Source organism: Cinclus cinclus, chromosome 21, assembly GCF_963662255.1.
Source record: "Cinclus cinclus chromosome 21, bCinCin1.1, whole genome shotgun sequence".
Taxonomy (NCBI): Eukaryota; Metazoa; Chordata; class Aves; order Passeriformes; family Cinclidae; genus Cinclus; species Cinclus cinclus.
The window spans coordinates 5,288,521-5,432,699 of record NC_085066.1 but is presented as its reverse complement, the minus strand read 5'-3'; the positions used below and the strand labels follow the sequence as shown (position 1 = coordinate 5,432,699).

Below are 144,179 nucleotides of genomic sequence, written 5' to 3'. Positions count from 1 at the left end.
CAGATCTCTTTTCTCTCAGGCACACAATTTGGGTGTTTCATTGCTACAGCACCAGACACAGCAGCAGCTGCTCCTGCCACCAGCCATAAAAACAAAGCAAATTTAGTTCAGGGAGACGCAGTGTGAAATGGTACAGAACCTATCGTGTTTTGTCCACACAGAACTTGTTGCTAAATTTCACACAAAAACACAGGGCAAAGCAGCACGTCCTGAGACAGTTCTGGGGCCCAGATCTGCTGAGGACCAAGCCACTGTGCCCAGCCCTGCCTGCCAAAAAGCTTTCACAGCCAGGTAGGGGTTGGGCAGCTGCAACTACTGTGACTGTGGAGAGCATAAAAGAGTTTTGTTGTGAAAAATCAAGCACCTCATTCACTGAAAACGAATAATCTCTTTCATGGTCTTTGTGATTCAGTTAATAGCTTCTTTTCCTTCTGATTAATAACAATATGATCATGGTAGGGACAAGAGTACATTTTATGCTTAGGGTGGTTAATTTTCATTATTATTTTGTAAGGCATCAGGGTCTCCTACTGAGGCATACATGTATTCATTACACTTCAGCAGCACAGAATGAAATTGCAAATGAATACTACAAATTTGGGCATTCTGGTTCAGTGGGAATAAGAAATTGTGTCAATGGAACAAGTGATCTGTTTCAAATTTCTGGTTATGATATATGGGAGAAAATGTAAAATAAAGTAAGGAGTATTACAGAAAACAGCTATCTTAAGATGGTATGTCTTTGAAATAGAGAATAAAAGAAAAATATTCACTCACTTTAGGAAAGATTTCCACACTATCAAATAAAGACTATGTTAAACTTCCAAAAATAAGATTTAAGTCAACACCACAGGTTCAGCTTCTGGAAGTCCATGTATTTTTTATGTGCCTTGTCATGCCCCATTTGCACTGGAAGCTGCTGTCAAAGATTGCCCCTAACACCTCATCACGGGCCATAAATTTACCAAGAGTCTGATTCCCAAATATTCCCAAACATGCAGATCTGGCTCTTAGGAAGAATGGCTGGGCTGAAATGGTTTTCCCCCATAAATTTACCAAGAGTCTGATTCCCAAATATTCCCAAACATGCAGATCTGGCTCTTAGGAAGAATGGCTGGGCTGAAATGGTTTTTCAGGAGGAGGACATTTCCCCTCCACTTGCAAGCAGACTGATTCAAGCAGAGCTTGGAAGAAAAATAGTTTGGTGATAGCAAACCATCCATTTATCCACTTTGCTGCTTCAGGTAGGAAACCAGCAAGGAGGGAGAGAATTTCACCTCCTCCAATGGACACATCCTGGCTGGAAAAGAGCTGCTGGAAGGGCTGGGCAGGAGGGGAGCACACTTGAGATCCCCCTGGGCAAAATGGCCAGTGGCAATGAGACTGCACCTGCTGCTCCTCACAGCCCTGCATGTGCACCCAGAAATCCTGCTTCCACTCCGAGAAATCCCAGGAAAAGCCATCCCCAAGGCACACAGCTAGGGAACAGCAGTGACCCCTGTGTGCCGTGGGATGCCTCTGCCCAGGATGAAAGTCACTCACCAGCTGGTTGTCACCTGAAGGAGCCCTGGTTGTCACCTGAAGGAGCCCTGGCTGTCACCTGAAGGAGCCCTGGTTGTCACCTGAAGGAGCCCACTCCACATTTCTGGAGCAATTGGTGAGCACAGCTGGCAAAGCCACTTCCTCACTCAAATGGAGGAAACATGAGGGCTTGAATTATGTGAATTTATTATGCTTGTCTCTGGTGTTTCTCTGCAGTCACATTTTACTTCAGGAAGCACGCTGTTTTTTGTTACTCTAGACTACAATTAGCTACCAAAAAAAAAAAAAAAAAAAGAAAGAAAAAAAGAGGATATTTTTAAACCTCATCTTTTCTGTCACGTCTTAACCTCCTTAATACACGTGTAATTCTTATCCCCCTTCTGCATTTCTATTAACTTGTCTGGCACTGCAGCAACCACAGAGAATCCCCAGCCAGCTCCAGCCCTTTCCCTGTCCTGCAAGCAGCATCTGGAGCTCTGACACATCAGGGCTGCTGTGTGTGTCCAGCAGCCCCTCAAGCCCACCCTGAGATGGGGACCCTCCGTGGAGGGACAGATTTCAGTGCCATCAGAACGTGGTGCTGACTCTCTCTACCCCAGAGAAAAGACAAGCACATGCTGATGAGCAGAAGCAGTGCTCTTACACCAGGTCCCTGTTTTTAGCCAATCTAGCAATTAAACAGCTCACGGAGCTCTGCCTGCCTTCTCCCTGAGCATACCCAACAAACTGGAGTTTGAGTCTCTTCTGCACATCTATGATTGGAAGGATCACGTCATGATCTCGCAGGTTGAAGCCGATGGAGGCCAAACCACTTCTTTCACAGAAAAAGAATGTTAAGTTCTGTAACCTTAGAGGGTTTGGGCTCTTAAAAAAAAAAAACAAAAACCCTTGGGCTGGTGGGATGTGGCATAATGACTCCCAGTGACGCTGGTCTTGAAATCAAATTCCATTTTAAAATAATTGGCATGTGTGGTATTCATTTTTTTCTAATACCGATGTAGTCAACATTGGGAGAAATTATCCAGGCAAGCATTAGGTTATTTGAGACAAAAAGAAGCTTTTTTAATGGATTTCTGCAGGTGAGGCTCCACACAGGATGAGATTCAGTAACTGCAGCTGCAGACAGAGGCAGTAAATGGTGTTTACTGCTGGCTGCAGGAGCCATGCCCTCATATCACAGAAGCCCTAAAAGTTTTGGGTTGGAGGGAACCATTAAAGGTCATCTAGCCCAACCCCTCTGCCATGGGCAGGGACAAATGCACATGTACCCAAAAACACTTTCAGAGTGGAAATTAATTAGAACCGGGTGAATTAGTCTCTGTGAATAATTTAGCAGCTACATTTTACATTAATTGTTGAATAATTTATTCACAAATACATTTTCTCAATTATATGACCTCTGCTGCAAAGTAATGAATGTTATGTGGGAAATAATTTACTGTAGAATATTTATATGAACACATTAATTCTGAATAAATTTCGCTATTACCCCATTACTTCCAAATTCACTGTTTGAGTTATCTCAGAATAGATAGCAGCCATCTTTTGTAAGTAACTTCTATTGCCTGGTATGATTCATCCTAATTCGAATGTCTCAGTATATATTCCAAAATATTTCAGCTTGTTCTGGACACTTTCCTTCTGGATAAAGTCTGGAGACCTCCTGGAATAACCACAGTGATGTGCAGATGCAGGTGGATAGACCAGGGATTGTAGAATTTTTTTGTGGGAGCAGGGATGTGGCTCCACCTGCAGATACAGGAGACTTTAACCTAAAACCATGGGACACACAGGGACATGTAAGAGCACGTTCCTAATTCGGGTTTGTGATTGAATCTTTGCCCTCAGATGCCCCTATGGATCATTAAATTCACCACTCCCACAGGTCTTTGGATGTGAGAGGAATGATGGATTTGTTTTTACAAACGACCTGTGGGTCTGCTGGTAGATAACACTAGCACTGAGAGATAAAAGAAACAATGGGGAGGATTCCACTGATCGATGAATGGAAAAAGATATTTGCCTTTACAAACAAACTGCAGGTTTGCTGATAAATTAAATTGGATACCGAAAGGTGAAAGAAGCAATGGGGAAAACCCATGAATTCTGTAAGAATTAAAAATTAAAAGGAGGGTTATACATTAGAGGGGAATCTCAGGTATCAGGTGTTCTGGGAAGTCTGTGCCTCTCAAGTACCTCAAAGGGGAAAGAGAGAGGGAAATGCAGCTGGGAAATTAGGGTAAAAGGGAGGAAGCATCCTCCAAAAATTTGAGAGACTCCAGGGGAATGTCCCATGGCCTCTCCCTTTATTCAAATAAAGTAATGGGACTCCTCTGTCTCCTTTTTGGACATAAACCTCTGGTGTTTGTGGCTAAATTTTCCTGACAGATGTGTGCCAGCAAGTCCTGAGGACTTTTGTTATTTTTGTTACATTAAAGCCTTTGTGATTTGAGGCCACTCCATCGCTCCTGTCTCTCTATATTTATGCCATGGATTTCCCAGCTGGCCCAGCCCTCTTATAGCCACCACAGGGTGGTTATACAGGGGGGGAGCAGCACACCTAGGAATTATTCAGAAAACACACATTTTGGGATGTTTTTGAAATGTATCAGCGAGTATTCAAAGTCTCACTGAGATCTGAAAGGACTAAACACATTAATTCCAAGGCTCTTAAGAAATTCATAGCCTTTGCTGAAATGTGTTTTATCTCTGTAGTACAATGACTTGAACTACTCCTTATTTATGCACCAGGGTAGCAGACTGAGCACAGATGGAGTCGCAGTCCAAAAAAAAAAAAAAAAAAGGAAAATACCCAGGCTGCTTTACAGACATCATGTACCTTGGGCTTTTAGGAGAAGCAGGAAGGAAACTGGCTGCAAATACATGAAACTGGCCTGAAATATATGGAACCAACACAGCCTCAGGAACCTTTCTGAAAACAGCTCTCTTTGCTCTCTCTTCTTAGACCTGAACAACACACCAACACACTGTCAAAGGGTTGTGCTGTATTTTACCCTGCCTTCAGGCCAGCACAGCAATAGATTAGCTGCAAGGTACTGCAAATGCAATGGAAGAGCATTAAAACACCTGGACAGTACTTGAAAGGATGTTTGGTTCATTGTTTTATGGCAAACATATAAAACTTAATTTCTTCTAACCATGCTCTCATGCCTTTCTGTCCAGTACTTCTCCTAGCCAAGAGCTCCAACATGATACACACAGGCTGGAGGGCTCCAAAAGAGTATTTTGCTGCAATCTGCAGAAAAAAGCAATGCAGAAGCAAAGCCAGGGACAAGTTCTGCAGGATTTCATCACCCTTTGCTTGCCATTTTTAATGAAAAGCTGACATCTTAGAAAAAAATTGCTGCTGAATTTGCTTAACCAAATTGACAGTTAAAAGCTATAGTCCCCTGCTATTTTCAATCACACTGACAGATGATTTTTTTTTTCTAGAAGAGGATAGCATATTTGACATAAATATTTACAAAAAAAAAAAAACAACCCAAGAAAACCTGTAAACATGAAGACTGGTAATTTTGAACTTCTTCTATTTTTAACCAAACAAACTACTTGTTGGGCTGTCACTGGGGGACTTGTAATTTCCCATGTTCATAAATCAATCAACCACCTGGGACAAAAAATATAAGCAGAGGGATTCACCATGTTCTAAGTCCCTTTTCAGCAGCATTACATACTGTGGAACTTATTTGTGTTTGAAGCAACCTACTTGATGGCCTGCTGCTCTCTGCTGGGGAAGGAAACACAGGGAAATCCTCATCCTCTGTCATTTAATGCCACCACTGCAGGCTGGAACCCCTCAGATTGCACCTCGGGTGAAGAGTATAAAGAAGAGAAGCAGCACTATGTACATTTGGGATGATTTCTCCTCCTTCATCCAGAGAGTAAATGTTGACCAATACAAGACCTTTATCCTGCAGGGATCATATATAGTCTCTGCCTTTCTTGTACTTTTTCCATACTGTTCCCTGAACAGAGAAAGCCAATCTTTTCTTCCCTGGATTTTGAGCTTCTCCTGCCTTGAGTTTGATTAGAAACAGGTAGAAGACCTTCTCCTGCCTCATTTCAATTTATTCTTTGTTTTCCAAATGCAACTGCTTTAGATTATTTTTCACTTTCCTGTGGTGACCTTTTTGATGAATCTGGAGAAAGTTTGCTCATACACTGTCTAGAGCCACACAACAAACAGTGAGCCACAAAAGCTGTGGACTGTCACTGAAGTTCAGGCTGAATGATTTCTCTTTTCTGTGAATCCCCTCCTATTCCAATAATAGTTCATCTAATTTATTCAAATACATACGGAAAAGGAAAGACTATCTGTCCCACATACACTCAGCTGTTGAGTGGACTTGGCTGCAAGAGATGATTACCAGGTTCCAGCCAGCTCTGAGCACAGACCCCAGGCTGGAAACTTTGGGGAGTCACCCCCAGTACCATCCCTTATCCTTATCACAGGCTGTGTAGTTTGATGACAGATCTTGATCTTCACACTATAGGAGTATTTTTGATCCATTTTCTGTCCCATGTATTGTGTTTCTAGTATTTGTTCCTTTGGTTTTAATACCTCGTGTCTATAATTCCCTTCTAAACAATTTATCAAGTAACTGATCTGCAGCTGGAGGAAACTGAGGAGAGACTGGGAGATTTCATTTTACACCTGCTTGGTTACACCCACAGGGTGCTTCTTTTTCATGCTCATTCTCTTCATGCCTCTTTCAGTTAAAGGCAATCTTCTTCAAAATACCATCTCCAAATAGTTCCCAAGGGACACTAGCTTCTTTTTCTTCCTTGCATTTGACCCTCCAAAAGACACCATCAATAGTGTCCCTTGGGACACTTTATGTTTATCTTAGGATGGTCTTTCCCCACTTCTTTCATCTATTTTCTGTATCTCTTACTCCCTGTATTTGGCTTCTGTGACATTCCCCAGCAAAATTTTTTTCTGAATTATAATAAAGCTGGCTCTGTTAGAAAGTTTGCACCAGTGCAAAGACCACAAAAGAAATCGTACTTTAAAGGTACACAGATCTTAAGACACTCCAGTAAAAGGGGATACAATTCACTGGCAATCCACTTCTTACAGTTGTTTAAGTTCCATTTGCTCCAAAATGTGTCTCTCTCTTCTTCTCCCCCCATTCCTTTTCCATTTTCTTTCCTCTTTATCTGTATTTTTTAGCCTTCTTTAGTAGGGCCAGCTTCTTTTGTTGTTGTTGTTGTTGTTGTTGTTTTTCATTACCAATAAATGGTTCTCAGCTACAAGGTTTTCTCAGTTGACTTAATTTCATTCTAGACCATCTATTTTTTAAAGGAACTCATCACCATTCCTCACAGTGGAAGGTGACATCTGCTTTTTCACCAAATTCTGGGCTAGGAGCATCATTTAGTATACATTCAGCATAACTCAGACTTCATTTTTACTGTCTAGCTCTTTTTCAGCTTTGGTTTTTGAAGACTCTGAGGAAAAGTCTCTTGAGCAGCTTTCTGGGAAGGTCAGGATGCCCTTGGTCCCAGCTGGATTGACACAGGAGGCTTCAAAGCACTCAGCACCCATTTTTCCTTACCATATTTGTCCACATCTTTCCTTTTTCTCCCATAACTCTATCAGCTGAGATGGTTTTGACATGCTCAATCTGATTTAGTTTCCTTTTATTTCCCCAGGGACTTGAATTGCTCTTCATGCCCCATTTAGTATTCCTTTAGAGAGAACACCATTTGGTGTAAATGTAGTGTCCCCAGCCTCAGGAACAGGAGTATGGAGCAATTTCAAGGCTGCTCAACTTCTTTGGCCCTTACTTTTCTCCTTTCCATCCATGCAGATGCAGTGTATCCCCCACTAAACCAACAGAATTTTGATGGAGCAGCTATTTGATTTCTCTCATTTCATCCATTCTTTGCATTGTCTGCTTGAAAACATGGCCCAGACACAGCTTTTGCCCCCCGTGCTCAGCAGGGAGATGTCACACATTCTTAACCACACAATCTCACCCTGAAAAAAGGAAAAGATGAAAAAAGAAAGGAAAAAACTTCTTCAGGCAAGTAAAGAGCATCAAGTCCTATAAAAAAGCAGGCTGTGTTTCTTAATCACCACCTGCTGCCTGCAAGGCCAGTATTTCGTTTTCTTCTCTTAGGAATGACTTGTTTTATTTCCCTTTTTTCTTTTTTTTTTTTTTTTTCTGGCCAGCAAATGCTCAGCTGACAGGACAGCAGTGCTACCTCATTACCTTCAGGGAGACAGCACAGGCACTACTCAAAGCAGTGAGAGCAAATCCTCTGCCCTTGGCCAAAAGCACTGAGATGAGAAATGCAGGCTCTCAAATTCCCTCTGGATTTTCAGCTACACCTTGCTATGTTTGTGGCCTTTCCCTCTCCACTCTGCCAAATCTGCCATGCATTTGCTGTGATGATACAAAAAGCACCTGAAGCCCCAAACGACGCACGGCATTAAAGAGCCTTATCTACAAATGCTCACACTTTCCCAGATATATATATATATATATATATATCAGAAATTTCCTGATCCCAGATAGAAAATTGGGTGGATCCTTATCATAAACCCCAAGGCAGTGATTCTGGAGTGTTCCCAGTCAAAGCCAGTCCCTCCCTGCTTTTCTGGGCTGCTTTGCCAACACCATAAACTGCCAGAGAGAAGGAGCTGGATGGGAGAATTTTGAAGAATTTTGAAGAATTTTGAAGAATTTTGAAGAAGTACACGCTTTTCTCCCAGGCAGGCTTTAGAAATGTAAACCCATGGAGGAGGATCTATGCTTCAGGCTGGCTACTCTAAAGTGAACAACTTCTAATTAGTTTTTTTAAATACTGCTACAGGCTTCTCTTAAATTAAGGCAAAGTGTCTGTTACTTTCCTTTACAGGAAGGCACTGTAAATTACACTTTATCTGATTAGGTAGGGAAAAATAAAGCAGCTGTACTTCTAGGAGCTTTAAATATGTCCTTTTAAGCAACATTTGAAAAAACACTCTTTATGTCAACTCACTTTAATATGAGGTAAAGCATATTTAAACAGTCAGTTTAAAATACCACACAATTATAATAATATTGCAGACCCCTTGTTGGGAGGACACTTCACAGGGGCAAAAATATTTGACCAAAAACTTCTGTCACCAAATTATAATTTACTGACTCTGAAAGTGTTAAATGATTAGACCAATAGAAATTTAAGATTATCCACCAAGGAAATGAGCCTTGAAATCTGTACCACAATGTATTTGGTTACAATTCCATTTCTGAGCGAAGTTATATTTTAAAAAAAATCACAGAAATATTTTCAAATAAGAAAAGATATACTGGGGAATCAGGAAGGGGTTATGTCTCCAGGTCATTTCCTCCATCCAGAGGACTTTATTTTGCAAAGCAGATGAATCACCTTACCCACATGAGCAATGAAAAGTCAATTCATCATTTTAAATCAATGTTCTGGGCTGACCCAGCTGAGCCTTGGAAAAAGCCCCTGGTGCTGGATGTGATGGTGAAGGCTGCCCTGGACACAGTGTTTGGGCAGAGCAAGGACCAGAACCTCAGCCCAACTCTTTCCCTGTTTTATTTCCACCTTTGTTTGCTAATAGAAGAAGGTGTGAACATGAAGACCGGTATTTATGAAAGAGGTGAAATTGTAACCCAGCCTTTTAGTTTGTTCCATGTATGCAAATGTATTTAACTCATGGCTGGTATGATCTCCTCAAAGAGGTCAGGACCAGAAGCACAAGGAGATGTTAAAAAGAAGGTTCAAACTGACAAACAGCTACAAGTAAACACAAAAAGTGTTTAGCAGAATCCCACTCTGTGACCAAGGTGTGTGTGTCACAGCAGAGCTGAAACTAAAAAGAGAGAGGTTGTAATTTGTGTTAGGTAATATGCCTAAAGTGAACAGTAGAGAACTGGAATAATTTGTTACAGGATTTGCAGACATCCAAGAGAACATAAAGCACTTACAAGTATGCCATGATGAGGAGAATTCTTAATTTTTGAAAATGGCTGGACAGAGGCATTCAGGAGTAATTTGCCAGCTCTATTATTTTTTTTTTCTTGGTGGCCTCTTGTTACCTGATATTGAGAAAACCAAGGCAAGGTTATAACTTGTTGCTGCTTTCACATTGTTCCTTCCTCATTAACTTCTGAACCTCAAGACCTGAGGCACTTTTTTTGGGCTAGTGGGTGTCAGCTGGGGAACTCTGAAGACAATTGCTGCTGCTAAGTGCAGAAAATCTGGAGCCTTTTCTACACTCTCAGTCCCACGCCAGCTCTTAAGAGAGAACTTAACCCATGATTCTAAATAGCAGGCACAGCACAGCTGAGAAGTCAGAACTGTGGAGATCAGACCACCCCAGGAAGGAGGATACCTGTCATTCACAAGATGTCCCTATTGCTATGTACTTTACCCAGGGCAAAATGACTCATCAGACTTCGTCACCTGTAATCCAAAAAGAGGTAGGAAATGAAGATAACTAGCAGCAATAACAAAAGTCTCCCTTCTTGAAAAAGTATGGCACTTCTTTCACTCTAACCAGCATTGGTGCACAGAAATCTACCTGACTCTGCTCCTTTGGCCAGATCTTCTGAACAGAGACCCATAAACCAACTCCTACCTCTTAGGGAAGGATATTGCTTAACTTGTTACAGAAGCATCCCACCTTCTAAACCCATGAAAATCTAGAACAGTTTAATCCTCCTCATAAATGATTACCTGAGTTTTAACCACTTCCATTTTGAAATTCTAAATAGACATAAAACACTTGGGAACCTGCAGTTATATTTATGGAAACGAAGATTTCCATTAGGTTAGGGCACTTTACATAGATAAGGAAGAAAAATTACAGGATTCAGGGATCAAAAGCTGAAAATGCACAGGATCTAATGCAAAACAGGATTCACATTTCTGGTGATGAAGACAATTAACCACAGGAACACAGGAAGGTGATAGATTCACCTCCTCCATAAGATTGGATGACTTTCCCAATGGTTTACTGTAGCTCACACGAGACAGTAGAAAAATAGTAGTTATTAAATGACATTTTCCACTTCGTCTTATAGATGATGTACAAATAATGGCAATAATTCCTCCTGCCTTTACTGTTAACAATTTGCAGTTGTTACCAGTCCACATTTGGATGCTTTATCATAGAATAAACTCTAAAAGAGGAAATTATTTTGTTAAACCCTAGAGCTCAGCTGGAAATACCAGTACATGGCATGCAGCTAGTATTAAAATTAAGTTGTAAAATTGGTATGTAAATATCATACTATCTATCATTCATGATTCAAAAAGCAGCCAGGAGGACAGGAACCAAAATAACAAAAGGTATGAGCTGTAACTGTATCACTAGGCATCGTTTATGCCTCTAATAAAGTAATGCTGAGAGGAGGAAAAGCTGATAGTACCCTGGTTGATGTTGCAGTACAAAGGAAGCAGAGAATCCTCATCTGCAGATAAAAGAGACATAAATGAAGACATGCTTTAAAAAAAAAAAAAAAGAACTCCCAGTCTAGTAGCCTGAAGGCATCTTAGAGTAAAATGAAATGAAAACCAATCTGTTTAATTAATGCTGAACACTAATTGTTAACACCAATTACATAACAAAAACTATCTCAAGACAGGGATGCACACACTAGGAAACTAGATACAGTAGACAAAACAATAATTGAAGAGCTGAACATATTTGGTTTTCTAACAAGTGGAGTACATTTACCCTTGTGTAAATACAGGATGGTATCCCTCAGCTGTGACATGGACGAGTCACTGCTGAGCTCTGTGATGTGCAACTTCCAACACGACCCGTGATGTTCACTGCCATGGTTTACCTCCGTTCACCTGGTGAAGCTAGAAGCTGCTATTTCCCAAGCTTTTCTCATAACTGGTTTGGCCTAACTGGTCCCCGAGTCAGCATTTTGTGAGCAGAACAAGGCAGAGCATAAACAGTTCACAGTCTCTTCTCAAGCAGCAGTGAGGTGGCATCAAACGAAGAGAGGTAGTGACAAAGTTTAGAACACATGAAGGAAGTTACCTACTTCAAATACTGCAAAAGGTGGCACATGCTACAAAATACAGCAAAATTGGAACTGCAAATGTCAGAAAACAGCAAAAAAAATCTGAGGAAATAGGGAATGATTTGCTTGTTCATCCAGTCTTTCCCATTCCTGTTGCCTGAGGCTGGCTGTGGCTGTACAGGAGGCAGAGTCCTTTCAAGGCCATCCTTTTACTTGGAGATTCTGAGATTGCACCTGGGTTTTGCTTTTTTTTGTTTTTTTTTTTTTTTTCTTATTCCTCTATTAGGAACCTATAGTGACCTTTACAATGAATGCTAAGGGGACTTACTATAGGGTTTTCAAAGCTGAGTGACATGGTAACTTGGTGGACACATACAATTCCCTGTCAAATGGCAAACCCTGGGGCTGGTTGCCTTGTCTGTGGCATGCTTCTGTTTTAATTACACCTTGAGCCCTTTGCCTTCTGCTGCTGCAAAGCTGAGAGAACCTCTTAAGATGGAAAAGGCAACCCCTGCCTCAACAGCTGTAGCCAGATCTGCTGTCTTCATAGGTCTAGAACTGCTGCCTACCCACAGGAAAAACAAGCACAGCTCAGCCCCCTCCACCAGAGAGGTTACACAATTCTGGATGCTGAGTCCTGGCAGCTGCACATCCAGAGGTGCCCTCAAAGGAGCATTTCTGTCCCTGGTACAGCAATCTTCACTTCCAAACACCTGCAGGGATCCCTAGCTGTGCCCTTATTCCCAGGTGCTGTTCTTCCTCCTTTAAATCTAACAGAAAAGGCTGAGGTGCCCTAAAGCAAACAACCCAAATGGATCATTTTCTTGTCTGACTCAGATCTTTGCACTGTGCAAAGCTCACAACTCCTGCTGACTGGTGAACCCCAGGCATAAAACCTCATAAAACCTCAGCAGTGTCTCCAGGAGATATAATAGTTGATGTTATCAAGAAACTGCTGAGCTGCTGTGTCTGATACACTGCCCATAAAGCATTCACTTCCACCCAGCCTAACACACCACCCTGGATCAGCTGCTCACTCCCTTCACAGCTCTGAAAGATGCTCACTCAGTTCAGGTCATTTGGCCAGAACTGGTTGTCTCAGGGCATGTGCAAAGCCAAAGCCCTTTCTCTCACTCCCTCTCTGGTTATATTTTCTCCACCTTCCCCCTAAAAGAATCAGAGCAGAATTTTGCTCGGTCCATCCACTCCCTTCTGTTCCTGCTCCCCATTAGCAGCAAAAAAGCTTTCCTTTGTCAGATTTGTTGGTCTGTGACTGACAAGCAATTACAATAAGTAATTTCATTTCAGTGGAAGATAATAAAACGTGATACCATAACTACCCACAGAGCCCCCAAAGTATTCATGTTCACTTTAATAACCTGGAGAGATGCTGTTAATCTTGACAGAGGCTGCCCAGCAGGTGCTGGGGAGATGAATCTTCATATTCTTTCACTCTTTGATGATCCTTCTACAGGGAAAGCCTCAAGCTGTTAAAATGCAATGGCCCTGCTCTATTTTTTAATTACATTTAGTTTATTAGAGGCACAATCAGATGCATAACTAATCCTGGAGCCAGCCCTACCTTATCGAGAGGGAAAGGGTGGATCTCTGCATCCCCATGGATCCCCATGGATCCCCATGGATCCCCCTGGGCTGTGGGTGGATCTCTGCATCCCCATGGATCCCCATGGATCCCCCTGGGCTGTGGGTGGATCTCTGCATCCCCATGGATCCCCATGGATCCCCCTGGGCTGTGGGTGGATCTCTGCATCCCCATGGATCCCCCTGGGCTGTGGGTGGATCTCTGCATCCCCCATGGATCCCCATGGATTCCCCTGGGCTGTGGGTGGATCTCTGTATCCCCCATGGATCCCCATGGATCCCCATGGGCTGCTGGGCTACAGCTCCTTTACTGTGGTCTCACCACAGGCTGCACAAGTGTCTCAGCTCTGGTGCCTGGAGCACCTCCTGCCCTCCTTCTGCACTCACCTTGGTGTCTGCAGAGTTGTTCTTCTCACATGTTCTCACTCCACTCTTCTCTGGCTGCAACTACAACCATGCCATAACTTTTTCTTCTTTGTTCTTAAATCTGTTCTCCCAGAGGTGTCACCATTAGTAATTGGCCCAGTTTAGGCCAGCAGCAGCTCAATCTTCAGAGCCATCAGGGACTGGCTCTGCTGGACATGGTGGAAGCTTCCAGCAGCTTCTCAAAGAAGTCACCTCTGTGCCCCCCCGCTATCAAAATAACAGGCCATGCAAAACCAACACAGAAAGGCATGAGCATCCTTTCAGTCTTCTATTCCTCAACCAACATATGTCCAAATCCTGTGGAATTTCAGGGGAACTCATTTGTGGTGAACACTGCTCTGAAACGCACTGTATACTTGTCTCAGGGAGTTAATTCCCCTGCACTCCTGTCATTTCCTTACAGAAAATGAAAATTTAGAAGAGAGGACTAATAGATCTTTTCAAGGTAGCTGAGCTGTGTTTTTCTCCAAACATTTCTCAAAGCAAAACTACAAAATGTTCCTTGTATTGTCTTGAAATCAACTTATGTTACATCATTAAATAGACTTCCCCTTATTCCAGAGGGTCTTCTTGAGTTTGCACAATGAAAATGGAAAAAAAAATAACTTATGTATTTCCTTCATATTGAAAACCTGGGAAATAAATAACCTTGGGCTTTCTGTCTTCCAAGAAGAGAGGTGATGTAAGAACAAGCTAAGTGCAGCTGACTTACCTCAGACCAAACCAAAGAGAGAGCCTCTTGCATAAAATAAAAAGGTCAAAAGTATAAAGATGTGATCTCAATGGGGAAGAGAGCCAAGAAAACAGTTCAGTATTTAAATAGCTGATTAAATAAAATATAATTAGGGCTAAGTTGGCCCCTTTCCCAGAGTTCATAAATGCACACAAGGAATCTCCTCTGGGGGCACGCAGCCTGACACGTGCCTTGGTTAAATCAGCCCATTTAAACAGCTGACCTTTTTTAGTGTCAGCTTCTGTTTGTTCACCCTCCTCAGCCCTCTCTGGAGCTACCCTTTCATACTGCTTGCCTCATGTCTTCCCCACCTTTAGATGTGCCAGGAGACAAATTAAATAAACCAGAACTACAACAGAATGAGAAGTTCCAAGAAGCCTTTGTTGTAATTTATTTCCCAGGTTTGTGGAGCAGCAGCCTGGCTCACGTGGACTCAGAGGGTTTGGTGAGCCCAGCTCCCTAGAGTCTGGAAATCCCAAATTGTAGAAGACAAAGTTGTTTTGAGAGAAGCATTGCACAGAGCTGACCCAGGCAGGTATTTGACCTGTTCTCATCAAGCTCCCAGGTACACCAAAGCCTCATTTTGCATAACTCCAGTCGACTGATGTGCTCTCTGCTTGACTGGCACCAGTATCCCACTGCTCTGCTAAGCCTGAGGAACTGATTTTTAGCAGCAAATTAAATCACTTGAGCACAGCCCACCTCAACGTGTTTCACAACTTCTAGACAGGTGGGTTTTATTACATTAGTCCATTCCTCAGGCAGAGTTGGCATCCTGCATTGACACTGACCATATGGACATATGGTCCATATGGTATGGAGCACAGGGAATCCCACATTTAGAATGAAAAATTCACACCAGTAAAGAGCCTGTGGATGCCCAGAGAAAAAGTAGGTGAAGAGTGAGATAGAGAGGTTGTAACTGCATTTCTCTCTGCTTAAAAAAGCTAAATTCTGATTTAAAAAACTTGAAGTCAACGAGAGTCTTTGCACTACCTACAGGAGACTTTGAATCCCAGTTTGATTTGGGAAGAAGAGAGAGAATTGCAGAGATCAAGACTTTTTGACTTTTTTCTCTGAAGTGAAACAATGGCTCAGGCACTAGAGCTACAGGTAATGGAAGGACAAATTATGCTGCACTGCTCAAGGAGATACACACATTTACCCTGTGCAATATGTTGTGCAGGACACACCTCCCTTCCAGGTTGTTTGGATGTTTTTGTTTAATTCTGATTCCTGTCAAAGTTCATTTGAAGGAGAACAATATAAATTCAGAACACAACCTCCCATCTATATGTATGGAAAATGTGTCCACCCAGTAAGACCAAATTCTAGTCAAACATCACACCCGAGTTATTTACAATGCTACAAATATTGATTAAATATATACATTCTTACTGATGTTAGTCGTAATTGGTGCTCCGCATATTTTGCACGCGTGGCTGTTTTCACACTCATCAGAGGAACACAGTAACAAACACTTTGAGAGGAGCACAGTCAGCAGAGTCCTAAACAAACAGACAAATTCTAACAAGTGTTGAGTGCGGATAATGGAGAGGATTTTGTACATTTTGTATGAGAGATCCTGAGAAATGTCTCAGGAGTCTTTATTATCCCCATTACAGCAGCAAAGATGAATCTGTGAGATGGAAGGCCATGAACAAAATGAACATAAATATTGTGGAGCTACCTAAGGTCAGAGAATAACTCAGAGGAGCCTTACCAGACTTGCTGGGTTTACCGTGTGTTTCTCCATCCATCCTGCATAACATTCCTTTAAATTGTGTCTACTGAATGTCAGGACCAGGCTGCCCACATGAAAACTGACCCTCCTGGCCTGTAGTTTTGCACTCACTTAGTCTTCCTTTCAGACCATTATGGCCCCAAGCTGGAAAGATAAGAAGAAACTGCTTAGAGATTTCAGCCCATTAGTTCAAAAGTAAAGAGTAAGATAAATGGAAAATCCCTCTCAGTGGCTAACTGGGGGTGTCTCAGACCTGTGAGCAGGCAATGTTGTTTCCCAACATCATTTACAACCCTGTCCTTCTGCAATAAAATGATGGAGTTCATCCTTCAGTGCTGACAGGAGAATAGCAGAACTGTCTCTCCAGCTGTGACCTTTCAGCTGCCTCTCACCTCACAAAGCTCTCTCCTACTGCCTGCCCTGAACACAGTCCTGGGAATGGTCTCCTCACAAAGTCTCACTCACAGCACCCAGGGCTTCCACATGAAGACTCTGTGATTCACAAGGAAACTGCTCAGAAATTCTTGGTGTCTAAGCAGCTCAGCACACCGTGCTGTAATAGAAATCCTCTCACTCACCACCCCACATCAGAGACTCTGGACATAAGCACCTGGCAGAAAAGAAATTAAGTAGTGTATCAAAGATAATTGATCAACTATTTAGACAGCCTAAACTCTTTTAAAGGATGAAAATGTACCTACTTTCACTGACATCAAGGTGCTGGTACTGTATCATGTCTGCAACACCCCAAGCCCAAAGACATGTTTTTGCTGTCCCAGTGACTGGCACAATCACAAAAATCACAAAATTTGGCAAAATCATGCTGAAGTCTCTGAGTTTTTCCATCCTGCCGAGTTAGAGAGCTTATGGGTTAAGAGGAAATCCTCCAGTTGTCAAAGCACAACAAAGGCCCAGACCACAGCATGTAAAAGAAGAAGACACAACCACCCACCTTGCTCCAGGCTTTAGTCAGCAGCCACCCTTCATACCTGCTAAGGTATGAAGAGATTCTTATTGGATGTCCAGCTTTGCCAGACATGAAAAAATGACCACAAGGATATTTACTCATTTAGGTTGTTTCTCCTTACCCTTCCTTCCACTTGAGTATTCTGGTATGTTTTTCAAATGTGCCACAAATAGCAACATTTTCTCAGTGACTGACCTCTCCTATGCTCCTTCCAATTTATTTTTTATGTCTTTTTTGCCTTGTTACACTTTGTAAGGGAAAGGTTTCCCTGGAACTATTGTCCAGATCTAATAACCTAGAGACTCAAACATTCTTATGAACACTTACCTCCTCCAGGGCTGCAGGAGATTCTGATTTCACCATGGGAAAAAAGCTATCCAGAACATGAACAGACCAAAATAGTTCATTCACTACCAACCCAATTATCCTCAATTTCCATGGTTCCTTACTCCAGTTTATTTCATTTGTCCTGGTACCCGGTGGCACTGGAAGGAGGGCAGCTGGTACCAGAGGCATGAAAGATGAGGTGGGTATTCCCCACCTGCAGAACAAGCCATACCTTTGCCAGGCTCCTGCTCCCGCTGCCACTTTGCCCTTTCCAAGAGGATGGCAGGTTACAAACCCACTCAAAACACCTGACAGCAGTCTGACCCAGATCTCAATGTCTGACAAAGAAAGGAATCAAGATGCACTGCTTTCACCTTCCCTACTCGTGATGGAGGTTACCCTGTCTCTGTCTCTCTCCCCACCAAGAAAACAACACATTTTCCAACCTGGGCAAGGACAGACTGCAAAATGTAGATTCAGCACATTCTGCAATATATCTTGACTTACACATCTGCATAATAGTACTCCTCCTCTCAGGAAAAGATTCTGATTGCCCAGATCAATCTATTCACAAAGGTGAAGAGAACTTCCTTTTAGCCCTTTAACAAAATAATCTCGGTCATCACAAGATCAGCAGCAGGAATTGGTTTCATTCCTTGCAAATTTGCAGAGTTTGCTTTTTTTTTTTTTTCCTTGTGTGGTTTGCTTTAAACCCTACTTATATAAGGCTTATTTATCACAGCCACATGGTCAAATTCATGTATATGTATTTAGTATAAAAGCATTTGAATTAATGTTCCCAGCTTATTTACTTTGAAGGACTGAATGCCCCCTCAGGAAGACATATTGATCTTAAAGGAGGCCACTCTCTGATGAACACTGGTTCCTGCAATATTTATGGCATCTGAAGCCTTTTCTCTCCTCTTGATCTTTTGAAAAGAGATCCCAAAGGAGGGTGACAAAGCTTGGAGCATGGAGGAGGGAGAAGAAGTACAAGAGGGCTCCCTTTGCTCTGAGTACAACATCAAAATATTAACAGGAAGGTGATCAAGGACTGTGGTCGTTCATAAATTAAGCATTTCAAATGAAAATTAATAAATATGAGAGGAAAAAACCCATTGAGCAAGTTTTGTAGAAAATATTAAAGTGGAGGGGAAAAAATGAAGATTTGCAGGTCTGTTAAATTTTGAAGCTTAGTTCTGCTAATTTAGGGCATATCAAGTGTAGTTTTGAGGCCAGCCAGAGGAACTGATGTCAATGGAAACATCAGAAAGCAACTCCTGCACAGTCTAGCACTTGCCATCTTTTTAATTACTCACAATGGCCGTACTTCTTATTAAAAATAAAATATTTAATACTTTTCTGGCTTCTTCAGAACTGAGTTTGCACTGAGAGATAGAGGAATGCACGCTTGATACCCATGTGATGTTCTCCCTCCTCCTATATCCTGAAGGGAAATCGCAGTTCCTGGCTTGGTTTCTGTTTTCATGGCATAGTAGGGAATAGAAAAGGCAAAACTCAAGCTGGAAAATCTAAAGGCCGGATCCAGCACTCTATAGGGCAAGTCAAAATATGTCACTGAGCCACTGCTTTGTCCACACTCGTTTACTGTCTCAAGCATTCTGCTTCCTCACCATAAACGGAGGAAGTGTTTTCTCCTTTTTATCCTGAAGTTATCATTCCCCAGGAGCAGGTGTCTGCCCACGTGGATAAAGAGCAAAGGCCAAGGCAGAGAGCAAGCAGTTTTGCTGCTGGGGTGGCCCCAGTGCCTGGGGGAGCTGCCTCCACACTTGTTTTATTAAGTGCTGGATGCAATCCTAGGGCTGAGCCACCTCGGCCGTACACGTTATCGAGGGATAGAGCTGCATAAGTCTATCAGCAGAGGGCAAGATCTGCTGCTCTGCCACCAGCCCTGCCTGTCACATTCCCACATGGGATGTGGGAGTACAGGTGATGAGTAGGAAAACACGGGTTTTTCCCATTTTGGGAGGGAGTGCTGTGATATTCTGCAAAGCAGGTGATAAGCAGATTCATTGGCACAGCTCTGTTGAATAGATGAGGTATGCCACGCTGCCAGCTCTGAGCTCTGCCTGCCCCCCACCCTTCCCTTAATTGAGAATTTATTTTTCACAAAAGTCCATGTGAACATCAGAAACCAAGGCTGACCCATGGATGGGAAAAGATGAGGCCGGGGCCAGGGTCCCACTGTAAAATGTTCAGAATTCAGAGTGGTATATTGCACCTGGCTAAAAAAGAATTTGATGGGAGATTTGACTAAACCAAAATATTCATAGGTGTAATAAGATGGAAAAGGCAAATATTCGGGGCAGGGGGGGGGGGGGGAAAGGGATTAAAAAGAATTAGCTTTGAAACAGGTCTGGGAACTTTGACTCTTTAAAAGTGACCTGCATCTGAATCTTGTAGGAACAGGAGATGTTGATAGGATGTCCAAAGGGGACAATAAGGGGATTACAAGGTTTTGAAGTTCTAATAAGAACAGAATAAAGAAGAATGATGGTAGAATGAAGAAGCTGATGATGGCACATGGGCTCTTCTTTTCCCCTTTTCCAACCAACACCCAACACCCAGGAGATGTATCTGCCCACTCCAAAGATTCTCCCAGCACATTTACCCTGTGGAACGGATTGCCCCAAGATGTTTTGGAGGCCAATGGCAAAAAACGTTTTAGGGAGCTGTGACAGAACCTATTGGACACTTCTGTGGGTGATTGCAGCTTGTGTACACTCTCAGCAATATGTATCCTCAGCTACAAACCCTCAGGTGAGTGTTACTAAGGAAATCCCTCTAATTAGGTACCCAGAGATGTCATTTGTCACATGTCTTGTGCTGACCTGCAGCTCTGCATTTCCACAGCTGCACACACCAGCCCCCACTGAGGGGGCTGTAAAATGTGTACCCAAGTCCTCTCTACAGGAAAGGCTCCTCTCAGCTGGGCAAAACAACACAGATTTCTGTGGCTGAAGATCAAGGGGGAATGACAAAAACCAGAAGCTGCAGGAGCAAAGACTGATGCCTGTCAAAGTCAGCACAGACACTCTCCCTGATTTTGGCAGAGCTGGGATTTCTTCATTCATTTTGTTTTAATGTCAACACGAGGGGAAGTGTAGAAATGTGTTGTGAAGAGTTTTACTGGAGGAATTAAAATAGCCAATTTCAGGTTAGCTTTTTGTTTCGTTACTTGTGGCATCCTATCACCAAAGGGCCTCTCTTGGCTGTATAAAGCACTTCCTTGGCTTAGTCATGTGGAAGATATATGTGGGAGCACTTCTCCCATCAAAATGTTTGTTTTAAGGGGAGATCAGAAAGTTGAACCGTGGCAGAGGCTCAAGAGGAGTGATGAGAAAAGGAGTGTTTACCAAATAGTTCAGCATTGGAGAGATAAACGGACATTTCAGCTCATTTCACTACATAATGTTATTAGTTATATGAAATTAGACTGTCAAATACAGCTCTATAAAATGCAAGGGGAAAGCAAGAGGGCAAAAAGGAGAATGAACACACAGGGGACAAATCACTGTCACTCACAAAGAAGTGCCTGGCAGACTAAGAATTAAGTTCACTCCTCAGGGCAAGCCATCCCCAGCTGTTATATAAATACATTTTAATGCCCCTGTCAAGAGTACAGCAAGAAAAAGCCAGCATTCCCCAACACAGTGTGTCAGGTGTTCTCTGTCATTCACAGAGCTTCAAAGAGCCACATTTATATTGCAGTTTTGTCACTTCTCCCTGTAGCAGTGCTCAGGCAGCATCTCTGGGTGGGATGGAGCAGGCAGTGACTGTGGGGATCAGCCAGGCACAGGGCAGCAGCAGTAGCTGGGTCCCAATCCCCAGAGTGTGCAGTTACTTCTTCTTCCCATTGGTCCAGGTCCTACTGCCTTCCCAAAGCTTCAGCTTGGTTACAACCAATTTTGGGGTGACTGTGAGCTAGACTGGAGTCAATCTCTTATAAAGCCACTACTTTATTTTTCGTTTTGAAGAGCCCTGCAGCACTTTCTCCAGAAATAAATGCCAGGAGGAGGCTTTTCCCCTTGCCATCACACAGCTGACAGTGCTACAGCTGTCAGTCCTAAACACCTTCTCCAGCAAAATCACAATCATTACTCCAAAACTGGCTCTATTTGAGATGAGCAGCTCTCAGACACAATTCCATCAGCTCAAAAGGAGCACAATCACACCCCACCTTGTAAATGCACTTTTTGGATTTCTGCTGCCTTTCCCTCTGAAATATGAGTTTGGCCTCAGCTAGTCTATGATCTCTGAGCAGGTAGGAAATACATGGTGTTCAGCATCCCAAGCAGAAGGATATAATATGATACAGCCGTGAATAAACAACTCCAACGGAAGACCATACAAGAGGAGCTCATCTCAAATGCAAGCATTTTCATGGGGACTAATGCTAGGCAGCACACAGCCACTGCAATCTGAAGACCCAGGCTATCAGGGGGAGACAAGTTTTGCACTTACCCTTTAGGCACAAATCAATAATTTGTTCTCTTCTTGGCATCAGGCCAGTGGAGGACACGGCACACCCATCCCCGTACCCCCAAGTTGTACCAGTACAAGATTTTGCAAAGCTTTGCTTTAGCCAGAACACTGAAACAAAACAAAACCACAAAACCACCAAGCTTGTGAAAGTCACTGAAACCCTTGTCACCTTGCCCCAGCGATTACTCAGGTAACAACAAGCAGGAGGCAGCAAACATCACTTTTACTGCCAGAGAAAGCCAGCATCAGCACGAGGCACGGACTCAGAGCCACAGCCCGTTCCTTGGCAGGCTGGTGTTGCCAAGGCCCCTCTAAGTCACTGCTGAAGATGGTAATAATGTGTTTGCTGCTGCTCCTGCGTTGTGACTTCTGTTGCTTTGCTGATGTGAATATCTGACCTGGTACAGACTGGCATCACCTGCTTCAGAGATGGACAGCAATACCAGCTACTGACCCAATCCACAGCATTGCCAGGGCTGAGGGACAGAGGCATCCTTTTGAATCAGAAAGGCTTTGCTTCTATGATTTGTTTCATTCTCATTTTGTTTCTAAATGGCTCTTGGCTTCCTGCAATCGCTTCGGCAATAGCTCACGTACAGTTACATGCCAAGCTCCCACAAAACATGTTGGGAAGAGCTATTTCCCTGGGCTCAGCAGCCCTCGAAGGGAAGCATCTGCTGCTGGGTGCTGTGCTCATCCCCCAGTGATGCATGGGCCTGTCTGAGCATGGGCTGCGCTTCAGTGCTCACCCCTGGAGAGGCACCTTTCATCAGCATCCCTCTAGCAGCAGCTCTTTAAAAGACACTGTGGGATCTCATATTTCTACATGCATGCGATTTACAACCTCGTAGCCAGCAGCAGCACAGCACGGATTACCTAATCCATCATTTCCAGGAGGGGAAGGTGGTTGCTAAGGCAGAGGGAGGTTTCACTTGGGTGAGACTCGGTCATGATATAAGTAACTGCTTCAGACAGCACACAAAGCTTCGGCCAGAGCAAAACTGAATCCCCCAAACCTCAGCCTCGTCCTGTCCCTTCCTTACCTACACATAGCCAAAGACTTCCATCAGAAATACCACACCAGTGATTCCACTTACAAAGGCACACAAGGCACAGAGCTACCTAGTGAGCTGGCCTCATCTTCCTGAACTTAGGCACCAAAATCCCATGTTACAAAAGAGAAGATTTCCTGTTCTCAACCATGTGCCATTTTACTGCCATAGAAAAACAGAATCATTTAGGTTGCAAAAAAAACCACAAAACCTCTAAGTCCATCAAGTCCAACCGTTGCCCCAGCATTGCCAAGTCCACCACTAAACCATGTCCCCAGCTGCTACATCAAGACAGTTTTAAAATCCCTGCAGAGGTGGTTACATCAACACTGTGCCAGGGCTTAACAATCGTTTCAGTGAAGAAGAGTTTCCTAATATCCAGTCTAAAATAGCCACCACTGATGACGGCATAGCAGCCTAAATGATTTTAAATTGCATCTTCATTTGCTATGAGTATTAACCGACAGCATAATGAGAGGAAGAAAAGTGTTTTCTAGAGATATATTTTCACTTGAGAGACCTGGCCATAAGGCTGTTGAAATGTAGGGTAGAGTGAAGAAAGGGAGAGAGATAATGATTAGCCTGACTCTGTCCATATCCTTAAGCATATCAATGAGGAGCTTAATGGAATCATAATGAACATGTTCTTGGGTACATGTGCTTTTCCAGCAGGCGTTGCAGCTCTTGTGTAAGACAGAGAGTTCCATCTCCTGGGATATAGCTCAGTCCCTGGAACATTAACTGAGACCTTGAAAGGGCTCATCTTTGTATTCCATTTTTTTTTCCCAGTGTTGAAGAATCCCCTGTGAAAGTGTTCAGTGATTGTGTGGGAGTAGGGGGAAGGAGAACATATTTTACTTTTTAGACAGCAGCCTTTTGGAAATGCCTAACACAACAGTGCCAACAATCAGCTTGCAGGCTTGGGGTTTAGAAAGACCATAATTCATTGGTTCATTCCAGTGGACTCTAATTTTTGTTCCTGGATTTCCCACTCTGGAGGGCACTGTTAGGCAGCCAAATCACTATCCTTTCCCTGAAGGAAGTCAGCACCATGGTGAGCTGGTACTCCTGCTCCCAGGGAAGTTCCCCTTTCAGTCTCTGCTCAGACTGGGGAAATGGTGGGGTTTCTCATAGAAAATCAGAAAAAAAGCATGCAGCTGTCAAACTTCTGGGACTTTAGGGTTTTATCAATTATGCTGCAACACTCCGAGTCACTTGGCTCCTGAACCTGGGAATTGACTCAAGGCTCACAATAAAAACACAGGGTTTGGTTAAGAATTGTTGGCTGAAATCACAATATTAATCCAAATACATAGGTAATATAAATGGGAAAGTCAAAATAATTTAAGAAAATACATTACATGAGTTAAAATCAAAAATTTATAACAAACTATGGAAATGGTCTAAAAATACTTGCTGCAAGTACTTATAATGAAATAATGACAAGATAAAACTGCAGCTCTTTTTAGTAGACAATGTTATTGAGTCCTTATGAGGACAGTGTCTAGCAGCTTTAATTAGGGCAGGACTCCGTTCAAGACATGCACATTACACAGGGCACATAAACTCTCACTCCAGACTGTATCTTTGGAGGTATAGCCTGAAGGGCTTTTCCAAGGGAAGTCTGCTAAGGACCTGCTGAGCAAAGCTGTGCACACTCTGCCACTCAGGTGTGACATTTAGCCCAGAACCTGGGCCTCTCCAGCCACTCACTGGAGCTGCCTTTCCATGTTTGGAGACCCGGGCTGCAGCGTGCCAGCCCATGCTGGAGCTAATGGATGAGCAAAGGCTCAGTGCTGGAGGACATTAAAAGGCAAATCATAAAAAAAAAAAAAATAAAATCACTCTATAGCTTTACGATAAAAGTGTGCGTATAAAGGAGATTCACAAGAGATGGGTACTTCGTTCTAAACCAAGTCTGAAATTAGGTAGAATTTATCAGACAGCTTTTGGGCCAGAGATACAATAAATCTTTGCATGAAAGCCCTGTAATTTCAAAGTGGTAAGAATTTGGAGGGAAGGGAGTCACATTTTCCATTCCAAGGGAGGTTCCTGCCTTCCTTGGCAGACACCTGTCTTTCAAACCAAGATAGTACTGTTTAACAAACAACATCAAAGATTATCAACAAACAACAAAAAGATTGTCATACAAGGTCATTATCTCCAGGCTAGAAGGAAAAGGAAGAAAAGGAAAAAGTTAATTGGCTAGAAATTAATAAAAAAAACCAAAAACCAAACAACAATAGAACCATGGCCTAGAAGTAGGTAAAGCTAAGTGCAGTCCTGAGTTGGAAAATGTGGATTTAGAGGAAAGTGTTTAAACTAATACGTTTAAATTAATATGCATGAAACAAGTGTTTAAATGAATAGTGAGATTCCTTCACGCCATTCTTAAATAAATTGCAAGACTTTTCCAAAACAAGGAGATGTGAATATTGGTAATCTAGATAAACATATCTCCGACAAGAAACCCCTGTGGGTGTAGTCATCCTGGGCAGTCTGTTATGTGGTAGCCTTAAATATAAATAGAGCAGCATTTTAGCCTCTTGACTTGCACAATCCATCAGTGTCTGTGCAACCCTGGCTCCCTGTGGGCTTCTACCACAGCTCATTTCTCATGGCACCAGTTAGTGCTTCGAATGCACCACCAGGAATGAAAAATAGATAAAGAAATTGGATTTGCCAGTGCTTCTCATGCCAGGCAAAAGAATAGGAAAGAGGAAGGAAGGAAAAGCCTTCCTCCATTGACAGGGTGTTTGCTGGAGGACAGAGGAGCCAATATGTCTCTTTTTATTGCCTTGGGAAGGAGAGAGTTAAGGGGGAGAGCTGGTGCTGGTGCCAAGACACTGTGTGGAAGGGGATCCCTGCTAACATGAGGTTGGAATTACTGCTGCACTGCCTTGCCAATGCCCCCAACATTTCCTACCTGCAGACAGAACCAAACCACGTGAGATGGAGTCTAATTAAATCACTGCGTGGTTTCTGAAATATGAGTGCATCCTAAGATTTTAGCAGCATATCTTGATGTCTCTGTCATAGAATCAGAGAATGGTCTGGGCTGGAAGTGAAAATAAAGCTCATCTTGTCTGAGCCCCTGCCATGGGCAGGGATACCTTCCACTGGACCAGTTCCTCAGAGCCTCATTCAACCTGGCCTTAAATACATCCAGGAATGAGGCATCCATGGTTTCTCTGGGTAACCTCTTCCAGTGCCTCACCAGCCTCACAGGGAAGAATTTTTTCCTCATATCTAATGTAAACCTACTCTTAGTTTGAATCCATTCCCACTTGTGCTGTGACTACATGTAAATAGGCACTCTCCAACTTTTAGCTCCTCCACATACTGGAGGGCCACAGTCAGGATACCCCAGAGCCTTCTCTTTTCCAGGCTGAATAATCCCAATTCTCTCAGCCTTTCTTCTTTCTGGGAGCAAAGATTGCCTTGCAATCACAACAAAACCCACCGGCACGACTTGTGACAGAAAATAATGAAGATTGGGTCTTGATCAACCGGGAAAATACCCAAAGGTAAAGAGAGTTAAGAGTTTGGAAACGAGCCCCCAGGACACACATCTCAGCTGATCGACTAATGGAAGGTGCTGGAATAGATTAAGTCCCTTCCAATCCAAGCTATTCTATCATTCATGCCACCAGCTCTAAGGTGTCCTTTCCCTGAGCCACAAGCAAAAAGAATCAGAGAAGACTTCAGCAGTATATAAGAGCAAAAAAAGCCATCTGGAACATGAAGTCTGTCCCACCTGCTTTCAGGGAACTCCAGACATGATATGGGGCTACCACAGAGGATTAGGCCAGCTCACCTCACACATGGGCACACTACAGGGTCACACCTAGAAAAGACTCCATCCCTTCCCAGCTCAGCCTTTCCAATAGGACTTGGAATTCTTTTCCCTATGCGCTGCTCTTCAGACCCTATACATGACTCAGTACAGTGAAGTACATCACTTCTCCAAAACATGCAGCCCTAAAGATTTAGCAAATCATGTACCAAAGAGCAGCTAACACCTTAAAATCACAACTGACTTCTGAAAGGGCTGGCTACTATTTTTGGAAGGCAATTCCTTTCTTTGAAGTACCTTGTTTAAAAAAATACCAGTTTTTCCTCCTTCCTGTTGATACTTGTGACAGTAGGATCTCAAGGTGCCAATTACTCTGCTGTGCTGAACCCTGCAGAGATACCATGTTGCAGTCACCCTGAAAGGAGGCTCTTAATGAGATGATTGAAAGGAGTAATCAGGCACTAGGTGAAGCACAAATCTCTGGCTATTTGGGATTACTGACTCCAAATGACAAGTCGAATTATTTTTCTATTGCATTTATTCACAAATCCATACCAGCCTTTTATCCTTACTCCAAAAATGCATAAGCAGTGTGCTTCACAGAATGACATTCCCTGTCATGGCTGAGACCACAGGTCACTGTGGCTGAAGCTGGAGATATCAACCCTCCAAGAGAGGAGTCCATGGACTGGTGAGCATGAACAACTTACTCAGCAGGTCTTGCTTTAGGAACCTTTCCTTCCTTGAATTCCTCCTTTCTGAGTCAGTTCCAGTGCTGGTGGTATGTTCACAGCCACTACTGAGCAACAGCAACATCCCCATAATTTCCATGCTGGTGTTTTCCACAGTGATATTTTCCCTGGTGGGAGCACCTGTGTTTGCAGCTACAGGGAAACTGCCAGTTTCTGCACCATCCCACAGTGCCCTGTGTTCACAGTGTTCACAGAGGCAGAGAGCACTTTGGGCCCATCAGTAGAAGTAGTTTTCACCTGTGGAAGAAGATAGGAACAAACCTAATAAAAGGACAACAGGACCTGCAATACAAAGACTCTCATCCAGAAGCTTTCACAGCTAGCCAGTGGGAAAAAAAGAAAAAAAAAAAAAAGGGAAATCTAATGAAAAACCTCAAAATGATCTGCATGGTAGAAGATGCTTCTCCAATCTCTTTAGCATCAAATATTTGGCCATAAAGGAGTAGAAGTAAGAAACTGCATGGTCTCTAGAAGTCTTGACAAGAGCAGCAAGTAGAGGAGTCTCCATCTTGGGCTGAGGGGAAGCAAAGGGTGAGAGGTGAAGATCTGTCTTTGATGTATCTTGCCTGTTCACAGGTAGGACGTGTATCACAGCTCCTGTACCTATTGATGGGTCTGCTCCCTCCACACTTTTCCTTTTACAGAAATGAGAACCACCACCAAGTAGATAAGCACTTCATTATAGTACATAAATAAAAACCAAAAGCAACCAGACCAGTTTTCCCATTAAATGCATATTGTCCCCATGAGCCTGAAATGAAGGCCTGGGTCTGAATGTATTGTTGACAGGAATCCATTTGCAGAGGCATCAATTATTATGACTGCGATAAATCATTTACAAAGCACTGTAAATTCCAAACAGAGTTGAACAAACACAAGGCTTCATCATTACCCATTTCTCTTACAGCCAGAGCTGGGCTCGGAAGAGGTGCCTATCTTAAACAGGATTGATTGGAGGTATTGTACTCAGGGACCTGTACTCTGAAAAAGGGCTTTATTTTAAACTTTGTAAAATAAAGGGTAAATCAAGGTTAAACAGCTCAGGCAGCTGCAAGGCTGCAGTGTTAACCTGCAGCAACGCCTGAATTTGGAATTTAGAACTGAGAATGCCTGAAGGGGAGGTTCAGATACACCTCCTTTGCCAGGGGGATATGTGTGTACAGAAGAGGCTCTCACACCTCTGGAGATGATCAGGATGATCAGGAAACACTCCATGGCATTTTCTGCCTGGCCCCAGAGTGTCACTGTGCTAACTAAGGGCTATGTTCAAGTCACCTGCATGGGGATAGCTCTGACCATGGGAATTTCTCCACCAACATTAGGACTCAGAATTTCTCACCTCATCTTTTTAGAAGCGAAGCTTGGGACAGATCCTGTGAGCAATGCTGTGTGAAGGTTTCAAAAGCACTCATGAACTGATGAGCCTTAAGGAGTGAGAGTCTGCCTTGCATCCCTGAGCCACAAAGTGACACTCTGCAGGCAGCCAACACCAGGGCAGATCCTGCTCCAGTGCTCCTCTGTCTCATCCAGCTGCTGGGACCCACTGCTCTGAGCAGGCTTTGCTGCTGTGGCAGCTTCTACTGCTCAGCCATTCTTTTGCAAATCCTTTCCTTGCAAATAAAAAAAAAAATAAAGCAACAGGTAGATGGCACCAACGCGAGTGAGAAGCAAAATCAGGTCACCCGCTTAGGTTAGTTGCTCTTTGGGAAATATTTTCTCTGCCAGACTTTTGAGTCCTGTGGTTCACTTTCTCTTTCTTTTCTGGGCCAAAACCTGCTACTGGTTTCTCCGAGTCTGAGCACTGCTGACTCTTTTGTCTGAGCCAGCCACATTTGGAGCTAATTTCTGCCAGTTTTATCCACTGCAAGATCCACAGAGGCAATTAAAAATTTGCAGCAAGCCACAAAGGCCTTGTTGATCATTTAGCCAAGCCCAGGGCTCTCTGCCCCTTACCCACATCAGACCAGAGTGACTCCAGCAAGATGAAAGGTGATGTGACTCTGAGGTGGATCCAGCCTCCTGTCAGTGAGACTGCAGCCTGATCTGCAGGTTTGAGAGGCCATCTGGCCCAAGTATGAGCCCTGGGCTCGATTTCTCTTCACAGGGACATCACTGGCAATATAACAGAGCAGAGTCAGGCCTTTTGGAAGCAGTGAGAGCTGAGATCCAAAGTCACAGGACTTGGCATTGATGCTTAATACTGAGCCAGCAGTGATTTTCTCATACAGACATACCTTGAATCATCCCCAGTATACTGGCAGGGATCTGGAGAGACATGCTGATCTATTCTACAGTATGCCATGTATTTTTGTGAAATGTAAAGAATTATTATATCAGCCAAATCTCCACAGAATATTAAAAATATAAAATAATTTATAAATATTTTGCATTCAATTTGTCTGCTAACAGTTTGCAAACGTCCTGATGTACCATAATGCAGTTGATGGGTGATTAATTTTCCTCACCTTTGGGGTACATTTATCAAGTTATGTTATTGCCCAGGTGTTGTGGGCAGTAATGGTTTTCTTTGGGGTCCATGTATGGAACAGAGCCCAACAGACTCCTGGCCCACAACCCACCCCTGATGCTCAGTCACTGAACTTATTACAGGCAATGGAAGCTGGGGATAAAAAACACGAGAAAGAGCAATGGAAGGGTGAGCTTTCATGATGGATAAAGGCTACTGAAGACACCAAGAACTGATTCCCTTTCTCCCTTTCACGGCCTCATGGGAAACCTCTGCCATGAATTTCTTCCAGCCAGGCTGTCAGTCCATGTTGCACACGTGGTCCCCTGGCTACACTGTGAGCCTGGGGCTGTGCATCCATTCTGAGCCAAGGAGCTGGACCTTGTCACTGTGCTTCCAACCAAAACGAGCAAACTGTGCTCTCCTAGCATGGGCAACCAGGGGGGCTGCAAGGGGGCTGGAGTTTTCCCAACAAAGGACAATAAATGATGCTATTTTTACCAGAAAAGGCACAAGGATAATTAATTTTCTGTCTGTCTGATTGATTCACATGAAGGCGATTCAAAGACATTTTGTTTGCCCGTTTTCTTCTGTTCTGCTGGGTCTGAAAGCATGTCTTTGTAATGCACCAGCTGGTTTCCTTTCTGGGGTATGTTTAAGTTATTTGTGAAGGAAAAAAAAAATGCACAATTTGCCTTGCTTCCCTAAACCCAAAATAAATTCTAAACACATCAAACCTATTCCTCACTGGCACCCCTGACACAAGATGAGACAGTGGAGAGGGTTGATACTGGCCTCCTGGCTTGGAGCTACACAGTTCATTTGGCATCTGTGGTCTTGTAACCCTTTCCCTGGGATCTCAACATGTCACAGAGCTCAGGGGAGCCTGAAGGAAAGCATAAAAGGGACATTCTTGCCCCTTTTCCTGCCAGGCTCAGCTGAAAAGGTCAGGCAAACACAGTCGACCAAATTACTCACACAAAGAACTCGACAGAGAGGAAGTCTTTACTCAGCACACATCAGCTTTGGGATCAATACCTGGAGAAGGCAACTGCCAGCTGCACCATGTTCAGCACCACTCCTCATTCCAGCTCCACCAGGGTCAGAGATAGATTTTGGGAACCCAGTACTTCCAAATTCCACCGAATTTAGCAGGATTTTGGCAATTCTTACGATGCAAACTGCTGCTGTGTTTGCCCACACAATTTGCTACTGCCTGCCAGCTGGTGGCAGAGCTCTTGGCTGTACCGTGTGAGAACCTCTCACCTGTCCTTCAGCACTCCCCTGCCCCGGATCCCAGAGCTGCCTGAACCTGGAGCAATTTAAATGGACCCAAACCACCTTACAGGAGAAGAGTGCACACCTATGGCAAGAGGGGGCCAATGGCCCAGGAATTACTTACAGACAACACTCCATCAGACAAGATTTGAGGCGTATTTCCTATTTGCAATCCTATCTAAACACGAACATTCTCATTTTCCACAAGCCTTTTGAAACCATGTCCCTTCAAGCTTGTGAAAAAGTCTGGAAGTACAGAAAACTTCTATCCGACTCAATCAGTGGGAACCCCTGCAACAGAAAGAAGCAAACCAAAGCTCTTGCCCACAGGTTGGGAATTTTCCAATTCAGGCTTTTGTGACTCCCATTCATCTGCACTAATACAATAGCAGGGCCATGCTTGGCTCTGTGGCAAACTCAAATGCAGTTGGCAGAAATGGGGAAAGAGATATGATTGTGTTTCTCCAGGGAAAGTTGGTCATTAGGAGGGTATTATCTGGATAGTGCTTATATAAACTGTAGCTGAATGGGCTTTATTTACAATAAGAAAAATTGCCAGAAAGTGATCAGAACATATGCGGTCTGATGAAAAGACTGCACTTGAGCAACATGAAAAGCCAATAATCTGTGAGGAAGTAGCTCTTTGATAGCTAGGAATTTTAAGCAGGGATAGTGCTGGGGGGAGGGATATTTCAAATCTAACCAAAACATCAGTTTCAAAATTTCTCAGCAGCCCCAAACCTCATGTGGAATTAGGAGTACAAAGAGGGAGAAGGCTGCTGCAGCCCATGGGCCAGGTCAGACCTGATTTAGACTTTCTGCAAACCCAGGGTGTTTACAGTAGTGCATCCCCTGCCCTTTGGCATGTGACCATTGAACACAGGCAAATCTTATCCTCACATATTTGTTACCAAGGAGGTCATACACACCTGACAGAAGGAATCTGCATTTATAATGCAGTGGATTTCTTTTTCATGGGCATGTTCCAAGTCTCCATGTACATGTATGAGCTTGTGATGACCTGGCTTGTGATGAATCTGATTCCCATTCCTTCTCTTTCACACACAGGTTTTTAGACTCCAACACAGAGAATCAGAACTTTCTATCTTATTCAGTATATGAAAACTAACTCTTGATAAACCTTGTTTCCTTTTCCTTTCTCCTACGTACTTCATCTGATGTAGAGATGAGAACTGCCTACAGGCTTCCTTGTGTGGACCATCCATGGATTTGTACAGCTGCACTGAGAGATGACCCCTATTGCTTTCCCAATCCTGCCACTATTTTGGGGTTTCTGCTAAGCGTTGGCCCAAATTTTCATGAGACTTTTCATTGCAGCCCTTATCTCTTCATTTGTAATGCACAAGTCAAGGCCCACTGTTTCCCATAAGAATTTATTCTTTTCTTAATGGCATTGTGTTACACTGTGTTGTACGTCAAACTTCACTACTCAGTCACTACCTCTCCTGAAGATTTTCACAGGCTTCATCCTCTACCATGAAGAACTCTGTACCACCAGAACAGAGACGGGCCCCTCCAAAGAGAGACTGGTATCTTCCCAAGACAGACATTTCAGATAAGAAAGCTGTGTAAGTTTCTTCTTCTCCACAACATGTGTGACTTCTAGACACCAAAAATTAAGCAGGACGAATGTTACATCTGAGCTCTAATCTCTGAGTTCACAAAGGTCTAAGGCATAAGAAAGCTTCTTTGATGTCAAGCCCCTCTATACAACCAGGCAGAAAAGTGGGTTTGCAATTACCAGCAGGGCAGAGTTTGCTTTAGAATTATACTGGAGAAGGATTTAAAAAGCACAAGTTTCAGCCCTTTATGTCCACAGACTTTCCCTTCTCCTCCCTGGTTGCAAAGACCCACAAGAGGCATTACAGCATCTTCTGCAAACAAAGCTATTTACTGACACCAGCCCAGTGACTCTGGAGCTTCCCCTTGTGCATGCAGGATAGGCATACACCTTCTGGGGTTCAGTTTTAATCTTTTCCTGCTCTTAAATTTTAGCCTTAAAGTCTGAGAAATTTCTTCCTCGTAGATCACAGGCCACAAGCCCCCTTCCCACACTGTAATGGTCACCTGCAATGTTACACAGAGCATATGGAGGGAGATGTTTGCATTTGTTCAAGCCTTGTTCCTCCAGCATCATTAGTCCTACATTTCCCAGGGCAGGTGCTGACACATATGGCCACTATATTCATCATATTCACACGAGACCAACCTGCTCCTAACTTTCAGCTTTAGAATACTTACAGATTGACAGAATTTATGCTAGTTTCCCTGATTATTTTTCTTCTCTGTTCAGCTGGAAAAATGAACACTGCAGTCCCTGAACTGAAGAGAGAAGCACATGGATTGTTCATTAGAAAATGAGTGCTTTATTTTATGCACTGTTCTGTAAAAAAAAAAAAAATCTTCCAGGTGCCCCACAATTACATAAGGTTTTAGTTAGACAATATTTTGATAGGTGATATTTAAGGAAAAGATGGGCTTTGAATAAAATGCCTCCTTTCCTTTCAGGGTTAATGGTGAGCAACATCCAGTTCTGCAGTTGGCTGGAGATAGGTTTTGGAAAGGTGACAGTGACATAGTCCAGCTCTTCTGCCTATTTGTATTGTTTGATGATCTGATGCCAAAGCACTGAGCACAAAGGAAATTATAATGCTGTTTGAAATTGTCTTTAATTTATCAGCTTTCAAAATGGTCTCTTTTTTTTTAAACAAAACTCTCACAGCACTCAGAGATTAGAAGGCTTTTCTGCTGTATTTGAAAAAAACATTTTGAGGACCCTTCTTGAAATAAAATGAGAACAGCAATTTCTTTTCAAAACAGAAGAATAGCCATGTGCAATTTCTAAGATGTTGCCAAAACCAGACCCAGTATCACAACACAGAACATATCTATCAGCCATTTGGATGCTGAAGTGTTCTGGTAAAAATCTGCTCAGCATAATTACACTCTGTACAAAGTTCCCCACCAGCTCAACCAGAAATTGGGTGTTGTTTGTCCTGTCTTAGCAAAGAGATGTCTGGTGGCATGGCCACATCCTTAACTGGATGCCTGCTTCACTGGTGTTGCTTGGTTCTTAGTAAAATACACAGAGCACCTACTGTGCCATTCATGAATGCATCACATCCCCACGACAGCTGGCAGACATTGCTTGCTTCCTAAAATATTAGGATATATGTGTTCTTCTTTTCCCACATGCAAACAGTGAAAAGGGAATCAGCCCATGGAGAGATGAAGATAAGCTACAAATCTTTTTGGTCCTTTCATATCTTTGGAAATAATCCTCTGGGATCTCCATAACACCAAAGAAAGTAATGGAAGGTGTCCCAGTAGAATTGAGGCCTCAAGTCAAACTCCATCCCCATCATGGATATCCACAGGTGTACTCTTGGAGTATTCTAATAGAGCAGGGCATATTTCCTGTGTTTCAGGGAGGGACTGAGAAAACAGGCAAGGTTTGAATTTGATCAAGACCTGAAATAACCACTGCTACAAAGTATGACTCACAAAAACAAAACACTTCACCAAATCTGCATCTTCACGTATTTAATCTCCTAAAAACCCCTGATCCTAGGTGACTGCTGCTCTGAACACTACCTGCTTTCCACAGCTCCTTTTCCTGTTGAGGTGTCAGGACCAGCACACCACCATAGCTAAGGCACCAGGGTCACACAGATGCCCCAGGGCACACCAGCTGCCCACAGCAGACTCACAGAAGCCACCAAGGCTGGAGCTATCCTGCAGAACAATTATGACTGGAGATTAGGCATAAGAAGTAAAGAAACCAGCAGGACCTCCTTGGCAACCTGGGGTAGATTTGAAGGATTGCCAGCGGAGGGGGAAGGCAGAAGGGAAGCCCAATGAAAAAATTGTCAGTAAAACCTTTCTGCTTGTAAGCAGAGCACGTTTTTGGTTGTGTGACTGAACAGCGATTAACAGAGAGCCAGAGCCAATAACCACAAAGACATTTTCACAGAGCCTCTTCTCAGGTTAAACTCAATTTCCCACTAGCTTGTCATTCCTGTGATTATGTTACTGTTGGTGCATCACACCCCGAGGTGTAAAGCTGCCAACATGCAAGTGCATCACAACCTCTGGCCAGGTAGCATTCCTGGGAAGTGCACTGCTCTTACTGGAAGCTTGCTAGGAAATAGCTCCAGCTTGGAAGAGGCCACTTTGGGAGCAGGAAATTGCATCATAACTTCTCACAAAGAAAACCATGATGGAGCTCGCTGGTGGTAGAATGGGACTCAAAATCCCCAGGATCAAATCTTGACTTTGCAAAGGCTTTGCTCTGTGAGACAGGCTGGGGAGCACCCTGGGATTTTTTGCTCATTCCTGCTGGCTGTGATGGTAACTGCACCAAAGGGGAAAGTTCCCGTGGCCGACAGGACTGGAACTGGGTCCCAAGTTCTGTTTGCTGCTAATGCCGTAGCTGTTGCTGCTCTGTTTGCCTTTTTATACACCCCAGTAAAGAACTGTTATTGCTACCCTCGCACCTTCGCCTGAGAGCCCCTTAATTTCAAAATGAAAATCATTCAGAAGGAGGGGATTTACATTCTCCACTCCACAGGAGGCTCCTGCCCTCCCTAGCAGACACCTGTCTTTCAAACCAAGACAGGGCAGAAGACAGGGATGCCATCAGCTTTGTCAGTCTGTTTTCACACCTTAGGGGCCTGGGATGTTCCAAGAAGATCCATGGAAACATCCAAAAATCACAATATCTATCTACTTTGAACAAGCCACAAAGGACTTGGCTAGGCCAGCACTGAATCAGAGTACCTGCTGCCAAGCCAGCTTCTCACTGTCTGGCTATAAATCTGGGTCTGACATATGCATATGCCATGTTTTCCAGCTTTCTGGCTTTCTATCCTTTATTTTTTAATTCCAGAATGATTACAGTTAAGGAATACGATCTCATCAAAATGCCTATTAGCAAGCTAGCTTGTAAACATTCATAATAAGAATGGCTAATAAAATACAGTTTATTAGCCAACCTTGTACAGTATTTTTACAGCTTCTTCCACTCATTGTTGAGGAAAAATAAATCCTTTGCAGCTGTTCTGAAGCTGGCACTGTGACCAGCCTCCCTTGGTGTCCTTGTAATGAGTTGAATTATTAGAGTCCTTAAAGAAACACCAGAGTTTTTTATTGCCCACCACAGTACAGTACTCTGCTCTCTGACTGACTCAGAGAGGAACTATTTCCAAAATAGATCGGCGACAAAACTTGCTTTCGTTGTGTCAAATGATGGGAAAAAATCAGCAGCTCAGCTGCTTGAGAGTCCTTGTTTCCTGTGCCAGGATGCCAAGGAAAAATCCAGCGACCCCTCAGAAGTCTGGTGGATCAAAATCCTTGGTCAGGATTGTGAAAGAGCTGCCCATGAATCACTGGTGTTAAAATGGTAACAAGCAAATATTTGGAAGTAAGTAGGGTAGGGGCAAGCCTTCACTCCAGGAAGCTCTAAGGAATCAGTGGAGGGATGGTGGATAAGTGATGATTTGTTTAGGATTTAAGAAAAGCATAAACATTTTGTTTATACTTATGCCATGATCTTGCTTGTCCTCAGCCACCAACTGGGCAAATGAGCTGAAACCATTGATTCAAAAGAGAATGATTTCCATAGTGGAAAACCATGCATAGGCTTCTCTAGAACAAGATGCTTTTTTGTAGCAAAGTCGGTTTTTTCAAAGGCACTTGGTGAAGTCAATTGTCATGATATATGGGGTAACTTTCCATGAGGTAAACATAAAACAAACTGCTTGGCTGTAAACATAAACCTCCCAAGTTTTCCTCCTCCTTCTGTCCTTTTATCTCTTTTTATTGCTACATTCAGAAGTATAAATTGGTAATTTATTGAAAAATGAATGTTAACATTTACTGAAGTGGCACTATTTGCTATTCATTTTGCTGTGAAGAGTCTGGTTTTAGGAGCTTTTTTCTTTATGTTTTTTAACACAAGCATAAACAAAAATGATCCTGAAAAGATGACCAAAATTATTTTCTCTCTTTACTCACTTTGTTTAAAAAAAAAGAAAGCACTTAAATAAAATCACAGAGAGGAATAAGGTTTCTTTGTGGAAATACTTTTCCCTATCAAGTTCCCAGTGTGGCAATCCAGCACTGCAGCCTGGAGGAGGTACTACAGGTAAAGAGATGTACCTGGGAACCAGCCAGCAAAAATCCTCAGCAGCCTCAGTCTGAGATCCTTAACTAGAGTAAGAAAAATCCTTTTGATTCCAGGTACTAACTTGGACCATTGACCTGAATAAGGCAGGCAGATCATCAAAGGGATTCCCTGGTTAGCACCCAAGCCTAGGGTACAGTTATTGCAGGAAAATCACTCCTACAGCAAATCCTTTCTTCAGACACTGCCAGCAGTCCTTAGCCCAGGGCAGGGTTTGCAGGGAAGGTGAATCACTACTACTACTACTACTACTACTACTACTACTACTACTACTACTAGTAGTAGTAGTAGTAGTAGTAGTAGTAGTAGTAGTAGTGGCACAATTACCTCTCTGTCAAAAACAAATAATCTTTCCTTAGGGTATAAAACAGTCCCTGTGCTCAGGGGCCATGTGAGAAAAGTGCTGCCTGTCTGTTTTGGTTAGATGGCCAGGTTGGTTGCCCAGCTTGCCCTGAAGGTTGCCCTGCAGAGGAGGGTAACAAATCCTTGAGGAGGAGCTCCAGGCTCCCCTCCAGCCCTGTAACTTCCAATTCTAACACAGTGAAGCTTATGAGATGCACCACAGAGGCAAACCTTGGTCTTCCCGAGGCTCTTCCTTCCCCAGGCACCTGTTACAGACTGGCTGCTGAGCTGAGCAGCTGAGGGCATCCCCTGTGCTAGTAGCACATTTTAATAACACCCATTATATTAATAATTTCACATATGTGGAGTAAGTCAGCAGGGCTGGAAAGTGTCCACATAAGTCATCTGTGACTGCACTCCTTACATTTTAATTCTTCCATTTCTACAGGGCAAATCACTCCTACCTTCTGCTGTGTCCTGGAACTGAATAGACAGTGATAACTTTCTGTGGGACAGATAATTCAATTAAATCCATTCAATACCAGAACTTATCACAACTCAGAAGGAGGAAGTCTTTGTCAGCTAAACTTTCACAGTGTATAACAAAGGGCCTAATATTCTATATATAATTTATATAATGACAAGTGTATGAAAATTGTACAGGATTTTTTCCTCTCAGAGCAGCATCCTGCGTTGAAAGAAAACATCTCATTACAAATACATCCTCTGAAGCACTCTAACAATCTAAAAATACGGCCTAAGAGTGAAGTCACACTGTATTTAGTGCTGTAGTTTTCTATTTTATACAGTACTTATGAAACCCCATTCACCAGATGCTTTAGGCAGTGCCCTTGAAGGACTCAGGCATCCTCTGTCATCCTCTCACCAGTGGACAACCACACACGAGTGGAAATGCAAGCAGATTTGGATTAGGTTCTCTGCATAAGTAGATTTCATGCTGCTGCCCATTGCTCTGGGTTAATATCAGAGATGAAAAGCCAAATGCTGTGGAAACACATGGAAAGGCTGCAGGATTTGTTTCAGAGAATGACCCACAAAAAGCCATGAGCCCTACACTTCAACTGAGCCTCAGGAGCACTGCTGCTGAGCACAGTCCTCAGCCTGCAGCTCTTGGAAGATTCAGAAGAATTCAGAGAAATTCAGAGAAATGTTAAAGGGAGGCATGATACTGCAAATCTAGAGATCAGGGGCTTTGCTAGGGGAGGGGTGGCTGTAGACAGAGAACGAGGTGTAGCTAGTCCCCAAAGAGACTGGACTCTTTAAGAAGTCTGTAGGAATTCCAAGCACCAGCCCAGTGCTCCAAAACCAAGCTTCATGTAAGTCACAGCTAAAATGGCTGGATGGTGTCTCAGTGGAAAGCCAGGGAAGGCAGGACCCTCCTGTGGAATGGAGGATGTAAATCCCCTCCCTCCAAAGGACTATAATTTAGAAATTAAGGGGCTCTCAGGCAAAGTGACAGCTCTTTACTAGGGTGTATAACAAGATAAACCAAACAACAACTCTCAAAAACCAGAGGAGTTCCCCCTCCCCATCTCAAGCACCCAGCCACCACTGCCTCTGAGAAACTCAATGGGAAAAAATTCCAAAGGGAAGGGAAGGGAAGGGAAGGGAAGGGAAGGGAAGAGGGAAAGGGAAGAGGGAAAGGGAAGAGGGAAAGGGAAGAGGGAAAGGGAAAGGAAAGGAAAGGAAAGGAAAGGAAAGGAAAGGAAAGGAAAGGAAAGGAAAGGAAAGGAAAGGAAAGGAAAGGAAAGGAAAGGAAAGGAAAGGAAAGGAAAGGAAAGGAAAGGAAAGGAAAGGAAAGGAAAGGAAAGGAAAGGAAAGGAAAGGAAAGGAAAGGAAAGGAAAGGAAAGGAAAGGGAAAGGAAAGGGAAAGGAAAGGGAAAGGAAAGGAAACTGAACCCCCAAGAGATGGTCAAACTTAACCAAGCCAATGGGTGAGAAAAGGGTCTTCAGCAAGCATAACAGCAGCTAAAGACACTACCCATTATTGACTGGGTAAATCTGTAATATCTCCTCCCCTCTACACAGGATGAGTTCACAGATTAGCACCATTTTTTAAAAAAATAGAAAACCATTTTAAAAAAAATATATACAGTATTGCCCATCAATATGGGGGTTAGAAAATCTAACCAGTGTGGAAGTGGCTTTCTCTAGCCTCACATTTCTGTTTCAACAGTGGGAGAAGCCCTAGTGTTAAATTAATCCAGATCTGCTGAAGATGATATATTAAATCAACACCTGTCAGTTTTCAGTAATTTCTCAAAGGGAACAGCCTTTGTGATGGATTTTCTCTGGCGAGGAACGTAACAGAAAGGAATTGTGGTAAACGAAGGAATTCTGCTGAAAAGCCACTCCCAATTTAAAGAAGATAATGAGCACCAAAGCTATTGTGAAAGCAATTAATTCTAATCACTCACCAGACAATAAAATTTAATTATGGGTTCTTTGAAAACTAAAAACCCAACAATTATTCTTAATAGGCTTTTCTTGATGGCAGATAGGGAGCAGAATTTGTTGAGGCTGGTTTTTCTGCAGTTAATTTTTTTTTTTAAATCATCTTTCAGTTAAGGATGCCTAGGCTTGCATTAATATATAAACCAGAGCTATTGTGCTAAGCTGAGATCCCACAGGACAGAAAAACAATCTTCAAGGAACTCCTCAATATGCCTTTATATAATTGGCATTCTCCTCTCTGCTGATGTCTCAGATCTTTATTATCTATTCAGGGGTGCTTTCAGCTCAGAACAGCTGGATGTCTCCAGCTTCAATTCAGGCACATTCTTGGTAGTAAGAACAGAAATTACAAGCGTTTGTTTTGCCATGCAACCATTTAGGTGCTGTTTGTAAGCTTAGGTGAGGAGTACCAGTGGTGTAGCCCAGACCCCAGCATAAACAGGTGACTCCTGCTCTGGGGCAATGTGGCTGTGGCCCACATCCACTTTCCTCCTGCACCAGGTGCTGCTGCAATTTCAAACAGAAAATTACCTCCCCTCCTCCAGTCTAGCAGCCTGTCTCACCCAGCCTGAACTACATGAAGACAGCATGAAGGTGGAGAAGGACCATCCCTGGAGTTTCTCATTTTGATGTCCTGCTCATCTGTTTCTCTCTCAACCAGCTACAGAGCACAGTTGCTTTTGCACCTGAAACAGCTTCCAACCCCTTCAAAATCTAACAAGATGTGAGGTAATCCTGTCTCCAGTGAGTTACTGAAAAGCCTTTACTAGCAAACATAAACGAAAAAATTTAGAAATTCCCTAATGACTTTAACGTCAACCCATCTTCCCCTGTACTCATTCTGTGCCTTTTGGGGCTCATGCCTGTGAGAGACAACGCTCACTTTTTAAAGTTTCAAAGGTTTAATAAACCTTATCAAAATACAATAGAACAATGAATAAGGAAAAACCACAGTGCTGGGAATGTTTGTGACCAGCAGCCACATGTTCATCTACAAAATGCTGCTCAGCCTTTTATCAACACATCTCTGACAACCAAGGCTGTCCAGTAGCAGCAATACAGGCTGGGGGCAAAGGGGACTATGGGGAGAACAGAGGACATCAAAACAACAGACCACAATAACATAACTACCAATATAACTATATATATAGTTATATACATTTATTGATATATAACTATATCAATAAAACTCCTTTTAACATACACACAATGTCCATCCCCTAATTACAAGAGCCAATGATCATATTACCTACCTATAACATGCCCAAGTGCCCTCAGGGTCTGTTTTCTCTGGTTTGCCCAGTTTTCAGGTGGTGAGTGGCAATACAATCCTGTGTGTCACTGATGTCTAAGATCACACAGGCATACACCTCCTCCTCAGCATCATGGCAGGACTTCTTGTTTCACCCATGCTAAGCCCACAGCCATGTTTTGTTATCTGTACGAAAACTGCACAGGGACACTCCTGATGTGGCACTGCTCCAGGTGCTTGGGGATCCAAATAAGATATGAATGACACAGCACTGCTGAGACCTTCATTTCAGGAGTAGCAGCTCAGGCCAAGCTGCAAACCAGATAAATACTGGTATCTTTATAGCTCTAGGAAGGGCACTAAAAATATCTCAATGCCTGTTTCAGGATATACTAAGAAGTCAGCCCTGCTGGCAGTAAGAACACAATATTTATGTCCCTTCAGCTGGCCACATCAACGAGTTCAAAATTTGACTAAAGGCTCAGATTTGACCCTCAGCAAAGGTCAGATTTTGACCACTTCACCTCCACCATTTTGTCTTTCCTGAATCCTGACAGGCAGCAAACACTTCAACCCACAGCCCATGATGCTTAGTCAGAACATAACCCACTTTTCTAAGAGTTGTTCCCAGTGCTTCTGTCAGAAATGGATGGATTGTAATGCCTCTCAAAGACTGTGAATAGCAGAGGGACAATTTAAACTAGAATGAGGTCTCATTAGTAGAAGAGATCTTGAAGGAGAAGAGCTTGGCAGCATTTAGTAAGGCTCAGGAAATCAGAAAAAAGAACAAGATTATCTAGAGCTGGAAAAGCAAATATTTTTTCCTGAAAAGGCACTTGATTCTCCATATGAATATCTTGGGTGATCATCTACCCCAGAGGCTAAAAGTAATGTAAAATCAGCACAGCAACATTGTGCTGGCTTTGCACTAGTGCAAGCAACTCCACAGAGACTACCAAAATCCCATCTCCATAAGAGATGGTATACAAGTATATGTATATATATATATGGTATACAAGTAAAAAACTGGCCTTTAATGACAGGAAACTTTGCCTGGGAGGATGAATTCTGAAAGAACTACAAACCCTTGGCACTCCTTGCAGCTCCTTGCCAAACATCTGCACTTGCCACCCTCAGATATTGTTTAAAACAATCCAGAGCATTCATCCAAGATTACAGTAATCCCAAAGCACTAGCATTACTCCCTAGAAATTATTCATTGTTTCCCAAAAGTTTGTTATCATAAAGCTTGAACATGATTTGCAACAAATGCTTTTGTCTTTCAGTTTCATAGTTACAAACTTCCCTAAATTAAAAGGGTTTATCTCAAGTGGTACTATCAGCCTGCAGAATTAAATATACTTTAATTATGAGGAAGAGTGAGAGTTTAGACTACCTAGATAATGATGAAATGTTCTCCATTTAATTAGGCCACATCAAAAGGTTCATTTTTAAATTCTCTTCAAGGTAAAGGTGAAAAAATTGTTACAGCATAACTAGATTATTCCTTATAAATTACATTATGCAGTGGTAGACATTGAGATGCAGAAGGAAGAGAAACAGAGGGTTTGGGAACTGTTTGGCAGCTGCCTGCTGTAGCAGAGCAGGTTTCCATGTCCTGCAGAAGGGCTAAGGCAGCAGTGCTCATATGCTGCCCATGGCACGGCAGCACCTCCTGTCCATGCAGAGATGGCAGCAGCACCATGTGATGGGAGCTTCCCAAGGCCCAGGCTGCTCTGACTGTGGCTTGGTACTAGAAACACAATGAACAGAAGGAGCCAGAGGTCTTTTGTCATTTCCCACTCGTGTGGGCTGTTGCATGAGCCCACCCTCCAGCTCAGTGTTTGCTGGACCAGGCTGGGATAGAGGCAGGAGGTTGCACTAAGGCTCGGCACAGCACACACTGCCCTTCTGAGTCTCAGCACAGTGACAACTTCCAATCCTTCCCTGCTTTCATTAATGCCTTTATTACAAAGACACAGAGGTGCTGACCTCCCCGACATACTCCTACATGCCTCTGAGGCAAGCACAGAAGAATAAAGCATAAATAAACCTTGAGAATGCAAAATATATGTGGTATGTGAGGGAAGGAAAAGAAGATGCCTTAAAGGCTGGTGGCAACATCCAGTCCAGGAGATCCAGCAACCTGCAAGTCAAGCAAGACTCATTTCTCTGCTCACTGCCAAGAACTCTTTCAGATCATGGAGTCCTTTCCGCTTCCTAGGACTGTCACAAATCTGACTTTGACTGTTTTAAATGGCCTCAGAGCAAGGAGGTTTCCTAAAGTTTTTCACAATGTTTTTTTATTATTTTATTTACATAAAGAATACACTTTCATCTTGCTGTGTTTTAAGAGCACTACCAGGAAAACAGAAAGTGGTAGCACTAAGTTGTCCACTCTTTTTCATTACTTTGCTTTTGCTTTCACCAAGCTGAACTATCCCAGCATTGCTCCTAACCTGTGCAGGGGCTGCCTGAGCAATCCCTAAGTGATTTAAAGGGTGCTAAGTTCAGAAGAGTAAAGCCAGGATGGTGATCAACTGGACAAAGAGCCTGACTTCACTATAACACAGGGAAACCAAGCCTCCAGAACTTCCCATCGTTCAGCACACTTGGGGAACTATCCTCCAAAGTGTGCTCAGCAGACTGACAACTGAGGAAAAAAAAAAAACCACTATTACTAAAAATTAGTTCCCTTTCTATTTCATCACGGCCCTTGTCACCATTTCTTGTGCTTATCTCAGAAGTTGTGCTTTGTACTGTCTCTTATACCTTCATGAATCTCTTTTATCAGCTCTCTTTTAAGAGTAAAAAAGAGTAAAATTATTTGAGTGCTTGTAGATTAGGGTATTTCTTAACTCTGAACAGCCTCCTCTTTCATCTGTCATTGTCAACCTCCCCAAGATTAATAAGAAAAAGATATTTGTAAGAGAGAATCTGTTGAGTGCAGAGATGAGCTTGGTACAAAGTATACTAATTGTAATCTTTTTTTAGCTCTGCATTGATCCCAACAGCTGTAGATACTTAAAAATCTTTTCCTATAGTGTCCACACACAAAAAAACCAGAAAGGCATATCAAGAAAAAAATTCAGCCAAGCTTCACTGTCGGCCTGAAGTGAGCTGGAGGATAATTTCTTGACTCCTTCTGACCGTGACAGAAGCTGGAATTTCATCTTCCATCAGTGAGAGCAATGGGGAGGGAGGGGAAGAGACACCAAAAGGAGATGGAAGAAAGGCAGTGCAGGGGACAGTGTATGAATAGATGGCTCTGAGTGAGAAATGACATTCCTGTCACTTGCTGCAGGGTGGGGGCAAGGCCCCCAGTGTTCAGCAGCAAAACATGAACATTACTGCATAATTACAGAGTACTCAGTGTGTATTCAGCCCTGCTGTGCTTTTCTACAGGATTCTACACTGCAATTGTATGAGAGCCTGTGGACACCAAAGAAGCTGTGGAGTACCTGCAGCTGCTGCAGCAACAGGTATGTATATAAATATACATATATATATATGTATATATACACATGTGTATATATTTTATAAATATATATGTAAATATATAATATATAATATATAATATATAATATATAATATATAATATATAATATATAATATATAATATATATTATATAATATATATTATATATATTATATAAAATATATATAAATACGCATATATATATGCATGTGTATATATTATATAAATATATAAATATACATTTTATATCTTTATATGTATATTTATACATATATATAAAATACACATATTTATATGTATATTCATATATATAATACACATATTTATATGTATATGCATATATATAATACACATATTTATATATTTATATGTATATTCATATATATAAAATGCACATATTTATATATTTATATGTATATTCATATATATAATACACATATTTATATGTATATGCATATATATAATACACATATTTATATATTTATATGTATATTCATATATATAAAATACACATATTTATATATTTATATGTATATTCATATATATAATACACATATTTATATATTTATATGTATATTCATATATATAAAATACACATATTTATATATTTATATGTATATTCATATATATAATACACATATTTATATATTTATATGTATATTCATATATTTATAATTATACAAATGTACATAAATACACCCACACTGTCAGCTAACTAGCACAGGAGCACTGATTAACAAAGCTCAACTAATAGCAAAGTTCTCCTATTTTTCCAGAATTGGCAGCCCCTTTATAAAAATTTCCATCTCCACAATATTTGTTAGCCCACTTCTCTATCTTCTGTCTCTTCACTCGTATTTCACATGTCCCTCTCAGGGGAGCAGGGCTTCTCCCTTCTCCTGAATGCACACAGCTGAAGGTGTTGTGCTACTGCTCTTTTCCCAGCACCTCCTCACCTCTGAGGCATTTCAGCAGCTCTGCACTAAATGATGTGGTCACTGTCACATGTAAGAATGATGGTTTCCTAACAGACCAGTGTTCAGCAGTGCTTTAAAAAAAAAAAAAAAAAGACTTAAAAAAAAAAAAAAAAAAAGAAGGGCAGAATCTGGGCCATGCAGAATTTAAGAATGAGTCGCTGTCACAGTTCGGGCATTTATCTCATTTTCAACATAAGATGAGTGACAAAATGAAAGAAGAACATAGTTTTTTTCTCAAGTAGAGGTGAAAGCAGGATAGGTGGATGTGAGATGACACAAGCTGTTAATGGGATTTTTGCCACTGACAAAATCTGTGCAGGTTGCAGTGCTGCTTCATTAACCACCATTAGTCACCTATTTCACAACTGAATGGGTGAACAATTGATGCCTTTGGGCTCTTCTGGGGTTTTGATTGTTTTGGGGGTTTTTTTGGGGTTTTTTTTTTGGTTAGTTAGTTTGTTTGTTTTTGGGGTTGTTTTTGTTGTTGTTATTGTGAATTTTTAAAATAACATCTATACTCTAAAAGTGCAAAGCTCTCCCTGTGCAAAGCAGGCAGGGTTGTGTTCATCACAAAATATAGTACTGAAGAAATACCATGGAAAGAGCACTTGGGATGCCAATCAGAAATAAAGCCTGGCTCAAAATTTGGTTTTGGCAGTTGCCACCTGTGGTTCAGAGTCCCTTGGTAATTAAAGCTATCACAGACTCTGCTCATTCCTTTGCACACGTCAGTAACAGCTCCCATCAGATTTTATCTCCTTCCTGATGCCTCTGAATTAATTAAAAACAAAACAAACCAAAACCAGAAAGCCTCTACACCCTGATTCTCCCTCCACACTCAAAGCCTGTTGGGACTCAAGGGAACCTGGGAGAAGTTCCTGACACAAGAAGCAGCCCAGGTTTGCTCATCTCATCCACACTACCTCAAGTACACTATTTGCAGTGCTGATAGCTTCAGAAAGCACTGCTAGGTGGCAGCCAGCTCCACCACAGGACACCCAGCACCAGAGGCAGCAGTATTTCTTGGCAGGACCTGCAGGTGTTGAGGGATATGTAAGAGGTAGGCTAGCAGCAGCCTGGATTTGGAATCTCAGGCAGGCAGAGTGTGGCTGGAAGAATACATTCCACTTCAGCTCACTCTAGCAAGCACCAGAGAAGTCCAGCCTTGAATATTCCCAGCTCCTGGCTGTGCTGTGTGCACACTGCAGCACTGGCAAAGCAAGACAGACATGTTCCTCAGCTGGTACCAGTTCAGAGAAGGCACTGCATGTGCTGCAGGACACAGAGCTGCAGGACACAGCTGCAGGACACAGAGCTGCAGGACACAGAGCTGCTGGACACAGAGCTGCAGGACACAGAGCTGCAGGACACAGAGCTGCTGGACACAGAGCTGCAGGACACAGAGCTGCTGGACACAGCTGCAGGACACAGAGCTGCTGGACACAGAGCTGCAGGACACAGAGCTGCTGGACACAGAGCTGCAGGACACAGAGCTGCTGGACACAGCTGCAGGACACAGAGCTGCAGGACACAGAGCTGCTGGACACAGAGCTGCAGGACACAGAGCTGCAGGACACAGAGCTGCTGGACACAGAGCTGCAGGACACAGAGCTGCAGGACACAGAGCTGCAGGACACAGAGCTGCTGAAGTCCTCTGCCATGCAGACAGCCAAGGATAACACACCCCACGTGCTGCAGCAGGGATCTGCTCCACAGACAGCAGCTGAAGGTGCTGCCAGAGCTGAAAAAGCAGCAGAGGAGGTGAGAATGAAAATGAAAGGGTCATTTAACTGGGACGGGGTAAAGCACTGCAACACTTTCACTTCGTTTTCAAGATTTTAATGCCCACAGTCACGGCACAAAATGTTGGACAGCAACATGTGGAAGTCTTTGGGGAGTTCGCCCTTTCTGAAGCCAGAAATAAAACTGAGAAAGAGTCTTTATGATACAGGGAGAGGCACCTGAATTCACAATATTGAATGAGAATGTAAAAAATAGTAATGATAATAGCCTGAAGGACTGAGCAGAACTTGGAAGCAATTCTAGGACACACACATACAGCCTTCTTCTCCCATCAAATCTGCAGGCTGAAAATGATCAAACAAAAGCAAAATACATGGAAAGATGGTTAGGTGGATGATCTGAAGTCCACTCTTTTTCAAGGCACCAGAAGCAGTAAGATTGCAGGCTGGAGAGAGTTCTATGCAGGGCTCTCATTGTCAGTTTGTCTGTAGTGGAAGAGACTCCTGGAGTCCAATTTTCCAGAGTATTTGAGAGCTTCAGCAAAAACCTTTGTCACCTGTCAATACAAAGCAGAGGAGGACTGAGTATTGCAAAGGCTGCATGACAGAGAAGGCTCCACACTTCTGCTCTGTCACCCTGAACCTTCCTGGTGCAGGTCCAGCCCTTGAGTTCATCCAATCAATACCAATTTCAAGGTGACTGTGCACAGGAGCTGACTCCAGCCCTCTGGAGCCTGTGTGTCCAGCTGGAGAGCTGTAGATGTGCCCAGGCTTCCTTTGCAAGACAGCTCTGTCCCACGAAAGCTGTTTCCACTACAGCCCAAATGTAAAGAGAACCAGGGTTGTTCTTTTCTCTCAAACTCTGAGATTAAAACTCTGCAATCCAAACAATTCAGTGAAAGGCATCAAGCAGCTGTGGTAATAAATTTTGGATGGGGACCCTTGTTGTGATTGTCAGAATGTTTTTCTAGTAGCCAAAGGATGTGTCTTCAATTCCCCATTTCTGCTAATCATGTCTGGCCATTATCCTATGAACCTTTAGCTTGTTATTCTCCCTGCTCTCCACTCACTCCAATCACAGAAGAAGATTTTGAACAGCTGGACACCAGTTCAAGCCACTGGGTTCCATGTCAGTGCCCACCCAAATCAGTGGGAGTTTGGCTGCTGTGCTTGATGAGAAGCAGATGAGGCTCTTTTGTGGCAGTCACAGCCACTTGCAAAGGGAGGCAAGGTACTGCTGGCAGCAGGAGTCCCACTTTGCATTACCTAATATCTGTTCATGTCACACCCATCAGTGTGGGAAAGGGGTTTTTTCAGGAGCTACAAACCCATAAGGACTGGCAGCTGGGACTACAACAGGACAGGCAGCAATTCCACTTGGATGGCACTTCTGAACCAGACTGCCCCAAGGATCATTCAAGAAAGCACAACTACATCCTGCTGTAAGGTTTAAGGACCATGCCAGGATAATATTCCACTAAAAAGTGCTTCCCATGCCTAATTTAAAGATGTTACATGCAACCCTGTGTGAGATGTTTGCTCTGAAGTGTAAACAGTGCAGCAACAATTTCAGCTGCACAGTGAAGGACTCAGGACTTCAGAATTTGTATTTTTTTTGGGGGGGTTGATTTGGTTTGGTTTTACTCAGAGCAATGTCATTTGTATAATAGCAAAAAGAAGATATATTTAAACCACTGTGTTGTCATGACTTTCAGATACATTATTTGCCAGAGATAATGAGGGTTCAAACAGACAGGAATCTATGGTCACAAGGGCTTGGAAGCTCTGAAGGCTCTCATGTCTAAGAGGAGAAAGAACAATATGGGAAGTACCTTGAAGTCAGTGAGCAGAGCAATCCCACTGTCAATTGCCATCCTCCGGATCACATAATTATCATGGACAAACCTGGTGCTGCTGTTGGGCAGGTTAATCACCAGATCTATTTTCCCATCACTCACCAGCCTGAAGAAACAATGCACAAGACAGTGTGACAGTGTGTCCTTCCTAATAAAAACCTCTGATGAATAGCACAGGCAAGCAGCTAAACAATGCTGAAAAATGTCATTTGAGCTTAGTCTTTGCTCAGGAAAGGAGGGTTGAGGGGTTAAGGCACTAAGCTTTATTCAGGATTCTGGACTTGTTTCAGTTCCAGTCAGCAATGCAAAGCAATATTCAGCCTTGATACAGCTCAGCACAGTTCTGTTAAAGGCATGACTGCTGTCATTAAAAGGCTAAATATTCAGATTTCATGTATCTTTGTATGAAAATACAACATAGAGCAATACATCTAAGCCATGCTAAGCTGAAACCTCCCTGCTGTGGCAATTCCAGAAACAATCAGATAAACCAAAACTTTTGGATTGAATTCAAAGTCCTATTAAATCCCTACCACTGATCTCAACAGGACCAGCAATTTGCCCCTTGCATTTGCTGTCCTGGATTGTAAACACAAATGTGACAAGGTGAGTGGTTCTCTTACCTCCTGACTGAAGGGAGGCTTGGACTCTGGTTTTCCTGTGATGGCCATGCCACAGGATTTGCTGGGATGCCATTAGCATTGAGCCAGGCTGAGGTTGCTTCTGTGGCATAAAGCTGTCCCAGGGGAAAAAAAAAAAAAAAAAAAAAGGTTATTTACTATGTATTTCACAATACCAAAACTTTTCATTGAACTCATGTGGGCCTGACCCAACACACAGCCTTGCTGTCAGAGCTGATTTGGAGGGCCTTTTTTCATAAAAATGGTGTCTCTCCATATAGAGAGACATACAGAGAACACACAGAATGAGCTTCCCAACTTTCTGTTATCTGGGATTTCCTGATGGATGACAGGCAATGAATGGTAGTAGCACTTCCAGAAGCAGTGAAGTGGCTTTGGAAAACCTAAATCCCTGTGACTTTCAATAGGACTTAAGTTCAATCACTTGGAATTTTTTTTTTTTGCCACGTTTGTTTTCTTTATAATGCCTAGCGCTACATTTTGAAAAGTAGATCTCTCTCCAATCTTCTGTGGCTGTGTTGCTTTTCCATAGAGATATGGTTGCAAAATAATACAGAGGAGTGATGTAAACACCACAAAATTTATGTATCTGCAAATGAAAATGTAGCACTATCCAGTTTTACTCTATAAAAAAGGTTTTCCCTTCCTTGTCTCCTGCCATACATGACATCCTATTGGCATTTTTGTTTCTTGGAGAAACTGGGGAAGTGTATACTGTCCATTCAGCTGCAGTCTTCTGGCAGAGCCAGGATTGTTCCTGCCCTCACAACAGACCCACATGCTCAATTAAACAATCACAAAAACTTTTAATTGGGTGGTACCTGCTGACTTTTTGGATCACTCAGCTAAAAATCCCTGTTGCACATTGAAAACACCCTTTTTTCTCTATTTCCAAAGAAACCCCAACGTTCCTCTAGCAGGCTGAGGACATCTGAGATTTTGAAAGCTCTCTAGCTTTAACTAAGTGGAACCACCTACCTTGAAGCCTTGTTTATGCAGTACTTCTGCTACACTGAGGAATCTGGGGCGGAAGGACTTCTGAAAAAGGAAATTTTTTAGCTATAGCACCAAAAGAAGGATTTGGAACAGTACATTTTGGGCCAACATGAAGCTCCTCCACACTGTGCTAAGAGGCTAATACACCTTTCTGTGCTGAGTGTGTGCATGGACAGAAATGTCTGCATGGGCATGTACAGCACCATTCCCAAGATAACTGGCTGGATTCTGAAGCCCAGGTCACTCTGAGCTAAAACATATTTTGTTACACCACATTAAGTGTTCCCATATAAAGTCAGACTTCAACCAGTAAAGATTTACTACTGTATATTAAATATCTGGGCAACTGCCTTCTCAAATACACTGACTAGAGTCTCCTCAGTTCTTAATTAAATATATTTTCAATCATTGCTCAAACATTTGCTTTCTTTTCTGGCAGATAAGATATATGGATGGGCTTCAGAGTGTCTTTGAATGCTCTGTTGGCACATTCATACAAGTAAGAGCTTGTGCATGTGTGAGTTCATTGCTAAGTCCTGTGGGCATATGGAAATAGAGTCAGGACACTGGGATGTCCTATTCCCACGAGGACCTGAAAGGACTTAACAGCACCTTTGAAAGACTGTCTTATAATGCATATCCAGATTCAACATCATTTACAAAGGCATGACAACCTCCTGTAGACATCTGGGTTTGCACAAGCTGTTTAAGAGTACCAGGTGAGCAGGAGTATCAGCCTAAGTATCTTTGGGATGTTGAAGGTACAGCAATGCAAATATCAGATGCAACAAACACCCTTCTCACTGCCAAGGCAAGCCAAACCTTGCTTTTAACTTCAGCCTGGTCTGGTCTTAGGCACATTTGCAAGTAAGATTATAACAAGCTCCCTTGTTCCTGCTGGAGATACTGATAACCTAACCTTTATGGATGAGACAGCAATATCCTGAAGGGTCAACAGTTTCCTAAGAAGAAAACGACTAAACAGGTTGGGTTTTTTTTCTGAGCACTCCTGAAAGCCATCTCATTCTGTACATTAGCTGGAAAATATAAATATACAATGTGACAGGGTTGGCAGCTTCCCAGTCAGAGAGAATGGTTCTGCCTTCTGGTCAGGGGTGTTGGCTTTCACAATAGTATTATAAACTTCTATCAAACATGTGCTGAACACTTGTGACACATCAAACAGCCTCTCTATGAAAAGAAATTACAGCTGTCAGCTTGCATCGGAGCAGCCTCAGATTTACAAGCTGGCTGAAATAACCTGTGTAAGAAACCATTAGTTACTAAAGGTGAAAAGTACAAGCAGATTTACTTAGTGGAAGGTATTTATTATAGGAGAATTGCTTTTTTTCCCCCCTCTTTATCTGAAAAGTTCCATTTCTTATAACCCCTCATGTTTTCCAGCAAGCCTTCCTATTTGTAAAGGGCTACATCCTTAGCTCATTCAATACAGCTACATCAGTTCTCACTGAGATCCAGCTCTAAATGAAGCCAACCCATCTCCTGTGATAATCATGAATTCTGTATCCAAACCACTGTGGAGGATGCAAAAATTCTAGTATGTAAGGAGCCAAGGGGGAAGGTTACCTTGAAACAACAGAATTGGAGCACCAGGATTTAAAAATAAAATACTCTAGCCATGCTTTTTGCATCTTGTGGTCACCAGCATAAATGCAAGACAGATGGACTCCATCCCAGAGATACCATTGAATAGCCCAATCAGGAAAGAAAAACCTAGCTTTTCAACTCCTTTTGCATAAAATACAAATTATTTAATGGCCAACTCAGGGTTTCAGCATCTCAGATTTCTCCAGACTGTGGGAAGAGGTAGGTGATCAGCTCACATAAACTGCCAGAGATTCACTTGTCTAGTATGGGAAGCTGTACTCCATCTACCCTGGGAGAGCATCAGACCTCTCAGATCCTGGGGATCCCTGACCCGTGCAGTGTCACTGAGTGCTCACAGCTGAAGGACAGCCCAGCAGCTTCCCAGTCCCCACCAGCTGCCCAACCTGGCTTCTGCTGTCCCCTGGAGATCAAGGAGCACTCACCTGCCTGACCCTGTGGGTGATAACCTGGTTATCCACAGCCCAGCATGGCACCAGGAGGATTGCCACTGGAACTGCACACCAGTCTGGAAGCTCCCCAGCAGGGTGGGTTCATTGCCTGGGCATACTGGGCTCAGTTTGGACAACAGATCACAGCAGTATGATTCGACTCTTGGTTGGCAAAACACCCCAGAAACATTTGCAAGGAAAAGGAGATCTCCCTCTCTATTCCAGTTAACTCTATCTATTTGACTTTTACCTTCAAAAAGGCAGTGTCCTCTAACCTCAACATGATTAATAGCAAAGGTATAAATGTGCAGCATACCAAATCACTGAAATATGAGCCTAGCTACTTTGGAGAGAAGTAGAATTCAAGACCATTTTGCTTCTTATTTCTCTCTCTGCAATAGATAAAATTCCAGTCTAAAAATCAGAGCAAAGTGCTAGTCATGAAGCAATGAAGCCTTCAGAACTGGGGTGTGCTTTGAGTTCATCATCCACTGCAGGTGAATCACAGCAAGCTCCTTGGAGACAGCCAAGGGGGTTTGTGTATGTGCTCCTGACAGTGATCAGCCCCCAGAGCACCACAACAGGGTGCAGAGATCATCCTGTCATTTGAAAATACTCTGTGATGGTCAAGAAAGGCTATGTGCTATCTGTCCTTCTGAGACTGTATTTCCCTGTGAGGATACCCCAACAATTTTGCCTGTATGGGGAAGGTGGGTTCATGTTTGTGATTGAAATGAGAGCAGTGCTGGTGCTCACAGCCCTCCTGATGCCTCATTTCTTGTGCCTCTTGTTTCTGCAGTGAGGGGCTCCCCTTTTTTTCCAGCCAAATACTCAAAGACCACTTACAGCCCACATGTCAGGTGAAGGTCAACATTTCAACCTTCCCTTCTCACAGGGCTTTATTTCCCTTGTGTTTCAAAGCAGATCATTGAAAAGTAACAATCTCCAGACTGGGGAGAGGGTTATGCCTGGTTCTCAGAATCGACTTCACACCTCTTGACTTGGAGTTTAATTATAGAAGAAATATGCTGAGATGCAGAGAGATCTTTAAGCGATTGATCTGATGTTTTTAAGTGTATTTTGCAAGAAAATGAACTGTAAAACACTCATTAAAAAGACAGACAGAATCTTACTACTTTTAAAAGGTTTGTGGAGTAGAGCTTTTGACCTTATTTTTCACTTCTTTTTTTTCTTAACACCTTTGTACAAAGAACATTTCACTCAGTTAAACAGCTACTGACACAGAACTTACATAAATGCTTTCTATAGCTAAAATTACCTTTTCTCTGCCCACTCCTCTTAAGCTGCTATCCAGAAAACACACTAAATTCTAAACACTGGTCTCTCTCCCTTTTTTCTCCTCCTGGCTTTGCTTTTCTCCTTTTTTAAATGCTGCTTTAAAATATGCACTATATACAGTAGACATACAGTACCAACTGCCCAGCGTTTCATACTGAACTTCTACACTTTTGTTAAAGCAATTTTTCTGCTAATTAGAGGTAACTTAGAGCAACTGCTTCCATCTCCAGATGTGTGTATATATGTTGACATTTAAGGACTCAGCAGTAATCCTTGTTAGCAGAAGTCATGCTCCTTTCTGGCTGCTTTTCATACACTTCCTTCACATCCTCTGCTGGCACAAACAGCCAAGACATTTTTCACACCCCAGTTGTGTCACAGGCAAATTCATCTATTCTATGGTTTTGTTTTATCAGCTTTATGCAATCATGTAGAGGATAAGCTTATTGCAAGCACAACATGAAAATGGCAGGAAGCAATCAGACGGTTTTATGGGGCCCAAGAATGTTCTAGATGTATTGGAAGTGTTTGAATTTTTGAGGAACATATGTACATCCCAAACTTTACAAGTGTCTCTGATTTCAGCACTTTATGCAGTCAGTAACTATTCCATGATAAAGAGCCACGACTTTTTTGTTTTCTGCTTAGCTCCCTGCTCATCCTGAAACACACAACCTCCTTGCTGATCCAGGCCTGTGAAAGGGGCAGGGCTGTCCCTAAGGCAAACCCATGGGGAACTTCCTCACCTAAAGGCTCTTTGCAGAACCCATTGCACTGGAGAGCATTCCCATAACGACATCCTTTAAACTTTCTGTCACACAGACCAACTTTCAGTGATGACAACAAGAGATGTAAACCAAAAGTCCAAGCTCTAGTTCAGCATGGAGTTAGAGGACCTGCAGAGTCTGCAGAGGTAATCCCTTAAAGGAGGTAGCTCTGGCAAAGTGTGGAAACCAGAAACATCCCTACAAAAATGTGGCATTGGCTCTTCCTTTCCGAGTTACTTACAGGAGCTGTAGGGTAGGGAACAAGACTGGCTGTGCACAGTCATCAAACAGGGAAAGGACTCATGGCAGAAAAGTGGGAGCAGGGTGAAGACTTCCTGAAAATGATACAACTGCTAAATTTTTAAAGTAACTTTTAGTCAGGGGTCTGTCTGCCTTTGACAAATGGGTAGGGAATTGGGGTTTCTCTTCAAAAGACTGTTCACCAGGGGTTTGAGTTTCACTGTGTGAGATCTGATGGGCTTCTATCAACAAAAAGAACATTCCTAGATTTTGAGAGTTTAACACCTACAGACTGGAAGTAACCAGAAGATACAGAGGAGATAAATGGACATTAACAGAAATGACCCCTTGGTGTGGTTTGGAGCCACCTGGTCTGGGAAAAGAATGATAAGAGAACCAAAGAATGAGAACCAGATCAGCACTGAAGGTGAAGGAATCAATAACAAACAGAAGACTGAATAATAAAGATTGTGTAGTGTAGAACCAATGACTGAGAATTTCTTTGGGGTTTTTATGTACAAACATGTGAAAAGTCTGGTAAAGAACTCTGTGTAATGGAATAATTTCCAATGTACAACCTGGGCAAGTGTGGATGGAATGATTTCTATTGCAGAATAAAGTACTCTAATTCTCTAACACTTACAAGATGTTGCTGGAGAATTTCTTCCATTGCCACAGTTTTGGTGACAGATTGATGTCCTTTAACCCCTCACCCCACTGCACTCAAGTACATTCCCATGGTGGCTCCAGTGAGGAGAGGAATGTGACAGTGCCACACCTGAGGAAGCCTCACAGCCCAACAGCATTACACCAATAACCAGCCCACAGCACCCCAACAAAACCAGCTTTTCTGCATTCCCAGTGATGCTACAGCTCTGGAAAGAAATGTGCCCTCATGGAAGATCCAGCTATGCAGCATGGGAACTGCCTCCCCACTTGGGAGGTTTGGAGGAGAATGGGTTTGAAAAGGGCAAAGAGGCAGGGCACAGATAAAGGGAGTTCATGTGACTGGAAAGCCACATGGCCAGGGCTCCTGTTTGGGAGGGAGCTCAGAGGGAGCTCTGGGTTCTGGTTGGGATTCAGTTTCTCTGAATTGACCATCTACAGCCTTTGTTCCCCCAGAAATCTGTCTTAGAGCTCTCTGACCCCAGGTCTCTGCTTGCAGCCGTGCCCAAGGGTTCCCCCAGCAAACTTCTGTAGCTGCCAGTAGGAACGATCAGGAGACAGAGGGAAAACCCACAAGCCCAGCCTTACTGAATCCAGTAAAGATCCCTCCGTGGTGTTTGTTCCTCACTGTCTTACTGCTCTCCAGGATGAAATGCAGAGAACACATTTAAACCACAAAGCCACAAGAATGAAAACAAGGCAAAAGCTAATGAGTTCCTCTGTGTTGGTCCTTCCTTAGCTTTGATTTTTAGGACTCACCTGGATTCCAATCAAAATTCCTTCCTTAGGAAATTTAAACCCTGTGGCAAGCAGAGCCTTTTGGAAAGCAGAGTACACGTCGTCCCCGAAGCATGCAACCTGCAGAAAGGCACAAAGAATGCATGAGGGGAAAACCAAAAACAACCCCAAACCACTGCTTTAAAAAGAAACAGGAATGACATTTTCAAATAGGATCTTGTGCTTCTGCATGAAGAAGTCAGACTGCTCTGCATGGAGCCTGCAGGCATGTGGAAGGGAATAAATCAGAAAATCATCACAGACAAATCCCATCATTTTAATGAAGAAATAATGGAGGAATAAGCAACAGTTTAGTTTCAAACAGCACAGTGAGGAGTAACAGTTGATTCTGCTAAGTTATTGGGATGCTGTACACAGCCTGTGCTCCAGTGTTTGGGATTGCACTGGAAATTATTTAATGTTATAGAAGCTTAGACACCAGTGAGAGTTGTGCACACAGGCTTGTTCCTCTGAGTGCCTGCAAACAGGGCAAGGCAGTGTTTGTGCTCTCATGTACTCCTGGCATTCTTGTGAAGGAAAGATATAAAGATGCTTTTCCATTAAAAGCCCACAGATGAACAAAATTCAAGTAAAATGTTAGTATTTGCTTAAGAACAAAGCAATCAGGCCAATTGATAATAATTTATTTTAAATAAATTATAATTTTAAAGAAACAGATGAGGAAGAAACCAGTAAGAATCATTTAGCAGCTTTCCAGCATTCAGAACTGGATGTGGAGCTCAGTTGCTTACAGACTATCTTATGATCAAAATCTTCTAAAAGAGCTGAACTGAATTCCTAACCAAAATCTGGAATTCTGGTAACAAAAAGAGGAATGTGTGAGCTTTTGTGAAAGCTTAAAAAGAAAAAAAAAAAAACCAGTTTCTGGTCAGCTCCCCACTTGTTGAAAAACAATCAGAAGCAGAAATTGTCACTGATTTTTCTCTTTGAAGTAACAAATCTACCAACATAAACAGATGGGATAAAGGAGCTGATTGAGAATTGCTCTCCCACTGTCCTCTTATGGTCCTTCCCATCCCAGAGTGAGCCCTCACATTCATGGTCTCACCATGGTGAGCAGAAACCAGTATTTAATGAAAAATAAATTATGATTTGCCACATCTGCTGAAGTCAAAAAAATAATAATAATAATAAAAAAGAACCACTAAACAAACAAAGATCTCACAAGAGAAGGGATAAGAAATCATGACAACATGATACAGTGTATGTATATTCTATGTTATCTGTGTATTCTGTATTCCTGGACATTTTAGGATGATAGACAGACAGACAGACCCTCTCTTGCAGGAAAGGTTTCTCATTATGGCATGGCCACAGCCACAGCCCCTAAAGGGACCCCCAGCACTGTGCCTTCTCCTGCTGTGGGAACCATGGTTTCCAGCAAAATAAATCTCTGCCAGACAGATGTGACAAATTCAAGCCCAGATCAAGTCATGTGTGTGATAAATGTCTGTGAGGAATAACTGAGCATTTTACCCAAAGCAAGTTATTATCCTTACTTCACTATAAGAAAGACTTTCATAACTGTCACACTTTATGGCATTTGTGAATATGGATCTTTCCAACTCATAAAAGTTAATAATCCCTCCTTTATGACCATGGTAATCTCTAACTCTGTATAAAGCCCAGAAAAATAATTCTTGTCCCTAGTTACATTTTTATTCTTTTTTTTTTTTTTTTTTTGATGAGGAGGCTGTCTGTGTATTCAATTTTGTCCTGAAAATCAAGAAGTCACAGAAGTCACTCGACTTTTTTCTGCCCATTAACTATACAGAATGGAGATCTTCTGCAATGCTGATTTCCAGCACATTATGAAGAGTAAAATAAAGTAATTCTTTAAAGGAGAGATGTAGGAGACCTAGGGCTGTTCTTTGTATCTGGGTAGAGTACTTTTTCATATAAAAATGGTAATTTTCCCTAATGAAAACAGCTCCTTCTAACATACCCAAGCTCACACCCAACAGAGCAGCCCAGGTTCTGCTACCTGCCTAGTAATGGTCCAGCAGACTGGAGTCTGATCAAATTGCCTCAGAGTTGCATCACTTTCCAAGAGGGTATCCTGGCCCAGAATAATTTTTTCTACTGTAATTCATTCCAGAAGCAACAGAACACATAAAATGTAAAGACCACTTGGGCGTATCTGTGGGTGCCCTTGGCAGCTCAGCAATAATTCATGAAGAACCTTTTGCTCTACGTGAGTCAGTGTCACTTCAGGTGATGTGGATGGGCACCTGGGAGGGTGAGGATGCTGAGGATGCCCAGCCCTGTGCCCTCACAGCATGCCATAACCACACCTGGAGACATTCCAGCAGCACCTCACAGCCTGGCTGCACAAAGAGTGGGGAAAGCTGCCCAGGATCACCCTGCAGACGCCACATTTTATTGCCTCTGTCTTCAATTTTGCACCTTGGGAGGTGCCTTGATGGTTACAGGCAACAAGAAAATATCACCCATTTTTGCCTTTAAGCAACTGGCACATCCCAAGACCAGCCACTCGTGCCTGGGAGTCTCCATGTCACTGCTGTGGCAAGAGTCCATGGGGCTGGGAGCTGTCACCACTTGTCTGTCCAGAAGCACACAAGTTATAAAACAGCCCCCCAGAACCCAACAACTCTGAGATAAACTCATTTCAGGTTGTCACACCGACCAGGTCCAACTCAGGGAGCTGACATGCAGGTAAAGAGGGACATCCAGTGGCTGAAAAAAACTGGGTTTTCCAGGACACTGTGTATGTAAAACACAGCTAAGAAAGATGTTTTCAATTTTCTGAAGAAGCAAAAGATGCCATCATGATTCAGGCAGTAATAAGATCTTTCAAAGATTCATGATGTTTAAAGTCAACTTGGTTTTAAAAAAATAATAAAAAAAAGAGTAAATCTAAAAGATACCTCCCCAGTAGAGGCCATTTCACATCGGAGAACAGGGTCAGCATCTCTCAGCCTGGACCAGGAAAACACTGGGGCCTGGTGAAAGAAAGAGGAAGGAGGGAGAAAAAATAAAAATTGGACCATTAAAAAAATATAAACATTCCAGCTATACTTGGAAGTAAGAGAAAGAGACAGTATTCCATCCAAAAAAAAAACCAAAAAAAAAAAAAAACAAAGCAGTGGTCAAGGCAGATAAGCAAAGGAGTATTTGTCAAAGTAGTTCCATCATCTTGATGATGGACTGGGATAAATAACCATGTATTCCAGCAATAAATCAATCATCTAACTCCTGCACCCTGCTCCCATTCCAGTGGCAGATTATCAATCAATGCTAGCCCACTATCAGCATGATTTTAAACAAAAAAGCTGTGAAACACTTCATTCATGGAACAAGGATAGAAACTATCTGAATCCATTTGGTTTTTCAGAGAATGCTGTTCTCCATGAAATGTGTCCTTTGCAGAGATAAAACTATTCCACAAGAATGCACTTTTTTTTGGTGCAAACAAGATGAAACTTCACTAATTATTTTCATATTTTCCCTGTCCCCCACCCAGAAATACATATTTGTAATTTTTTTTCTTTATGTGCTAATTTGAAGCCCTCGATCACAATATTATTAATATTATTATTATTTTAGATTATTATTTTAATTTTAAATTACTATTATTTTAATTTATTATTATTTTTATTATTATTATCATCATCTGAGGACTTAGATCACCGCACTGAGTTCTCTTGCCTAATTTGATCTTAAAATAAGAAACATGGAGGGGAGGGAGCAAAAGAAGGTCTCTGTTAAAAAAAAAAAACAAAGACCACATGTAATAAACATGGAAAAAATTTCCTAACACCAAGTAATTTTCTGTAGGGCTTCTCCACATCTTAAACTACTAATGGTATTTCCATAAATGCAGTAAGGTTTCTGCTTAAAAACAAATCTGTTTTTAAATTTGAAGTCATAATTCTGTCCTTGGAGGCCTCAAAAGGTAACACTGAAGATAACACAGCTGCTGCTCATGACACCGAACAATGACCAGTTAAAATGAGGCAGGAGAAATTCAAAAGGTTTCTCAAGAAATGTCTTTGACGTGTGCCTTTGTGACTTTTAGATCAGTTTTGTTCCCACTGTAAGTAAAATTTTTACAGAGGCCAACTCAAGAGGAGATATGGCAGACAAGACAGATTATTTTAATGTACATTAAAATAAAGTAACAAGCAGCAAAGCCTTCCACCACCTCCCTAATTTTTATCTGCCATGAACATAAAAATGCATCATCAGGAGCAGACTCTGGTACTGCAACTAAGCCTATTTTTATTTCAAATTTATTCAGTCATTCCCTACCAAGGATTTAATCTTGGTCAGGCCCTGATACTTGCACCAGTCTGGAAGCAAACATGGCAAGATATTATTTCAGTCACTAAAGCTTCAACAGTGGTGCTCTAATCCACAAAGGAGCAGTCATGTTGAGAAAGAAGAAAAGAATTTTGTATTTTCTTTTAAGAACTGCTGAAGAAACAGAATTCTGTGTCCATGCAAATACTACTAGCAATAAACTGTAAGAGGATAGAAAATATGATGCATGAATAACAACAAACAGGCTAAACTGGAATATTTTTCAAAATTTAGCATTTCCAAAGGTGCTAGCAGGTTTTTATGTTTGACAAATCCACACAGACTGCAAGCAGTATAAAAAGCTTTGTGGGGAAGTTTTCAAGAATAAAGCTGAGTTTTCTGCTCTGTAGCCAGCATTCCCAGGAGAAACAAAACTCTTGACAGTTCAGCTAAAAACAGTGTTGAAGCCCCAGGTCTGAATAGTAGAAATTTATAAAAATAAATAAAATAAAATAAAATAAAATAAAATAAAATAAAATAAAATAAAATAAAATAAAATAAAATAAAATATAAAATAGTCTCAAGTTTGAATTTTAGATAATGCCTATCTGTGGCATCAAAATACAATGTAAAGCTGTATCTAGAGTGACTGGCTTGGGACACAAATTTGGCTTGCATTTTAATAGTTTTGAACATTTTATTAGTAGAAAGATGCTAGATATTTTCTGCTTCCTCTGAAGCTATTCAAGCTTGAAAGTTTCTGTATACACAATTCTTATTATCCTTTGGATTTTCTGCACCACTATTCTAGATTTTTTTCTGATTGGGAGCTTCAATACTTTTTTTTTTTCCTTCCACTAAGCATTCAAAAATATCTACCTCACAGTTTATTATGCTGGGTTCTATACAGGCTTAGTAATTATGGAAAGTAAGACCTTGGCCTTACTGAGATCAAGGGATGCAAGACTTTCACCCCTATTTTAACCAGTGGTGTATATAAAGGGGATTATGTGGATTTGACAGCCCATGTCCCAGATCCTGCAGATAAAATGTGGGGGGTAACACAAAGTTGAGCATGTCCACATGTGTGTTACACAGTCTTATGAAATAGCCTGAATTTCAGTGTTCAACTCTGCAAGTGTGAATTTATTATGCAGTTCATAGACAGGATTCAGAGTGGGTTAGATGCTAAAAATAAAGGAAGATTTGGTTTCACTGGATAATTTTCCTCTGATTTTTCTTTCAAGTTCCCAAATGGATTATCTTGACAGAACCTACGTAAGGTCAATTTGGTCTTTGGCCAATGAGTAAATTATTCTCCCTGGCCATTAAAGTACTAACTGTCCTGGCTCTGTGGTGGGGTTTCTGTGGTTCTCTTGGAATCCATACCTTAATCCCAACATATCTGGATGGGAAAATGGGATGTTCCATTGTGGGGAGGGATGACTCATTAACCTGGTTTCCAATCATCACTTTAGTGGCCACATCAATGAAATCCACACCCAGAGTCTTGGACACAAAGGGGAATGAGCGTGAAGCCCGCAGGTTGCACTCTATCACCTGGTGGGATTAAAAAAGAGAAATGTCAGGGTCAGGAACTGTGCAGGGAAGAAATAGACTGATTCATATTTTTTGAAATCAGCCCTGAGTCCTCTTGGCAGTCCTATTCTTCAGCCTGTCAAACAAGAAACACAGAAATTGGGATCATTCTTGAAACAGGGAAGAGGGATGAGGAGTGGCCAGCCTGCGATACAAGCAGCCTGTTCTTCAGCTGAGATCCATCTCTATTGTCTGAATATTAGAACTGAGGGGAAGCCAGACTTCACTCAGAAAATGTGCTTTCCTCTACCCTAAGGTCATGTGCAAGAGGCATGGAAAACATACGCACAGGCATTAGGAACAGCCTCTTGAAGTCCAACCTGTTGTTCCTCCATGGTCTCCATTTCTCTTTCTAATGGCACTTCCTGAATGACAGGACTGTCCTTACTGACTTCCCTCACTCACATGTGGAAGCCATTCAGCCAAGGAAGTGACAAAGAAGTTCTGCAATGTGCTGAGAAGCCACCGTGGAGCTCAAGAGCAGAAGAGGAGCTGCTGTAAGTGAGAATGAAGTGGAGTGAAAGGGGGTAAGAATAGTTAAGGCACAACTGAAAGGCAGGGGCTGTACAGAGAAAGGCACCACTGTGGGAAAGGAAGGAAGGAAAAAACCCTGCTCTCTCCTTGTGTGGAGTTTCTGAATAACCATGTGTGAAACAGAGAAAAGGTGAAGAACAGTAAGTACATTTTACTCAACTCATAACCCAAACCATTTTCACCAATAATGCATCTCTTCTGTTTCCTGTCAGGTTTTCTTCTTATTCACTGTTTCAGTCATACTCTGTTCACATTCCTCTGACCTCCTTCCATTAGCAACAGAAAGCCAACTGCTACCCAGAAAGGGTCAGACATCTACTGTACTTCAGTTGCTAACAGCTGCTAGGACTATTCAGATAACCATCCTAATAGCTTATAGTAAAGGTTTAAACACTTACATTATCTTGCTTTCTTTTCAATCCCTCTGAAGGCTTAATTGAACATCAAAATAGTTAAAGATGAGAGAAGATATCGGACCCAGTACATGGGATGAGGTGCAGGTCCCAGTGCTGCTCATTCTATTCCAAACTGGGAATAATTTTGGGAAGGACAGCAGCAGTGAAACACAGTGAAACAAAGCTGACAGACAAAGCAAGCAGACTCTCTTCAGCCTCCCTGTGAAGGCAGGGGATGCTCTTTGCCACACAGGAGGGGAGAGCTGTGTGATGAAGGGTAGCACGAGCAAACCCACACCCTCTGACAAGCCAGGTTCTTTGCCCTGGCTGCCACTGCCACACTGGCCACAGCAGAGATGCAGGACCCACACACCCCAGCACAGCATGGCCCCTGCCACACTCACTGCAGCTCTTACCAGCACGGTGTTGCCTTGCACCAGGAACTGGATATTGAATGGACCAGAGATGGCAAAAGCCTTTGCAATCTTTTTTGTAGCAGCTTTTACCTATAAAAAAACAAATTGAAAAAGTGTAGATGTGTGTATATAGAACAAACAATTAAGCTCCACAAAATAGAGAGCATCATGGCAATAAATCACTAGACTTGTGGATCTCTTTAAACATCATCTCTCTCTGCCTTGTTTTTTCCCTTCACCCACATTTTGGTAGTAGCACTATTTCAGAAGCAAACATGTTTAATTTCCCTAGTAACCTAGAGCCTGAAGGGCTATTTGAAGGCAGAAGGAAAAATCAGGGGTTTTTTGTGTGTGTGTGAGAAAGCAGAGGGGAGAAGGAGAAAAACAAAGAATCAAAGCCTTGCCCTGTAGCAATTCCTACACTGCACACTGGAGTCTTTATACCTTTCTTGGTGACACAATGAATAATGTTCTGTTATTTGAGAATAACCATCCAGTTTTTAAAGTGTCCTAAAAGTCTTTCACCGCCATTCCTGTCTCATCACAGTGGGATCAGTGGGAGGTGTCTGAGTAGATAAACTCTGGAACTGGAAAGCGAGGAAAGCCTTATTTCCCATGTGTGTCAATACCAGGGTTTGAATAGTTTTGCTCCAGGAGATGACTATTTTCAGAAACAAGACTTTGGACATTCTTGGAAACAGAGCTGGAGCACAGATCATTGCATTACAGCTTTTGTTGGCTTCCAAGCAAACCCTTAACAGGATGACATAAAGGGGCATGGAACATTTCATTTAAAAAATGCATCTTAACAGCTAACTCTGTATCACAAGGTTTATTCTTGAAAGGGGAAAAAGTCAAGATTAGGTGAGGTTCATTCACCCTGATACTATTTTTGGAAAAGCAGGCAGCTAGAAAGTCATATATCTGACAGAATCATTTAAGTATTGTGGGAGAGAAGGAAGTGGAAAGAGAACCATGGCATATGTATGAATCAGACAATCCTCTGCTGCTACAGAAGCTGCTTCTAAACCAAGGAAACAAAAAAATCCTATGGGCCTAAAAGTGTGCACATCTACTGCTTAAATTACTGGGATACAGTTCAGATAATCAAGGCAATCCCAGGGGCACTCTGACATCCTTCACTTGCACATACCACACTGGCCTTAAAGAAATCATTGGTGATTTGACTTCTCCACTGGTGGTGGAGGGAAAGCAGGAGTCAAATCCTCATTTCCTTTTCTCTTCTCAGTGCTAGTGCAACACCTACCTTCTCCAAGGCTCCCTGGCTGATGGTCTGCGTGGGGAACATGAGGGTGGCATCTCCTGAGTGAACACCTGCATCCTCCACATGCTCTGAAATAGCGTGTGAAATAACCTGCACACACCAGTGAGACAGCACTCGGTCATTTCACCCTCTCAGAACCTGTTCCTTCCTCCCCAGGACACCCCAGCCTCCTGACCAGAACTGTATCCCAAATGACAATGGCATGGGGGGAGGACCAAAAAGTGAATTTCCCAAAATTTAGAGGAGAATATGCTTGAAGCAGACACAAGGCATGTGAACGAGGAGACCACGTCTGTGCCTTTGCTACTGTGGGTAAGAAAATTACAGCCATGATAAAACCTACCACAGCCTGGAGATCCTAAGGCTTTCTTCCCCTCTAACACAGAAGGTAAAAGCTAAGGAGGCTTTAAACCAGCTTCCAAAGTTCTGCTTGCCAGAACACAAAAAAAGTCATCATTCCCCAACAGGAACAAGCATGGACTAACATCACTGGTATTTAATTTTACCCCCACTCTTTTGTGGTGTTTTAAGCAAACAGAGGAAATCCAGGCCTAAGGATTTAAATTGAATTAACTGCATCAAGGCATGCAATCTCAATACCAAAAAAGTTATTCTGTCTCCTGGTTAAAAATTAAAATTGAAGAAAAATACTATTTCTGTTAATTGCAAAGTTTGTGGGATTTTTTTGCCTTTGCTGAATAATGAAAGGCACAGTGAAGTTGTAAAAAAAAAATGGAATAACTGGTAATTCCACAACCCATGATAAAATTCTGATTTAAGTAATTTCTGAAGCCAGTGATTTGCAAATCTGGTAAAAATTCTATTCAAAAGGATTTATTTACATGGATAAGCAATGCTTGAAAAATAACTGGCTAGAGGTACAGAATAAGATAGGTGGAGCTTTTCAAGCACAACCATTTTGAGCCTAAGATGAATTCTTCTTGTTTCTTTCCTCTGTATGAATCCATGGCTTTATAGTAAATCATTCAAGCTACACATTTTTGCAGATCTCAGATCCTGAAAAAACAAGTTTAATATTAAAGAAAAGCAAAGTACTTACTCTTCCTGCTTTGGCTACAGCATCCATTTCCACCTCACGGGCATCTTCAATAAATTTAGTGAGTACCACAGGGTAATCCTGCCATCAAGACAAGAAAAAATTATGAAGTTTTTGTAAGAGAGTGTTTGTAGACCACCTAGGAGACTTTGGAAGCAAAAGATCAGAAGACCAATGTATTAATATCCTCATTTCCACAGATAAGTGAACTTTGCAAAGATATAACGGGGGAAACTTGGCACAATTTCCCCAAAACCACTGATGCAAAAGAGTTTGAGATCTCCATAATGACATCAAGACAGCAAAATTTGGGGCAAAACCATGGAGATCATGGCACGAAGAAGATAGCAAGAAATGCATGGATCCAATGACCTCTAATCCCATCTCCTAAAGACAGCCTTTAACTCCAAGATCAATTCTTCCTCAGTCTGAGCCTCCCAGCCACCTCACTGGACATGGTGCTTCATAAAGGAAAAGATCCTTGGCATTCTCAATGACTTGGTAGAGTGGTTGTTTGCTATTTTAGAGTAATATATTTTATGCAACAGATCCATTCCTTTCTAATTTCTCTGCCTGGTTTCCTAAATCTCTCAGGGAGAGGTTGCCACTAATTACAGCTGGCCAGGAACAAGCTGTCCTTGACTCTCACTACCTTCCCTGCTATACATTGTTTTCCTTCCTCTTCTTCCTGCCTGTCTCTGGGATGCTAGCACACACTTCCACTCTCCTCTAATACTTTATCCTTTCCAAAAAAACCTGATTTGCATTCTTCCTGGCCAGCTTTGTGCCTCAACATTTTACTTGTCCCATCCACTATTAACTGTCTATTATTTATTAGAGAATAAAATTAAATAAATGACAGTTTGTGCATGTTTTAAAGGCTCCTTTTGAAAAAATACCAAACAACTCCAAAAGTTATAAGACACAATTCCTTCCATTTATCAGTGCAAGGGTAAATTCACAGGCAAGGACAATGCTGAAGCCTACATTGTTTCATAAATTTAGTGACTTGTGTCCTGTTACTTTCTGTCTTGCTGCAGTTTTTCAGCCAAACATTTTATATGTGCACACAACCTTGTTCACTTCAATCTGTCTCAACCTGCACTAGAAGTTTTGAACATTATTGTCAACATAAATGCCATAATGACACAACACTGAAACAGCAAAGTCATTAAAACAACAGAACAAGAACAAGTCAGAGCCTTTACATGGAGAAGTTCTGCTGGAAGAAGCAGAACTAGATAAGGCTTTGGAACCAGAAAAACTAAGACCTTGTTTCACAAAGATGCTCATAATTAATACTGGGACCTTCTGTGGAACCAGGCCACAAAGCCTTTACAAGACTGAGAAGTCCTCCCTCATGTAGAAGCAGAACACTATGCTTCTCTTCTGGTTGGCTTCCTGCTAGCTTGGCTTAAACTATGCCATAGCTTTTGTCAATATGCAATGCTGGATGAAGGAAGAAGTTCTTCCCCTGGCTGTCTGACTACACTAGGAAAAAAGCAGCCTGTAAATCTAGAGTAAGATCTCTTCAGGATCAGAACCAGAGCACCCAAAACCTCATGGTGTGCAACTGGTCATTTTTGCAGAGAGCAGCAGTGCCTTCTGTGTGTAGCAGAACTGGATATCATAAGGATCCCATGGGAACACCCTTTCTTTCCCCTAGGAATAAGTCACCTATTGGCTAGACTCTACAAATTCAGCTCCCAGAAATCCTGTACCAGAGATGGGACTTCTCAGAAACAAAGAAGAGCATTGCTCAATTCAAGTCAGTCAAGTTGTAGCAAATTAAGCTGACCAGGGGTCATTTTTCTAGGCTAGAGCCTCCTATAGAGCATCCACTGCCATCACAAAGCCACCCAGGAGCCTGACAAAGTGATCTGTCCCACTGAATGGGGCTTAAGGCTGTTGCCTGCTCTGCTTCTGTGAGTGTACAGATGAAGAACAGAGGGAAGTTTGGCATTTTGGGAGGCCAGCACTGCTAAGAACCTGGCACACCACCACAGGTTTACCCTATAGTCTTCTGAGAATTAGTTAAATAATTCCTTCTGATGGAAGTTAACAGCTGCACTACCCCTCTAAAACTTTGTTCAAAGATGGCAATAAGTGGTCTCCTTGCCTCCACACTTACCTATCCTTCAGGATATTATTACTTTGAAAGGTACCTCTCTTTCTTTTCACCATTTCTTGCTGAAAAGTCAAACTTGCACTATTTGCCTCATATACTTAAAAATCTCATGGTTTGTTCTTGTTCAAGCTTTAACCACCTAAGAATCCTGAGAAAGCAGTAACATGTCTGACTTCCACAGCCAGTTGCATTTTCAGAGAGTTCCTCTTTGATTCATTTATTTATAGCTCCAAGATTCCTGGAACAGCAGTGCTTATGGTGCCACAGCCCTGTTCTGAACAGTGACCATTATAAAAAAAAAGAAAAGAAAAAAAAAATGAAGAGGAAAAACCCTTCAGAAGAGATGCCAATATGAAGTATTTAGTTATTCAAAGAAGCCAGGCAAAACAATTGAGAAGGTGAGTGAAAGATGCTCCTAGTTCTATGCTGGTTGGCATAACCTGCCACTGGAAGGGTCCCAGCTCAGTGGACTACATCTATTTACATAATTAACTGGTCACAAATGTATGTACAGGTAAAACAGCTGCCTGCTGCTCCTACTCCATGCAGGCATCCTGGTGGGGTCAGTAAGGATATTTGCACAGGCTCCCAAGCCTGCTAGGGAACAAACTGAGCAGTCAAACTCAGCAGCTCCTCACCAGGCAAGGAAGGGAAAGAGTGAGGAAGACACAATAAGGAAACAAAGAGATAGAAAACACAGCAGAGATGAAACAAATCAGGGGAGCACAAAAGAAAGTGGCAGCACAAAGAGGTACCTGAGAGACTCTGGTGGCTTCTGCTAAGAACTTCTTCATTTCCTCTTCAGTGAATACTACATTCATTGCAGACCCACTGTGAGAATAGGAAAGAAGAGAGCCCAGGTTAGCTTCCCTTGTGAATTCTAAGGAGAGATCAGTGTTAGGCACCAGGGCACAGGGTTCACAAGGTTACCAACTACCTCTGTATGACAGACTAGCCAAGGAAGCTCCTGACTCCAGCCACTTGCTCTGCTCTTGACCCAAAAAGAGGCAGAGATGGTACCCAATTACTCTCCACTATCCTTCCTAGAGAAGACAGGTGGCCTCCAGAACCATAGTGGAGAAATAAAGAACTGTGTTTTCATAGCCTTAGCACTGGTTCCAAATCCCCTTCCTGCACCAAGCCTTTGAAGGTCCCTCTAAGCTGGGGGAGATGGCTCCTCAGCCACCCAGCCCCAGTAAGGCCCAGACTCGACCCCTGGGGCAGGTTAGCTGGGAGCTCAGGACAAGCACAGAATTCACAGAATTCACAGAATCACCAGGTTGGAAGAAACCTTCAAGATCATCAAGTCCAACCCATGCCCTAACATCTCAACTTGACCATGGCACCAATTGCCACATCCAGTCTTTTTTGACACATCCAGGAACAGTGACTCCACCATTCCCTGGGCAGACCATTCCAAGCAGCCTTGGCTCACTCTAACTCACTCTGGCTCACTCACTCACTCACTCAGGGACAGATGAAGTGAGGCTTGCATGGGTCACTGGCAATGGTTGTGACAGTGTAAATCCAGATGCAAATGGTCTGCTCCTTGCTGCCTGTTTCACTGTGTTCCTCCCCTAACATCTCATTCCTTAAGGGAGTAGACACAATACAGCGGATACCTGGAAGTTGCTTTAATTGGAACTGCCAGCAATATCAAAGAAGGGGTTCTGGGGGAACATGGGCCCAGAGTAAGAGATTCAAGTTCCTTTGTAAGACAAGAATCTTACTAAAAAGATGTTACATCTCCTATTTCTACCACTGATTCCCAGCTTCCCCTTTGCTTTGTTGGGCAAGCCCACAGAGGCTGTGGGGAAAAGTGGAAGAAGGATCTATCCCATAAATCAGTCACTTTATCCTAAGATAAATAGACACAGCTACCTAGGTGATTATATTTACCTCTTCAGCTGGTGTAAATCAATAGAGTTCAATAAATCCATGGACTTGTGTCAGTAGTACCACTGAGGATGTGAGCTGGTGTACACAGTACCTAACTGGTGGGGAAAGGCAAACTGGCCAATATTAAAGGCCAGAGGATATCTGCCCAGAGGATGAAGAAATCTAGCTGTGGAGTGCTGCTGTTCTGCAGACAGAGGCCAGGCTGTGCTAGGGTTTTTCATACTCTCATTCCTCAAGTTTTGCATCCTCCAGTTTCACCTTTCTCCCTGGAGACCCCCTACCCTGCACAAACACACATTAGCAAATACTTAACACAGAATGGGGCAACAACAGGCTAAAAGAAGTGTTCCCTAACAACCTTAGGTGAATTACATCAGCAGCAGTTTTCAGCTTATACTTAGCTATACTCAACTTCACTCCTGACAGGAGGACTGCTTTCTAACTTTGCTTCAAACCCTACTGCAAGTCTTAGAGACCAGATAGAAAAGTCTCATTCAAGAGTCTCTTCTAAAGGATACTTTCTTCAGGGCTGAAGAAACCCTTTTCCTTTTCTTCCTTTAAAATAAAATGCGTGCTTGTCCCCCAACCCTGAAAATTGATATTGAGCTTCTTCATTTTGATATGTGTGTCTTTCATATGAGAAGAATCCTGTCTCCAATTTATTTTCACTTGTAAACTGTACCCAGCAAGCCGCCTCTCTGTGCTGAGTCACCCAGCTATGAAGAAACTTCTCACAGGGAAGAGCAATCATTCAGAACTTGTGAGTCTGCCGTGTGTATGTGCTGGTGTAACCTCCTCAAAAAGTCTGTCTGGCTGTTGGAAATGAGGGACTTTGTACAATGTCTGTTTAATGAGAAGCAGCTGCCACAGCGTAGGGACATAAAACATGCCTGTAAGCAGAGTAGCTTGGCAAAGAAGAAGCTGAATTCAAATGATGTACTGTCATTTTCTGAAAACAGATGCCCCTCTCAATAAACAGCCTCAGCAGGTTTCTCTTTTTCCTGGTGGCAAACAATCTTCTGACTTAATTGTCCAGGTAACAATCTCAGGAACCTGAAAGAGTATCCCAGATGGTTTGTGGTTTTGGCCTTGAGATATGCAGCTGAACAGACATTCTTAAAATTTTGTTCTACCTTTGATCTGTGCCTGATGGACTTCAGGGATCCATTGGCTTTATTAATTGGTTTGAGCAGTTGTCTCATAGGCAGCTTAATGCCACATACACCTAGCACAGTTTTCCACACAATCGCTGAAATTGTTCTCCCTTGTCTCAGAGAGGCTTTTGGAGTTCATAGCCCACTCACATGGAGTTCATAGCTGAGCCTTACCTCAGAACATAGGAGGGCCTCAGCAAACATGGATAACTCACAGACCTTGCAAATTCAACTGCATCTCTCTAAAGAAAGGAAGGAAAAACATGCTGTGAACAAGAAAATATGTTAAAGTCATTCCAAAATTCCAATTCTAACTGCATTTCACTTTACTAGCAATTAAGATGAGGGGAAAGAAGTTAGGGACTGCAGCCTGCACTGAATGTAACACACAACTTCCTGATTTCAGAGCTGTCAGCCTTAGACTTCCCCTGTCCATAGAGGTTCACTGGGAAAAAAGAGAAATGCCACCACATCTCTATTCCTTTGAAATCTCCACCTGCTAGAAGAGATCTCGAGCCCAGCAGGATATCTAGACTAGCCTGACAGTGGTGCTAACTTCTGCTGGGTATATAGTTCAGGTTGTGTGAGGTGATTTAAAGACACTTCCCTTCCACTTTCCACCCAGTGCCAGTGCTGCTGTAGCATCACTTTACAGGGATCAAAAAGTTATTCAGCATGGGCAGCAAAAAACTCTCAAATGCCTTTGGAATCTTCTGTCAGTGACTCAGTCCTTCCTGAGCAGATGCACATCCCAACCCCCAGCTGCTTCAGCATTTCCCAGATGCACATCCCAACTTACCAGTGTGCTGACTGCCTTCCAGGGAGCCTGGGCCACATGCAGCTCATCCAGGATAGCTGAGAATATGGAGCGATCTTCTGCCTGGTCAATCTTTAAAGGGTTTGTGCCAAGAATCTTCACTCCACTCTGGTGCAGTGGCACTGCCAAGTTATTGGGAATCTGCCCACCTACAGAAATAATGCAGCCACTGCATCCCTGTTGCAAGGCAGAAAGGAGCACAGTCATGTCCAAGTTATCTTAATAGGACTAGCTGTCACAACAAAAATCCAATATTTAGATTATGTCCCTTTTTAGGTTGCTGTGAACAAACACAAATCATAGGGCCACAAAGATGATCAGAGAGCTGGAGCACCTCTCCTACAAAGACAGGCCCAGAGAGATGGGGTTTTTCAGCCTGAAGGAGAGAAGCTCCTGGGAGATCTTACTGCAGTCTTTCAGAGCCTGAAGAGAATGTCTTAAAAAAGAGGAGAGCGACTTCTTACATGGGCAGATAGTGATAGGACAAGGATGAACCATTTTAAACTGGAAGAGGAGAGATTAAGGTTAGATGTTAGGAAGAAATCCTTTATTCTGAGGGTGGTGAGGCTCTGGCACAGGCTGCCCAGAGAAGCTGTGGCTGCTCCATCCCTGGAAGGGCTCAAGGTCAGGTTGGATGGGGCTTGGAGCAACCTGGGACAGTGGAAGGTGGCCCTGCCTGTGACAGGGAGATGGAACTAGATGATCTTTTAGGTCCCTTCCAACTCAAGTCATTCTATGATTTTATCATAATTGTGCTGATCCAGAGGCACCCAGGCCACAAATTGTGATTTGCAGTGTGTATCCCCCCTAAACCAGCAATATCCTCCTCAATATCACTCAAAACCCACCAGTAACTGGAGGTCAAATTCCCTAGTAAACCAGAGAAGTTTGCAGCTTTTATATCAACCCACGATTCTGCAAGTCCTGCTTGAACCACAGGCTGTTGCTTAGTTTGCATGTCATGTTTAGGTGCTTCTGCTTTCCCAGTGAGGATAAAGCACTGAGCTGACACACGTTGCCTTGCTTTCCAGAGGAAGGGCATTGCACTAGGAACATGCACTGCACCCCAACAAACCTCAACACTCTGCCCTGTGGGGTCAGCTCTCCTTCCTATGTGTTCCTACCCATGTGGACATGGGGACTCTCTCTACAGCTGAGCCTACCCCCACTGCTTGCTGTGGCCTTTGGACCCAGCACAGCACAAACAAACAAGATTCTGAGGTCTTCTTTTTTTCTTCAGTCTAGCTCTTGGAGAAAACAGCCTCTCCCAAGCTCATAGCCAGAGAGTAGCAGACATTCGTGCAAAATCTTTTTTATTCCAGAGACGCAAGGCAGTAACCTCCAGCAGAAAGGGCAATGGGAAACAACTGGAATTCATGGGGTTTTCTTCTGCCAGCACTGCTACTCAATAAGCAAACCACCTTTCCTAGCCCCAGAAGCCAGTCTTTAAGGAGTGTAACAAAGCTAAGCAGAGTCTAAACCAACAGAGTCCAACACATCATACAGTCTGCAAAGCTATGGATACACTCAGCCCTTTATTTTAATCAATGCTTCATTCCTGAATGGCTCCTTGTTTCTGGTAGTGCCCTGGAAGGTAGCAAGTATTTCAGCAAACTGTCATAGGTGTTCATTTCCACACAGGTTTTTCTAAGCACTCCAGTTCCAGAGGCAGATGGGGCAGAACAGGTGGCACAGCATCCTCCAGCCACAGCAGAGCATTTCACATCTGTCACTGGGCAGCATCGTATTTTAAATGAGAAAATAATAAACACAAAATAACAAGAGACAGGTGATCTTGCTTGCTAACACACACCTTTCTGCGGGTGCAAATATGGGCTTTTTTTCTTTTTACACAGAACCCCTAATGCTTTCAAGCACAACCTAGTCAGGTGTGGAAATTTTCAACAGAAGAAAATGCCTTAGAGTACCTACAACAAAGAGCACTTTACTTTCAAATTAAAGATGGTGAAACTTTTCCCAAAGGACAATCTGGCCCACAGAACAGCTCCAGTGAAGGGCTTTTTTGAACCAAATGTGTTTTACAGCTTTACCCACTTCTAACAAATGAGAAACATAAAGCAAGTGATCCATGGTTTGGCTCTAAAAGATAGAGGAACAATGTTCTTTTAATTAACAAGTGTGTTTTTCCTGAAGGTCAGCTTCACTGGCCTTCCTGGAAGAGGAATTCCCTCATCAGGGATTTTAAGGGATTTGGAGTGGCAAAACTGTAAACTGAGAGCAGGATGGACTATAAGTGACTGGATGAAAACAAATGATAAATGCTAGTACAGTCCCCACTCAGATTTGATGTGGTAATTTCCTACCATAATAAAGCTCCAACAGTCTGACATTTAAGCAGCACTTACTATTCCAAGATTATTTGCTCAGCAAGCTAATACACAGGATGAGATAATTATTTTTTTCCTTTTCACTATGCAGTCACTTACGGGATGCCATGATGCTGGTGGCCAACAGCAACCACCTGAAAGAGCTTAGGACAGGCAGTAAAAAAGGACAGGGGCAGTTTTGTGCCCAGAAGTGGCTGTCTCATGACATCAGAGCTCAGCATCTCCAGCTTGGAAGAGAAATCTATGCCTTAGTGCTTGCAGACCCATCCAAAACAGAGTAAATCCCTCTGGTCCCTGGACCCTTTATCATCCCACAGGGATAAGAACTAGAGTGTGAATAAGCAAATCCCTCCCTGCAGCTTGGAAGGAGGGCAACAACTCAAAGTTGCTTTGCTTCCAAGGTCAACCAATATCTTAATCTATAGATGTGAAATGTGAAATATCCCAGCTAATAGCTTCTCCTCAGCTGCTGCTCATTTCTGCCTTTATAACAATTCTAGTTGCTAGTGCATAAATCTAAAATCCAAATACTGCCTACATCAAAGTTGGGATAGAATTAGGGACTTTAACCCCAAGGAGACAGAGGGGATTCCTTATTCAAGGAGATAGCAAAGAATTATATACTCATTTTTACTCAAGAAGAACCAGAAATTGAATCTAGCTGCTGCTTACTTTAAAATTCTGCTGTTGTTTCCCAAAGAGCAACCAAAGTCCTGACAGGGAACACAACTGCTCCACTGAGAAATGTGGGCAGGCAGAAAGGGACCCCAGTGCATATCACTTTGTCATCATCCATATTTTAATTATAAAGAAAATTAATAACATCCTTGCCATTAGATATCACTTAAATATATGCAATACATAGTCTAGTGAAAGAAGCCTAGAGAGAATTATTTTCCCCTTTATAACAAAAATTGCTCTTTTTATTACTACCTTGCTGTTATGTCATTAGTAATAGAGCTGGGGTTTCTTTTTCCCTGAATTTGAAAACAAATTAGACCATTAAAATTGTACCTAGGAGCCTCCTTTACTTTTATGAATTGTTTCAGAATAATCTCTGAAACAGAAAAAAGAATCAGTAGAGGCCCTCAAGCAGATAGATATTAAAATAAAAAGGGAACATCTTCTCTGGAAACAAAAAGCCAATAAATCTGAGGGAAGGAATTTTATTTTTTTTTTAAATTATTGTCCTCACAGACTACCACCTAACTCTGCACATTTGCAGGAAATTAAACTTTCCTCCAATGAACAGCTCTGTTATGCAGAGCTCAGACTCTGGTGAGTCACTGCAGCTGTGAATGTCAACTGGAGGTAAAAGAGGACATGAGGAAAAGAAAGAGGGGGGACAGCTGAGAACATCCCTGGGAGAGGGCTGTGTGAAGCTGTGTGCATTTCTTGGTGGCAGCTTCCAGCTGTCTCAGTCCTGTTGGCAAACTCGTTCCTTTATGCAGCCTAATTTATCTAATCAGAAAATCAGGGACAAATCAGTGCACCTATTCCCTTGGGTTTATCCTAACAATGTCCAGGGAGCTGTAATCTCATCTCTACGGAGGGCTCAGGGTTGTGTCCATTGTTTGCTGATGCTTTTACACACACTTTGCCAATGACCCATGACTTTTCAGTTATTTCCAACAGTTCATTGCCCATCCGATCACCAGAGGAGGTTAAAAGAACAGTCTGAAATCACTGTTCATGCTTTGTATATGTAGCTGGGAGAGATGGCTATCCACAGGACTGGTAAGGATCTCAGAATCAGATTCATTTTTAACCTGATCTTTTTGGGGCTGAATTCCAACTGCATTTGCCTGCGGAAGCATTCTGTTAACAGGACATTAGCATTTGGCTCATTCACTTTTCTAAAGAGATGACACATAAAAATAACGTATCTTAGACTATCTCCAGACTCTGCTGGAGGTCTGGGCTCTGTCCCCAGCTCTGCCCGGGCTCTTTTCTGTTACTCTGTGCAGGCCTATCTACTCCTCAGTTTCCCTACTTGCAAATTAGGCATAATAATACCATTACCTTGTGTTGCTGCTGAACAAAAGTGGTTTTACTATTTGTATTTACTATTCACCTTGGGCATTATTAGACAGCACAACACTGATTTTGGACGTTTAGGCTCAGACTCCGATGGCTTTCACACCTCCAGCACAAACATCAAGTTGGTTGTTTTCACACCCATGCCAGAACAGCAGAATCCTCTGAATACCCTGGGTATGAGAGGATGCTGCTGTAAGACCTGGACATCTGCATTGCCTCCCATCAAACTGGCCAAGCCTTGCTCTGACAAGCAGGATAATGCAAGTTTCAATATGTATTCAGTATTCTTTTCACATTTTTCTTACCCAACCTGCTAATTACTAGCACTCCATGTGGAAATGAGCTCCCTCATCACCTATCTCTACCTTCTCTTTGATCCTGAAGTAATTAGATGTTGTATTTCATCAGTGTTATTTGTCTGACAAACTGTCACAACAGTTTCCTCCATGCCCCTGTGCAGAAGTTCAGTTCTGTTAAGTAAACAAGAGTTCAGTGCTTTTAGAGCTGAGTCTCATGGATAATCCTAAAGCATTCAAAAATCAGCCTTTAAGAGACCAGAGAACATCAGAGTCTTTTGGCCTCTTGAAAATCTGTTTTCCAGTAGTAGTCTCTGTTTTTACAAAAATTTAAAGAAGAGGTAAAACAACCCATACAAACAGGAAAGCATGAAAAGGCAATTTAAAAATGGTTGTAGACAGTATTTTGCAAATGGCTGAAGAACAGAGCCTGGAGTCTGGGACTTAATTTCTGATGTGCTATGGCCTGGTTCCAAATGTGGGAAGGACCAAAACATGGCCAGATTATAAAACTGTTTTAGAAATTTGCACCTGTTCACAAAGGAGATGAGCTCAGATCCTCACACACCAGGAAAAGGAGTCAAGGAAAATCACAAGTTTAACATGATCCAGGTTCTGCAAAGTTGCTTCACTAAGTTACATGGCCAACTCATGCTGAATTTTAGGGAAGATGAAGTTCCTGAAAGCACCTTTAAAAGCCTTACCAAGAAATCCAAGATGATTGTGTTATCCACTAGAAATCAATATATTCACTATTGGGACCAGCTGTTTGCATTATATATCCCCTCATTATCAAATATGTCTGGGACTCTCCTCCACCTCTTAGACCAGCATTTCTGAACACTTGAAAATTGCTAAAAGAGCAGTCCAATGTCTGGACCAGGAGCTGGAACATTTTATGGTTTGATGGCAATTCCAATGCCCCTCCCTCCTCTGCCTGCCTGTATGCTGGACCACATCCACTTCCCAACTGCACTGCAAGACCAAGCCTGCACGTTCTTCAGCACACGTTGGTGTGATGCACAGAACTCCTTCAACTGCTCCTCCTTAGGTGGAGGACTTGTGCTTCAAACCAAAGCTGTGCTTAAGTGCTAAAGCCCAGGAGAGTAAGGGCAGAACAGTTTGTGAGATAAATGTCTATGCAGCAAATTAAGCCTGCTTGTAAATATTGCACAACATGGCTTCTTGCAAAATAATTTAATATCTATTTGACTTTCTTTATTGAGCAGCCTGCTAGGAGCATCAGTGACGTGTAAAATGCAACATGGGGATCCAAAACAAACCTCTCACCCCCAGCTGCTTTGCAAGCTAGTGACAGGAATTTTGACAATTTGGGTTGTTTCGTGGCTTTTTACAGTGCTTCTGTTTTTCTTTACCTCATATTGGTAGATGTCCAGGATCCTTTCCAGTGACAGCTCCTCAAAGTACAGTCTGTCACACTCATCAAAATCTGTGCTCACTGTCTCTGGGTTGCAATTCACGACCACGGTCTTGTTGCCAAGCTGACGCAGCGTGCGGATGCTGGAGACAGCACACCAATCAAACTCCACACTGCTGCCTGCCAGGAGACAGAAAAGTGGGCAAGGAATGGAAGGATGCAGAGAAGAAAACATAAACAGATATTCTCAGCGCTCGAGCCTAAAGAAGAAAGAAGAAAAAAGCCAGCATTGCCTCCTGTCAGCTCAGAGCCAGAAATGTAATTGTCCTCCCATGGAAATTAATCATCCACAAAATGTGAACCTCCTAGCACAACAGGTAAATTGGCTCAGCTGCTCAGGAGTGTCAGACCTCTCTAACATGTCTGCCATCCTGTGCATATGAACACTTCATTGTGCTCCTGCTTTCTATCCAATCACTGCTGCCTCCCAACCAATGCACTCTAAGATTAACTTAAGAGTGGGGTAAACTCCTGTTCCTGCTATTATAAGACAATGCTGCTTACTCCAGGAAACACAAAGCATTTGCATAGATGTGGTGTGAAGAACAGAAGACTGAGGTGGTTTTTACCTTCCAGAAGAGCTAAACCAACAAGAGAGGTATTACCTCTCAGTGGGTTTGATGTTCCTGTACACTGACTCCAGGTAAGGCAGATCAGTAGAACAACACTTCTACAGCCACTGAGTGATCCTCTGATCTTGCTTTAAAGGCTACAGTGACTATGGCAGCACAGTGGGACGAGCACATCCCACTGTCCCAAACCCTGAGTAACCACTGTGGTCATCTTGAAAGGAAAGAGGCACAGAGGGGGCTTGGGTGAGCACCAGGACTTGGTGCCTGGCCTTGGGCAATGCTGCAGGCTCCAGGGACCACTTAAATCGAGATTTGTGCAAACATTTCTATGCTCAAACATCTAAGACAGGCACAAACAGAGAATGATGCATATTAAAGAACATCATTAGATGGTTATGCTTACAACCTACCAGAAAACCCTGGCTCATCATGCTGTGTTCACAGACATTACCACTGATATTACTTTTATAGTTGACATTACTGATAGTTGATCTGATATTACTTATAGCTGACCGTTAACCACTGATATTACTTTGGTATATAATTGTGTGACAAAATATGTTAGAAATTCAGTCTGTGCTTAATTGTTGCCCCTCACCACCTAGTGACAAACTGATGGCTGGGCACAGGTCACTCCCAGACAGGCACATAAGTTGTTTCCCCACTTCTGTCAGACAATAACCTCAAAATATGCTTAAGCTTCAGTTAAAACCCCACAGAAAAGAGAGGGAAACCAAATCTGAACATGGGTGTCTCCCAGAAAGGACACCAGATGCTCATTCAGTTTTTGTATTCCACTTCCATTACACAGGTATTTTTATATGCATAAGAAACCTCAGCTTTGGAACCCAATGGTCATCTGAAGCCCTAATCTGACTGCTTCAGACACAACCTGGGAAAACAGCTGAACAGCTGTTAAGTGTATTCCAGGCATATCCAGTAAGGATCATATTCAAATTTGGCAAGAGGGTAGACAGAAAATATATAGAACTCACTTTCATGTCTCAGTCACGTTGAGTCTATGTGCACCTTAAAATTAAAGAGCACTCTGCTGGCCCATGCCAGTGGTGGAAATATATTTATCTTGCTTTTAGGGCTGACACACAAACAAACCCCTTCCCAGAGCAGGAGACTGGATTGAGGATTGACAAGGCTATACGTGTGCAGAAAAGATGTGCCAAAGCAAACACTAAAGTTCAAGAGTGTGTAACTGCATTAACTCACACCATGTTTCTATTTGGCACATTAGTTTACAAGAAACTTCAAAAAACCCACTTTGGTTTGAATAATTTTCTTTCTAAACATAGAACATAGCATGACTTTTGAAATGGCCTCACTTCCCTCAAATATTTTTATTTCTCTGCAGAAATGTAAACATATTCAACATTTTCCTGCAATATATTTTCAACTATTTATAAATAAAATTACTAAGGGCTGTTCTGTTTCTTTTTAACCTAAAACTTAGCTTTCACAAAGGAAAAAAGAAAAGTAATGTCACATGTTCAACTTCCATCGAAATCATCTGGATGAGAAGAGAACACTGAGTTGATCCCACTGAATTCTGGTGACAATACTGAAAGCATAGATGAAAAGCAGACTGCTTGCTTGCTTTCAAAGGATAAAAAAAAAAAAAAAGAAAGAAAAAAAACCCCAACTTGGCTACTGCACCTAGGAAACAAATATTTTACAGGTACAAGTAATGATTTCCTCTAGCAGCCTTTATTTAGTTACAACTTCTTCCAAAGATGTTCTTGATGGATCTAATCAAAGCTGCAGAGCAGATGAGACCAAGAACAGACCTGCATGTCTATTCTAAGCAATGAGGAGTTTTAGGTGAACAGTGTAAAATGCATTCACATACATTCGATCAACTCATGAAATAACACTGCCATCCTTTTCATTTCTGTAGCCATGCCACACAGCCTGTTGAACAGCAGAATCATTCACAAAAAAAAAAAAAAAAAGCTTCTTGATTTCAGTCATCTCAACATTCATGCTGGAAATGGAGTTCAAAAAGACATGTCCTACAAACAGCAACAGGAGTGCAGCATATGACCTCTCCAATCCAAGCAAAACAAATGGATGTAGTTTTCAACTGCAGCTTTCATAACCCATCACCAGTTCTGGGAGATGCAGAGCAGAAATATTTCTGAGTAACAAGCAAATTTTTCCTTGACAATAATTACAAGCTATTTGGAGAGATCCATGGAAAGAAAAAAGTGAAAGTCATCACATATTGAATTCAGCAGTCTGTCTACCCAATACTCACAGCCATGAGGAAACTGTTACTCTGTATAATGATCTGAGTGGGTTGAAAGAAAAAAAACAACATACAGAGAATTGCTTATACAAAAACAGCTGAAGAGATCAAAATATTTTCAGTCACCCACACTAACAGGTGTAAAATGCATAGTGACAATATCATCATGAGCTGGCAGTAAATATTTAAGGTATGGGAGCAGCAAACTTCTATATAAGGTATGAGGTTCTCAAGACCTTAACATGTAAAAAAAAGTCAGATAAAAAAAAAATCTGTAAAACCTTGTGGAAATCACAACTAAGTACCAGGTGAAAAGTAATAAAATGATCTTGCTTTTTTCCAGGGTGTGAAATGAGATCTCCAAGCAAGTATAAAATGTAAGCCTTGTGTTAGGAATTGATGTCCTGTGCACTGTGCTCTGGAGGGTTTTTCCACCATATGAGAAGAGGAACAAAGGAACCACAAGAATATCCAAAGAAGGCTTGAGGGGCAAGGAAAACAGAGGAGTTGTAAGAAAGATTTACCTATATGATATGGTCCACAGCCCAACACCATCACTCCACAGTCATCAAATTTTACATCATGTTCCTGGGAAGGGAGACAAAAAAGCCATTAGGATCTGTACTCCTCAGCACCTAACTCTGTGCTTTCCAGAATAAACAGTTTCTGGTGTTCAGCCCAAATCCAACAATCTGGTCCTTCAGAACTCCAGTCTGATCTTGCTCACTGCAGTGTAAATCAAGGGCAGCTCTCCTGGAATTAGTGCTGCACCCACACCAGAAGAGAAACAGCACCTCTAACATGGCTGTTCAAGCAGCCTAAGGACCTGTGAAGCTCCATGGAAAAATAATGTTAGGATGAGATAAGGGAAATATGACTTCTGCATTCCCAGCAGAAGTCATAGTTCCCATTCCATAGATCCCACCTGTGATCTATGACAGGCTCTTAACGACACAGGGGCATTAACAGTAAATGCACTGGATCAGGACTGGAGAGAAAGTTCCAGGCCTGCTCTAAGGGGATTATATGTAAAACCATCCACAAGAATTGCTATGGAGAACGAGGCATCTACAAGATTTCCAGAAATAACATGGCACAGGGAAAAAAAGGATCAAACCAGACAGCAATGAGACTGTTGTTTCTGAGGGTGCCTACCTGCCCATTGTATGTGACATAGAGGTAATTAGTCACTGCTGGGTATTCTGCTGCCAGGGTGTCAATCTGTACAAGAAAAAAAGGGGGATTGTGACTTGGACAGTGCAAGAACTTTCCTACATGTAGATTTCTTTTCTTTTGCCTCCTTCCCTTTCTACTGCTGTTGCACTCCTATTATTCTCCCATCTCTCTCCTGGTAAGGACGTGACCTGAACTGTCCTGTGCTGTTAATGCAGCACATGCCTGGCCTCGCCCTGACCCTACAGTCAGTCAACACAGCACTCTGCCATCTCTTTTTAAGCAGCAGTTTTAGCTCTGCACCTCTTTGGTGAAACACCTCCACAGCCCAGGAACTTTCCCCTACTTGCCAAAGCCATCATTCTCTAGTTTGTTCAGCAGATTACAGAAATTCCTCCAGGTCTTCTGTCCTTTATAACTAGGATGTCTGGAATCTTCAGCCTCTACTCTTAACCCCACCTTACTCCCACCCAGCATACAAACACACACACACAGAATCACTAAAAAATCTTGTACAGTGGCTGCACAACTACTATGTGTTTACGTTACAATATAACTCGTGCTTTGATATTTGAATGGTACACAAAGTAAGAGTGATTTTAAACCACCCTTTATATGTAGTTTTCAACAACTTCTTATGTAATTAGTCACCAGAGAGCCCAGAAGAAAATTTTTCCCATGAGGCTGTTCACAAACTATTTGTGTCAACTACTCATGGTATGTTATACTTGGTAACCAGTCCATCTGGGTCACCAGTGACTGCTGAAGTTTCCTGAATGAACATCTGAAACACTTCTACATGGAATACTGAACAGGGAACAATATGAAAGCAGTCTTGACATGAATGTTTTTGCTATACCATTTAAAAATCTGCCCAAACTTCAAGCACTACCAGGAATCCCCACTGGCTGCCCAAATCCATGTCAATCATGGAGAATGTGACCTCACATCATTAGCACTGAGTGTTCTGTTGCTCATTATTGTTGCTAATACTGTGACTTGCACTTCATGGCTCAAGAAGAAACATATGCTTTGAAGGCACACAGGCAGGCACAAGTAGAATGACCTTATTAAGTGTCCCTTGGCACACAAACCAATCCAGTGCCATATGCAGCTGAAAGAACACAGTGCAAGACCAGGCATGTTTCTGTGGCCAGGTGAGGCACAGAAGAAAAAGAGCAGCTGGGGAACAGAAGAAGACTTGGCACATTAAACTGGGCCTGAGGATACAGATGAACTCTTTCAGAAACATTCAATAATTTGGGTTGGTTTTTTTACCCTCCTTAAGGACAGAAAACCAGCTGGTGGCAGTTTAATACCAGCATACACCTCCAATGCAACAGAGCACCTAGTGACACTGCCATGAATACCAGATGAGCTCATTAGGCTCATGCTATCACAATGAATAGCAAGTGAGCCCATAACAGTAGCACACTTCAAATAAAGTATTAGCCTGTAAAAATTTACTACCAAGAGAGGAGAGATATGCTGCTCATGCTCCCACCATGGTGGGCCAGCATTTTCAGCCTTTTCCTGAAGCCACATTTTCCCCCTCAGCCACAAAGAATATGAACAAGAATATTCTGAGTCTCTCTTTGGGAATGTTCATGGCATTACACTGATGACTGCAGTACAGAAGGAACAGCTACATGGGTGAACTGCCTTGTCCTCATTCAACATCTAAACTCGTGAGGATGTTAACAGAACCAGGGGTTTCTAAAGACATGGAGGTCTCCTGCCACTCTTGGAAGTCCCCAGCAGGCCCAGTGATGTTGCCACATACCTGTTTCACCCAGGGCACTATATTCTTCTTCAGTCTCAGCTGACGGCACTGGATTTCAGTCAGCCTCAGGCATTTCCCAATCTGCTTGTCAGAGAAGCCCATCTGTTTGGCTCTCCTCAGTGTCTCTTCTGGAATTGTTTTGCTGGGATTAAATAGGAAAAACACCTCTGCATGAGGCTTTACAGGAATAACTAGATGATACACAAATGCTTTTGTCTCTACACTGCATAGAGTTGCTATAGGATCGTGCACTTGAAGGCAAGAAAAGGAATAAAACTCAAAACCTTTTTTTCCCTTGGTGCCCCACACAAACAGCTCTGTGGTAAAGTCTGCAGGCAGTAGGAAGTAAAACACTTCCCATGCATTTTTGAGACAGGAATCAGTGACTCACGATGGGATCAAGTTGACTGTACCTGCATGTTAGTTTAACACAACCTGGCTTTTAGTAGGGGCAGAGGAAGCCACAGAGACTGCTCCTGAGAGAGAAGTTCCTCAAAATTTCTTCTATGTCCAGCAGAGCTAATCCCTGCAGGCTCTGACGATTGACATATTGGCTGGCCCAATTAGAAAAGTTAGCAACACCTCTGTGATGACAAAATGAAGAACTTAAAGACACGTGTCATTCCTCTTTCTTCCTGCCCTCCGAGGGCTGACAGGCCCCTTCCCTGCATGGCTGCTGGGGCCATGGTGGCAATGAGGTTGGTGTGAAGGATGGAGGAGGAGGTGCTCCAGCCCTTGGAGATGAGATTCTTCTGCAGGCCCTGGTGAGGACTGCAATACAATAAACTGGTTTTCCCTGTAATTCATAAAGTGCGTGGGGGGATGTAGAAGTCCACCTGCAGCCCGTGAGAAAAGATACACCAGAGCATGTGGATGCTGAAAAGTTGTAATCTAGTGAGAAACTTGAACAGGAAGAGAAGACCCTTTCCAGAAGAACTAGAACAGTTCATCCTTAAAAGAGTACACCCCACGTACTAAAGACCCACCAAGGTGGGAAGAATGCTTTGCCTGTGGGAGGTACTCATGCTGTAGCAGGTTGAGCAGAACTCATAAAAATTAGAACCAGGTTGAAGAAGTTCACAGAGAACTGTCTCCTGTGGGGAAAACCCCATGACATAACAGAAGAGGCTTCTCTCCCTAACTGAACTGTAGAAAGATTGGGTTTTTTTAAGTGACAAACTGACTAAAAACACCATGTTTTGTCCCCTTGTGATGTCAGTAAGAAAGAAAGAAGGGCTGGGGGGAAGAGGGGAAAAGTTTATTTTGGTTCTCATCCTCTTTTAATTCTGTCAATAATTTTTTCTTTACACCTTTTAAGTTTTTAGCCTGTTTTGCCCTTAGAATGTTTTCTCCTAATCCTTACTTTACCCCATGAGCCTTTTAGTTTTTCTTTCCCCCTTCTCTGCTCAACTATAGCAGAGGAGAATAAGTAAATGGCTTTCCATGGGTGTCAAACCCTGACACCACAATGACTGTATGGTCATTTATCATTTCAGCCTCCACACAGGACCTACAGTGATTCCTTTTTTTGGATTCAGCATCCCTACAATTCCATGCTCAAACTTCAACTTAATACCTCCCTTACATTCTTCCTTTCAGTCTAAATTTTAAACCTAGGCCTTACCAGACTGGGCTGGATCAATCCTTATGTATGTGCATCCATCTCCTGCCTCTCATTGCAGCTGCCCACTCCACTCAAAGACATGAAATTCTTGAAGCTCTGGGATGAGCTATTCAAAGGCATAACTGTGCCCTGACCCTGTGACCACTGTGCTGAGCTGGGAGACATGCCTACAATTTAACCAGACCAAGTTTTCTTTCTGTTTTTGAAGATGTTCTGCCTACCTTCTGAAATGGCCAGTCTTTGGAAAAAACATCTCACTTCAAGGAGCCATAGCAGAGAAGATATTTAGAGGCTCACACACAAGTTAGTTTTTTTCTTGCAACAGTCTCAATGTACCATTTTCCATATCTTAGTGTTGCTTCTTTCATTAGGAAAATGGAGAGGAGGGATTGACCAGGTAAAGCAGGGGTACATTTTGATTTCATGTTTACTACCAGGGTCTCTCATATATACTTCCATACATTCTTGTTCTCCTGGTTTTGTTTATCTGAAGTCCTAGTTTTTGCTATTTATTTCAAACACTTTGCTTCCCAGCTGCCATAGCTGAAGATCAACATTTTCCCGTCCATTTTGCTCTTCATTGTTTTATCTTCTCCATTCCCTCTTCATTCATTCTACTCTTTTCTCTCCTACTGTTCATCCTTTTGTTTGGACTCCACTCTTACAGTTTCTGCCTCCCTCTCTTTCTAAGCCACCTTTTCTAAGCTTAGCTTTTGTAAAAACATAAAAAGGCCTGTATTTTTATCAGTGCTCTGCTTTACATCTTCATTGCCAAGAGCATTTTTGCCTGCCCAATAAATCAATATTTTCCCAATAAATCAATATTTTATGAGCAAGCAAGCTCTGAATAAGGAAAAAGGAATGATTAACAAACAAGCAGTTTTCTTAAATCAGAGTTTTTTAACTATGTCCTTTGCTTGATGGTATTTTTAAAAAAAATACTATTTTTTATTTGCATGGGAGAAGAGGGATAAGACCATTTTATTAGAATGCGTCAGGAAGCTGAAGCATGGAAGAATCATTGGACTGGATTTTCCACTCTGGATTAGGCACAGAGCAATTCTGCTGCCCTCAGTAAAGTCAGGCTAGTGTGAAACAGGTGAGAGTCACACAAGTGGCAAACCAGGTGTACTGAGAGCAGAACCAGGAACCAGAACCTCTTGGGTTCAGATCCCTGGATAGACAGACAGACAGAGAGACAGATAGATGGATGGATGGATGGATGGATGGATGGATAGATAGATAGATAGATAGATAGATAGATAGATAGATGGGATTTGCCATACAGATTTCCCAATGCCACCTCCCTCCTTGCCCTGAAACATGCAAAGAGAGCACTCCATTTTCATGCAACAGCACAGGAGAAAGGGAAAGCTGGTGAGAAATGCAGGAAAGAAACACTCACAGTAATTCCTCTCCTCTGTGTCCCAGCCTGACCCCACAAACAGCTCGCTCTGCCCTCAGGGGACTCCAGGCAAGAGCATCACCTGCACCCTGGATTTCTCCACAGCCTGCACCACCCTTCTTCCTGCAGCACAGCCTTCTCTTTGTTAGTGCTAGAAGGGAAACTGGGGCTGCCACATCCCTGCAAGTGTTCAAGGCCAGGGCTCAGAGTAAACGGGGCAGGTGGAAAGTCCCTGCCCATGGAATGAGATGAGCTTTAAGATCTCTTTCAACCCAAACCACTTTATTATCTGGTGAAAAAGTCCAGCCTAATCCAACAGGTTGAGCTTCCCAGGTTTTGGATCTCCCAAAGTAAGACCCACTTTGTGGCACCACACTGTATTAAAACTCATGGTTTCCATGCTCCAATACCTCCACCAGAAACTCCTCTGCTTCTCTTCAGCCCATTCTGCTTTCTGATCTCAGCTCAGAGACAGGACATCTTGCACAAATCATGAACACCAGAACCGAAGGCACGGATGTGTGTTTTACAGAAGCAAATACAGCAAATTCCACCAATTCTCTGTCAAAACTGATGCTGGCAGTCAGTGGCTATTAAGGACTCAGCCTCCTTAGAATGAGTGAGTGGACCTGATGACCCCAAGAAAATGAGCCTCTCTCAGAGCCGTTTACTCCCTTGCCCTCCCTCCCTTCTGCCTCAGGAACACACATAGCTGGCTGTCATTTGATTACTGTCAGAGACAGCAAATTGCCTTCATTTGCAGCTTGTTTTCATTCCTTTTCTTGTATCTCATTATAACAATATCATTCACTGTCACCCTCTCTTCCAGCTGGGAGGGTAGAACAAAAGCAGTCATTATTTTGCACCATCATTCATTTGCCTTGGGCTAGCAGCTTAAATTAGGTTAGGCCACTTACTAACCAGGCAGAAGGGTAACTAGCTTTTTACAGGAAAACCAACATGCAAAAGAGACAAGACAAGTTCCTAGAGGGGAAATGGGATCGTGCATTTTTTCCATGCACTTTTTCCTCTGCTATTCCTAAAGCATGATAGAAGAAACCAGCAGAATTGGTCCACCGTGTTTAATGGGAACTCAATCAGAGAATTGCAATTCCTCAGTATTGGTATGGAAACCAGGCTGCCTCTCTACATGTACTGGACACACATTTTCATAACTGAATCGTTTCCATATCCTAATCAGGGTAGTTTTTAGCATTTATGTCTCAAGTTCCATAGAAATAATATAAAGAAACATGCAAACAGTATGGTAGGGAGATGCTTATCTTGCAGATAGAAAAAAACAACATGCAGAGGTTAAGGGGTGACAATTTTTAAGGGGCAATTCCTACTGCTCAGAGACAGTCCTTTAGACCAGCTAGAGACACTAAAGCCAGTAAGAGCAAAATTAGGCTGATCTCTTTGAATAGTTGAGAGCAAATAACCCTTCAAGCTCACCAGAAATTCAGCACTAAAAGACAAGACAAAAATTCTCAGTCCTGAATACAGCAAATCACAAGACCCAGTCTTACATCCCTGCCTCCCACTTTCCCCTGGAGCCTCACTTACTTTTCCTACACAGAGCAAAAAGTCTTCCAAAGATTAAGCCCCCTCACTGGCTTAGAATCAGTTTGGAAACAAGGGAAGACTAAGCAACCATAGTTTCAGACTTCTATAATGCTCCTCTTCCTAACGTTTGCTTTGCAAAATGAAAGTCAGGAGTTTTAGAGCTTCAAACCCAGACAATTGGACTTTTGCACACTGCCATGATTATTAAATGGTAGTTCACCTCCTCAGAAAGCTGAAGTCCCCTGCTCATTTTGCAGTTTATAAACAAAGCAAGCCTTTCCCCAAACTTGCTTGTGATTGGTTCAGCTTCCAGTGTTGATTTGTAGTTGCTTTTAGTTTAAAATGCCACCTTGTCATCTTTGGAACTCCATCCACTCACTTCTTTGATAATAAACGATAAGAGAAAATTGAATAAATTCTGCTTAATGAAGAAATTTTTCACCTGGCACAGAGAAGCTGGAGAAATGTATTAGCTGACTAGAATAATGCTGACAGCATTGAAATTATCAGGAGACCCTGCTCACCTCAGCAGAGCCCTCTCTTCCACTTGACCAGCTTTCATCTGATCCACCAATAAAGATTCCAGCAGAAGAAACACTCTTTTTCTTGTCTGCCAAATCAAGCTCTGCTTCTTTTTAGGTATTCTGTCAAGTTTATGCCTGTCCACGTAATACTTAGGCCCATGTAAATGGGTCTTGATCAAAAGGATCAGGAATATTATGTGAACTGAGAGCCACAGCCTGAGCTGGGAGCATTTGGGACACAGCTACTGCATGCTGTGTCCCAGTGAACATGTGCCCTGTAAGCTCACAGGCTCATCCCTGCACCATCACCTCTGCCTCATCTCAGAAGCTACTAATGTGGTTTGGATATGCACAGGGGATCTGCAAAGGTGAGCACATTCAGGCTCAGCCCACGGGTCTTGAACTCAGCTCCTCCCAAATCTGAAGTGATTTAGCCCAAACTAAACTTTAAACTAGTGGCAAGCAAAGTGGACCAAAAGTAAGAAGTGCTGGAAGCAAAATGTATTATGCCCAGTCCTGAGAGAGCTCTTCCTTTCTCAGTAGCCATAGGCCTGCAGGGTTTCAAAGACCTGCTGAATTTCAGGCTGAATTATGTACAAAAGCACATTCTTTCTTGTTTCCTCACTGTCCTGCTCTGCTTCAAGGCTCCTAGTGGTTTCCTTGATTACTTCTGATGTTTTACAAGATTTTGAACATGCTACAATTAAAATAATGAGATCATGGTATAAATTCTCTCCCTGCTTCTCTTCTCTAGGAGACAGATCGTTACCAGTTTTTCACTCCTAAGAAACTCATGAGATGACTGACAAAAAGCTGTCAAAGGAGCTTTTAAGGAAGCAGGAGCTGTAAACTAACAAATCTCACTCAGAGAACAATTGTCACTCCAGCTCTCTGCACTTTTAACTTTCTGGTCCCTGGGCTAATAAATCTCATCTTGGACATCTTGATTTAAGTAACATGAACCTCATCCTGTGCCTTAAGACCTGAATGACTCACTCACAAGATTAAGTGAGTTAAAGCAGCAGCTCGCACCAAAACACAGCCAAGAAATGAGTTGTAGGTGTTTCCTGAAAGCCTATTTTCTACCTCTGGTAAAAAAGAGCTTTGAGATCTTTGCTGGGATGCCATGGTACAGACTACCCTGCTCCTAGCATTGTACATACTGGTTACAGACACTCCCCAATGGCTTTTTAAGGCAATGCCTGTATATCCTCTGCACCAAGGAAAACATACATATTGCATTTTTGCAAATGTACAGATGCTTTGAAAGAAAATACAGCTGTGAAATTATTACCAGTGGCTCTACAAGACAAATAGAAAGTATCTTATGTTAGATCCACACAAAGCACAAACAACAGTGCTGAATAGCTGCTTGTATTTTATTCTCCTCATGTACTGTATTCAAAAATTGTTCCCAAGGCCTTCCTGCCCTACAGTTCACAAAGAAGACAAAAGTAGTATTTCCAGTTAGCCAGAGAGGAGCACTACAAATATATCAGTGACAGCTCCTCAAAGGCATAAATCAGCACAGCCTCATTTAACATCCCTGCACCTTGATGCCCATACAAGACCTGTGTGACACACTCTAACCTGTCCCAAAAGCACACAGGTCAGCAGAAACTGCTCCTGAGAAAACTGGGGGTGCAACACAGCCTGTCAAAGAGCACAGGTTATGGATGGCCTGAGTTTCCCTCCCTGCAGTGCTTCCCAGCTCACCTGCTGGTGCCAGGTTTTCATTCCAGCACCTGTATTTCTGTGCCTACTCCACCACAGTCGTGTTTCCAACCAACAGCTTTCAAAGCACACCTTGCAGGTACCCAGGGACACGGGCTCCCAAAAGGCCCTTGCAATAAACAACTTGTCCCATGGGCAACTGAGCAGAGCACCCAGCTACAAATGCTGTGCTAAAGTGGGTCTGCAGCTGCCCATTTCTGTCTTTCCCCTTTATAAACCCATGTTTCTTTGAGAATGGCAAGTGATAGTCAGGACTGCACTTATGCCTTCCAAGCACACAACAGGTCAGGAGGTGTTTTCTCACAACACACACAGAACAAGGACATATTTTCCTTCAAAACAAAGCTCCAAAGTACTAAATTATCAATATATGATTGGTGCCATCATTTCCCACTGTTAGCAGGCTGGCTAGTTCAGTATCTTCCAAAAAAAAAAAAAAAATTACCTGCCGTTTCCATTAAGGTTAATTTGAAGAGTTGAGATTTCAGGTGGCAGAGTTCAAGTCACTGCACTACCAGATTGTCTTTGAGACTTTGGGCAAGCTCACCATCTCTGTCCTTTGCTCTTCACAATGGTGGTTTATTACGCTCCTCTTTCCTCAACTGAATTCTATTTTACAGCCTTTAACCAATATTGAAATGCTTCTCTTTGGGAAATATACTCATACTTCTGCTGCAAAATGGCTTTCCTGGGTTTTACATGGATTTTCCCCAGCAGTGAAGCTGACCCCACTACCTCTGTATTCACCCATCTCTATGAGCTCTCAAGTAATGGCAAATAAAATCAATTGCAGATTCCATTGCTACAGAGATACCTAAGTGACTTAGGAACAGAAGTCTTAATGATTTTCAACAAGGCTTTTGTCCCTGTGTCACTTGGGCCTGAGTGATGACTTCACCATAGCTGCCTACTTCTTTACTTCTGTCTGATCATGTTTGTTGTACATTCTCCTTGCACACAGCCACTGTTTTCAGGGATCACAAAATCAGGAATAAATAAAAATAATCATGGCTATGTACAAAAAAATCTTTACTACAAACAGTCAAAGAATAGATGTAAATTCCAAAAGAGCTTTTCCCTTGCACCTATGTCTTGGATGTTATTTCTCAGCCTGGGTTTCAGCTGTCCTCCTGGGGATGCTTGGTATCACTGGACCCTGCTTCAAATCTGACTTGCTCAGGGCTGGGTTCATAGGCCTGGCCTAAAAGTGACATCTCACTGCTTGCTGCCTCAGACAGCTGGACATGGTCTGGCCAAACTTCCACCTCCATGAGCTGCCAATGTGATGAAAAGCCAGCAGGGTCTCTCCAGGCCCTTCTTCCCATTTTCACTCATGGGACTGGCAAGGCCAAAACTAGGGAAATAATTGCCAGATAACTGAAGATCCTATTGCAGTGCCACTGCATCATACACCATCACCTATTCATAGACTGGCAGCACGGGATGGTGCTTGCTCTTTCTGCCTCAGTGTGTAAAACTGGTTTATTTGTTTATGTGCATGTGCATGGTGGGGAAGGTTGAAGTTAAAATTACAATTCAGGTATAAAGGTAATTGGTCAGACAACAACAAAAACCCCTCCAGCTGTAAGTTTCCAAAATAAAAAAATATGTAAGGTCACAGAAGAGGAATAGCAGAGGCACATGTTTGACATGTCTGTGATACTACTTGTTATTCTCACAAGTACACTCAAAATGGCTTTCTTTTCCCAATTCAACTCAGGCCATTTGCTTTCCTGCAGCCACATCACATACCTAAAACAACTACTTCTCCATCCTAGAGGGCCCAGAGGCAGTGTCAAATGGAACCACTGCTGCAGCATGACAAAGTTATACAGTCCCACCCAGCACCAGGTCCAATCTTCTTCAGAAAAAAGTTCCACGGGACAAAGGTAAATGGGGCTGAGGGTGCCCTTCCCAGTCCTTACTGTCTCTGCAAATGACTGTCCTTGCCTCTACACCACAGATAAAGCACAAACACTTATAGGTCAGGTAGTTTTTCCCTCAGCATTGCGTTATCCCACAAGCCTTTCACACGTGTAAGCAGATCAGTGCGTGTATCAGTGAGAGCTTCTGCTCACCCCTGCATTGCTGCATGTAGCAAGGATGCAGGGCAGCATGTGGTGTGGGAGAGCTGCTTCCTGAGCTGCTCTCAAAGGCCTCCACCTGCCTTGGATCCCCCTTCCCCATCTGTCTGTCACACCCACTTGTTCTAGCTCTTAATTTCCCCTTGGCACAGACCATCTCCTTGCTGCCAGTCTCTACAACAGCTCTGCAGGGGCTAAATCAGGACTCTTGTTACTCCAACTGCATCCAAAACCTCAAAGAACTACAAAGAACCCCCAAACCTGACACAGAGACAAAAAGGAGGGGTGGGTCCATCCAAACAGCCTGGAACCAGCAACAGTGGCAATTACTTCTGGTTCTGGTAACTGTACTCTAACAACAGAAAGATTTAAAGCAGTGATGGCATCACCTCTCATTCTTTTCAACTGAAAATTATCCTGCAGCACAGGTAGAACTCATGCCAGGCATACTGGGGACTGGAAACAGCTGGCTGCAGGAAGAGCACATGTGTGCCAAGTCTCATCTGCATCACTCAATTAGCTTTCCCTTGGCTATGGCACAGATATGTTTCCTGATGTGGCTCACTGTACTAGGCTCTTAGTTCAAGTCCCAAGTGTTTTTCCCTGGCTCTTTGCCTTTGTGCCTTCAATGTAATGCCCATCCCCTCCCTCCAGTGCTGGCTGGGAAGTAATACAGTTTTCTTGCAAAAGTGTGAGCAACTATAGTGGAGTGAAAAGCTGCACTGATAAGTGAATGAGGGTAAGAGAATTTATATGTTCAGCCTGGAAAAGAGAAGGCTTCAGGGTGACCTAACTGTGGCCTTCCAATACCTGAAGGGAGCTGACAAGAAAGATGGAGTAAGAGTGTTTTAAAGAGCATAGAATGACAGTCAAGCCAAATTGATTTTCCCTTTCTTTTTTCTTTTATATACTTTCTATATTCTTTACACATACATTTGTAGCTCTGTAGCCTATCATAGTGTTTGTAGCTAGCATTTTACCCACTCTATTAGACAGAAAAGACAAAACAAATTCCCCAGTGGCTCCAAGCTTTGAGTCCAAGGTTAGATTCTCTGCAAAGCCACAGCTGAAACTAGCTCTCTGAGACACAAAGTTCAGTTCCTATCTAAAAGAGGGGGAATCCAAAGAAGGTTGAACTGGGGGTAAAAACCTCACTACTTGTGTCTCTAACTGGGGATTCTTGTCAGATATGCTAATTTGCTAAACGTATAAAAATTCTATACACATTATGCTGTGTGAGCATCTTTGGTGTTTTCCACCTGGCTAATTGTGCACCTAAGGTTCCTTATAAAAATAACCCCTTTATCACCCAACTGTGTCTGGCTTGTGATTTTAGGACCAGTGAAAAGGCATCAGCAGGACAAGGGGGAGCAGGTTCACACTGACAGAGAGAAGCTTTAGATTAGCTATTACAAAAAAATTCTTCCCTGTGAGGAAGAGAAGGGGTGGGCAGGCCCTGGCACAGGGTGCTCAGAGAAGCTGTGGCTGCCTCTGGATCCCTGGAAGTGTCCGAGGCCAGGTTGGGCAGGGCTTGGAGCAACCTGGGACAGTGGCAGGTATCCCTTCCCATGGCAGTGGGTTAGAACTAGATGATCTTTAAGGACCCTTCCAATCCAAACTGTTCTGTGATGCTATGACACCACTCACAGTCTGACTTGAATTGCAAGAATCCACTTCCAAGAGACATAACACTGCTTGTGTCTGATAAAAATGCAAGGCTGGATACTGTGCAAGGACTCTCTCTAGCAGGCTGCTGTACAGCCTGCTGCCTGGACAAGGATGAAAAACTGTGTAGGGTGGCACCAGCTACTGATCACTGGTATAACCACGTGGGAGAAAGGGAGAGCAACTTCAGGGATACAGGAAGGTTCAGGATTAGCCTCTGTGGAGTGATGCTGGATTTATACCAGCAGAGGATGTGGCCAACCTCTGGGGCCTCATTCCAGAGCATGCTACTCCAACAGTGACAAGCTCAAACTGATTCTGGGTATGCTGGATTTTTCTTTTCCTTGGGAGCTGCACATACATGTTTAAGAGGCCGCATACAAATGCAACGTGACACAGATGTTAAGAGGACAAAAACTTCCACAGCCAAACAACAGATTTCTGCAAATAATCAAGCTACTCCTTCTCTTCCACATCTCTCTCCACATTTATTTTTGTTTAGCTCCAGATCCCGGTTGTTCTGGGTGCAAAGAGAAGCAAGAGCTGCTCAATTAAAAGCGTGCAGCTGGTCAAAAAGCAGAGATGATGCAGGTGAGCTGAGGAGCTGCTCAGAGCCCACAGCCTCTGCTGCACTCCCAGTGCCATCGTGTGGAGACACGTGTGAGCACAGTAGGTACCAGGGGCAGAAAAGCCAACAGCACTCGGCCAATAACTCAGCAAGAAGGCTCTCCCAGCCTCGTAAAAACATGAAGGGAAAGCTCAAGTCAGCAAGAGTCTGAACTGAAATATAGCCCGCTCCTTTAATTTACTGCTATCTTTCCTGCTGGCTTTTATATGGTCATTTTTCTTGAAGGAAGAAGATTTATATTTAAATATGTCTGGAACCACAGATGTTTGAAAGCATGGTACAAAACCAATACTCACACTGCATGATCACAGCAAAGCAGAAAAGTTTAAAAATCAATAGTCCAGGCTGGCAATAAAATGCAGTGTATGTGACCCTCAGGTGCAGTAAGTCAGGACAAGTCCAGTGTTGAGTCTGAAAGGGAACTCTGTCCTAGGGACGTGAGTTACTCATCGCAGGCCATCCACATTTCCAGTCTTAGTCTCAGAGACAGTGAGGATTTTCAAAATAAACTGCAACTTCCCTAATCCAAGGAGTTATTTTACCGAAAAGAATGTGCTCAAAAATTTCTGCTGACTGAGACAGTGAACTGGGTTTTAAGACAACACTGTTTATTCCAAGCATTTGAATAAACTTCTCAGCATTGACAACCTCTGTGCTTACCATAGGTTTCCAAGTGGGATTCCCAGAAGAATTGTGTCCTAGGACAAGATTTTTTTACCTGTTCACTTCCTTTAGGATCTTCTCCATGTTGGCAATGTTCTGCATCTTATACAGGAACCACTTGTCAATGGCTGTGAGATTGTGAATGACATCCACAGGGACTTCATTATCCAAGGCCTGCCAAAAACAGGACAGCACCATACAGCCCCTTTAACACTCTTTAACACAAATACACATCTAGTCTGCAAACAGGTATCAGCAAGTAAATATCATAAAAAGTTTTGTAGATCAAGCTGTACAAATCAAGTGTTCATCTACCTCCTGACCCCGTCTCCTGCAGCAACAGAAATTGTGCCCCATGAGGAGTGCAGGGAGGCACCAGCCACTTCTCCCTGTGCTCTGGTTCCAAAAGCTCACTTCTGTTTCAGTGAGAGAGGTAATTTGCTTTTCAAAGAGCCAGAAGGTGGACAAGCTGACAAATAGGCTGGGTGGCCACTGAGAACATGCCCAGCTAACTACAGGGAGCCACATGCAGGCTGCAGTGACCAATCCTCCATCTGCACCTCTTACCACTCAAGTTGCCTGCAAATGTAAAATGGGAAGCTCCAGATTCTCAGGTGCTTTGGAGCATAAATCTTGATTTTCCCATGAAATACAGGGCTGAATCAAAGCATGTGGCCTTGCATTACCTCTGAAGCAAGGGAAAGTCAGGTCCTGGGTGATGCTTGCAGCTAGAGCATAGCTCTAGCTTCTCTCATCTACCTCAAGATACTGTCAAGAGCATTCAAATTTCCCTTCTTTCTTGCTGGGGTTATTCACAGGTTTTTTAAAATCAATTATTTACAGCCATGGGGTTAAAAGGAACTCCACAGAGGTATTATTCATAAGACAATGGGTTACAAAACATCATAATATTAAAAAAAAAAAAAACAGCACCTCAGAGAGCCCTGAAAATGATGTATTTTCTATCAATGCAATTTCTTGGGTCTCACCAGTGGTGTACAGTTACAACTCTCCTGACAAAGCAACCATAATCAGCCATAATGATAATGCCAGCACAGTATATTTGCTGAGCTAAAGTAATCAGGCTCATTAATTTCTTACCGTGCTTAATTGTTTTCTTGCAGGGCAGCATCCCTGGAACAAAGCCAGAGCAATGCCATTGAAGAAAACTCCAGAATTAATCCAGGACTGAGCTTGGTCCGCTGCACCCCAGAATTATTCCCCCGAGTTACAGAACTTGGGCACAGTGTTGGTATCATCATGTGCTTTCAGCAATGAGGAGACTTCTGCCAGCTCAGAGAAATGGGCCACTTCAGGGAGCCACCACCCACACGGACAAAGGATGGGTGGCAGCTCTCTGCAAAATACGGACACCACCTTCTGCCTTTTTAAAGAATTCCCAGATAGCTTGCCTGAACCTCCCTCTTGCAATTATCCTCTTGTTCTGAGAGGTAACAGCTGCTCACTGGAATATCCTGTGTGCTTACAAGCAGTGGTGAAAACCTCTAACACATATTTTGCTCCTTTAGAGTACCCAGTCACATACAGAGTCTTTGGTTCGTGCTTGGCACCCAACAGCCACTGCTCTTCCCAGTGCCTGCAGAGAGAAGCCTGAGGGACTCACAGAAGTCCCTGAGCACTGGCAGTGACAAAGCTGGGCTTCTCAGACATTTCTAGGTACACTACTGGTGTGAGGTAACCATCCTGATTCTTTAGTGCTTGGAGGGTGAGGTCATGTTGCCTCCTTAGTGGCATGTGAGCAGGGCTTTTTTCTGTCCATCTGTTTTTACAGAATACATGCAGACTTGCACATCTTCAGGATCTCCAATTCTCAGTCAAGGGTCCCTGAGCCACACATACACACACAAAGGTAGAATGATCACATTCTCTTTAGTTAGTTAGGACACTTATTTTAAAGGTCCCAGGGATCTTCAAAGGAAACTGAAAAAACTGTATCCCTTCCACTCAGTCATCACAGGAGGGGCAGAGAAAGTCAACCATCTTCATCCCTGTCACATAAATCTGGAGACTGGGAGAGAAGAATGAGTTTGCAGACATTTCTTGCTCCATATTGCCACACTCCAGGGGTAAATCAGGTTTCCAGATAATCATGTACAATTTGTTCAGGGAGGCCCTGAACTTCAATGGCTTTCCTCTCTTCAAACCTACCTGAAGAAGTACAGCCAAAACACACCGTGGAAGCAGGAGGAGAGAGATACAGCAGGACAGTGTGACTTTCAAGCCCTGCTCACCTTCAAGAGCATCCCATCCAGTAGGGACTGGCCCATACTGGGCAGCCAAAGGGTTTACAGGACTGCCTTCACACCAAGAGCCATGGAGCAAGCCTGGCCTCCAGGCCAAGCAATGGAGGGCAGCTCAGCTGCCTGTGCTTTCTCTAGGGCCAGCACCCTTGTTCCCTCAGTTCCATCCTGGCTCATCACCAAAGAAAGTATTTAGCTGCCTATAGACAGCAACACAAGTGCAAACTACACATCTGTAGGGTGGACAGTTAGGAGACGAGGGCCCTGGTGTGAAACAGAGTGTGCATTGACTCCACAGCCTAAGCCTTCTGAGGCCACTTGTACACAACCTTAAGAGGAGCAGAAAACGCCTGACACAACCTGAGCATCCCTGCTCAGCAGGCTGTTCCATCCTTGCAGCACTCCCACTCTAGCCAAGGAACAAGTCTCATCTATGTCAGCCTCTCTCCTGTGCCTTCTTTTACATGACAACAGGGAGCCCCATTACAACAGCAATAGCTCTGAATGGCAGCTGAACTCCCTTTCCTTGCACCTGAACAGTTGCTGTTGTCATCATCCAACAGGCAAAGGAGAAAGAAAAAGTAAAAAGCCTTGGAGAGCTGACTAGTGGGATTGGAGTGGGGAGAAAACATAAAATATAACAAAGGTCCATCCTGTTTCAAATGGAGCTGATGGCTAATGGGGACTTACCGTGTGCTTTTAAAGGTCAAGAGGCTGGGAAGGGATTTCCATGCAGACAGCCCCAGCTGCCAGAAGCACCTCTTACTTATACTGCTTGCCTCAGTTATTAATGGGAATGAATTAGTGCACTGTGTTGGAGAGGCAACTCTTTATAAGGAGCAATTAATAGTTTGTTCTTGCTTTTTCCAACAGATCCCAGTGAAAATACCAGCAGCTGGGAACACCCAGTGTTCAGTGGCATCCAAACTCACCTTGATCTCTCCAGATTCCCTGTGTTAACATGTGTCTAAATTTTAATCTTTCATAAAATCTCTCTGAACCACTCAGAGACTCAAGAAGTAAGATTTCTCTCCGAGTCACAAGAAAAAGCTGTAATAAAGACCAAACACAGCTGCTGAAGGATGAAGACATGCACTTCCCCAGCTTGAAAAGCAACAGAGAACAGCTGGATGAGCCACACATTTATAAAACACTTTGTGATTTTTCCTCGGGCCATTTATAAGAGGAACAGCTACATGAAAACCTTTTAACCAACACAGCACAGGCTCAGCTCCTCACTCATGTGGAGGTGTCACGAGATGTACCTACACATGAGCACAAAGGGCTTAAAGACTCCACCACACAAAGTTTGGGGCACAAAAAATAGTAATTGAGCATTCCCTGCCAGGAAGGCTTGCAATCTTAAAAAAATCAAGACAACAGGTAAGCAGGAGCTGTAAAAGACAGCTGTGTCCTCCTGTTCATAGAGGGTAAGGACAGATGGACATATTACCTGCAGCAAAACCAAAGTGTGGAATTGCACCTACCTTCTAAAGTAACCAAACCTGCATTTACCACATGATACATACAGGCAAACACTGAGAAGATGAAGGAAGAAATAAATTTGCACCCTAGTCCCCTTACAATAACACTCCCTGTTACATGGGCACCTTCGAGGCTGAAGTGATTTCACCATTGTGACAGGAGAGGGGTCACAAGAATGCTACAGGAAGCTAAGCCAATTTTGAAGAACGGGGGATTTCTTGTCTGTGAAATTCAACCTAAGAGTTGTGTAGCTCTTTTAGTTTCAAGTCCATACCAGGGCAACCATTGCAAGTAGACAGTGCTCTCACACACTGCAGCTTGCCATTCCTATCCTTTGTTTCAGTTCTCAAAAGAATCTTCATTTATTCCTTTGTAATCTGCAAAACTGACCAATTTTGACTGGCACTTACACTAGTATAAATCAAGGCTGAACACTAGCCAGTGTTTAGCAGACAAATACAATCTCATAGGAGAGGAAAGTAATCCAGGTGTCCACAGTATTCAGCTACAAACTAAAGTAACAGGACACCAGAATGCACCTGATGCTGCATGTAAGATTGTACCACCAAAAGGCAAACACATTGCCTGAACACGGGAGATGCAGAAAGCATAAGCAAGAATCCTACTCAAAACATTCCCAGTGAGCTTGACAGAGAGGAGCAAGGGAATGAAGAAATCTCAGCCTTTGTCACCTCAGCTGACCCAATTCTCCAATTCAAGGGACGTAGGTCAAGGCCTTTCTATCTTTTGTTACCTTGGCTATTGCATATATCCGAGTGCTGGATGGCTCAGAGAGCTCCTTCTGCAAATCTACAATGGCTGGCCAGGCTTTGTTCATAGGCAGCTGTGAAACGAAGCCATCTGCTGAGGGGTGGCACATCCTCAGGGCCTTTTGGAAGCTCTCTTCAAACGTGCGGCCGATAGCCATGACCTGTAAGGGAGGGCACATCCCCGTGAGCTGCAGCCAGCCAAGCCTGGCTGTGCCCTAACGGAGTGGGGACAATTCCAACCACAAACAGAACCACACAGAGACATGGCAGCTTTTGGACTCCTCCCTAAGACAGTCCTGCTGGCTGTAAGGGGAAGCTGACTGAGCCTTGGTAGCCCCAGTTCTAGATCTGACTCTGCTCATGGTGTCAGTGGAGAGCTCCGGATGAGTGACTGGTTTTGGTTTTCGTTTCCCTGTCTGTAACACACAAGGGGATGCTGCTCTCCTCTGAAAACTGCTTGAAGGGAAGCACTCTGGTAGAGGGAAACGTTATGCAGCAGCATGGGTATAGTAATATAAAAGAATATTTCTGTATAACAGCCTGTTAGAGATAGAAACTCACAGTGTGAATTTTAAGATTCAGGAGAAATCTCCTCCTCTTCCTTTAAATTACATTTAACAGTAACTCTCCCCTGTGAGGGTTCTCTTAAATGATAACTCCTCCTTGGTGTAGCAGCACTGGGGTTTCCCTCCTTCAGTCTTGACACCATATCTAATAAGAAAACAAGCCTTTCTGTCTAGAACCCTGTGAGGTAACAGAGCCCTATCTCAAACTTTTACATTTTTATTTCCCAGTGCAGTCAGACCTTAGCAGCATAAAAATCTTCTCAAACACAATGCTGAAAAATGTCAAAAGAAAAAATAACATCGCTTTTTCTTTTCTCACAGCTCCAGGCCCGCTGCCCAGCACAACAGAGCTCAGAAAAAGCCAGGGCAGGCCAGACTGTTCAATTAATAAAAATGCAGTAGGTGCTGTGGTCTGGCTTCAAGTTCAGGTCTGGGGAGATGGCTGTGCCATACTAATAGAGACACAGTGGCAAGAAACTCTTTGCTTCAAAGATTCTGTCTCCTACCTATGGGTCCTGTAGATAAACCTTCTTGTTCAGTACCCCCACCAGCTGCAAACTGCAGCCCTTGGGCTTCTCCCCCCCTGCTTCAGCTCACCTGCACTGTCAGAGCACTGACTCTCCCTGTATCTCTGTCCTGCCTTTACCCAGCATCCTGCCTGGAAAAGGACACAGGTTCTGGCACTTCTGTGACATATGAACACTGGAAGGACTCAACATCTCCTTCTGCAAATGTGTATGGCCAGGAAATTCCACAGCTGATGGTGCAACTGTATTTAGGATCTCCAGTTCTACAGAACGGTCCCCAAACCCCTAAGCAGAGTTTAGGAACATCAGGAAGCACCATCTCACTGAAAACAAAAAAACCACCTCATTATCATTAAAAGCCAAAACTGCCAATGGAAGATCAAATTCTAATTAATCTTTCCAGTTCTGATGAAGGCTTCTTGTTCAATGACAACAATGATATTAGGAACATCTTGCATGTCAAAGTAATTTAATAAAATAGCTATTTGAAAAGGCAACTGAAAAAATACACAAATAATTATTTTGCTTTGGTAGCTGATATGTAATTAACTAATTAAGTGGTTAATTTACCAATTTTGCTTCATTTCCCCTTTCATAAAACATGGTCTGAAAATACTGTCCAGACATCCTCAAATCTGATGTCAGAGACTTCATCTCTAAAAGAAATCAAAACTTAAGAGCAAGATGACAATTTGTGTTTGGATTTCAAGAGAAGAAATAGGCTGAGATCTGGCATATGGTTTTAACACAGAGGACAAATAACTTGGGAAGAACTGAGAGCTGTTGCTCATGGGCACCACTGAGGATCTTAACACATTACCACTAGTAAAATTATTCTGTAATTAACCACCACTGCAGAACCTCAAACTAAAAAATAACTCTGAGAGCCCTGGAGTGAGTGTTAAGAATGAAGTCAACCCCAGGTGATCCACAGTGATCTCTTCCTTTAGGAGTCAAACCATTTATGAATCCACACAGCGACACCCCACATTACACAGCCCTAACTAATTTCCATTAATTATAGTACTGGATAAAAATCATTTGAGCTGAATCTATATCCTCAGAGTCATTAGCTCCTTGAAGATAGACATTCTGAGGGTTTCCAAGGAAGAGAAATGGCTTTCCCAAGTGGTGGAATGGAAGGTGAGAGCCTTGCCTCACCTCTCCCACACTCTTCATGGAGCTCCCGATGCGGTTGGAAGTGTGCTGAAAACGGTCCAGATCCCAGCGGGGAATCTTGGTCACAACGTAATCGAGGCTGGGCTCAAAGCAAGCACAGGTTTTTCCTGTCACTACGTTCTTGATTTCTGGCAAGGGAATCCCCAAGGCAATTTTGGCAGCAATGAATGCTAATGGATACCTGTCATAGAGGAGAGGTAGAGAACAGTAGAATGGAAAGAACTTTGCATTTGCAAATCCCAGGAGTGGATCCGTCTAAACAGATGTGAGGTGATCGTCCCTCCTCAACACAATGGAAGGCTCCTGTGATAAAGCACAGCAAGACCCATCCAGCCTCCTACCTCAACACATTGCAGGGCTACCTCCCAAGATCTGGGACTTGGTTTTTTATCCACCCAGCCACCCCTTTCAGTAGCTGTCACATCCACAGCGAGCCCATTCTAACAGATACGTTTAGATGCAACTCTGTCATTCAAAAAGAAAACAATCAAACGCCCACTGTCCAACAACAGGGCTTATCTCCAGCCTGCTATGGCTCTTAAATAACCATAAGAGTTGTTGAGAACTGCAAATTAGAGATTAATTTGTGCCTCTCAACAGCATCTGCAAAGTGCAATTAAGAAGCCAATTTTTAAACAGCCTGCTTTGACCATCCTTATCTTGATTAGTTTATGATTAGCCAACAAAACAAAGGCAGCTAGCAATGCCATTTGCATCAATCTGACAGACAGCTCATTAATAACTGTTCCCTCTGGGTCCCAGAGATGATTTGCAGCCAACATATGGATATGGTGGATGTGCTTTGTAAGGATTAGGCTCCCACACATGTGCCTCCTGGGAATTTTTCCATTTGTAGTAACAGCATCAGCAGGCTGGAATGACCTGGAGGGCTCAGTAACCCCACCCTCCATCTCCTAGCAGGAACAACTCTCCAAGGGTCAAACCTAACACATGCTGACAAGAGCTGTTCTTAGAGTTTCCCATGCAGAAATCTGTACCTTACTGACCTGACTGCTCCAGAATTCTCTCTAACAGCCAAATTCAGTCTTCCTTGATGAAAATGTGGGCTACAACTCCATGTTTTAACTACATGGAAGGCAGATGCCACATCTTTTTCCTTGTAGCTGTCACCTACTTATTTAAATACTACATTGTTCCAAATCCCTTCCTCTCTCTTTCTGTTCTGCTCTCCTCATTATTTTTTATTCATTTGTTCTGTAACATTTTGGTTTTTTAGAATAATCTTACCCTGTTGCCTTGGAGGCCAAAGCTGAACTCCTTGAGAGTCTGGCATTAACTTCAATGATGTAGTACTCCAGGGAAGTTGGATGCAGAGCAAACTGGATATTACACTCTCCCACAATGCCCAAATGTCGGACAACTTTGATGGCACGATCCCTCAGCATCTGAAACTCCTCATTACTGAGTGTCTGGCTTGGAGCCACTACAACAGAATCTCCTGTTTATCACAAGGTAGCAGAGAAAGAAAATGAGAAGTAACTCAGCACCACTACACTGTGGACACACAAGTCACTGTCTTTGCTAACCCACCACGAGTAATGATATTACCAGAAATTGCAAATTGTGCATGCACAGCTGATGAAAAGCACAGATAATGAGAAGCTCAAAGTTGGAGATTAGGCTAGGGAATCTTATGGAAAACACCATCACAGGTGTAGGTTTAATCTGTTTCACACCCCATCTGGCTGCATTCAGGACCTGAACTGTATTTTTCTAGCCCACTTCATCAGTCACAAAGCTCTCTCAATAACACCAGGCAGAAGGGCACTGCATAAAAAACAGTCATTGAGCCACCCTGTGCCCAAACCTACCTGTGTGGACTCCCATAGCATCAATGTTTTCCATGTTGCAGACAGCAATACAGTTATCAGCAGCATCTCTCACAACTTCATACTCTATCTCCTTCCAGCCAACAACTGACTTTTCCACCAGAATTTGGTTAGTCATTGCAAATGCCTGGGAATAGGTTAGGGAAAATAAACACCAAAAAAATGCCACAACACCCCCTAAAAACCCACATCAAACCCCTTATTAGACCATATTCTACATTTAAGACTTTTCTTCAGACATCCCAGACCAAATGAAAAATGAAAATAAGTAAAGTTTACGACATTGATAACAAGCACTTTCTATTTCTCTTTCTTTCTTTCTTAAAAATTGTTTAACTGTGATTTGAAAGGCATGTTTGAAAATACTTATGTGATATGATGAGGAAAAAAACGGTTGGGTATGTGAGCTTGCAACAGTATATAAATAACAAATAGGAATATAAAAACATCTAAGGCTTCAATCATGCAACAGACATGCTTTAATGTGGGCAGCCCCAAGGACTTCAATAGGGGAATGCTGTAAAAAGCAAAATGACTGAGTGATGGGAGTGTAGGTGCCTGCAAACACTGCATAATTAATAGCATTAATAATGCTGCTTGTCATTGCCATACTAACCACAGGCAACATGCTTTATTCTTAAGCTATTCTTGAAAGTATTCCTCAGCACATGAAGCAAAAATGAAAAATACAGTTTTTTGGTAAATGAACATAATCTAAGCGAATACGTGGCCTTTATATTAGCAGATAGAAAACATTAATCAATACTTGCTTAAAACCCTTGCAAGTGATAGGCACATTATCAATCCATCCTTTAGCAAAGCTTCTTCTTATAATGCTGCCCATGAACTGGCTTTTCAGTCTGGTCCCATCTGTCATTAACTCAAGCTGTTACTTAAACGTTGCCCTTAGTTTGGTTGCCAAAATCACACCCAAAAAAAAGAAGAAAAGGTTTGAGGAATGGCACTTCATGCCTGGCCTAAGCAGGAACTGATTTGGTGGGGATGTAGCAGGAACACCTAACCACTCCTGCAAACCAGTCCCAGATGTTCCTGTATCTGGTGCCTTCTCTCCCTCAATGAGCAGACTTCAGAGAGAACCTCAAGGCCAGGTTACCTGAACCAGCTGTGCTATCAAACACACCCAGTGTTCAGTTATCTGAATTATAAACAGTTCAGTCCAGTGCCTGAAAAATCAGTTCACTGAATTACGACAGATCACCTTCATAACTGCTGGGCTGTGGGAATCAGCATCCAAATTTGAGTTAATGCAACAAGACTCGAATTGGTTTTCACTGCAAATTTTGAAATATCAATACTGAACTGGGAGGTGCTGTAGACTCTCTGAGGGACAGGAGGCCTTGCAGAGAGATCCAGATCAATTTTAGCATTAAGCCAGGATTAATGGGATGATATCTAACAAGTAGGAATGCCAGACTTCAAACTTAGGATGAAGCACCACCTGGCAGAAGTAGTAACTGGGAACAGCCTTGCAGACAGGAATCTGAGGGTGCTGGTAGGCAACAGGTTTATTAAAAAAAAAAAAAAAAAGCCAAAAAAACACAATGTGCTGGTCAAAATCAGATTCTCCTGCTGAAAAAAATGGCATTTTCCTGCTGAAAAATGTTCTGACATAAACATGCCACTCCCAGGATTTATGGGTGAATTTCTGCTTCCTCTAAACACATCCCACGAGTGAGCCTGAGTAAGCAACACGTTTCCAAAGTCACAGTGGGTCTGTAAGATGGAGCTCCTGCCCTGCCTCCCCTACATGTGCCAGTCCTGTCCCCCGAGCCTCCCAGGCTGACACTGCCCAAGCACTGTTTGCTCAGCACTGAGCACATCAGACCCAAAGTCTGTTTGCATGACAGCAGAGATGAGGAACACAAAGAAGCCACTTGCACATACAGCTCTTAGTGACATCCACAGTATTTCTTTCTAGAAATAAGATTAAGAGGCTCAGCAAACCAGGACAGGACAAAGCCAAGAATTCTAGAGACCCATAGGGATAGAGTTTTACTTCCTGAAATTCTGCTTTTTTGACGAGGAAAAAAGCTTTTGAGCTTTTTTTCCCCAATTATCGGTTTACTTTTCACAGGAAATGTTTAAACAATCCCAGATTTTCTATAGAAAAAGAGCTGTCTTCACAGCCAGAGTCAGCTAGTAGTTGTCAAATTATGAAGTGTCATCCTGATAAATGAGTTTTTGACCTAGGAAAGTTACCATCTTCAGACAAAAACACAGAAGAGGCCCAAGCCTCCCAGCTCTTCTGTCCCTAAGACCACATTATCACTCAGCATTTCAAATGTTTCAACTTCCTTGACTCTGCTCATAATCATTAACTCTTGAAAGTAGGTGAATATAGGCCAAGATATTTCTTTTCAGACCAAAACTGCTGAAAAACTTGCTCAAATTATGACTTGTTTGTCATGAATTTAAAAGATCTGTCACTGAGCCATTTTCATTATCTGCCAGCAGGAATTATGAGAAGAGGGCAGATCCTAACCAGGGCAACATTTTACAGATAAGATGAAACATAAGATATGCACGGTTCCAGTGTCTATGACATTAGAATAGTATTTTAAAAAGTCAGATGTTCAGGTCCATTCCCCAAGTTTGCAGTTCCAGACATACCTTTGTACCAAGGTCCAGCAGACTTTCCTTATCAGGACATATGCCAGACCCCAGACCACCAAGGGCATAGGCAGAACGTATCATGACAGGGTAGCAAATCTTTTCAGCTGCCTTCAGAGCATCTTCAACCTTAAAGGAATACATTTCAGAAATAGACAGCAATTCAGATGAATAAAGTCTTCAACTCTGATGACAAGGTTAACTGGAAATCCCTTCAGTAAGACACCAGACTGTCTGAAGACAAAATTAAAATAATAAAAGTTCATTTTATAATATTCCCCTTTTCTGCCAAACAGCTGAAAACTGAAACATGCACTCAAGGAGGTGACTTCAGTCCTCAGCTGTATGTGGACTTCCTTGCTGACCTGCCATGGACAATGTCCTTACATGATCTGTCTTCAGAAACTTCAGCATGAAATAACCCCTCCTGAACACATCCCTGTTTAATTTCCTCCAAACTTGAACAGACCTTTCCACCAAACCAAGTTTTATGTTTTCATACTCCCATCCTCAAGAAAGACTTCAGTACTGATTTTGGGGACCTCAAATCCTAACTTTAAATGGTTGCATATGATTTAAGAAAATTAAGAGAAGTACCCCTGACATGTCACATAAGTGCTGCAGCACAGGAGTCACCCCAATATAATTTACTTTTCTTGTCAACTGGTAAATTAGGTTAGGCTATCGCAGTGCTTAATTGCATTTTCACTCATTTTAAATCATGGTGACCCAGCATTAAGCACCAAGGAGTGCTGTACACACTCCAGTATCCACAGTTGCATTCAGCTTTCACTCTACAAAATGAGAAATATTTTTACTAAGTCAAATGGACAACAGTAATAGCAATCACATCTTCAATTTTATCTGATTTACCGATTCCACTGCAAGGCTAGGAGCAATCTTTTCATTTAGCTCAGTTAGTTTATCAGAAAAAAGCTTTCTATCCTCTGTAGCCATGATGGATTCAACTGAGGTACCAAGGACCTTCACACCATATTTCTGCAGCACTCCTTGCTTGAAGAGTTCCACTCCTGAAGAGTAAACAAAGACCCAGTTCTGAGGATTGATAGTAGAGGAAGAATCACAGAATCAGAGAAGGACACAATGGTTTGGGTTGGAAGAAACCATAAAGCTCATCTCATTCCAGCCCCCTGCCATGGGCAGGGACACTTTCCACTGTCCCAGGCTGCTCCAAGCCCTGTCCAACCTGGCTTTGGACGCTTCCAGGGATCCAAGGGCAGCCACAGCTTCCCTGGGCAACCTGTGCCAGGGCCTCACCACCCTCAAAGAGAAAAATTTAGAACAAATAAAGTATTCAAAAGATACCTGATTAGCTGACAACTTGTTTGGCCTCACCCACAGCTAATTTTCTTATTTTTATCAGAACTGAAATTTTCCATCCTCAAATCCATGAAAGCTGGGATAACACTACAGTTACTGTTTGGCCATCATCTGCACCACAAAGCAAAGCAGCACAGATGAATATTGGTGCAAGTGCTACGAAGGTAACTTTTCTTTTTGATCTCTGCCTCAAGGTGGTCAAAATATCCCAAATCCAACTATGATAACTAAGATTTAAGATGAAAAGCAGGACATACAAATTACTTTAAAGTACCAAACCCAGCAATTAGATGTTATGTTCATAGCTTAGGAATGACTCCCTCCCCCAAGGCTGGCATCTCTGCCTCTATCCCTCAGTAAACAGGCCAATGTGTGAGGCACATGGGGCTTGGATGTCTGCACAAATAAAATTTGCAGAACATGTGGTAGAATCATAAAATCATCCAGGATGGAAAAGACCTCTAAGATCAACAAGTCTAATGTTAACCTAGCAGCACCATGTACACCATTAAATCATGACCCCAGGTACCACAACCTTTTGAGCACTCCCAGACTGTTTCAATGCCTGACCATCCTTTCAGAGAATAAATTTTTCCTAACATCCAATCTAAAACTCCCATGGTGTAACTGAAGGTCATTTCCTCTGATCCTGTCCTTGTTATCTGGTAAAACCCATGAATTGGCCTCCATGGAGAGCAGGTGAGGCACCTGCATCACACTCACCACAGTTGAGAGCAGTCTGGCCACCCATGCCCAGAATTAATCCATCGGGACGCTCTGCCTTGATGACCTCAATGACAAACTGTGGAGTGATGGGGAGGAAGTAGACAGCATCAGCCTGCTTTAAGCCAGTCTCATTGGTCTGCACTGAAGCAATGTTTGGATTCATGAGGACAATTTTCACATTTTCTTCCTGAAAAATTAAAACCTGTCTTTAAAAATAGGCACATGTGGGGGAAAAACTTAACAGCAGTGACACCAGCAAGAAGAGATGGGGTTCATCAAGCAGTATACCAAGAGCAGAATTTAAAAAATTATGTACTGTCCTCTCAGAACAAGCAGGCACACATCACAGATAACAAACTGCTTGAAGACTGTGATGGAAACCCCAGGAACATCTCTCTTTGGAAGATAATTCTGAGTGGTTAACTCACATCATTCAAGCAGCGAGTTCACCAACAAAAATTGCTAATTTACAGTCATTTATCCTCACAAGTTTCCCTGCCCCAGCTGGACACAGTTGGAGGATCAGTTTAGCTGTGAGAAGGGAAAAATGAGGTTAGTGTTTTCACAATATCTCCTCACCTTCAAGGCTTTCACAGCCTGTGATCCAGAGTAATCAAATTCCCCTGCCTGACCAATTGACAGACCCCCAGATCCTAGAATGAGAACTTTGGAGACCTGCAAGTGTCAAATGGCATGAAAACAATCAGTCCCAGTGGAAGTTGAACAGAGACTGTGCAGCACTGAAATTACAGAACATAAAATTACAGAACATAAGTTTTCCAAAGAGAAGTCACTTTCAAAATCACCTCAGTTTTACTTCTTAGAATATTTCTACTGGAATTCTCCTATATATCTCCATTTAGAGAAACATGTAACTCATGGATAGAGCAAACAAAAAAAAAGTTAATTGTATCATGTGCTTATAGACAACCATGCCTCACTTTGGCTGCCCACAAAACCCTACTGCCTCTAAGACAGCAAAACTGGATGAAATGCAGCTCACGTTAGGAATTTCAGACTTATTTGCTAAGCAACTGAGCACCAACATTCTACTGCTGGCACAAAATCTCGTGGCCAGATTATCCCAGGGCACCTCATTACACTGCTATGAGAGTACCTTTCTCAGGAGAACTGCAAAGAAAACACATGAAACATCAGAACTTAAAGCTCTTTCAAAGAAAACTGAGTTAATAACACAAGAGAGGCCAGATGACCGTGAGATAAGCAGCTGTCAGGACTTTTCTAAGACAACCCTCCTTTAACTTCCATGTGCTATTTTGTGCCGTGGGTTCAGTAGGAATAAACTGGCTCCCAGGCTCACTGACAGGCTCACATGAAAATATGTGTACACTGACCTCCACTCTAGAAGCTGTCACTCCAGCCTTGGGAAGGACCGAGGGAATGGTCGTGCCTTTCCCTCTCTTAACCAGGGAAATAAATGAATCAAATAGGAACTAGGAAAAACAAACACATGTATTTACTGCCACAGTTGAACTAAATATATCCCAAGCAAAGAAGGAAAAATCAGGCCATTTGTGAATTCATGCAATCAGCTCTGCTCTGCTGCATTCAGCAGGCAGATTTACACCACCTCAGAAGAGGAGATCATTATTTGAAATTTATATAACAACTTTGACATATCTGACAAAGCTGCATTCAAGAAAGTGAGGTCATAATCGGGAAGAAAACATACATCAATCATGTCTGTGTGCTCCGTTCCTCTGTGGCTGCCAGGGCAATGAGTGAACGTGCACCAAAAGCTAAAACACAGAAGAGCATTCACTGAAGAAGCTCAGGGAACCATCTGGAATGGTGCCTGCTACAGAGCAGGGTCTGAGCAGGGGTAGTTAAACATCAGTTGTGTGAAATCAGCGTTGTCCTTGCAGAGGAGGGTCCAGGGCAGCTGTAAGAAAAGTGCTCTCCATCCAGCAGGCAGCAGGACCCTCACTGGAATCAGGCAGCTACAGGCAGTGGGACAGGCTTCCCAGCCACCCCACACCTGCCAGCCTTCTGCCACACAGCCCCTGAGGCTGCCTGAACGCTGGGAATTACCTGTGGGAGGAGTATGGATGGTCTACAAGCCTATCAGGATAGGCACTATGTTATCAAACCATCCCAGCAGTGCAAGTGCAGACTTGGAAAAGACACACAGCTGAGTTTTTTGAGTTCTCTGATATTCACTAGTCAATCAGATTGCTATGAAAGTTCCTGATATCAAGAGATACACTTGTAGATTTAATCAACACCATCAAATTAAGATTAAAATAAGCATTTCTAGGTATTCTTCCATCTTAGTCTCTCAGGAAATGCTAAATAGTTTATTTATGTTCAGACATGCTTCCTCTGCCTTCCACATCCCCTGATGCTGCTTAGTCATATTCTGTGACCACGCAACCAGTTGTTACAGAATTTGTGTGAAGTCACAGATGGGGGATTAAAATTTTATTTCACTTAGGAGAACCAGAGTGAAGAAGTATGAATCCATTTACATAACTCTACAGTAATTATAAAATTTGAAAGTGGAACTAAAGTGTATTAGAAAGTTAATGATTTTATTACAAAGCATCTGGCTAGTATTTTTTACTGTTAAGTTAAAATCCCATTCCTTTTGCAGTCTCTTTTGCAAGAGATTTGACCCTGATCCTGCAAAGGCTTAAGCACTTTAGTAACTTCCAACACAGAGATAATCCCACCAGGACTCAGTACACACCATATGAATGGAAACACTGATTCAAAGCACTAAGAAGTCAATAGACCTCTTGCTGCTGATTGTAATTAGCTCCAGATCAAGCTAAGCAGACACAAGCCTATGCATGATTGGGCCCTTTGCTAGGATCCTGACACTTCCAGACCCAAGATTTAGGATCATCACCAACTGGTACACCTGCTGATAAACATCTGCACACACAAGGCCATCTGAAAGCAAGCCCAGACCAGCCCTCATACATTACCTCCGTGTCCCTGGGCCCAGGATTTGCATCTGGATAGAACTGAACTGTGAAAATCGATCTGGTCTCATGCATAATTCCCTGCAGGAATAAAAGTGACTCTCTTAGACACCTCCTGACAAGAGAGAACAAAAAGCCACACCTTATCCCTGTAAGCACTGAAGGCCAAAGGACTGATGTGTTTCTAGGGGCTGTCAAATTGATACCCATTTCATTCCCAGTCTCTTGCTCTGCTGTTAACCCTCCAGGGCCTGTGCAACCCTCAGCTGTCCATGGACTGGGGGCATAGTGGAGACAGAGCTTTCTGATGAGCTGTAAGCATCTGACAGAGCTGGTACACAGGGCTCCCTGCAGACAGAGTCCTGGGACTGGGCAGAGAAGAAAAACATACCTGGCAAGAAAAGATCATCTGGAACAAGGCTGTTAGGGAATGAATGATTTAACCGTCCCAAGCTGATTGGTTCTGTCATAGGAAAAAGTGATTTTGGTCACACTCTTGATTTCCATAATTCATTTTAAATGCTGACACAAGGCCTTGATCTCTGCCCTGGGTTGGGTAGAGTGGTGAAGGAGACCACTGCTGTGGACAAACAACAGCTATGAAGGACCTAAGCTGAGTTTAGAGACAGTGTTTGTAGTTTCAGCTGGAACCAGGAAAAAAAGATTTCTCATTTGCGTGGCCTGATAGCACCAAGAAGCATGATCCACTGGGACACTACCCCACAGGTGTCATTGCTCATGGTCCCCAACTCCAGATGGGGGTAGAGAAACTCCTCAAGAGGAAATTCAGGGAAAAGTAGTCCTGATACAACCTGCTTCCCTTAGGAATGGACAAAGGAGCTCTAACAGTCTCACACAGAGCCACAGTGCCATCCAGAGCTTCAGGATGGGATGTCGGGATAGGACAGGGATGAGAGATGAGGTACTGACCACAACATGATGGTGCTCTCAGAGTAAAGAATTCCATCAGTTGGTCACATTTTCCCTGAAGGCTCACGTTCCTTGTAGTTACATACAAGTATATTTTAAAAATGTTCACTCCATGCCTTGCCAGTATTTCTAAAACTGTGCTGGCCTTGTCCAGCTTGATAGGTCACGTCAGCCACCAGAAATGCTTTTTGTTTTTCAAGCAGAGGAATGCAACAGACTGCACACATCAGACTATCCATCCCTGGTCCTGTTTGTGCATGCTAATCCAACAGGGTCCTTGTCCCTCTCAATCTTTGAAGTTTTAGGAGACTTGCTGCTTTGGGGCTCACAGAAATGGTTTCTAGCTGACATGAAAGAACATCATTTGACTAGATCCAAAAGACTCATGTCCAACCTTATCATCTTGTTTCCAAATTCCAGCTAAAGCAAACATGAAAGGCCTGGGAATTAACAGGTTTAGTTTGTCAACACAGTGAAAATAAACTCATTTTTGTATCAATGTTTTGTTTGGTAAAATTTGTCTGTGGCAAGATACCCTTCTGTGTTTAGATATCCTTCTATAAGGATAAAGAAAACAGCAAATGACAAACCAAACTTATTCTAAAATCATTAGATGGGTAGCTCAGAACAGCACTGTTCAATCTGCCAGACTTGATATTGGGCATTCATACAAAACAAGAGAGAGAGAGACATATTTCCATGAGGGAAACTACTTTTGAAAATACCTTATTTTCATTGACTTCCTGATAATTAACAATATTTCACTAACTTGCACAACACTGGACATCATCAAAAATATTTGATGTGGGCAATTACAAACCTGAGATCTCAAACACTGATGCCACTTGACATTGGACTTCTATCTTAGATCATGTAAGCTATTCTCTCTTCTCCAGGGGCAGCCCCTCTTCCTCATGACTTTAGTCTTTGGACTTTAGTCGTTGGAATTATATTTACAATAACAGACCAAATTAGAAGGCAATGAAATCCCTTTTCTGTGCAGGGCAACACAGAACCAACATAACAAACTGGTAACATGACATAGGCTTGCACTGCTGTGGTACAAACCCTAAGAGAATGGCAGCTAAGTGAGCAGCACCAGCATCAGGGAAATCATGGAAATTAATAAAGCTTCTGTTCAGGGAAATTATAAAGTCACTGTTGCAATCCTGTGCAGTGGGGCTGGTACAGGGGGGTACCCATCTTACCCTGGCTGTAAATCAGGGCTCCCAGCAAAGTAGATGGTCAAATCAACAAATTTAGCCTTGATAATGTGAGAGCCCACTTACAGGAGGTGAAACAAAGCTGACAGAAGGTGAAATAGAGGCTTCTCTGTGCAGAGCTCACCTCATTTGTTTGGTCATTGGCATTCACAAAGAGAGGCTTCCAGCCAGGAGGGAGGGCAGAGCTATTGATGGCATAGCCGTGGTTCTGAGCAGTGATGACAGCCTGTCCATTCACTGCATTCAGGACAGGCTGGTTCTGGCCTCTGGAAGAAAAAGGGATCAGAGGATAGAAATTCCAAATGTGCTCAAGTGCCACAATTAGGTGGAGCTGATAACTGTGGGGCTGTACATAACAGTTTAATAGCAATAAAAGACTGGCATCCAATACCAAAATGAGAAATCCTAGGAGAAACTTTGCTATTCTTCAGCTTGACAGGGATAAATTAGATCAAATGCCTTCAAAAAACCACTCACGTCACTGAATGACATGGCAGTTTAGATTAAAGGCAAGGGGAATGGCTGGGATGAAGGTCCTAAGGCAGTTCAGCAGCAGAGCACTGCTGTTCCAGAACCCTTCCCAGTGCTGAGCTGCTGTCTGGGAAGAAGAGCTGCCACACCTGTTGGCCATCTGCATCTTGTAGGAAGTAGCTCCAGCTGCTATTCCAGTGATTAGATGTCCCATGCTAATTCCAAACAGGGGCTCTGGACGATTGCTTTCCAGGACCTAAAATGAAAAGGTTTTCAGCAGATATTGGAGTGTCTCTGTCCAGCAATTCCAGCATAAATCATGCTAGTTCCCTCACAGAATTGGGAAAAAGCTCAATGCCAGAGTGGCAACAGCTTATGAAGGAAAGTTTCCCCCTTTCCTCTGGCTCAGGGAGAAGCCTCAGAGCACAGCTTAGTGCCAGACTATTCACAGGGAATAAGCAATGACACTGCTAGTGTGTGACATTATTCCAAGTGGGAGCTCTGAAATGAGTGCTGTTCTTTCCTAAGATCACACAGGACCTGAGAGAGCACAGGATACCTCAAGGCACTGATGTAGTAATTGTAGTCATCAATGTTTGCCTTGTATTGTTCACCAAGGTCTAGAAAGCCTTGTTGTAACTATTGGGCTGGAGACAAATCCCACAGGACCAATATGTGGAATATTCCAGGCAGCTGAAATGTTGGAACAACATTTGGCCCATAACAAGTTAGTACAACCAACTGCTACTTCAAGCACCTAAAAAAAGGCAAATTACAAAGCATAACCAGCCTATTGGCATTGCACTGTACCTTTCTGACATTCTGAATCACTTCCTGGGCTTTCATGGGATCCCCTGGACCTCCAGAAATTAGAAGTCCATCATAATCCATGCCAGTGAAATCATGGTCCCATGGAACCAAATGCACTTCTGCACCTCGCTAAAAAAAAGCAAACCAAAAACAAATAAGAGAATAAGAAATGAAGGGAGGAGTGGAACAAATGAATTTTTGCAAGGAAGTTCTATGCTTTCATGTCCCGGAGCTTGAGTTTGTATTTCAGTCATCAGTTATGTCTTTTGCCCACAATGCAGCTTCTCTCCACTATCTGACCATATTACTTTCACAAAACTGGCAGACTTGGCCCTTTGAGCCACCTCAGTGTTTGTCAAGTTACTCTGCAATTCACTAATGACATCAAAACTTACTAATAGAAAGCAAAATTAGTGTGCATGTGCACATGTGTTCACTTTTACACGGTGCATTCTCCTTAACTGCCAAATTAGGATTTCACAGCCCTGTTCTATGACATGCCAGAAGCAGCCCTACACATCAAAACTGAGACAAACACCCACATTAATTAAAAAATTGAATCAGGGCAATACTGTGCTTCTAGAGAATATGAGGACATAGTCTCTTGTTTGGCTAAAGAAGCAAGAACTGCTACATCAAAGTGCTAAAAACAGGAAAAACTTTTCACAGAATTCTAGAATCAAGGAATAACTTGGGATGTATGAGCCTCATGAGGTCATCAGGTCCAGTATCTGTGGGGTAATTTCCACTTTAAGGCAGGTTGCTGAGGGTCTAGGGAGGCTGTGTGTTTAATATCTTCAACCACAAACATTCCACAAGTACTTTGGACCTGTTTCAAACATTCACCACAGTCATTGCATTTTTCTGTTCCCCCCCCACCCCCCCGGCCCACCCAATTTATTTATTTTTAACAGTTTTGGGTTGACCTTGCTTCATTGTTGTTTGGAGAAATTATGCCTCATTTTTTGAAAACTCATCTCTTTTGGGGTTCTTCCCATGGCTGAGAGGCTGCTGTACAGCTCTTCTTCCTTATCCCCTCAATACACTCTGCACAAGTGCAGAATACATCTCCCAGTGCATAAAAATCATCCTAAAATTTGTGCCTCACTTTAGGAGGGCTAAACCAACTTTAGAATGCATGTGGTCCAGGTGGAAGGAAGGCTCATGAATACAGGTGAGGCTCTTGCCAAAGCAGAACAAGTGACAAGGGCTATCAAGCACTGACCTACCTTTACCAGCAGACGGATAATGTTGTGCTTCAACCCACAGTCAACAGCTACAACTTTAATTGGATTCCCTCTGCCATAAATCTTGACTTCCTATAAAAAGACAGACCATGTTGTAAATGACAGATCATGCCCTGTCCCCAAAACACAAAGATGGGCAGCAGAATAACTTTTCACCAATGTGCAGTAACTCGTACTTAACAACAAATTTATGTGGAAAACTCTAGGAACTTTGCAGACATTAGTGCTTCCTTCATCTTTCTGTGAAAGTAGAAGTTATAATGTGGTTTCGTAAACTGTTGATTAAAGCAGTAATGTAATTCCTAAGCAATCACTTGTTTCCATAGCTAATGACAAGCTTCTTTCCTGCGTGTCACCTCATCAGCAGTGAAACAAAAAGCCAGTTCTCACAGATTATTGCAGCCCAAGAGAAACGGGCCAGAATTTATCTCACAACTTCTCCTCTTCCAGCTACTGTTTCTTAATCCATTCCACAAAATAAATTGTCACCAGTCCCAAATCTGTAGCATCATGCTTTGTACACTCAGTTATCTACTGGTCACAGCCAGAATGGAAGAAAATTAAATCAAACTACTGTATGTTACATGGCCTTGATACTGTGCCATTGCAGACTCGTTGTCAGACAGCTCTAGCTGATGTAAGGTTATTTATGGACAGCTTCTTTCTGAAGCTTGCTGAATTATTTAACCTGACACATGACTGCAGGTAGCAGTTATTGATGTGATTCATCAATAAAGCACATAAGGCTGCCTTCTTCCTCCTAAAAACAAACTCTTTGCTTACCTTCACTTACACTCAGTTTCTGAAAGCTTATATTGACAAATGTACTTTACCCAAAGTGGCTTTTCTCTTGTGCATCATGGAAAAAACAAGTCATTGTGGGGGTTTTTTGTTAGTTTTTCCTTTATTTTCCCTCTTTTAGACTATGGAACTCCCTTTTAATCAGCTTCCCTGGCAGCAATATTTCACATCTGGGCCTCTTCATGAAAAGATACTAAAATCCATGTCCAGTGTGGCTGGTTCAGGGTGACAAAGTGAATTTTTTAAAAGGAGAAATATGGCCAGCCAGAAGGAAAGACATCCCCTCAGCAAATAGTTCAGGATGAAGTTTGTTAACTGAATATTGCAACCCTTCCCCATGTGTTACCCTTGTCAGTTCTTGTTTAAACGTGTATCTTTGCAGAGATTGAAATGCAGAGGTTTCTAGTGATGCCTTAGGATTTAGCTTTTATATTTTTCAGATCCTGTGCTGCTTTAGTGTATAACTCTAAAACTCCATAGCCTGTCAGCTGCTGTTGTCCCATTTTATTCAGACTGAATGATTCCTCTGTATGACTGTAACTCAAGGACACCTTACTGTCTCAGGCCTGAAAAGTATGAACAAAAGTGAGTTGTGGAGAAGAAAACTCTACATTTTATGGGTCTTCTACCTGCTGTCCTTCAAGCTTCTGGGTGGTGGGTTTCAAAAATCCCAAGAACATTAAGGTGTCTGGTTCTCACAGAAGCTAGCTTAGTGTTCTGTGTCAGAGACCCCTAAGAAAATCTCACCTTCCTTTTCAAAAGGGGCTTTTGAAGATCCCTCCATTTCCCACAATATCCATACTTTAAAAAATAAAAAAAAATATTATGAAGCAAAGGCCTCCTTCAAAGGTTCTCCTTAGCTGTTCTCATGAACCAGAGGGAGTTGTGGGGCAACTCTACTTCAAGGTACTTTAATTAACCTTACTTTCAGAACTCTTCCCATTGTAATTAGCTGTGATTTGTAACATTTCCTTCAGCAGCAAGACTGACTTCAGATGTTGCTGTCTCCACAACCCACGGGTCACACCGTGTCCTGCAGAGATCTGACCTGTCCCCTGCATCTGGCCAAGAGTGTTTAGACAGAAACTAGACTGGGAGCTGGATCAGAAAACTGTTAAAATGCATTCCTTCTAAAGCCAGAGGATTTCCCTCACCTGCTCACAGCACAGCCCATAAAAAACTGTCCCAGTCCGAAAGAATTATGTGGGAGGGCTGCAAATCAGTGGTTAGGGAGAGTAAAAGCTCCTGTTGGTACCAGTGCTGAGAACAAAGGCAGTACATGGGCCTGCATGTGTGGAGAGATGTGACCTTTTAGCTTGGACTGGTTAACTATCTCTCACCTGCTCTGCAACCCTGACCATCACAGGCACCAAAAAAACTCCAGCAAGAGTGCCTGTAGAATGCTGGCAGTTTTCCACATTCCTTGTCCTAGACAGGCAATATTAGCAAGCACAGTCTATACCACTAGCATTTAATCTAATTTAATCTAAATAAATTTAAGGTGGCAGGGGGTGGGTAGGATATAATAAGAAAATCAATCACTCCTCGTGTACAATAGATAAGCAGATTTCAGATCATACCGTATGCTGATTTACATGAAAATCACCATTTGGCAACAGATAGATTATCATGTCCAGTAATTACCAACATTAAACAGCTTACTTCATTTATAGCTTTATATGTGATGTTGGTTTTTAAGCCTATAAAATGAAGCTATAAACATAATGAGACCACCAAAGTGCTGTTTATCTTATTTTATCTCCCGTTAAGAAACTATTTTCAGCATCTTTGCAGTAATTCTGTCTTTGTAATTGTAGAGTTTTGCATCAGCAATCTTACCTGTTTACGAGATACTGACTGGAAATGGCTCCACCTGCACCTTGCAATCCTGGACCACAACCTGAGAAAGCAATTGCCATCCTTCTGTGTAGCAACAAGATCCTTACTCAAAGGCTTTACTGTGCTCAAGGCCCTTACTTATTGCAATGGCATTCCAGAATGCCAGTTACTACTGTAAATCCAAGCCTGGATGGAGAGTGCTTCAAACTGCCCCTTGCTCGCTGACCAGTGTGTTCAGGACTGCTTTTCTCCCAGGCCATGAACACACTGGCTTGTGTGCAGAACAGTACACGAGCAACTATTTGCAGAGCTCTTCCAGAGCCTCACTGATCTTGAAGGAACTTCAAACACCATAGCAAGCATGGAATTTGCAAAAGGGACTCATACACTTGGTTCTCACTTCAGTCAGCAGGATTCAGCATCCAGGGTGCTCTTTATCCCCCACTTAAATCCACAAAAGGGACACAATTTAAGTCATTAGCCCTTGCATTGGTACAAGAATAGTTACTATTTTTACTATGGGCCTGGTTTCCTACATCCCCATGATTCCTAACATTCTTCTCAGCTTGTAGATGAACACAGTTTGCATGCCCAGCTAACAGAGTAAAAACTTCACTGCTGGACTCTTCAGATCCATGGGCATAGCAGCTGATTCCAGTAATATCAGATGCAGGGGATTACTAATGTGATCCAGTTTTGACATCCAGAAATCTCTTCTGGAATCACCCCAACAAAATTACACCTGAACACAGGTTATGAAATGGTATTGTGATGGAGTTTTTTTTTGTTGATTTTTTTGTTTGATGATTTTTTTTTTAAGGAAAGTAACCATTCATTGTATTAATTCTTTTTATGTTTGAAAACATCCACCATATACCAGGTCCAACTGTATCCCCAATACTTCTTTGTCTTTGCAACACACAATCCTCTGATCAGAGTACGGTTCAGACCACATTCAGCTCAACTCAAACCATTTTTATTTCCAACACTGCACTTAAGGAGCCACAGAGATATTGAGAAAACAGTCCATCAAAGGTCTAGAAAGCTGCATGGTTTAGAAAAAACATCTCAAAATTGTTTGTTTACAAAAACTGGTTGATCCCCAGAGCAGATGAGAAGCAGTTACTACCTGGAGTGTACAGCCCTAATCTATGGAAGAACTTCTCACCTTTGTTGAAACTTCTGCAATTAAGTTTTGCTTATTTGGGTCTACAAACTCCACAGGTTGACCATCAAATTCGATCTTCCCAAGTACTGTGCCCTGTGGAAATACACCAGAAAAAGCCAAGCATGAGCAAAGGAGAAGCTGTGAATGCTGGGATGAGGTGTTGACAGGCCTAGCAACTGGAACAGCTGTTTAAAGATGGTTTTCTTGGCAGTTTATAACTATTTTTAGCATTTTCAGAAGTTTGTGAGCCTTCCTCTGTATAAAAAAATCTGTTTAAACCCTTTCATTCAGGGGAGAGACATTGTCAGCAGTAATATTTGTTAATAGGCAGTCTGGCAAGCTGTGTTGTGACATGAAATTGTCTTCCAAGAAGATCAGAATTCAGATCCCCACATAACTGTCATAGATCTGGGAGAAATCCACAAAGCAGTTTGAAGATTTTTTTCGTTTTGGAAACTCACTGTGAGATTTTCAGCTGCCTCCTGTGGATAGCTACAAGGCAGCAGAACTGCTGTAAGGCATAGCTATGTAGGAGGCAGGTCAGCCAGCTGTTTTCTGAATAAACTGTTAAAAATAAAAATCACCTCCAGGAAGCCCTACTCTGTATTGCTGTTACCACCTGACAGAGGCTAGGACACTCTTGTTCTGCCAGCAGCATACCCTTCTCATTGATGTTCTCAGTGGAAAAATAAATCCCTGCTTTAGCTTTGCCCCACTCCTAGAGTAAGTGGGATTAATCTAGGGTTAACCTCTTCTCAGAATGGGAACAGGGTGTGCATTATAAAACTTTTCAAGGATGGAAAGGGAACGTAAAACAGAGGAAGTCAATGTTTTGTGGTAAATTTATCACATCCCACTTTGATGATCAAACATGGTAAACTCAGCTTGCTCTGTGGATATTACACCAGTATTCCCACTGGGACTGCTCCTTGGATTTAGTGACTCTCCTTTGAGATACTTCCCTGGCTTGCCATACCTGAAGTATCCTTGCCATTTCTTTAGGGCAAGCAACAGCCAATATCTTGCACTGTCATGCACACTGATAAGGGCAAGTCTTAAAAACAGAGTTTAGCCCCTAACAGTGTCTGTGTCTTCTTGAGTGGCACCTTACACAGAAAGCTGCTCCAAGCTGCTTCACATGAAGCAGAAGAAGATAATCATCATCTTCAACAAGTCCTGTTCTTGGAAACGAGGGCCCTGAGGAGTCCTTGAGAGCCATGGTTCTGAGTGCCATCATGCAGTGAGTTCCATAAATGCTGATGACAAAGCTCTTAAGCCCTTGATCTCAGCCAAATGGTGCCCTGCACTTACTCTCAATCCAGTTTAACAAGTCATTCCTCCTTTCTGCATTTATCATAAAGAAGCCCTGCTCTCACCCCAAATTTTTATAGAGACAGAGAGTGAAATCCTAAGTAGTTTTTTTCAACCTGACAAAACTCGGTGAAGAGGTGAAATTATGCACTTTCTAAAAAGCCATACACCAATACCACTCAAAGTCATGATATAATGGAACTCTCTACCAGTGCACTGCTAAGTTACAGGACAAACACTGAAAGTATTAACTTTGGATAAAAGGAACAGTGATCTATTATGTCTTAAGAAAGCAGAAAACATATTGTCATTGTTTATTGTATTAAATTGTATTTGTATGCTATCTCTAAGAGCAGGACAATGCCAAATCTTCCTACAAGAACTCCTTTCTACAAATATTCCTCTTATTCAAGCTGGGCCATTCCTGTTTTGTTCTGTGGAATGAAAGGGGGCATAAGGTTGGGCTGCAGACTGAAAATTGATCACCTAAAGAAAAGAGCAGCTTCAAATAATCCATTAGAAAAGAAGAGCCTCCAAGGCAAATTTACATTCAGACTGGTTTTGATCACCATTTCAGCCAGTGTGAAGTGTACCTCCACATTAACCTACACTCCATAACATAATCCTACCCATGACCTTCAATTGTCAGCTCTTGAAAAACTGAGAAAAGTAATGACTATTGAAAACAATAGCAGGTTTCAGCCAAAGGAAACCAGGTTAGGAATCCATCTTAGAAGACTGTAGGCATTCCTTTGTCTCAGAGGAGCAGAATTTCTACTGACCAAAGGTGCCACTGTCGGCAAACTAATATCCACAATACCTCAGAGACTTGTTGCTCTCTTTGACTGTTTCTGACTTAAGATGTGCTTGATACTACCACCTGAGGCCTTTCATTTACATCACCTTGTGCTGCTGGCTCACTTCTGTAGGACAGGAAACCCAGAGCAGAGCCAGGGACAGGGGGCTCCTTGGGATCAGAGAATTTCCCAGCAGTACAGAAGCCTTAGGAAGAGCATACGGATCTGAGTAGCATCTGAAGTCAAGGCAGCCCAGCAGCACCAGTGCTATTCCAGGTTTGGAAAGGGCCTGGAAAGGGCCCAGCATCAGCAAGGTTAATGCAATTGGATCAATGGAAGCATATCATACCTTGTCACGAATTAATTTGGACAACATTCTGGTATCAATCCCATACAGTGCAGGCACCTGAAGAAAACCCAAGGATAATTTAGAGAACAAGCAGTTAAAAAAACCAGAAAGAAGACAGCAGCCAGACCACTTATATGAGAACATGTCACAGAATGACAGAATGGTTTGGTTTGGCAGACACCTGAAAGCTCACCTTGTTCCAACCCTCTGCCATGGACAGGGACACCTTCCACTAGACCAGGCTGCTCACAGCCCCATCCAGCCTGATCTTGTGTTAGGAGCTCAGGCTCTCAGCAGCAGTCTTACCAGGGCTGCCTCACTGCAGTTCTTCACTTCTCCTTCTTATTCCCACTCATAAATACCTGAGTTGTTCAAACCTAATTTCTGCTCTAAAAAGCACAAAATAAAGAGCTCATCTTTCCATCCAGGTCAGTTCTCATTGTGTTGTTACATTTAGATTGCTCACCTGTTCTTCTTGCAACCATTCTCCCAGGCTCCTAGTAGCCTGCCAGTGGCTGTACTCATTGCTGTAATCCAGCACCAGTAAACCTGAAACCTGTAGAGAGAAGAAACATCATTTTGCACAGTAGGATCACCTTTGTACTTATCCAGTACCTTCAATTTTCACTACTCATTCACCATAAACCATATCATGGACAGACTTCGGGCTATCCCATTACTATACCTGGGCATTTTAACCAGGAAATCCATAGAAGGTTAATGTGGCTTGGTAACCAAAGATGCAAATTGCACTGAACCGACAAAACGCTTCTTGACAAAAGAAACAAAGTGGAAATTTAAGACAAGACAAAATGTTTTATTTTGTTTATTTTTTTAATAAGAAACCTTTTCACTTTTAAGTAACATTTCATTTCAAAAGTCAGCTCCATTTTTCAACAGAGTTAGTGTATTTCACCTCAGAACAGATACTTCCAGAAGGCACGTGGCTTAGTACAGAAATCAAGATGGAGTATTTTTTGCCACCATTCCTCTAAAGAACAACATCCAGAAGAAGAAAAAGAAAGGTTGAGTATTGCTGATTCCTTCTATGAAGGACCCAGTAAACTCTCACACACTCAGGCTGCTGGGCACAACCCTTTGATCAGCATTGCTTCTCCCTCTATTACCTTGATCCCATCAGACTCCAGAAATCTCCTGAGGCCCATTTCATCCAAAGCAGCCGTGTCAGGCACCCCAGCATTCCCAACTATGGGGTTAGCCAGGGTAAGAATCTGTCCTTTGTAGCTGGGATCTGTCAAGGCTTCGGTGTACCTAGGTGAAGAAACAGTAGAAGAAAAGTACATTGGCCTGGAGTCAAAAGGAAAACAAAAGACCCGGTGAAAACAAGACAGGTATGAATTTCCATATGCCAAAAAGACATAAATGGCATTCATGTGAAGATATTCTCAGGACAAAAGCAAACACATCTGTGACTACGCTCTGACTTTGCCATTTGTGGTTAAACATCTGACATGGAGAACAAGGAAAGACTTTGGCCTCCCATGTATTATTTAAGAGAAGCACAGAAGCTATCAACAAACTCAGAGTCCTTTGACTTAACATGAGAAACAAGTACAGAGAGGGCAGGGAGATCTCAGCCCTGCACAGAGAATCACTGGACCCTCTGACAGCAGCTTGGCCTGGCCTCTCCCTGGGCACAGCCCTGGGCAGTGCTTTGCCCTTGCTGTGCCCTGCCATCCATGTAAGAGCTGGAAGAGCTTTCCCTTCTCACTGGCATCACAAGGCTCCAACTGAAAAGCTGGCAGACAACAGAGCTGTCTGCCCAGGCTTTGTCCCTTCTACACCCTGGAGCTTTCATGTCTTGGGATGTTCAGGGCTCTTTCTGTGGGGGAGGACATAGACAGGTCCTTGGGATTCCTCATCACTACTCTGAGTCCTTCTCTCCCACCTGTTCTGTCAACAAACCCTGCCATGGTCCCACATCTGTAGTTTCTCCCAGAAGAGACCTGGCCTCTCTTCTAGGCAATCTCCGTGTTCCCACCTACAGAACACCATTCATTTCACCTGACAAGACTGCTAAGTGCTTGGAAGCTGGTTTGTGTATTGCTGAAGAAGCCAAGTTGAAGCCAATGCTTTGGGATTCAGCATTCCTCCTCTGATCACAAGGCCCCAGAGCATGTCCTATCAATAGCCCAGGCAGAAGCCTGGCAGTTTATTAAGCACCAGCCTGAGTGTCCTTCTCAGCAAGGACAGATCTAAAAGCACATTGGAACACTCTTCTGCAGCAGAGGACCAAACCTAGGATTCCACAAAGCATCATCTCTGGATCCAGTTTCACTTTCAACCACATATAGGGTAAATATGGTCTATATGTCCTATTCTTCAGCTTCAAATGAGCAGACAGTCCTTCACTTTCTCCCTTATACTGTAGTATACTATTGCAAATATCCCTTTAACAATTACTGTCTTTCAACCCAAAACCAGCTGCAATTTAACAACAGATTAAGTTATCCCCACAAATATTGAGCCAAATTCATGAAGACACTCCAGGATGAATCTGCCCTATACAAAATATAATTTACTATTGTCATTATTGTTTAAACAATACTTAATTGGCAACTCCAACCATCTACCAGATATCAGCAAGTCACAAGAGACATTTTTATGGAACACCAGACTTAGTGCCAGAAGATTAATTGTCAAGCATTGGGAAACTTTTCACAAAAGCAGGACTGGCTGCCGGCAGATATAGACACCACAGCACACCAGCCAGCTCTGAGAAATGACAGGTCAAATAAACAATGGTCAGGAAATATTTTCAGGTAAGCCTCTCCTGATGTTTCAATCTATATTTGCTGCTGCAGGTAACCAACTGCACAAAGCAGTGTGATCCAAAACTGTACTAGGTACCAGGCATATGGCACGTGCATGCTTGGCACTGGTCTCTCCCTTCCAAGCTAATTGGTTATGCTTCCAAAAGACTCCTCATTACTGACAAAGCTAATGCAATTAACCTTTGCATCTCATTTGCAATCAGCAAACAAGGCCAGAGAGCCACTGGGTCTGGGTGGGGTGTGCAGGCAGGGCTCAGACAATGCCCTTTAAGCAGGAACAGTGTTATGTGGAGCACAGAGGAGCAGATGGAAACACCAGCTCCAAACTTGCTGCAATGTCTAATCCTTGCTGTGCCTGCCTGCCTGATTTCAGTAAACACCCATCAACCCATTCTCTCACTAAAATATGGGAAACACACACATTTATTGGAGGTAAACACTTTTATGGAGCCATTTAAACATGCGACATTTTATGGGTTGTAACTATTCTTCTTTCTTAATTGGAAATTTCCTCTTTTTGTTCCTATACCAAACAGATGGCTGCAACAGTAGGTTTATTTTTTTCAGCAAATACTTCTTAAAGTTCATCCTTGTGTTCTTCTATCAAAAATTCAACATTTCACCCCCAAAAGAGTGCTCTCAGCCTTCTATTCCAGAGTAATATGTCAACGTATTTCAGCAAGCTTCAGCTACTTCAAGCCTGAGAGCTGTATGCACACAAAGTGCTTTGCCTCCATCTCTGTAACATGGATCAGAACTTGGGAGTCCAGATGAAGACAGTGCAGAGCAGCCTATGAACCACCCCAGGACAGAGCCCATGCTGACCCCACTCAGCACGTGGAAACACCCACTTCACAGAACATAGGTCTGAGGATTATCAGCACCCCTGCACTAACCTCTTGCTCCCTATTGTGACAAAGTGCTGCATGCCCCAGCAGCGTGGACACCTTCTTCACTCTGGCACAGCCTCATCCTCTGTCAGGGAGAAGGAACAGCTGTGTTCCTCTGGATACACAGATCTTCACCTCTGTGATCAGGAGCAAGAGGTACAGCTACAGGCTTCCTTTCAATGGGCAGCAACCCCAGGACTGGTAAGAAATCTGCCACTTTTATATTCTGTAACAATGCTCTTGTCTTCCATTTCTCTGAATCAATCAAGATCAGGTTCTGTATAGGGGGCTCTGAAGATACCACCTTACATTTTGAATGTTTCTCCATGCCCATATGCTCCCCAGCACAGAATGGATCTCTGTCACAGCATCCTCACTAAATGATTAGACAATGAACAAACACAACTTCTACTGCCACAGTAACATGTGGAGAGGAAATTAATCCTTCAGGTCCTCCTTGACTTTTGTGATGTGCCAAGATTTATGCCCCATAATCTATCAATGAGAAGAGAATCCTGGTGCCCTCCATCATTCTGATCTATATTAAACAGTGGCTTGTTGGCAGGTATATTAACACAGCCAGTAATTAGTGCTGTCAAAATGCTTAAATAATTGTCTCCTAATGCAAAACTCTGCAAACTGATTCCCCTCTGCAGCAATTTAACATTCTCACCAACGATACCATTTAAAACTCATCCTGTGAGTACTGAGATCTCCAAAGGAGAGCAGAATTTGGGGAACACAGTGCAGATGAGCAAAGACAGCTATGAATGAATGAAGAAGAAGCTCAAGTATCAACAGCTTCAGTGATGTCTTATCTCCCCAAGGACATGTCCCTGTCATTCCTCTGGCCAGATTCCCTCTGCTCAGGCAGTCCAGCAAAATCAGCATTTGGCTGCCAACCTAAGTCAGCCATAAGCTTCTACCACTCAAGAAGACAGTGAATCAGGTTAGGTTTGGCAAGAATCTGATCCTGCCCTTTAGGTGGAAAAGGGACAGAGTGCAAAAGCATCCTTACCTGTGGTATGAGCTAAAAAATTACATAAGAGATGGGTCAGAAAGGTGACGAACCTGAGGTTTAAAAATTTTGCACTCAGAAACCAATTTCCATTGCCAAGAAGGCTGCAGATGCTTCAAACCTCTATAGTTGATCTGGGCACTGGAGGGAGAACAGACAGCTTCTCTGCTCTGACTAGGCAGCAGGAATTCAGCAGGCAGTGATCAGAACTCTATGTATCTCATTATTATCATTAGATTACTCTTTAAAGGTGCTTATCACCACAAATGCTTTGGCACAAATGGTCTGCCTGAGACACCTCTATTCATTCTCTCTCTACATATATCTCTGGACTACAATGTAGCATTCTATAGAAAGCTACCTGCTTGGATCAGGGCCTTACCAGCTTGGAAAAAGCAGCTTTCACACTTCAACAAGCTTCCAGAGAAGTACTGATGCTTACACATCATTTGCTGTTGCCTTACCCAGAGAGTCCTGTGTTGAATACGACTTCCCCTGCTGTGGAGGATGGATAGCCAAAAGAATAACCCTTCATCTTCATCCCATCTTCCAGCACCAAGTTCGCTGTCTGCACCTAGAGAAAGGCACATGAAGAGACTCAGACACAGGAGGAAAGGCTTGATGTTCATACAGGTAACACCCAGGATACCTGCCTTGCATGCCTGACACTGTAAGTATTCCTGCCCTTCTCCCACTCCCAGCTGCCAAGACACCATCTCTTTACTAATCTGATGCCTTTTTTCTGTCTAACACTTAGGAAACATTGTTATCCTAATGAGCTGGTAAATCTCACTGCAAGCAGAGCACATGCTGCTATTACTGAGGGATTGCCCTTCCCTACCCCTTAGTTCATGTTTTCCACATATGATATCTTGCAATTTGCCAACAACACAACCCTGTAGGGAAAGGATCACTGGTCTCCTCAATGTTTGCTCAAGCCCCGCTGCTGACTCTGCTGGCTTTCATCCAGCTCTGACCTTTGATAGGTGCTTAACTTCTGGTGCAACCATACAGCAATGCCACTGAAAATAAGTGTGTGTTTAGTTGAACTGGTGCCAGACAGCAAAAACCAAAATACCAGTCTATTCTGTTGTAGGACACTAGAGCAGAGGAAGTCATGGATCAGATGGACACTCGTGGTCTCAGTCACCTCAGGGATAGACACAAATTGTCCTGGAAGAAGCAGCTATGAAACAAGCAGCCTAGAGGAAACCATACCTCTTCCAGAGACTGTTTAGCAGAACTGAGTCCCACACTAACTGGAATCCCTTGCAGGCTTCATCACTATTCTACAGCCAAGACAAACAGGACAGAGTGAGTTTTACAGAAATCCTTATGAGATTCATTGTCATAAATGGGTCTTTGCACCTATCAGACTAAATGTACCACCCTCTTTGGCCCCATTTGGAAACTAAACCTTTCTTACTCTGTCCAGGCGCTGGATGGGAAACCACCAGAGAACTCCACCTTCTAACAAATAAATAAATAATGATTACATGCACAGCAGATATGACAGAATGAGTTGGGAGATTCCCTCAGGCAGCGGGATCACTGGTGACATGCAGAGGAAGAGAAAGAGTAAGCTTTAAACAGATTTAAAACAAAGCTGTAAACAGATTTGCCAATGAATTCCTGGACTTAAAATAATTTGGATGATGAAGTTTCAGGACCCTGAAAAACTTCCAGTTCTGGAAGGCAAGCACAGCTGTCTCCTAGGTACAGGCAGAGTGACCACCAGTGCAAAATTCCCAGTGGTCTGTGCCCCAGGAAACGTGCCAAGCATGTTCACAGGAAGCAGCTCTCACTGTGATTTAGGTTCATATTGGTTTCTTTCACAGAACTATTCCTCACACTGGGATTTTTAAAAGAAAAATCAAGATCAATTTGCTGCAGAAAGGAGCTGGAGAGCTACATTCCATTAGCTGTAAATCAGATGAACAATCACAGCAAGGAGAAATTTCATTCTCAATATTGAACATTTTGTAACCATCATGACAAACATTCATTTAAAGCCCCTCTGCAGTTACAAATACCACACAGATCAATTACTAATGTACTGCAAAATACACTAAAAATCAAACTGCACTGCCAAGTAATTGAATTCTGTGCATCTGGGATGCTTTTAGCCTTGCCATTTTTTCCTCATTAATGTCAAACACCCCATCATTCTGCAAAGATTTAGCCATAAGTTTTGGAACCTTCCAGCACCATTGCAGAGTTTCGTCAGCAACACCAAAATCTCCTCTCTCCCCAGTTGTAAACAGAATGTTTGTGGCTACATCCCCTAGGTTTAGACCAAATTCAAATGACAGGTTGTTGGGCTCCCTAATCTCCCTGCAGAGAACTGTCAGACACTCAAAGCACTGCACAGCACAGAGTGGTGTGGGTACCTCAGGCTTGGCTTTGGATAGGACCTCTGCCTTTCTGGAAGCTGGGTGAGAGCCCAACCTACTCTGCCCCCATGGAACACTGACTGTTGGATAGGATTTTGTTTCTCCAAAATTTGGTGTTTCTTCCAAACTTGGGCTTCAGAGCCTCACCCTCACTAGAGTGCCTCACAGGGATCTGCATGGCCTTCCTCCCACCACAGCCCACCTGCTTTCTATACCAGACAGCACAGAAACAATTTCTGTTGAACAGAAACCCTTATTACACTATTAGAGCCCCTACACAGTGTTCAAGTAATGCAGAAAAAAGCATCCCCAAGCAACCATAACCTGCCTGCAAGTTCAGTTATAGCAGGGGATAGATGTTCAAATGTTTCCCCCCTTTCCTTGATTTATTATTCTTAATTAAGTGGTTGGTTCATTGAGCATTCTCAAAGCAATTATTCTTGCTCACATTTTCAGCGGAGGTGTTACCATATCCCTAAGCTGTCAGCCTACCTTGTTTTTTCACTTTTGTTTTTAAGGTGAAAAGTGATTTACAGGCTATAGTGAAGGCCTGTAGTTGGCTCAATCAGGGATCAGCTGGGAGAAATACTTAAAAAAAAAAGAAAAAAAAGAAAAAGAAAAACAAGCAAGAAATAAACAAACCTCAGAGCTTCCATGAGGTCCTTTTGTCTTCACTCTTCTTAAAAGCAACCTCACATAGCCTCAGATAAATCTCTGTTCTAATCTCAATTTCATTGTTTCTGCCACACACCCCCAATGTAAGATATGCCATTTGCAATCTGATTTCTTCTTCCTACACATCAGTAGCTTCACCTTTAGCAGAGGGCCCTGTGCTCTAGAGAGGCTGCAGTATTCTTCAAGAGCTTTGAGGATGAAGGTGACAGAACAGAAAGGGCCATGCTGTTGATTTTGTGTTGATAGATTTTGTGTATTTTGTCAAGGCAATTTGAAGAGTCAACTAGTTCAGGTCCCACTTCACTAAGCACTTCACACATCAAGTAAAGAAAGCACTTAAGAAGTTAAAAGAAAAACAAACCTAAACCAAGTAAGAAAGCAGATGAAATTAGTTCCAGTAAGTTCCTTGCTGTAGCAGCCCCTCCCATCTAAAACGTGAATGATAAAGATCTGAAAAATCTCAAAAGATCTACAGTACAATTCCACACAGCACAACAGCCTCTGCAACATTTCTTGGCTCATATCTGTCTGTTCTGGCTACAGGACAGTTTACATATCAGAGGGAGAGAAGAATCCAAAAGCTCCAAGATTCCTTCTACAATAAAAAGCTGCTGCAAGGACTGAGCTACATTTCACTCTCCCAAGACCAAATAGCCAGCAACAAAGGAGTAGTTTTCTCTTTGATAGAAAAATCAAACTGATGCTTATTCTTCTTGTGGCTACTAAGCCATCACAGGCTGGAAATCTATCTGAGCATGGCTAACAGTTAAGACTTTCTTTGCCAACCCTGTGTAAAAATATCTGTATCTATCTGATTTTGCTCTGGCACATTTGTTTCCGGTAAACATTGAGAGAAGAAGACAGAGCAAGAAAAAGAATGAGTAAAGGTGAGTATCTTGGGATATACCAAAGAAGCTTCATGATTTTTGGGGAGAAGCACTAATTTATCATCCAAGAAAAACCCAAGGAAAAAAAACATAGGTACCATGGTAGAAAACTCACAGTTCCTACAACTTGAACTCTTCTCAAGGCTGTTCACAACAATCCCACAAATATTTGTCCATCACAAAACTCAAAGGAGGAGAATGAAGCAAGCCAGAGGAAGCACCTGTCATAAGTCACTGAGGACCCACGGAAACGAGCACCCCTTCTCCCCCCCACAGTTGCAGTTCATCTCTATGGGAATGGGCCCCATTTTATGTCCCCTTTCACATCCAAAACAAGGAGTGGAGTACCTTGTGACTCATCTTTAGCTTCCTCACCCATCTCTCTATTCTCCTTGCAGTCACTGTTCCATTTCTCCCCAACTGCCTCAAATACATTTGAAGAGCCCTTTGGCAATAATCTGAAATAGTTTCTAAAGCCAGCACTCTACAAAATTTTCCTCATCTCCCTCTCGTTTCTGACTACATTTTTAGCTCGTTCCTGGTGGTTTTTACAGCTCTCCCAAACCTCTCCTTACTGAGCCAGCTATACTGTTACAAGTCACCTATTTATTGCTTGTACTACCTTTTCATGCCCATTTAACTACATTGGCCTCAGAAGAGCATTAAACATGAGAGCTTCAACTCGCACTCTCTGCCTATTCCTGAATTTTAAACAAGCTTGATTAACCTGAAACCAGTGATGCTAAACACCCCTACTGAGAGCCCTGAAAGGTCTCTGGTCTGCTCTCTGCCCCTCTTTCACTCATGGATGCCTATCTCTTTTTTTAGAATGCAAGGATGTGATGCAATAGGGAAATATGGACCTGTAAGTCCTATAAGTCCCCATATCTAACACTACTCACCTACAACAGTGTTTCCTCACAGGGTGAGTTTAACTGGACAGAATACAGACTTGGGAGAAGTATTATTAGGCATTCTTCTAAAACTACCACCTCTCCCTCATGCTGTCTAATACTTTACAACTTATACATAGGTTAGATGTTTTCACTGTATTTTGTTATTTCTTCCTAAAATAGCCCAGCCAGAAAAAGCAATTAAAGGCAACTAAATGCTCACTCAAGACTGCAATAAAGGAAGAATGAGACAACTACCTAGTACTGCCATTAGTCCAAACAAAACATCATGGATCACAGAATGGCCTGACTTGAAAAGGATCCACAAGTCTCATCAAGTTCATCCAACTCCTGTCCCTGCACAAGACAACCCCAAGAATCCCACCATGTGTCTGAGAGTATTGTCCAAACATTTCTTGAACTCTAGCATGCTTACATTGCATTTCACTCTTTCCGCAAATTTCTCATAAATACCCATTACCTCTAATGCTGGATGGAACACCAAACCCAGCTATAAGGGCCACTTGCCTCACAACTAGACTTACCTTCCACACCCTGATACAAAGAAACTGGCAACTCACCTGCTGAAGGAAGCCCTATAAACAGGAGCACTTCTTACTTCATCTGGCAGAGGAATTGTGTTTTTTTAAAGTATCATAGACTCATAGAATCACAGAATGGTTTGGGTTGGATGGGACCTTTAAGATCACCGTGTTCCAATCCCTTGCCATGAGCAGAGACACCTTCCACTGGAAGGTTGCTCAGAGCCCTGTCCAACCTGGCCTTGAACACCTCCAGGGATGTGGCAGCCACAGCTTCTCTGGGCACCCTGGGCCAGGGCATCACCACTCACAGTAAAGAATTTATTGCTAATATCTAATGTAAACATTCTCTGTCAGTTTGAATCCATTCCCCCATTGTCTTGTCAAGTAAAGGGTCTGTTGAAGGAGCTCAGAGAACTCCTGAAAGATGAGTGGCCGTGGAACAGGTAAGAGAAACCCTATTCCTGAGTGGACAGAAGTGATACTTATCAGACCTCTAGACCACCCTGCCAGGTAAAGCAGCACCTGCAGTCCAGGTATCTCAATGCTCTTTGTTACCACTCTCTGAAACACCTCTCCTCCAGTTGCTAATTCTATTGCATTGTTCATCCAACACAACACCTGTGCAAAAGTGTCTTTTCAATGCTAAGTGCTTTTTCAATGCAAAATGCATTCTGACAGAACTCCCACTGCACTTCAGTGCTACAGAACTCCCTGAGATAGTCCCATTTCACCCAATTACTCCAGCTCCTGTAGCAAAGAGCACTAGAAATCTGGGGAAATCAACTGAGTGGTCCAAATCAAGAGCTGATACACTGATGCATTCACAGAAGTTGTCTACCTCTCCAGTTAATTTCAGAGCCATTATAGTTTCTAATACGTTGAAAATGGATTCTGTATGGATTCAATAGGATTAATTACATGCCTCAAGTGATGCATGATTTTAAATATTCAGCCAATTCATTCTCATATGGACTGAAAGATCTGTTCTGTTAGCTATCAGTCCTACAGAAGGGTAAAGTGTTTCTAAAGAAAATACCATATAATAATTAACTGAAACCCTGAACTTCCACCTTTTGGTGTAATTTACCCTATAACTTCCATTCCAGACTAGACAAAAAGGGTGTTTGCTTAGCTAATAAAACCATTTAGCCAAGCAACGCCCATGCTTAGGGTTCAGACAAATTTCCTCTGGTTCATGTCTCTAGGTAAGCCCTGTTATCTGCAGCAAGTTATCTCTGCATGCCAAAGACATCTATTAAACAACACTAGTTCAGTCACTGTTACCTTGATGCTCAACAGTCTGGTACCTGTCCTTGAGAAACTCCAGTAATCAGCAGACACATTGCAAAACTTCAATCTGCCTTTCAAAGTCTTCACCACTTTGCAAGCTGTCAAAATTCTTGTCATCTTGAAAGCTGATCGGTAACTAAAGTTTAAAGAACAAAAGAGAAAACAAAAATCTTCTTGTATGTATCTCTTCAAGATTTGGTGCTGACAATATACTCTTGTAGATCCCAGGGAAGAGAGCAGAGGTACAGCAGGCACACTGAACTGACTGTACAGTGCTGCCCTCCACCCTCCCATTTATTCTGCCATTACAAGTCCCAGGTTCAGCCCCACCTCCTCCCACCCCTCCTCAGAGGGGTGCTTGCTTAGGCACCCTTGCAACACTTCTCCTCAGACGGAGCACTGTCACAGGGGTTTTAACACAGGCCAGACACCATCTGAAGACAGCAAAGCCTGAAGGAGAAATCACCCCAAGAATACAAGAGCATGTAGTGGCAGGACAAGGGGGAGTGGGTTCAAACTGAAAGAGAGAGAGTTTGGAGTAAGGATTAGGGTTAGTAAGGATTAGGAAGAGATTCTCCCCTGTAAGGGTTGCAAGGCTCTGGCACAGGCTGCCCAGAGAGGCTATGGCTGCCCCGTCCCTGGGAGGGTTCAGGGCCACATTGGACAGGGCTGGTGGAAGGTGTCCCTGCCTGTGGCAGGGGGTGGAACTGAATGATCTTCAACATCCCCTTCCAACTCAAACCATTCCATGACTCTGAACAGCACAGGGGCCAGGCTGTTCACAGTGTGGTTTTGAGAGCTCTCAAACATGGGCTCTGAATGCTGGGTGGTGGAACAAGCATACTTGCATACTTGTGCTACAGGATGTGAAGCAGGAAGACCAAATTCCACAGAAAGATGAAATTTTTATTCTGTATTTGGAGAACATGTACTAGCACAGGTTCCAAAATGCCGTCTGTCCTCAAACAAGTAAAAAATAAATTTTTCACAACAAAAAATAAATGGTTTCAAAGAAAGAACATCTTTTGGTAACATTTCAATGGTCAACACATGAAATAAGATTAAATTTTCTACATATTATTTCCTAAATACAGATCTTTGTGACTATAATATTTTGCCTATAACACTAAACTCTTCAAAAAGAAAAATACTCCTCATCAGCCAGAGATGAAAATGCCTCATTAAGACAAAAGCTGGGGGAGAAGTATTCCCATTGTAGTATTCCAGTATTTCCAGTATTCTGTTCTTCAAGAACAGAAAAGAAGAGACATCTTTTGAAAACCAGGTTTCAGGATCAAAGTTTCAATTGGCTGAAAGCAATATACACACAGATTTTTTTGTGCAGCTGGACACATTCTGCTGTAAAGGATTTGGGTGACTTAATCAGTGGCAGTAATAGTCATGACTTCTGGTTTGAGATTAGTCAGAATTGACACCAGTACCACATAAAAATATTTCCTGTGCAGCTCATTATATATTCACCAGGTTGAACAGTCATGAACATCACAAAAGACAGAGAGAAGAGAGGGCAATGGGTTTGTGTACCCTTCATGACATGAAAAGCTTTTTGGATATTTGAATGAGAAATACATAGAAAAGGCCCAAATCCAGATGATTGAAAGAGACAGAGTAGAAGACAGATTGGGTGTAGAGAAGCTCACTGCTTCAACATGGACTTCACAGGTGTGCAGAGCTGGAAGAACCAAGCCAACAATATTTCTTGATAACTTTACTGTGGTTTAGGATACCATAATTTTTTCTACAAGAAGCTATCTGACAATCATTCTGATTAACTGACGGAGCTTGAGAGACACAGATTTTGCTTTTTGCAAACAAACAAAAACAAATAAATACAGGGAACTGGAAAATGTTTTTGTTAGCTCTTCCTCCATTTGCCTGGCTCTAGTCTGTAGTGATCCAGAAGCCAAAGCCATGTTTATAAGTGACTGGATTGCAAAAACCTGTACCTTGAACAAGAAAGGTCATATTAATATAGAAACACATGTGAGCTCACACGTGCAGTTCAGGAGACAGCTTTCTTCCAAAGTCACATTTCACATTATGTTAGCTTGAAACTGCCATGAGTGTAAAACACAGCATTTGGAAGGTTATTTGTTATGGCTATACTGAGCAGGAAATTCCACACTCCATTTTACTCTCTGCCAACATCAAGGAGTGACTTTGGGCCCTGGGATACATGTTTGAACCAGAATCAAACCATGCTGGCAGTTTCAGCACCCTGACTGCTAATTCCTCACTTCCCTCTTCCATCATGTGAGTTGCAGTGAGGCTGCACCATGAAGCTGATGGATCTACATAAAAACTCATTCCTTCCTCCCACCATGAGGCCATTCATGAGCACAGGACATAAGGAATGAGCAGAAAATGGGCCATGCCTTTTGGCAGAGTGGCATTTTGCAGGTGCAAACAGCTGCATAAGCACATATCCACTGTGTTCAATGTGTCAGGGATCTGTTCCACACATAGACTTAATGTGGCAGCTGGATGTTAAGGGTTAAATGCTATATGGATGAAGCACAGGCAAAAAAAAATAGTTTCCTTTATCACCTATAGAGCAAGGATGTTCCACTGACTACTGCTTTACATTTGACCCTGCTGTCTTCCCTATTTTCATGCATGTTTTATTATCAAAATTGATTAAGTCCACCTCAGACCTTGTGAGGTCAGGAAGGTTATACCTCCACTATATGAATCTTAAAGCCTCCCCCACAAAGGAGGGGGAAGGAATTCCACACAAGAATTTCCCTCTGCCAAAAGCAGGAGAAAATATCCAAGCTATTTGTCTCACTGCCAACATGCTAAACAAAGGTCACAAACTATTGACACCTTAAACCCAGAAAATATATAATGTATAATGTGTTCCCTAAAGAAGCCTCAGCTTTGAAAAACCTGTAAACACACAAACAAGCCTTCTGTGGTTTGGACAGATTTTAAGTATGCTCTTCACTTAACATAAAGACCAGAAAAGGCAGAATCACTATGAGATGGAATCAATAAGGAAAAAAAAAAACAACCATAAAAAGAGCAGAGACCCATGGTTTTATGAAAAAGCAACTACACTGATAAGTTTAGAACCTGCCAGATGGTAAATGACTTCCAACTGTAGCACACCTACAGAAAGAAAGTTTGGGCAGGGGCTCTGGAGGAAGGATGTCTGTCAGAGAATTCAGGAACGGCAGAAGATTCACTCAGACAAGAACAGTTCAAGTGCTGGGGGACAAAGGTGGGAAATTGAAATTCTGGCTTCCTTACCATGTCTTGGGTGTTTAGAGAAAGGCTGAGTGCTTTTTGCCTCATGTTCAGTTACACTGTTGTACAGAGAAAGGGACTGGGGGAAGGAGAGCAAAACGCTCTGTAAAATTAGGAACTTTTTGTTACCATTTACAAGTGGAAAAACCCAGAAACAAAATTCAACACACAACCTCACTGGACCATAAAACTGAAACAAAACCAGTGGTCTGTGGCTTTGCAAATCCCCACAGGAAAGAAATTCAAAGAATGGTAGGTACCTACATTTTCAGAGGTTTAAAACAAACTGCTTGATCTTAAGAAGTGCTCAGAGCAGATGGGGCCCTGCTTAGATGCCCCTGAAGTGGTGCCCCAAAATGGAAGCACCTAAAGACATTTGTCACAGCTGGCAAGCTCTTCTTTAAGCAACCAAGCTATGCAAGATTTTTCATTTTCAAGTTTTCTGTAAAAAGCACAAGATAGTTCCAATGTTGCTTGAGAAGCAAGAGGTCAGGGCCAATTTGTGAGTGTGTTGGGCCAATTCACATCAGTGCAAATCCCAAATAATTGCCTTCAGCTCAGTGGAGCTTCAAGTGACATAAGTCTCTCCTGGATTGGGACAAGTGTAACAAGCAGCCCACATGAACTGATTGGATTCTATTTCTTATGGGTGGGATCAGAGAAAAGCTTTTCCCCTCCATATGTCCTTTAGATATTTTGGAAATCTCTCCTGCCATATGTCAGATTGTGTCTGATTTCCGACCACCCTGTCTTGTCTCCACTAAATTACATTTGAAAAATATTGACTGGAAAAGCAGAATAGTTGAAAGTTCCAGCAAAACTTCAATTCTCTGCTGCCACTGGGAAGAAGACAAACATTCTCCTCCACCTCTACAGCTCAGACAAAATCCCTCAAAGTGATTTTGAAACCCCCTCTTCCATTTCAAGTCAAGCTCCACTTGCTTCCCAAAGAACTTCATAATGAAGAGTTTTGAAAGCACCTGAAAATACTGAGATTTCCTATATACTTCCCAATCAGGTGCTAGTTTATCAAGAGAGATCACTGCAGAACTAGGTAGCAATTTTTGATCCAACCCCATTACCTCAGAGACAGTAACTTCCTTTTTTTACAGTAGGTAGTGGGGGGAATAAACAAAGTTCTCTTTTTCACATGCAAAGGAACAGCATCCAGACATCCCCCATCACCCAGTCCTCTTGGATTGCTGCAGGAGAGAAAGTTGCTTTGATCCAATCTTAGACAAAATGAAGCATTTCAAGAAAAGCCTACAATTTTAGAAAATGGCAAATTTTAGAAAATTTCTAATTTCTCATTAGAAAATACAGATTTCAAAATAAAGGCTGATCTTCACCTGTGTATTTAGAGAGAAACTGAAAGGAATAACAACCAAGTACAAGTCTTACCCCTCAGCTCTCCTGAATTCTGGTGTTTAAGCCACAGCCAGAACATGTTTTTTTTTTCCCACTGACATTATTCTGTTTTAGAGGAGGTTTATATATATTTCAGTGGGAGTGATTCTTAGCAGATCTTCAGATTCAGGTGCTGCTTTTTGATTCAGTCTTATTCATTCACATGATTGTGCCAGGAATGTTTCAATATAAACTCAAATTTTTGGTTTTTTTGGTTTTTTTTGGTTTTTTTTTAAGATGGAAACAATTCCAAGTGACAAGGCAAGAACAATAACTAAAAATGGACTGCTCCTAGCTGCCCACTGTACTCTTGCTTGCAGCTTGTTTTCCATCCAACTCAGTGCCTTCCTGAGATAAAAAGTGCTCAGCCCTCTTCAGTCTCAAGCCCTTTCTATCCTTAAGATCTGGCTTTTTGCTCTTTTCTTCCTTCCACAGTTTCTCTGCATGAGTGACAGTCTCCCAGTTCCTTGATGTGACTCTGCAGCCCACCACACTCCATGGGTCCTGAGAGCTGCTTTCCCTTGAGCACACTTCACAGTCTACACTTTGTGACTGCCCCTCATCTAGAAATAGAAAGAATCCTACAAAACCTTAACTATTTTCTGCAGAAGGCAATAATCCATAGAAAACCAGTATGAAATCTGTTTCTAACAGCACAATTTAAACCTTATTCCTAAATCCCAACCTTGCAGTCCTCATTTGCAGGGTAAAGGATAACACACAAACATGAGCCTTGAGCCAGTGTAAATTTATTAAAAACACAAGGTGCTTTGAACAGGACATGCAAACTTCATGTTGGTGAGGGCCTGAGAAACAAAATTCCAAAATTCAGACTGTCCTCCTCATGATCTTTGGCTGACAAAGGCCCAGTCTGAAGAAAACAGAGATGTATTTATAGTTAGGGATTGAAAACCCAGTACCTATGACTCAAAATCTTCCTAAATATAACTGAATGACACTTTTTGTTTGGGAGTCCAAACAAAATATTATAAAGAAATGTTTAAATTGAGTTTCTCAAGATCTGATTTTATTAAGTATTGAAAATAGTTATTTTCACTACTACAGAACACATTTTTAGAGAGACACTATTTTTCCTCTTTTAAATTAAAAAATATTTCCTTCTGTTTGTTTTTTTTTAAACACAAACCTAAAAGCAAATTTCAGTTAGCACAAAAAAGTGAAGAGTTGCATTTTGATATTTTAATTGAAATGTCAAAAAGCATCAGAATCAAACTGAGATGCCATGTCATTTTCCTTCAAAAACATTAGTTCAGTCTAGCTGACAGCTAAGAGCAATTCAATTCTGCGAGGTAAATAGTTTGCTCTAGAAACAGACCCTCGTGCCCTATTCACAGTTTCATAAAATGAAAGAAACACGCCTCAAAACAACCAAAGTATCCAGGGATGGGAGCAAATCCCACAGGAATTCAGGATGCAAAAGTGTTTGCAATCACTTAACAGGCCCTGTGACAGTTTCAATTAACATCCTGTATGATAGTTTTAAAAGCTAATGAAGACTTCTCATTTTATAAGGAAAAACAGTATAACAACCTCATTGAAAATCTCAAAACAATGTCATGTGAAAGAGCTTTCTAAAAAATAGCAAATTTCTTGGTAATTTTGACTTGCCTAACTTGGCACCTCCCTTCTTTTCCAAATTTTGCCCTTAAGCAAAAATCAAGACAGCCTTTTGATGAGTAATGAAAGTTTATAAAATGCTTGACAATAATATTTCCACATTAGAGAAAATCTATTTTCAAAGAGATTACACTTTTTTATTAAGGCATGAACAGCCCAGACTCCTCTGTCTGGGATACAGAGCCCATGCTTCACCCCAACTTGACAAAGATAAGGCTCTTATCTTCAGCAAGAGAAAAAGAATCAACATCATGAAAATGGGTCAAATTTCATTGCTGCTGAGATTAACAGCTCCTCTTAGATCAGCTGACTTGGAAGCAACAGAGAAAACCCTTGCAGTGTCTGGAAAAGACTGACATTACTCCAACAGCTCAATTTCAGAAAGTCCTTAGCTGGCAAAAAGCCAGAGCTGGCAGAAGAGGCTGCAGGAGGGTGATAAGGATAACCCAAACTGCAGTTTGCTCCCAAAGCCACAACGAGCACCACACCTGGGACACAGCTCTTATTTCCATGGTGATGCAACCAAGACAGACTGGCCCCAGGAATCTCAGAGATACCTGGAAGGTGTCTGCAGGGTTTGACTTCAGGCTGGAGCTGAACCATTTACTGAAAGATATTTGGAGGGAGCAATATTTCTCATTCCCTGACATTTTCTAAAAAGACATTTTTACAAATGGGGCCCAGGATTGGCAGTAATCCTTTTCCCCCTGTGATTCCAGAGGCTCATACATTTCACTGGCTTGTTACTGGGGATCATTAAAAAGGACAAACTGGCTTTATGAAAAGGCCCACACAAATCCAGTCTCCCCCATGCTAAACATTCTTTACAGAGTCTAGAAATAATATGATCTTACAATGCAAGATTAGCTACATTTGCTCAAGATTCCTGTTACACTCGATTCCTTCTGTAGCAGCCCTGTCATAGGTGAATATGTGATAGGTTATCATACCCCAGTGTGTTTGGTGTATCAAACAAAAACAAAATTTACTTGCTGTTGATTATATTATAAATAGATAGGCTTTTATCTAGGATGAGGGCTACAACATACACTGTCCCCCAAGCTGGTAATTTATGCATATAGCTGTTTATGTGTATTTGCCCAGGCACATACAGTGCTCATTGGGCAGTTTTATCTTTTTTCTTTGACTTTATTGTCACCCTTTCCCCAGTTATACATAATTTCACTAAAATCAAAAATTCTATGACTGAGTCATTTTCATGGACATTTTGACCTGGAATAGACCACCTGCTCCAGCCTTCTTGGTGAGCATGTACAGAAGATCTTGGCCAGACCCATCACACCCAACCCTGTGATCTGTGATCTTGGGTCTATGACCAGGGCAACCCAGAAGGGAAATAAGGAAATGAGTAGAGAGAGGAAGCCTGCATCAGAAGAGATAAGCACCACAACAGAAATGTGTGTTATAGACATTTATATTTTCTAGAACAAAAGGCACTCAGAGCCAGGCATTCTGATGTGTGATTCACAGGAACTGCCACTGGTAGGACAGCAACCTGTTGCCTGGACTCCAACAAAACCCAGGTAAAAACAGGTTTCTTATTCCCAGCACATTAGTGGGTCAGACCTAAAGCTGCCCTCATTTTGGGGAAAAAAAGCAACTCCACTGAAATGGTGTAACACATGATCAGCCTCAATGATTAGCTTATGGGCTTGTACCTCAAGTATCTGGGTAATGTGTCCTTCCCCAGTCTTATCTGAGCAAGAGATACTCTCTTAATTATATGTCCTAAGATCTCTTTTACCACAGCAGATATCACACCCAGTGACAGGAAAGGCTCAAAGCTGCATCTGGGGAGATTCAGACTTGACATTAAGGAAGTTTTTCTTTACTGAGAGAGTGGTCAAACACTGGAACAGGCTTCCCAGAGGTGGTTGATGCCCCAGGCCTGCCAGTGTTTAAAAGGACAATGCCTTTAATATCACACTATAACTTTCAGCCAGCCCTGCAGTTGTCAGGCAGTTGGACTGGATCCTCGTGGGTCCCTTCCAACTGAAGTATGTTATATGAGAAGAAAGTTTTCCACAGAAAGCTTCTTCCCTAATTTCCTGATAATAAAAGTGAATTAATCATCCCCCCGGTATAAATATATTTATCCTCTGGAAAGGATATACACAACGTATCTCTCCAGTCCAGTTTCTTGCCCTTTAGCACCTGTGCAGTGCTAGCTGTCTCTGGTTTTGGTGGGAGGGAGAGTTAACATTTCATAGGAGTTACTTAATGTGGCCTTGGCCTCTCACCTTATATGCAGCATCTGTGATCAATCAGCATTTTCCTTGTTGCTTCATGCCTGGTACTGCAGATCAGAAAGATTTGCAAAATTTGTTTGTCTTAATCTTTTCCTCGCTCCTATTTTTTTTTTCCTTCTTCCTGTGGATACCCTGGGGAGAAAAGATAAAGATAAAAAGCTTTGACTGTTGCCCACAGGACTATGCACTGGAACATTAACTTACACATAGATACACATTAGACAGATACACACATGAGGATGCAGATCTCTCTTTAAACAGCACAGCAAAGTCTTGAGTCTTGCTATATGGATCTGTACTGTCATTTGGATTTTCCCTAGTCCTCCTCCTTTCCTGACCATCACCACATTATTTTACCCTGGCCAATACAAGTTTTTTCATCAGACTCTGACCCTAATACATTTACCTGTGCAATCCAGCAGGTAAAACAGCAGTGCTGACACATTGTGAATGCTTCCAGTTTTCTGTTTACCATCATCCTCTCATTATCAGCTTCCTGCAACAGATGGACTGTAATTTTACAGGCACAAGAAGAGTCAGTAACTGGGTGGGAGAGGCAGGAAAGGTACTGCTGCTTTCATAGCAAGAATCCAGGGGGGGAAATAAAGGCAGAATGTTGTGGAAGA

General features: G+C 42.6%; 1 protein-coding gene across 1 annotated transcript; it reads right to left on the bottom strand.

The window, feature by feature from the left end:
• Positions 1-48,140: 48,140 nt before the first annotated feature.
• Positions 48,141-135,085, bottom strand: CPS1 (carbamoyl-phosphate synthase 1). Its single transcript, XM_062506695.1, has 39 exons — positions 134,963-135,085; positions 128,750-128,859; positions 124,710-124,854; positions 124,049-124,138; positions 123,583-123,639; positions 121,126-121,218; positions 117,300-117,389; positions 116,071-116,199; positions 115,410-115,516; positions 114,914-115,055; positions 112,640-112,717; positions 111,044-111,142; positions 110,268-110,363; positions 109,686-109,875; positions 108,495-108,652; positions 107,622-107,750; positions 104,973-105,117; positions 104,389-104,599; positions 103,123-103,321; positions 100,853-101,029; positions 96,408-96,526; positions 86,073-86,078; positions 84,460-84,601; positions 82,659-82,724; positions 82,028-82,091; positions 78,610-78,791; positions 72,532-72,726; positions 71,907-71,974; positions 69,435-69,510; positions 66,555-66,632; positions 65,477-65,584; positions 64,210-64,299; positions 62,655-62,825; positions 59,891-59,965; positions 56,964-57,062; positions 51,158-51,217; positions 50,162-50,274; positions 49,515-49,644; positions 48,141-48,239 (listed from the first exon to the last, which is right to left on the bottom strand). The coding sequence occupies exons 1-39, from the start codon at positions 135,083-135,085 to the stop codon at positions 48,141-48,143; spliced, it is 4,509 nt and encodes a 1,502-aa protein (XP_062362679.1).
• Between the last annotated feature and the right edge of the window lie 9,094 nt (positions 135,086-144,179).

Bases quoted from the DNA above. Each gene is read 5' to 3' on its own strand.
- CPS1 (XM_062506695.1), bottom strand. From the start codon at position 135,085: ATGACAAGAATTTTGACAGCTTGCAAAGTGGTGAAGACTTTGAAAGGC. The intron at 112,718-114,913 runs GTGAGCTCTGCA...TTATTCCTGCAG, and splicing joins CCAATGACCAAACAAATGAG to GGAATTATGCATGAGACCAG. The intron at 65,585-66,554 runs GTAAGTACTTTG...TGGTGTGTGCAG, and splicing joins CTGTAGCCAAAGCAGGAAGA to GTTATTTCACACGCTATTTC.